The following is a 108,240-nucleotide window of genomic DNA, read 5'->3' as shown; positions in this document are numbered from 1 at the left end:
GCATTTGTTAACTCGGGCCTGGAGCACAGTAGACAAGTCCACAAGGATCTCTTTGAGAGGTTGTTTGCATTCCTCATGCAGTGTGAGGAAGCCTGGCCAATCTCTGTCTCTTTTTTCCAAGTCGAGGCATCTTCACTAGGAAAAACAAAGTACACTTTTCTGGGAAGAATTCAAGCGTGAGAAAGAGATAAGAAGTGGCATAATCAAGAAATTTCTTAGTTCGTTGTAGGTGTACCAGACAAGTCTTCCCTTCCCCTGGGCTGGATATCTACAGCACACACCCTGCAGCCTGCCAGTGCCTGAAGGAGCACAGGAGTAACAGGAGACTCTGGGCTACAGAACTTGAAGATTTTGAGTTTTCAGTGAGCAAAATGAAGCAGAAGTTACCAGGTTGCATGTGGGAATTGAAAGGTAAGGCTGAGAAATACAGAATCAGACTGGATAGTCTCCTTCTGCATTCAAAACTTCTATGAACACTGTCCTGAGTGTGAGCATCTTGCATGACTGAAAATAGCTCTGCAAGGTGCTGGGTGACAGTGAAAAGCCAGCCCCTGGCACTGTGCATCTCCCAGCATGGCCTTACTATCCCTCCAGGAGCTTCATTGTACAAAGAAAGTGCAACTAGAGTCTGCTGCTTGGTCCATGATACAAGCAGGTAAATTAAAGGTTACAGAGACTGTGATTTGCTTCAGGACACGAAGAGTATTGAGGCAGGAGTGAGCCCCATAAGCCCTTGCTGATAGTCTCTTGCTCTGACTTCAGCATGATGCGGGATTTGTTTCCTTCGTTAAAAATAACCTTGTTTATAACCTCTGTTTCATGATTCAGCTTTTCTGCAGTAAACAACTGATCGCCATCAAAGCAGGGCAGCATCGGATTTCAGGAGGGGGATGCACTAAGCCGTTGCAGCTCAGGGATGCTCCTTGCAGGGAGCAGTTGAGTCAGGGAAGCAAGGGGTGTCTCCTCAAAGGGCTACTCTTTTAGGAGAGGAGCTGTCTGAGATCACTCTGCCTGGAGCTTCTGTTGTGCAAATCCCCTCCCATGGCTTCTGCCCTGCTAGAAACACCGGTGCCTCATTACCATGAATGTGCAGGCCCAAAGGTACAGACGAACGTGGTTTTCCTGGTTCCTCTCCTCCTTCTTGCCCGTAGGTAAAGCATCAGACATGCCTTCCTTTACATACAGCGACCTGAAGCCTGACCAGTGGCACAGCTACCGGTTTTACATCTAAAACAAGATTCATTGCCAAGAAAAAAACTCCTAGAAAGTCCCACGCCTGCTTTTATTCCTCACACCGTGATGTGATGCAAGTGTCTCGCAAGCTGCACGGCTCTCCTGGCTCTTAAAGACCATGTTGCCAAGGTCTGCTTGCTGCTGTGCTATCTTGCCTGTGAAAATCAGGCTCTGCAGTGTGCACTCCTCATCGCATTTAGCAGCTGGGGAAACAAAATGACCAGGACCAGCATTTTCCAAAAGAATCACCTGATTTTTGGTTAGCTCTGGGTTAACTTGCCACTTTCAGGTGGGTCAACCCTCCAAGGGCTCCAGCAGCTGCTGGCTTCAGACGTGTGCCCATGGCCACACAGATAATTTGTAGCAGAGAGCTAAACAAAAGCCAGACCCTGAGACAGTCCTCTGATGCAAATTTGAGCTCATCCTTCATTTTTTAGGGGCTGTTCCTTTGTCCTTGCATCAAGAGGAATTTTCCACACATATGATTTTATTTTTTTTTCCCACATCGTTGTGTGTTTAATGTTTAACAGTGGGATCATTATGGTTTTATTAGCAGTATGTAACGCTTTTTCATCTTCAACCGACTATGCAAACATTAACTAATTGATCTCAACTATGAATCAGTGGCAGTAACTAGGAAGAGAGTCACTGAGAAAGTGGTCATCAGATCAGGGTGCAGAAATCAGGGCTCCTGCTTTGTGTCTAAGAGCACAAACACTGGCAGTTTTATTACAGTCATTTCCATTAGTGCTGCTGTCAGGGAGGGCCACTTTGCAGTAAACAACCCTCGGCTGCTTCTTTCTGCTTCTGGTTGAGCTGGTGCTTGACAAAATGTAGCAAATGTCGCTGGACTCCATAAAAAGCTGTTTTTTAAAAATAAATTTGTGATTGACTTTGTTTTCCTCAGCGACGCAGTAGTCGTTGGTTGTTTTCAGCTCACCCGAACAAAATACATAATTAAAGTATCCGTATTTGCGGGAATTAGATGCTAAAATAAGAGTGGGGTTGCTCACAGCCAAATGCTGTGAGGTTTTCAAGGTTCACACTGGCGAAGGCTGACTTGAAGCATCCTGAAGACGGCTGCCAGGAAATTAGTTCCTCATTTGCAGTATGCAGAACATGTACGGCAGCTTTGTGATTTACTCTCATCCGCTCCACGCTGCACCTTTTTTTTTTTTTTTTTTTCTTTCCCTTGCGACTGTCCCAGCGTACACAATTTTCTGTTGCAAACCAGGAGTGAAAATGAGCACTGCAGCGTGGAAGAGCTGTGCCACTACACAGGTAAGGATGGCCAAGGCTGGCAGGGACACAACCCCTGTGTGTGTGGGTGTGTGTGACAATAGCTTTGGGGACAGAGAGGACCCAGCGGGAGGGGGGATGTGATGGTGGCTTTGAAGACAGATGAGTATGCACTTGGGAGATGATGGTTGCTTGGGGGACAGAGGGGACAGAACACCTCAGAGAGGAGATGCAGTGAGGACTTTGGAGACAAAGGTGGAAACAGTGGGGGGGATGTGATACTGGCTTTGGCGACAGTGGGGACAACGTGGGGAAGTGTGATGCTGCCTTTGGGGACAGGGTGGACCAGTTGGGGGATGTGATGCTGGCTTTGCGTACAAGGGGGACAGAGCAGAAAAGTGCGACGGTGGCTTCGGAGACAGAGGGGACGCATCGGGGACGTGCGATGCTGATCGTGGAGACCGTAGGGATGCAGCCGGTCAGCAGGTGGCTGTGATGGTGGCTTTGGGGACAGAGCGGGCTCAGTGGGAGGGTGCGGCGGTGGTTTATGCCCCGCGGTCGGGAACAGTCGCGAGTACTGGGCCGGGCTCCCCCTCCGGTGCGTCGGCCGGTGCCCGTGCCACGCCGGTGCCGGCGGCGAGCGGCAACTCAGCAGCTGCGGGACAATTTCTCCGGGAGCCCGGCGGGACACCACCGACCCGGAGATCCCTCCAGCGGGAGAGCAGCGGTCGGCAGCCGCTCTCCCGGCGCCGGCGGAGGGTGCGCGGGGTCCGGTGGGGCGACTGGGCTCCGGGTCGGGCCGGGCCTGCCTTGCGCGGCCGGCCGGCCGGTTGCCATGGCAGCAGCCGGGCGGCGCGGCGGCGCGCGCGGCCGGCGGGGCGCGGCGCGGCGCGGCCCCGGAGCGTACCATGTGCGCCCGGCGGCGGGAGGCGGCGGAGGGGCCACGACAGCGGCGGCTGCTGCTGCCCTGCTAGCTCCGCCACGGCGGGCCCGGTGACCAGGAGCCTCTGCGTCAATGTAACGGCGATGGAGGGGAGGGGGGGGAGAAGGGAGGGTGGGCGCCGCTGGGCGGCATTTCCACGCCGCGCGTGGCCGCCCGCCGCGGAGGAAGGGGGGGGGGAGTATGGGGGGGGGGGCCAGAGGGCGGGCGGGAGGCGTTAAAATGGCGGCGCGCAGCCGGCCCCCGCGCTAAACCGGCCCCCGTGGCTCGCCCCGTGCCGCCGTGCGTGGCACGGTGCGGCCGCCCGCTGCCTGCCAGCGCCGCCGCCGTGAGGTAAGGGCAGGCCCGGCCGCGGGGTGCCGGCTGCTCCCGCCGAGGCGCGGGGCGCCCGGGGACGAGGCGGGAGAGCTCCGGGGCGGGGGGCAAGGGAGGGGTCTGGTTCTGCGGCCGGGATTCGGCGGCCGCTGGTGGTTGTCCCGGGAGCGACCGGGGGTGCCGGCCCATCGCTCTTTTGTCTGCCAGCGGCGAGCGGGCTGGCCGGCCCCGGCCCAGCTCAGCGGCGGCGGGAGCGGCTGTGGAGGGTGGCTGGCGCGGTGCGTTGCTAGGGGTGTCGTTTCGTCCTATTAAAAAAAAGCCAAAAATCCTATAAAGAAAAACAAACAAACAAAAAAAAAACCCCGAAAACAAACTGAAAAAACCGGCATGTAAACTAATTTTTGCAGCTGAAAATGTTCCAGGCGCTGTCTTGCCCAGAACGCCTCGTAGCGAAATGCCTGCTCAGAGCAGAGTGGAAGTGGTCTTCTACTTCTAAAAAAGCAGTACAAACTATGTGGCAGACTCCCCTGCCGCTACAGCGATGAGAAAAGGGTCCGAGGGGAGGGGTGTTTTTTTTTCTCTTTTTTTAATTTTTTTTATTTTTTGTGGTGGGGGGGAGTGTGGGGGAGACACACGACTCTTATGAAGACATGCGCATTTGTTCATTCTTGCCACCGCGCTGGAGTCTGCCTAGAAACAAAGGACACAGCCTGGCGAAGTTGATGCTGGCTCTGAAAGTGCTTGGCTTTTTTTGTTTGCCTCAGTTATGCCTTAGTTAAAGGCATAACTCACTTGAATAATTTCGGGATACTCACTTCAACAATCTCCATGTGCCTGCTGATGGACACCCCCCACCACCTCGCCACCCAACCCCACCTTTTGCACCCCTCGACCCTACCAGGCCAGGTCTACGCATTTCGGAAAGTGCAGCCATGATAGAGCAACTTCTCCCATTTTCCCCGAGCCCCGTGGTGTGACAGCTCGCAGTAGGTGTGCCTTCCGACGGGGAGCCACCCCCTTGCTGAATCATCATGGAGCGATGGCCGGACGGCTCGTCCGCTCGGGAACAAAATATTCCCCTGTAGAGCATGAGGCTGTGGCCAGGCGAGTGGCAAGTAAGGGACCTGTTAGCATTCGGGTCAGGCGCGGGCGGACGGTCGCAGGGAGGAAACCTTTCGCTTTCGTGGCAGCGGGAGCTGCGGATGCGGTTTTGAGCTTAAAAGCAGGATGTGCGCGGCTGTAAGGAAGGTCTCCTGCTTTTGAGGTAGTGAACTCTGAGGGGCCTGATCCTGCACCTTTGGCTTCTCGGAAAAGTCGTTTCTTGCAGAGATGGGCTCTGTGCAGGATCAGCACCTGGCCTGGGGAGCGATGTGTGGGTTTGTGGTGTCGGGCATTGGTGGCTATTAGCAGTAATTCTGTAACGTGTTTGTGCAGACAAGCACCTGAACAAAAGTGTTGTGTCCCTGCTCTTTGCCTAAAACTAGTTTGCTCTGCAGTGGTGGAAGTCATTGCTTTCATTGCCACAAGGATTTAATGTCTTTACCTTTGGGGGGCTTGGGGTGCGTGTGTGCGTGACAATGAAATGTTGTTATGTATCCCTGCTTTTATTCAAAGGATGCCAAAATGTATGGGAGAGGTGGGATGAGCAATTTGGAGCTGGGGTGTATCAGGCAAGACTAAATTGCAGCGGTTGTTGGACATGTAACGTCATCCTGTAATTAGAGCGAGGTAGTAGCCTGTACCATGTTGAAACTATCGAGTGTCTCAGTTGGAGCAGTCTGAATTAAGCTCGTTCTTCTGGGATTATGCAGAAGCAGAAGTACTGCAGTTAAAGTTTCTATACAGCTTCCTTGGGGTTGCAGAGATGTTCTTCCCCCCATGGGTCCTCCTTGCAGGTATTTTGTGTACGTGAGGGCTGCAATGGTGCTGCTCTCCAGGTTGGAAAAATGCCATAGTGGCACAGTCCTGCTCCTTCCAGCTTTATATACAAATGAATGTGCAAATCATGCATCTCAGCCCCTGAGGGGTGGAGGTAGGGGCAAACTCCTGAAGGTTCAGCTTTATGCAGAACTGAAGGGTTCAAAGGACTCTGTAATTTGGTCTTAAAACTTCCCTGCCCCCACTGCTCTCTGTACCCCAAAAAAAGATGTGTGCTTGCAAGTGTTCTGGTGGTGAGCCTGCAGGCTGTGGTCTTTCCAGCATTCCTGCCAGCAGGGCTCCGAAGTGGCTCTGTAAGGGTTGTACTGGTGAGGAGCTGTGGTGGTACAGTCGTGCACAGGCAGACCTGGGAGACTGTGCAGAATTAGGGTGTGTGGGCAGCAGCCCTTCTCACGGCCGCTCATTTCTGTTGGTGTGTGCGTGTATAGATAGACATGATACATATTTTAATGAAGTAATTTAAAAGCGGTAATGGCCCAGAAAAGTTTGAGAGCTATTTCAGCATTTGAGTGTTTCACTTTGAAAGACAATGGACTGTGCAGAAGCTTCTTGGTATTATGGGATGTGCTTTTACAGCAGGAGGAGATGCAGTGTGCTCTTGGGCACAGTCAGCCTTCCCAGAAGCAGCAGTTTTACATATGCACCTGGTTCAGCCTGTGTACAGTTTCATGTGTGTAGCGGACCTGGTGCTATATTCCAGATGGTTTGGGATGTGCCAGCAGGGGTTCAAAGTAGACCTGATGTTCAGCAAGGAAATTAGCCCCTTGGTGCTGTAACCTTTGTTTCTCAGCCTCCTGCAGCAACTGGCCAGGTCAGGAGAAGGCAGGATACCACATGCTTTCCATCTCTGTGGATAAGTGAGGGAACCCCACAGAATGAGGGAGTGGATCTGGGCTCCCATTCCTTCTTCCTGATGCTGTCCCACATGCTGCAGGAAGTTACTGATGAGTAGGGATGCTTCTCAGACTTATTTCCATGCCCAATTCCAGTACATGAGCAGTGGAGGCTTCTTCTGCATCCTTCTTCTCTGTTCTGGAAAGGCTGACATTAGGCTTAAATGATATTCTTAGATTTCTATAGGCCTAGAAGTTGTCTCCTGGGCTTGTCCCATCGTAGCAAAATGAATGTGTGGACCTTAGAGTTTTGCACTTGTGCTGCCACCAGAAATGAGGTTGTGAGTGGCTGTTCCGTGCATTTAATGGAATCTCAAAGTGGGGCTTTAAAACTTATGACTACCAAGGTGGGATGTTAGTTTTCTTACCTTTTGCAGTACAGTTTGCAAATCAGTTTTGAAGCTCGTGGTCTCGTGGAAAAAGTGGTTCTGCTTCTAGCACTTTGCTCCAGTCTCTTCACCACCCTTATGGATTAAGAATAACCTTGCAGAATAACAAGGAAGAAAGCAATGCTCGTTTTAGCCATCACTGCTTCCTTGGTTTGCTTCGGCATGTGGCCACAGAAAGAGTTGTATTGGCATAAGGACCTGGGTGTGCAGACAAGACAAGGTGAGGCTGGACTGCTGCTTTTATTGTCAGCACTGGTCTGTGCTGAGAGCAAACCCGCATTGCTGGTGTCTTGCAAATTGATCTTTCTTCATGCACGATTCAAACCATGGCTTTCCTAGTCACTGGTGCCTGCATTTAGTCCAGGAGCATGAAAGCCAAGGAAGATTTTCTTTGTGGCTAATGTAGGCACAAGTGATGATGATGATGAATCTGCGGTCAGAATTGGGTGAGTGATGCCTGCAGCAGGATACCCCTGCCATGCCAGTGGGGAGACCTTGGCTTTGGCAGTGTAGCAAACCACTGTGAGTCAGACACATTGGGAAAGAATATGTAGCCATCACAGGAGCAGGCCTTTCTGACCATGAACATACTAGAAGTCGTGTGTGGAAACTCAAATGAATACTAGAAACACAAGGCTGCTCATTGAGTGGGAGGCTGTGCACTGAAAAGCAGAGTTGCCTTAGATCTCAGTTTCCAAAGGTAGTTATAGGAGCTGTGGCTGTTGCTGCACTCTGGAAAGGGGAGAGAACAGGCAAGCAAAGAGCTGCCCCTGTAGGCAGACAGGGCACTGCACATTTGGGTTACCCAGATCCAGCCTCTGAGCACCCAAAAATAATGCGAGACAAATCTTTTGAAACAGGATAGAAACACCTAGTTGGGGAGTGATTGCAGCCTGTAAGAGAAGGAGAGCATGTCTTTATTGAGCAGTGTGTGTTTGCTCTTAAAATCCCTCAAAAGCTCTGAAGCTCAAGCTTGCTTGATTTGCTATTTTTGCCATATGTACTATTTCAGTGGGAAGCTTCAATTCAGTGTTTATGAATTGGTGCAGGAGTGGTTCCCTTTTAGGTGATAGGGAACCAGTTACTGCACTGCTTTTCTTGTTACACTGTTTTGTGAGTTTCTTTTTTAGTCAGTGTGGGCAGTGTATGAATTGTTCTCTAGGGCAATGCTGAGGTCCTAATTTGTCGTGTAATTTAAGCACAGGCTTGTCTCCCGTGCTGAAATGCAGTCTTTTGGCTGGAGCATTTCTAATAGCAGAACATTTGTAATTCTCTGCTCACCTTTAGTGCAGCACCAAAAGTTCTCCAGACTTTGGATGGATGTCTTCTGCAATGTGGTTCCTCATCGTGCTCCCTTAGTAACAGTATAAATTGATCCTTTTAGGTTTTTTACTTTCAAGTTCCCATGTGTGTGCAAGTTGTTGCTCTTGTGTAGATGATTTGTCTGAATTTGTGCTTGCGGTGCTTTTGCAGTTGAGCACCTCTTGAATGCTGAACTGTGGCAATGGTTGGTGTTCTTTTAAAAGGTGTGTATCCTCCCCTTTTTCCATGCCATCTTCCAGGAAGGATTGCCTACCCACAGTGATGTTATCTTCCCTCATTTTAAAGAGTGTCAGCAGATATTTATTTTTCCCCTTCTCTTGTCCAGATGCTAAGTACCCACCATGGGAGTGAGTCGTCTCCTATTACTCACATGGAGCAAATCTGTGGTTTGGCCTCCAAATTACACAGCCCTGCTCAGCAAGGGTGAGGTCCTCTGGAGCCAGGGTGCCAGGATTTCTTTGCCTCCTTTTTAAAATGTATTTACTTATTTATTTCACCCCCCTCCCTTGGACACATCGGCTGATAGCAAGCTGAAAAACCGGTGGCCTTCAGAGCTGGGTATTTTATGTCTGAGGGCTTCTGAATGCATAAAATCAGAGAGAATGTGTCTGTGTAATCCGATCTGCTCTTGAAAGCCTTGCGGAGGGCTGCATGCTGCAGACATAAGCTGTGTCAATAAGAACTCTATTCACCCTCGGAAAACAGCCTCGTGATCGGGTTTGACTGGCAGGCTTCCTAAGGGAGGGCTTTTTTTTTTGAGGAAGAGCTCATTTTGGCGGCACTTCTGACTGCCTTTTCGCTTTGCCACTTACTGTTCTTTCCTCGGCGTGATAAACTTGGATTTTTAATAATTTTTTAAAAATTATTTTAATTTTATTTTTACTGGGGCAGAGAGAGGATTTCACGCAGGACGATAATGGGAGCAGGGGGAGTTTCCTTCCCTGCAGCGAGAAGGATTTAAAAGAATATGAGGGAGGACCTGGAGGTCACTGTGAGTAGGAGCTACTCATGGACTACTTTCTTGCAAAACAGTGGCACAAAATACCCATCCTTCTCTTCTAAGAGTCTTGGACGGTAATGCACAAAGTGTGTGGTTGTGCATGTTTAATTGCTTTTCCCCCCCTCTGTTCTGCTGATGTCTGTATTACCCAGAAGTGTTGTTGGGTGAAATTCTGCTTTTGGTAATGCTGGCATAGATCTGCTGTTAAGGCAGTGTTATATTAGTGGCTGCAATTCACTGGGTGCTGTTATTTTTCTAAAACAAAAATTAACACAAGTAAAAAAATCTTACTCTGATTTACAAAGTATTCTACACCTGATGTGATATTTTAAAACCTTGTAGGAAAAATCTTCTTGAGCTAGTAAAAATTATGCTTATAAGATTTTCTGAAACCAGAGTTTTAATCAAATTACCAGTGTCTGAGCTGCAGCTTTAGTGCTGGTGTAAATGGCATTTTCTGTTGCATTACATCTGTGATATTGCTCTGCTAAGGTCTTAAAGCCATCCCCTTTGGCATTGAGATACCATTTTTAACAAAAGAGATGCTTAGATGGTAATTTTTTCAGGTTTCTTTTTTCTTGTAAGCCCCATGGTCTACCTGTCAGTTTTTTTAATAGCTCCAGCACCTTAATCAAGTGCAGATATGAAAATTAGCTCATCTCTGTCTTTCTGGATTGTTACTATATGTACAAATGAAAGCTTGAAAATATAACTAGGATGTAATATGCACAAGATCAAAAAAATAAAAATACAAAACCCCCCCCAAAAATACAGAGCTGTTACTTAGGTTAGATGCAATTAAGTTTTGAATCAGTTGGGGCTTGACTTAATTTTGCAGGGTTTGCTGGTGATGATGGAATAAAACCAAAATTAACTCTTGAAATATGCTTGTCCTGAGTCAGAAATTTGGATGGTGAAAATTAGGAATGCCACAGAAAGAAGGGGAATCCCCTCACAGGGGAGCCTGGCCCTGTGCAGTTTGCAAATGGGTACAGTATTTTTGGGAGATTCTTGCAGCCCTCATTCTTTCACTGGCTCTCCCCATCTGTTTCCTCAGAGATAATGGCCTGATCTTGTCTGTGGGAGCTTAAATAACAATATCTGGCTGGTTTAGGTGGGATTGCCCCCTGCACAAACCATGTGCAGACCTGGGTGAGTGTGGGCAGGAAATGCAGGTTTCTCTGTTCTTGCTCATAGTGGGGGAGGCCACAGCTGCCTAATTTGTTTTTACTTCCTGTTCTCAATCTGTTTAGGTCAAAAGTAGTGGTGTTTTTCCATATTAAGATGTTTGGCTTCATTCTGCAAGGCAGCAGTAAGTTTCAGAGATTTCAGAATATTTCAGAGACTCTTTATTTCTGCCCTTGACTTTTTAATTTGGATGATGAAAGCTGTAGTAGACCTTTTTATTGCATAGAGGATGGCAGCATTTTTTCCTATGTGCTTTGGAAAAACCTTTGAAATATCTTGTAGCTGTGTGAATGAGCAGAGAGAGGGAGTGGCAGGTCGGGCTGCCCATGGATGGCTCCTTGACAGGCTCACTGGAAGACAAGGACTCCTCAGCCTGCTTCTGCTCTCCTTGGTCATAAGGGGGTAATGCTCCTGGAGTTAATTGGGATGCTGGGACTTAATAAATGTTTGTGAAACATCTGGAGATCTTCTGGTGGAAGGTCCTGGGGCTGTGGGTGAAGTGGTGGTGGTTGTGCTGTAATATTGGGAGGGACATATGTGGGTAGATGGACTGCTTGGTAAAGCTGTCCTGAAGGCTGGAATGGTGAACTGCCAAATATCCCTGCTTGCTGTTGGGGAAACCTTCCCCTTAAAGGAAAACCAGCTCCTGCAAAAGAGCATCCCCTGCTCTGAGCCATGGCTGGCTGCTCCCGGGAGTTGTCCTCCAGAGCACTGGGTTAGTACACAGCATGCAAAGTGTTGCTGCAGGCTATTAAGATACAAAACTGATGGAGAAGAGAGGTCTTTGGGTTTGTCTCCCCTAAATCTGGTCAAAGCTCTTCATCAGTGCTGTTCATTCTTCTTAAGCCTCTCAACTGTAGGATGTCTTTACAGCCAGCAAGTGACAATGGGTAAATCTTTCAACCATAGGAGGTATCAGTTGAGTCCTTTTAAATAGTGTGAATTTTTTAATGAAAATGGTAATGAGCAGTGCTGGACCAGAGGTCTTGTGTTTTCAGAGACATTCCAGTAAAATCATTTTTGAGGCACAAAAAAGAAACAGTAGCATGAAGCCATCCATAGGGTTGCAGGTGGTCTCTCCATGTTTCTGAAGCCTCCAAATACTGGGCTTTATCTGCCTAAGGAAGCCAGAGCACAGAGGGTTGTTGTGAAACACCTCTGTGCCCTCAGGATTTTGGATTTTGGTAGTGGCATCCACATTCTTGAATCTGCTTGCAGTCAGATGAGTAGTTGTGATCCACATTTCTTCTGAGACTGAGGAGATGAGTAGGGCACGTGGTGTGGGTTCTGCATGAGGTTTTATCAGCCTTGCTAATGAGAGAGACCTGCTGGCCTGGGGACTGTCCAGCTCTAGGAACTGTGTCACAATATGATGCATTCAGTAGCTGATGCTCAGATACCAAGGTTGGAATAAGGATGCTGCTGCTGCAAGCCAGATTAATTTTGTGTCCTATATTAGGTGCAAGGTTACACATTTGACAAGACCCTGAGATCCATTCTTAAGGTACAGGGAATTTTCTGGCTCATCTAACAACAGATCTGATTATTTTCTGTACAGTGCCACCATTTTGTTCCAGGGATACCAGGATCTCTTAAGTTCAGCCCAGCTGTAAAGTGTGTCCCAGATGTCCTTAGTTGGGTCATTGCACCATTTTGCACATCAGCTTATGTGAGAAATAGTTTCTCCCCCAGAGCTTGGAACACCTCCACCTGCTCAAGCCAACCTAGGGAATTTAGTGCCTGATGACTTCTGGATGGGAAGTGTTGGGTTGCACAGTGGTGCAGGATTCATCCCTGTCTGCACCCTGTTCTTGCCATGTGTATGAGACTTTCAGTGCATACAAAGAGAGAAGCAAACTTGTGGAGAGAATGTGGGGGTTTTTTTGGAAATTATGGAAGCCTCTTGAGAGAGGGTCATTGCCAAGGCAGAGCCATTGGCTGCTGAAGCTTCCAGGCTGTGCCAAATGCCCTTGGCCTCCATGGGCACCACAAGGAGCTGAGCCTGCCATCTCGATCATTTCATGGATTTTGGCACTGAAAGGTGCACTCTCTCCTTCTTGCTGCTGTCCTCATTCCTCTGCCTTGAATGCTTGTCCTGGCTGAGGGACAGGGCAGGAACAAGACCCCACGGGAGGGCAGAACTGCTCTGGCCAGTGCAGCCTGTACTTGGATGAGTGAAAATGGTGGGGAGCATCTGCATGGGTAGGGCTGAGTGGTCACTGATGATCTTTGGGCTGCTGGGTTTATTGGGTTTTTTTGTTTGTTTGGTAACGGGTTGTTGTGGGTTTGGTTATTTTTTTATTTCAGTAGAACACTATTAATGTGCCAATTGATCAGAGTAATGCTTAACAGAGCCATTGCATAAGGCTGTGAGCTAAGGCAGATGTGTTTTTCCAACCATAACCTTCTTACTGAAGCAAAAGTGAGACACTAGAACTGATACTGTACAAAGGAATTAACTACAGACTAAAAACTACATTTCAGATAAGTGCCTAATGATTCCTACTCTGTAGACTTGGGGATGAGTTGACTTGTCTTGATGATGTGCAGGCCAGAGAAGCAAAGGGGAGGACTGGGTAGCAATTGCTCCAGATTTGGGGCTGACAGGCAGGAGTTCTGGGTTTGTTTCAGTAAAGTGTAGATGCAAATGTGTGAGAAGCTCTGATCAGAAACATTGATGATGTTCAGCAGCAAACACGTGGCTGGTGATCTGTTTGACTGCTGACTTCCTTTAAAGCATTCTCTGGATACCTTTTGGTGATTGGGGTATTTGGAGGGAGAGAGACTACAGCTACACTTTAAAGTTTCAAAAGGAGTTTTTTGGCATGAGAATAAGTCTTTGGCTGTCTTTGCTCCTGTTACTGTGTGCTCCACCTTCAAGTTTGCTGGTGCTGGCTTTATAAAATTCCTAGAGGGGTAGTGCACAGCACTGTTTTCAGCTCTAGTATGAAGGTTCACAAGGAGCAACCAAATCGAAAATCAGATGTTGGTCACCACTGGCAGACACCTTTTGCTGGTCCCTTTTGACATTCTCTGATGCTGTGGCATGGCCAGGCTGGAGAGCACCTTCAGCTCTCCCTGGCAGAGCCCTTGGGGCTCAGCAGCACCCACTCCTTCTACAGGTGTAACCCTGCTGCTGTGCTGGGGAGACTTTATCCTTGCCTGTCGATTGGCAAAAAAAGCTACTAGGACTGCAGAATTTCTTCACAGAGTTACACAGCAATTATTTTAAAAAATAAATTAATAGAAGGAAGATAGGCTTGTTAGGTTAGCACCACAAATGCCTTTTTTTTAAGATGTGTAGTACAAGAAAACTGCTGAGGGGGTGTAGTCCATTATGGTGATTATTGCCCAAATGTGGCATCTTTGTGTTAGGTAGAAAGTGAAGCCGACTACAAATGGGAATGATACTGGAAGGAATGTAAAAAACCTAATATTCTGAATAGAAAGAATTTAAATTCATTTAATGCTAGTAATCTTTGTATTAATAGCCATAATCTGCTTCTGAGAAGCATACAGGCTTGACTTTCTTTTTTTTTTTTCCTTCTCTCAATATAACTGCATTAGCAAGAACAGAATGTGTCTCCTGACCTCTGTATCTAGACTGTGAACTCCCAAGAGCACAGATTTTTCTTCTGTGCTTTTGGACAGCATCTGCAGGTAGTGAAAGCTGCCAGTAATCAGGTAGCGGTGCTGGAAGCAGATCCCTTAGCAAGGGTTTAATCCTGCATGATGCTTATAGGAGGATGGAACTAGGGCTGCAGTCTGATACTGGCTGTGTGGGATGTTTTTAGGATGGTCTTAAGCCTGTATGTTGTCAGTGGTTCTTAGCAGGGTGATCTAGGGAGGAAGCCTTGTAACTGGGAGAGTGAGAGGAGATTCAGGCTGCTGTATTTTTCACTGTACAGCTTCTGGGGGTGTACCAGAGGGAAGTCACAAATGCAACAATATTGATGTACTTGATGCAGTAATATTAGCAAAACTGTGGAGACTGAGGAGGTAACAGTGGCCTTAGGATTGCTGTTTGAGCCATTAATGTGGGGAGAGAGCAGCAAGGTACAGCAGCAGCATCAAACACCTTTAAGTGGGTTTATTGCATCTCCCTGTTCTGAGGGAGAGAGCTGATGCACGTGGGTTTGCTTAGGTTTCTGCAAGAATGTGGTGGTGTTCACCCTGGAGATTCAAGCAACAAAAATGAGAAGGAGAAAGAGAGTTAAAGCATGAGATCTGCTTGCTCATGACCTGAATCCCCTAATCACAGCCTCATGTAAGTGAAGGTCTTAGGCTGGGTTGAATAGAGGGCATCTCCACACAAGATAGATACATCTGCCCCCAGCCTTCCAGAACTGGATCTTAATCATGAAGAAATGTAGTTTTAAGTGCCTTAAGCTTTGCCTGAAACCAGATGTGCTATATGTGACATTGCTTCCCCTGTGGCAGGCATGTACTAGGCACCTTGGTAAAGGTAGACATGTGCTACCTGAGTGCCCCTTCCTCAGGAGACCTCCTCTAAGTGCCAGAAGCACATCCTTAGTGCGTCCATACCTTCTGGAACTGGCCCTTAATTTGGCAGGCTTGGATTAGAATTTTAGTTGTATTTAACCTTTGTGCTGCTATTTTCTATTCTTTAAGTAACGTTGAGGTACTTAATGCAACAGTGTGTGGCTACTTTCACTGGCCCTGAAATTTCCTTTTGACCATGGATGTTTTTTGGTAGGGTGCCCCACCAACACCAAGACCATCCACATTGTGATACCTTGCTTTCATCTTCATCTGGGGTCAGTTCCAGGTTGTAAAACTGCAGCCAGCAATGTAAGGCTAGCTGTTATTTCTAGTAGATGGCTAAACTGAAAAAATCAATTAAAAAAAAAAGGAATTCCAGTTTGGTTGGTTTCAGGAAAAAAAAACCAACAAGCAAACAAACAAAACCTGAAAAAATTGTCAGGACATTTTTAGCATGGATATGAAGGGGGAAAATTTTTTTTCATTGAAAGATTCATAATTTGTTTATTTACTATATGAGAGGAAGAGGTGGGGCAAGACAGGACAAGCTGTTGTCCATCCATCTCTAGCCTGTGACTCCTGCATGTTGGCCACAGGAGGTAGGGACAACAGGGAATGGGCCAGGTGTGCCATGTGGAAGAGCCATAAGCATGCTCTCAGTTTGCAGTGTTGCAGCAAGTTGTTGTGCTGTGTCCAGTAAGGTGCTGTGGGAGGGTGACATGGTAGCTGGTTGAAGTCCTTTGTATTCAGTGTCTTGTATCAATATCTTGTGTTTCTGCTGAAGGATGAGCTGGTGTTCAAGGCCAGGTTAGGTGGGACTTTGAACATCCTGATCTAGGGGAAGGTATCCTTGCCTGTGGCAGTGCTATTGGTCTGGATGATTTTTAAGGTCCCGTCCAACACAAACTATTCTCTTCAGTTTCAACCTTTAAATAAAGCTGGATGCATCAACGTGGCTATGGTTTCAATGCAAAGCCAGGGCTGCATCTGAGGAAGCACTGGGGACTGTTAATTGGAGGTTTGTGACCTGTTAGGTGAGCTCTAGGGTAGGGGTATACCTTGCAGAACGTAAAATGTGTGTTTTATATTTGCTTTTTAGCTCTTGAAGTATGTGTAATTTTGAAGAATGTGCAGTTCTGGGGGAGCCTGCCATCAATAATTGTTACTCTTTGTGCAGCATGATCAAAAGAGGTTTTTTTCTGGCTCTGAAGGCTGAAGGAGAGACTGAGTGTAGCCAGACCCACGTTGGAGTCCCTGTATGTTCACTGTGCCCTTAGGTAAAGGATTAAGCTTGCAGAAGGGGAAGGAGGTCAGGTCTAGACCAAGAAGTAGACTCTGGAATCCAGCCAAGAGAGTGTGTGTTTTCCTGTAGCAGCATCCTAGATGTGGCAGTTGCGTTGATTTAGCCGAAATGAGGCTGACATCTGTAGGTCAGGCCTGATTAAAAGGGAAGGAGGGTGGAGAATAGCTTTGTGGAGTAAAGAGGATTTAAAGATAATGGTGGGGGGGAGACTTGTGGCCCTTACTTGCAGAATTTGGTTTGGCCTTGGGAATCTCACTCTGCCTGGGAGCAGGGAGAACCTGTTCCTCTGGTTCTTCATCAGCCCTCTGGGCATGAAGCTGCTGCTCCTTTCTTACCCAGTTCATGGATGTCTTCTGACCAGTCCCTTGCCCCTCCTCCCCCTGTTTTGGGTAGAAATCCAATTTATGCTTTCCTCTTCTACTCTTCAAGGGAAGCCTTCCACACAGCTTTTGGCTTGCTGTAAAACCCTGTCATGCAGGCAACACCCACCCTGTGTATTGCTGTGTTACAAATCTGAGTGTCTGGGTCTCTTGTTTGGTGCAGATGAAAGCTGCTGTATTGCACATGTATTGCTATATATGCAACCCATGGTGTGTTGTTGAATGTTTATGTACCAGAGACTGCTTCAGAAAACCTTTCTGTGCTCCTTTGGATGTCTTCTGTCTCCTGCCCATGGTCAGTTGAGCAGACAGACAAGGATGCAGAAGACACTCTTTTTGCTGAGAGGAGGAGGAGCGTGGCACCTCAGAAGCAATACCCTCTGTGCTTTAGTAGAGCATCATATTGTGTCCAGAACTGTGGTTCACAATCACTAGCTTGCTGCTTACCCTACACATTGAGCATATTGCTCTCAAAAGTGTTTTGACACCAATGATCCCCATGATACCTGTCACCCATCATGGGTGACCTGAGGGACAGAGGGGTGAGATGAGACTGCAAACAGTGGTATGAATGAACATCCTGCCACCAGAGTCATGAATACAGTTTATTGGTACTTCTTGCTTGGAGACCTTCAGGGGCTGTTCTGCTCTTCTGGTTTTTCCACAATGATTCCTTTCAGTGGAAAAATGTCTTATTTGGTCAGATGAAGACTTATGTGGTAAAAATCTGAAAGGAAAAGGGTGTTTGGCTTCTCCCTGAAGGAGGAGTTTTCATTTCATATGAAAAACTTTCTTAGCAAGATAAAAATAGAGAATTACTTTATGGGGAAAGTACTCACTTCCCTGCTGGCTCTACTGGGCAGCCTTGAGCCATGAGGAAGTGGGGAAATTACCCTCAGCTCTCTTGGACCACGACCAGCCCAGTGAAGTAACTATCAAGTTACACCAGGGCTGCATTATGCTCCTCTAAATTTAAGGGATATATGGATCTGTATGAAAATTTAAATTTAAATGTTGCCAGGCACATCTTCCCTCCCTACAGGACATGCAATCTGCATGGCACTGCCTCATGAAGCACACCATGTTCCATGATGTGCTGCTTCATTTGGGCGCTCAGCAGCAGTGACAGCTGTGATGAATGCTCACGTTGATCCATTAATAACTTCTATATGCAGGAAAATAACAGCATAAGCACTAGTGTCCCTGCATAGAGTTCTGGGCCTCTCTGTCGGGAGACTGGCAATTATTTGATGATTTTGTGGAGAATAAATGGTCTCGGCACTCATTGTAGTCCCTAAATTCATTTTCAGCTGTGACAAGAGCCAAGATTTAAGCCTGGGTCCCCAAAAGTAAAATGCAGTTAATTAGCCCACTCCATCATGCAGCCATTCTCAGTTAACAAAGGCAGTATGTTCAGCCAGACAGTTCTTGCTCACAAGTGATGCTAACCTTTTGAGCTGCATGTATGGCAGAGTGTGCTTGCTCAGAGCCTCAAGTCCTTGTTTGTATCCCTTTTCAGCAGTGCTTCTTAACCCCTCTGTGCAGCCCCATTGTACTGCTGCCGGGCTCAAGTTGAGAGGCTTCTGGCACCAGGATGTGTTTTAAGCATGAATGATGGTTTTTATTTACAGCAGTAGCTGTGGGGGTCCAACCAAGGTCGGAGTCTGATACAGAATAAAACTGTGGGGGGTTTCTACCCTTAGGAGCTTGTAGCCCTCAGGATGAATTCTCAGGGGGATGTGACATTAGTGTTACGGACTGTACCTCATGAACAAGGTTGAAGCAGAGGGGCAGAGTTGGACAGCTGAAACAGCTTGGTTTCTGGGCTAGTCAGAGGGATGTGTGAGCCCTTGTCTGGAGTTACAGCTTGCTGTTCCCACCAGACCAGATCTCCTCGCTGGCTTGAAGCTTGCTTGCTTGCATCAGACACTGATAAGCAAGAGCTCATCACCAAATGTTGCTGTGGTAGATATGGTGTGGTGAGGTGTAGCTCGAAATAAACCAGCAAGAAAGAACTGATCACTGGCAGACTCCACTGTTTCTCTCAGGGCAGGGAGGTGTTGGACATGTTTGTTTGCCATCTATCCATTGATTTGGGATTTTGAGGCTGGGGCAGGGCACCATGCTTCTTGAGCAGGGCAGGCTGTTGGGAAGTTTTTCTACCAGACCACTTGACCTCAGGCAGGGCACTTGAACCCTGTTCTTCTGCAAAGGTAGTGGTAGGGTTAAACTTTCTTGGCATTTGAACCCTTTGCAGTATCATGATGCTGTACAGTTTCAAAACACTGGTTTTCTTCCCTATGCAAATAATCTAAATTTGACTGTTGCCCCTGCAGTGCTACAGGATTTAATAAACTGAGGAAAGAGAGTCCTTAGTCTAGGTAAAACTATTGACTGTAGTGTGTAAGACTATGGATGCAGCCTAAGACGCATAGGGCCTTAATTTCAGATTCTGGCATCAATTTATTTCCAGGCTTTTCAGTACTTGGCTGCTTCCTTAAGTCTGCACTCACTGGTATTGTAATCTGGAGCTTGTGTGGGCAGGCAGTACCATTTGGTTGAATTTAGACATTTGCTGTCCTTGCACAAGAAATCATCTGTATGTAGATGCTAGAATGTTAACAGTGATGGTCGTGTGAGTGGATAGTGGGTCAAGACCCCCTGAAACCAGAAACATATTGATGTTGTTAGCAAAAGCTGTGGAGCATGTTTTCCATGAAAATTGTTATTCAGTATTGTCCTTGGAATCTTCTGAATTAAACATACTGTAAGAATCAGTTTACTGGATTTTTGACTGTCTTGAGTATTGAATATTGGGTAGTAATTATCAACAGGCAGAGAAGGTAGCATGACCTACTGAACAGACAATAAGATGCATAGGCATTAGCAGCAGGTAAATTTTAAGTCAAGAGAACACATAGGGAAAAAAATATGTACAAGGTAAAACTTGAGCAGCCAGCTTTCTGCAGCAAATAAAGCAAGGTCTGACTGACCTTGGCAGCTGTACAGGGCAGCCTTTGCGTAAGAATGACATGTGCTTAATATCCTAGAGGAATTATTCAGGGACAAATATTCCTGTTTTCTGGGGGGCTAGGGATGCTTTTCTTCTGTCTCCCATTGCAATGCAGAAACAGCCCTCCTGAAGAAACTGGACCTTTCCAGTGCCTTAGAGCTGGTATCTTTGAGAGCTGGATGTAAAGTCAGCATGATGGGTATCTTCCTTAATGAGTCTGTGCAGTTTGTCTGCTAACAAGAGCTCTGCTCCACTTGGGGACTGGAGGAGCCCTGCAAGAAGTGCTTTGCTCTCTGTGGTGACACAGGCAGAGGGATCTGGACCTTTGGGCTGGCAGGAGCACGGTGTGTGTTAAATACTGGGAGATCCTGAGCCAGTAAAGCTTTGCTGTCCCTGATGAGATGTCCGCATTTCCCATGCCCCAGTTCTTGTGCCCAGCTCCCTGGCTGCTCAGCGTGGGCAGGAGTGAGGATGGAGGCTGCACACAAGTGTCACCCCGTGGTCCCCCTCCAGCCAAGACGGGGGTGGGACAGATGGAGGTTGAGCTGCTGGAGTTTCCATTCCCCACGTCCTGGGGACAGGCCAGTCCCCATGCCACTGCCAGGGCCAGGTCTGCACCTGTGTGTCTCTGCTGGTGGTGTTGGTTACTAAACTGTGCTGCTTACTAAACCTTGCTGCTTACTAAACCTTGCTCCTTCCTTAGTACTGCTGTGTTTCATGGGTGTTTCTTTCTCATCTCTCCCACTGGCAGGATCAGCCCTGTAAATGCTGAGCAAAACTATCTTGAGAGTTTTGGAAGAGAAAGGTCTCCAAGGTCTCCCTATCAAAAGAGGGCCAGAAATGGTGTTTGTTGATATTGATCGTGGGAAATGTAATTAATGCGGGTCTAAAGTGTTAAATGTTAAATTAAAATGGGAGATTTAAAAGCAGTCGATAGATCAATTCTGAGGCTGGGGTGCAATGCTCAGACTTTCAAACAATAATCAGATTTCCAATAAAACTCTACTGTGTGCAATTAGAGGGGTTGAAATATTAAATCAGGTGTTATGGGAGTGATAGTTAGATGATGTTGAAAGAACAAAGATCCAGAGAAAAAGAGCTCTTCTGTCTCTAGGCAGAGCCCCTGGCTGGGCAGAAATGGCATGAATTGTGGGGAATGCATTTAACTAGTGACTGAAACCACAGAAAGATGGGAATTATGGGGGAAACTGCAAAAATCCATGCTGCAGTTCTGAACATCTGCCTGGATGGAGATGAGACCATTCTCTCCTGGTAGGTCTCTTGTAGTCTCAGCACTTCTGAGCCCTTGGTCCATCACGGGTACATATATCTACACCCAAAGTCCACTTTTTGGTGATTCAGCCTCCCAGAGGAGTGAGGACAGCATGTTAAAACCCAACCCAGCAGGAAGTACTGCCATACAAAGGACTTACCAAGAGTTGGTAATTACCAACTGACATCACGTTTCAGTGATATCCCAGCTAATCAGTAAGTGCAAAAGTATGAAACTGACATTTTCTTAAGAGGCAGTAGAGCAGTTAAAGAGAGGGGTAAAATTGGACACAGCACTAGGGCCAGTGGCATATATGGGGCATCCTAGGGCATGTGGCATTTTCAGGTTCATGGTTTTTTCCTTGCCCTGTGATCTATAGAGAAATAAGCAGAATAGCAGCTCCCTAGTTCAGCTGGTCCATGAGTAATGATCCCAAACAAATTCTGCTTTGGGGGCAGTATTGGGTTTAACTCTTCCACTCAGCTTAATCTTCTGATGCTGTGAACTGTGCATGACGTTGTAGGAAGCACTCATTCTCCAAATATGTGTTTTTGCTCTCATACCTAAAGGGATAATTCAGAATATGGGATGGACCTGGTATTAACTGCAGGCACTGCACCAGTCAAGGTAACATTACCATGGGATGGAGGGGAAAATCCACTTCTCTACTAAATAATATGAATAAACAGGCTCATTAGCTCTGGGCACTTATTTGCTAATCTTGTACTGTACCTGTGATGTGATTATCTGTGAAGACATGGCTGCAAGGCTCTCCGGAGCCTTGAGAGATGCATGTTTTAAGAGCATATTCTCATTTTGTTTTATAATCCCAGTGGCAGCTTCTGCTATGTATTCTTGATGTTTAAATGCTGATTAGGTTAATGGATTGTAATGTAACCCCACCCAGTTGGTCATTCAGTCCCTTGAAAATGGCTTGTGATTGCAATCATTATTGCTTAATTACAAGCCCTACCTTACCATGGACTGAAGCAGCTCACCCTGCTTCTAGCAGAGTGGAGGATGAGGAGTGGGCAGGGAGGTGTCTGCAGATGAGCACTGTTTTGAAGCTTTTATAAAATTTCCACCCTGGCATAGCTGGGCAGAGGTAACTTGATCTTGGGAAAAGTGCCTTTGTGCTGTAGCCTGCAGAAGAGCTTCTTTATTAGCAAAGCCTGAATGTGGGTTAGTTAACTTGTACCTTTGTATTCAAGGTCATTGTTAATTTTTTTTAATTGCAAACTTGCTCCCAAGTCTGGGGTTGCAAATGAGACTGGCTGTATCGAGATTCCAGAAAAGGCATTTCATCCCACAATTACTCTTGTCACCCTGACCTTCCCCTTTATCTGAGAGGAAAGTAAGCTTTGTAACTGCTGTACATAGATAATAGAAGCCCCTAAAAGGTTGTGTCTTTGGGAAGAGACTTATTTTTCAGTCTGCAGCATATCATGAAACCAACTGAGGCAAAGCAGGGAGATAAAGGAGTGATTGTGGCCGAGGATTCCATAGATCTTCCTTTCTTTCATGCGAGGCATGGTGGGGCTGTGGAAGTCCTTGCCAAAAGGGTATTGAGAGCATGCGAAGGTTGCACAAGTGCTGAGGAGACTGTGCAAGTACTAAGTGTAAAGCTGTTTGGGGAGTGGTGAGCAGGTTTAGAAAGTCCTTAGAGTTAGAAATAGTGGAACACTGGAGAGCATCAGGGTTGGGACATCAGGCATGTCTGCATTACTCTTGGCCATCTCTGAGTGCTGCTGGCTCTCTGTTTCCAGCTTGGATTCAGGTGGAAGGAGGTTAGTTCCTTCATTCTCCTGCTGCTGAGGGAATTTGCTCTCTGCCAGCACCTGTCTGTGGATGGGAGCAGAGGAAGGACTCAAAAGCCATGTACCGCTCTGAATCATTGGTGTTTGAGGACATGCATGCTGAAGGGCAAGTCCAGCTTCCCATGACTGTCTGTCAAAGAGCATTTTCTTAACCTCTCTTAACCATTCCTGGGGTTCTGGTTCCAGTCTGCTGGATTGGTTCCACCTACATCTTCAGCTCAACTAGGAGACCTGCAGCTCTGGGCAGCAAAGGGGGGATAAAAGGGTGCTTTGCACCTTATCCCAAAGACTTTCCCCATACTTAGCCTTCCCTTACTTTTTTCCTAAAGAGAGTATCAAGAAGCAGAGCAGAGATGCTAGCCTCTGGTCTTGCTGGATGCTTTGATGGTCCCCAAACTGTATCTCCACCAATTATTCCCCTGGGTTCACTCTGTCCTTGCAGATATTAAGGTGAGGCTCCTTGCAGTCTCATTCCCAGTGGGCAGGATTGGCTGCTCCTCTGCTTGAGCTCTGGTGATCCTGGCAGAGCAATGTGTTATGTGGGCACAGTCCTGTTTTTTCTGACCTGAATGCATGGAACATCTTGTTCTCTGCTGTCTGTTAACCCTTACAAAGCCACTTGATCTTGTTCTTTATTTTGTGTTTGGTGTGCTCGGCAGTGTCAGCTCCACACTTCGGATTTAAGGGCAGAGGCTTTGAGAGGGTTAATTGCTGAGTGATGATAGCTGTCCCCAGCTGAAGATCTACTCCCATGAGCTATTTAAGCCTCTGTTTCTTGTATGTTTGTGCCAATCAGATTAGCTAATGCCAGGAAGCAGACCACAGCCTGCTTGCTCTTGAATGCACCCATTTTCCTCCCTACCTGTGTAACCCAGTCAAGCCACTTCCTGCTCCGCCTCAGTTCTTTTACTGAGATTTGTTCCTTTTCATTTTCACAGCCTTACTCTGGTCCATCTCTTTAATCCTGAGGCTGTCTTGCTGTTTTTTGACCTCCAGATGAACAGCAGAGCAAGTCCTGTTCCCTGCTGGTTGCTCCCTTTGCGGTGCTGTGTGCCCCCCTGCACGGCTCTGTTGGGCTTTTCTGGCTCTTGGTTCCCTCCATAATGCTCACACTGGTGTAGCTTGGATTCCCTTGAATGTGGAGAAGTAGAGAGATCTTTTTTTCAGCAGAGAAGCTGAAAAAGTACTCATCTTCCCAGCCAAGGATAGGGGAAACAGGTTGAAGAGAGAAATGTGGCTAAGCTGCAGTTGGTCTCCAGGGATGCTGCTGCCCCAGCTGCTTCTGTGCCCCCCAGCCCTCTCTTCTCCCAGCTGGACCCTTCCATTCTCTTGTTGCTGATTGCTCCAAGGGGTTTGCTGTTACAAAACTAAGCTCAAAACCCCCTCAAGCTCATAGGACCAAGCATTCCAGCCTGGCCATATGTGCCAAAACAGGCCCATCCCCTGCCTCTTGCAAGGCCCCACCTTTATCCTTCTAAAAATAAAATGCAAGGACATTCCTTCCTAGTTACTCTGTTCTGTTATTCTGACCTCATTAGACTTTCCCAATAGAAAATTTCATTGAACTCCTCCACTTGCGAGGAAAACAAACAAGACCATTGGACTTCCTCTGGAAAAAATGCATCTATAGCACAGGGAGTTGCATGGAGCCAAATTTCCACTGTTGAGTTTTTGCTGTAAGTGTATGTTCCCTTGTATGCATCTAGTACACAAAGTTGGCCTCACACATAGAATTTGAAATTATTCATCCTTTCTATGTGAACTGATTTCCCTCCCCTGTTTGAAATACATTGCTTCAGTAATGTTAGAAGGAGCAAAGTGCTTTTAGCTAGGGTTGCAAGAAGGGCTAGGGGTAAAATCCTGGACTAGTAAGCAGTGAACATCTTAACACATTTTTGAGATGTTAAATCTGTACAAACAGTTTTGTACATGACTTCTGAAGTAAAAGAATGGGTCAAATATGAGATTTTTTTTATATATATAGTAAAACACTTGGAATACATGGGATTCTCTGAAGTGAGTAACTTGTCATAGTTTTCTGGTTTTAAAGTCAAAGATACCTATTTTAAATGTGCTAGTATAAGTTGAAGACAGATGTCAGTGGAGCAAAATATACAGAAAACAACCATAAAAACTTGAGGCACACAAACTGCATCTGTTTTGAGAATAGGATTAAACTGTGTAAACAAAGGCAAAAGTAAGCAGTGCATTTGTACTAAGAACACCAGCCACTTTTTTCCAGACCCCCCAAGCTAGGTATAATTTGAAGCTTATGTAGGTGTTATGTAGGAATGCGAGCCAGGTGATGGATTGCTAAACTGCATCATAAATCCCGTTTGTCAGACACCTTTGATTACCTCCTCTGCACTCTGCCAGTAATCATTCTCCTTCAAACATCCTTCTAATGTTCTTACCAGCAGCCAATTAAAACAAAGACTCCACTTGCCATCTATCTCTTCCCTCTTTCATCACCCAAACTCTTTCCTTTGGGTAGGGGGAAAATTAATGCATTAATGGATGGTGGTTCAGAGTGTGTGCTCAGGCTTTGAGGGAATATGGCCCTATTTGGGTTTTTGGTCTGCTGCTTTGAAAGTCAGCTTGGACAGACACCAGACCAGGCAGGTGCAGGTGCTTGTGTGTTTTTGTGTTGCTGGCCATGGGTGGCTGTAGAGTGGTGGCAGGAAGGACAAGGCATGTGGAAGACACTGCCCATCTGTACAGCTGCCCTGGCCAGCAGAGCCCACTTTGTCAGGCTTCTGGTTTTGATTTAATAGTTTCTTGCAGAGCCAGATGCTTTCTAGAAGAAAAGTGTGCCACGAGCCTGATGTGAGCAATTGGAAGCAATTCAGGTCACTAAGACTTCCACAGGGGAGAGAAGTTGAAGGCTGTTGTGTTAAAGAGGCAGGAGGGTAAGGAGAGAATTGAAGATCTGAGGACTGCAGTGATGTCCATGACTCAGCTGTCTCAGGGACAACAGAGGATGTGCAGTCCCTGAAAAGTTGATTCATCCACCTGGTAGTGAGATGAAGAGCAATGAATAACAGATTTTGGGATGTGTGTAAGACAGGAGAGCCCAACACACTAACTCTGACCTGCTGGGGAAGAACCTTGAGAGCAGCTTTGATTTTCCTATGCCTTTTTCTTAGGGGTTATCTGTGTTGGCTCCTCTCCACGTGCATCCCCAGCCCCTCTCAGGCACACAGGACCACCAGTCAGACAGCCCCTGGCCACTAGCTGAGTAACTGGCACTTGGTGCCAATGACAGAACTGGCCCTTGCACCTTCCAGGTGCCTTTTGGCTCACCTCTTCCCCCACAGCTACAAGAGTACTCTGTGTCTTTCATGCACTGAGGGTGTTTATGGCTGCACAAGCAAGACTGGAGTTGTTGGACATGCCTTGCATCCTGTTGCAGCCTGCTGTACTAATGGGGCTGATACATATGTTCATGTGCATGCTTTCTGCCCCCCTTCTTGTGTCCTGGTTCATAATATAATGGCTGGGGTCTGAGACAGATTCATCTAGTGCTTTTACAGCCTTTCATGTAGTAGTTTCTTATGCCTGATTGCTGTTCCTGGGTTTTACCTGCCAAACATCACTGAGAGACAGGGATACAGCAGCCCCTGTTTGCAGTGATTGTCACTTGAGGCACCCGTGGCTGCAGGAGGGTTTCAGGCCTTGTTTCCAAGAATCCAGTCTGGCACTTTCAAACAAGAGCATCTTCTCTGTCTTAAATAATGACCTGCAGTGACTACCTGCATGACAATAGGGGCTTTTGGACTAAGCTATTCTGGATTTTTGCTGGCATATGGAAGTGGAAAATACGCTCTCAATTGTTGCTGTGTTTGCTTTTCCTTATTTCCTGCATGTTCTAACTTCTTTCTTTTAATCCTGAAATAAATTATCCTAAATACATTGCATGCTTTTTTTTCCAGTCTTTTAGTCTCCTTCTGTCATCATGTATTTGATTTGCAACCTGAGGATGCTGTTAGAGGTCTGAGTTGAGGAGTAAGTCAAGGCTTCCCTTTTCCTGAGTCCTGAATCATGTATCTTGAGTACCTTTTTGTGTGATATGCCCTTCTGTATAGCCCATAAATAATAGGTGTTTTTGTTACTGTGTGTGAGTCCTCATTTCTAACACATTGTGTAATTCTGATGGACTTGAATGTAGTAGCATAAAGACTTTGGAGGCCTGCCCTGTACGAAGGGGAAAATTACTGTCTGGCCCAGAGTGGTGGCTTTGTGATGACTGCATTGTGTTCTGGTGCTCTGTGTTTGTACCAAACTGGTTTGCTGCCAAGTTACTTATGGCTTATCCAAGAGCTCAGTACAAAGAATGTTAAAAGAAAAACTATTTTTGTTTTCTGTGAATTCTTCCAGCTGAGAAAATTCAAACCACTGTCCAAATGCTGTCTCCTCTTTCTGCAGGCCTGTGGTCACCAGGTAGGACAGCTAGCACTGTGTGTGTAGGAGCACATATGTGCTTTGAGGAGATGAAGAGTGGGACCTGGTTGGTAAATGCCTTTCTATTGGGGAAAATCTGTCTCCTTGCACAGCAGGAGACAGTCTGGAATGGAAATTTTCCAGGTAGTAGGATGTGCTCACAGGTAGAAGCACCTATGGAGCACCAGACCTGGGCAGGTCTCCTACTTTATCTCCTCAGCAAGTCTGATACCTCCCAAAAGCCCCAGACCTCCTGTTCAGCATGGTGGGTGGCTGAGCTGGGCTCCTATTTCAGTACTTCTTATGCATAAGAAGTGTATTGCCTGGCTCAAGGGCCACGGCCCTGCTTGGAGCTCAGGGGAGACCCATGCCAGCAGAATCCCATGAAGGGCAGTGTTGGGTAAAGGCATTCCTGCCTCTCAGCTGTCCCCATCAGCCTGCCCAAACACACACAGACACTTATCTGATTGGCAAGGACCTTGGGGGTTTCTTGAACACTGAGTAGGATAATCAGAGAGATTGTGGGATACATCTGTTTGATCCTATTTCTTGTGATTATGTGATGGGGAACAAGCCTTAATGAGCCTTGGCCTTTCCTGTCTCCTCTGTAAATTTGTTTGACTCAATTGAGCTCTCTTTGTGTGAGACAGCTCTCTTTATGCTTGGAGATGGAAGCATCCACCTCTGAAGCTGGCAGTGCTTTGAGACAGGGTTTGGATTAGCTGACCTCAAGAGATCCCTGCCAGCTTTTTTTTTTTCTTCTTCTGTGTTTGCAGCTGGTGTAATTGTGGTCCTAAATAACCCCTCCCAAGTGGTACTGGCAGTGGGGAGGGGATTTTAGCTCTGCTTCACAGCAGTGTAGTAGATGCTTCTCTACCACAGAGGAAATGATTCTTTCGGGTTACCCACCTTGGCACCGGAAAGCTGCCTCCCATGGAAGGCTTGAAAGGATTTGCCAGGCCAGATCCCAATAGAAGGAAGCATCTTTCTTGTGACTGTGGAGCAGTGAGCACTGTGCTATAGCCTGGCTCAGGCAAAACTCCTGCTTGGTTTGCTTGATCAGTAGAACATCCTGCAGCAATGTCTTTATCCCACAGGTTTGGGATCACAGGTGGGTCCACCATCAATGCAATCAGAGAGTTGGAGTAGGAAAGGAGTCTTGTTCCCTCTCTGGTCCCAAATAAGCTGATGTCAGGAAATAATCAAGGGCCCAAAAGAACAAAAATGTGCATGTGTGGTTATTCTAACAACAAATCTACTCAGTGAAATGTGGAAGCACCATACCACATTCTGCCCTGGAACACCCTATGGAAAGGTATTTGTTCTGCTGAGGCACGTGTGTGAATCCAGCACAGCAGCTTCTGTGACTTTGTTCAAAGACAAATAAACAAAAAAGCTTCTTAAATTGCAAAATTTTTGTAATGTATTTTGGCTAGAAGCAACTAGAAGCAAATAGCTCCCAACCCTTAGCCTGCTGAAGTGTTTTGGAGAAGAGCTAATCCCACAGGAGAGAAAGGGAGAGGAGTTCTTTGAACTTTAGAGGACGAGATGTGGTGGAGGTTGTTGAAGTAGGAAAACAAACTGTGAAGATTTTGGGTGGCTGAGGGAATAGGAGCACTGTAGTGCACAGTGAAGAATGGTAGCTTTTAGAAACAAAGGTATTATTTTTTCAAATATTTCCTTAAACTTGGCATTTATTTTTCCTGTGATTGTTTGCTGCAGGCTGTAAATGTGGAGAATGGCGTGTATGCAAGGGAGGATAAAGTTCTCCAAGTTTATTTGTACAACTTTTTTTTCTCTGCAGTTAAGGGCTTCCTTCCCTCACAGTTTTTTTGGTTTTTTTTTCCCCTTTGTTCCTCAGCTGCCACCTCAAGGTAAGGTAGACACCTGGGTTATGCCAGGGAAACTAAGAGCAGTGGGGATTGTCCAGAGATGAGTGATGCTCGGTACAATTTTCCCAAGGACAGCAGCACTGTCCCCACAGAGCACCACAGCTTTGTTCTGGGGTCCATAAATCCAGGAGCATCATAGCAAGGCTGGCAAGCTTCCTAGGAGGTAGGATGGAGTATGTGCAACTTCATAGTTCCCAAGGAGGAGTGGGAGAATTTTACTTGTACTGTTTTCTGTAGAGGTCACAACCAGTAGCCCATACTTTGCAAGGTTGCTTCAGGCCAGTGACATGAGCAAGTGTGAGGTAAGGACAAGCATTAATAGCTCCTTCAGCACAGAGATGTGTTAATTGCTTACCTAAACATCCACTGTGTGCACGAAGCCTCTTCTGCAGTGGGTTTGTGTCGTGTCAGCGAGTCTTCTCCATTGCAGCAGCATGAGAGGGTTGTTTTATTTGCATCTGTGGCTTCAGGTTCTGCCTCCTCTTCTGGATAGACAGCACTAGGGGCTGAGTTGACTCTTTGGCATGTGGTGTGATCCCTGGTTATTAACAGCACCCAACATCTGCAGTTAGACCTTGAACAGAAAACTCTCATGCGTGGCCATAGTAGAGGAAGCCTGCTTCTTTTCTGAGTAGCTGGTAGAAGAACAAAAGAGGTTTGTTTTCTTCTAGCTGCAAAGGTCTACCTTAAATAAAGTAAACTGTTCCCCGAGGGAGAAAATGTCCAGGTACAGAATGTTCACAAAGGAAATATTCAAAGTGTCTACCACGTCCCTAAAGTGTTTGCTTTAAAGTATGAGGGCCAGAGTGGAAACATAAAAGAGTATTATTTTCTAACACAAAAGCACCTCTTGGAGGTGGCAGAAAATAAATTGACCTTCTTTGAGCTTCGTGCTGCAGCCCATTAAGTGTGTAGGCGATGGGAAGCTATGGGATGCTGAGGTTTGCAGAGATGGCACTTGTCCCAAGTGCACAGCCCGTGTCAGCGTGGGAGGTGGGATCCAGCCCACATTGGAGGCAGCCCCGTGGTGTGCAAACTGTCTGTGTTGCAGTGGCAGAGGAATTGGAGTCTGTAGGAATTTGAGCACTGCTGCATTTTATCTGATGCAAGGGAAGAGCCCCTTGCTAATTAGGACTGCAGTAGTGGAGGATTCACGTCTTGACTCATGGGTGTTATTTTTGTCATTTCTTTCTTGCTTGTTCCACTTTTAAATGAATCTGAAGCGAAGCAGAGCTGCCTTGTGATCTGATAACGGCAGCATCTCACTGGCCATGGACTTCTTTGAGGCCCAAAATGAGCTCTCTGATGTCAGCCAGCTGAACTAATGTCAGGTTCCTGGCTCGGTGGGTCCTGGATGACTTCTTTTCCCTCCTCACTGACTGAAAGGTTCCCACAAATACAGGCTGTCTTTTCCCATGCATCACTGCTCATAAGTGTACTGGTCTAACACTCCCTGGTAAATTCTTGCTCTTGACTGTGCCTTTTTGGTTCCTTGTGCTGCTACATGAGGTAGTCTTTATTACTGCTGTGAAAGTGGAGGAAATAGAAAGGACTGGAGAAGATTCTTGGACTGTTTTCTGTGGGAATGTGAAAATGCTGTTGGATGGGTACTGGTATTCTGAGGACTTGTTTCTCTTTCAGAACAGAAGTGTTCCATGTTCTGTTTTCATTGTTTCCATTTCTCTTTGCTATGCAGTGTTTCCAGGAACACAGCATTTAATTGGAAGGGGGTTTTTTTTGATAGTGGAAACATCTCACTGGTGTTTGAATGAGGAGTTCCCCCGTTCTGGCTGCTTGAGGAGGGGGTGGTGGGTGCACTAAGGTCTTCTGTACCCATTAAGGTGCAATGAAAAGCCAGGGTCACAGAATTGCCTCAAAGGTGCGAGGACTGATAAGTGAGTGTTATTTTTGCTGCCAGCTTTAAGGAAAAAAAACAAAACAAAACAACAACCCAGACATTCTTTTTTGGCTCTGCCAATATCTAGACACTTGGAGAACATTAGTAGTTCAGGGGTGGGACATAAGTTATAGTGAAATTGATTGAAGATTTGAGGTCTGAATTTTACAGTGTTAAGAGCACAGTTTCTCTGTTGCTGTGCCTCCAGGGTGTCCATCCCTCCAGGATGTCTGGGTCTGTGCTTTCACTGACTGTAACTGAGAACTGTAAAGCATGCTGTAGCCTGGCAGCACAGGGCTGGGCTCAGACTCAGGAGAGCGAGTCCTTGGTTTCTCTGTCATATGCTAGTGGCTTGTATTGAAGAGAGGAGTACAGACAGCATCACATGTGCTAAAGAAAAGGCACAGCTGGAACTTGGCTTTGGAAAAGCTCCAGTGTCCCCTCACTGTTCTCACTGTCCCTGTTCCACTTGAGGCAAAGGGGAATAGCTGCTGCTCTCTCTCACCAGGACTGCCAGTTAGGACAACAGCACTTCTGCTTCTCATCTGAGCAGTTGTGGCCCAGAAATCCTTGCAGAACAAAAAATATGGAATCCACCTTGCTGAAAAAGTAATTTTTTTCTTCTCAACCCCCCCCCCAAAACCATCCAAACAAAAAAACACCAAACAAATCAAATACCTCCCCCCCCCCCAAAGGCCACAGCCAAAAAAAAAAAAAAACCAACCAACAAAACCCCAACCAAAAAAACCCAACAGAAAACCCCAAACAAAACCCAAAAAACCCAACCCCTTTAAATAGAATCATTTACACTTGGGAGCTGCCTGAGTCTACCCTGTCACATAAATTACCATCTCTGAACTCAGCTGTCAGGAAGTGTCCTCACAAGTTGACATCCATGGGGGGTGTCAGTGGAAGGGGATCGGTTTCATGCAAAGCAGGAAGAATTCAAGCATCAAGTGAATATACTTGTCCTCACATTACCTCAAGCAGCGAGGACATCTCAGTCATGCCAGAGATGAGCCCTGGTGTGACCTTTGCTCCTCAGACTGCCCTTGTGCCCCTTCATTTCAGTAGCTGCAAGGTTGGGTCTGACATCTGGAGCAAGCTTCTGTATCCCGGGCAATTAGTCTGGCTCAGGAAGTGGCCCTGAAGCAGGGGCTTTGAGGGTATTATATTTTCTTTACAGGGATAAAGGCTGTAGCTTTTCACTCTGCTTCACTGCTTTCTCCAGCTTTGATGCTACTGCCTTTGGAGTGAGATTGGCCCATCTGGTAGCAGAGGAGATGAGCTCTGCCAAATGGATCTGGCTTGCTGAGAAGGGTTCAAAAGGCAACATCTACCCTTTGTTGTATTTCCTGCATGCTAACGAAGCCTGTGTTTTCTGGAGCTTCTTTTTATCCTTGTTTTATGTTAGTTTTAGCATGGATGCTCCTCCCAGTTGAAGTGGGAGAACAAAGTGAATAAAATGCCAATTACCACTCCCCCTCCCCCCCAAAAATGGCTAATACAAGGAAATTACAAGGATGCATTGTGGTGAGAATAGTTACTGTTGTTTGTTGCCAGGAGTTGAAACATGGAGAACTGCAGCTATACAGTGCAAGTGGCAGGTTCCTGTCTGATGCGTGTTATCCTTTGGCAGTGTGTGTGGGAGCCTGGCTGCAGCAGTGTACAGCACTGGGGGTGATGTCAGACCTGCCTGGCCACATGGAGAGGGAATTTGCAGCAATCCAAACACTGACAGAACTCTATTTGTTGACTTGCAGAAAAGCCTAACTCGTGCTCCTGTGGGCTGCAGTCACGTAAGCCAAAATGTGATGACTGCAGCCTGTGTTTGCTGGCCTCCCAGCCCTGATAAACCTGTGAAGCAGATTGATTTATTTAGGCCCTGATTCAGCAAAGCACTTAAGTATATGCTTCAGGTTTTCTTCTTTCCAGTAAGATTGTTGGTACGCCCAAAGTTAAGCATGTGCTTAAGTGCTTTGCTGAATGCACAGCAAACAAGTGATGAGAGAGCAGCGTCTGCTGCCGTGTTTCTCTGCCACTCGACATGCAGGCTGCAGAACTGAGGCCCCTGGCATTAAAAATTTATTAATTTATTTCCCCCAGTACAGGAGCCCTAGTCCCAGGGTCTCAAATGATAGTCTGTCCTTCTGCAGGAAGGTAGGTTGTTACTGTAGCACAGAATATTCCTTTTGTCTCTTGCTCATTGAACAGACGTGTGCCCGTCTGCAAAGTGGGGCAGATCTCAGTTTCCATCAGCAGGACATTGGCAAGGATTTCTTCAGTTACCTGTCTGGATTTTTTTTCCCTCCTAAGAGTTTTCAAATGAAAAGATCATCGATGTAACATGTATCTGAAAGACTTGATGTTTGCAGTTTAATGTATTTGTAGGACTCATTTGATTTCCATTGGTATGATTCCTATCATCTTGAGGACTGAGCAATTTAGTGCAGGCATATTCCTGTGTGTCTGTGCGTACTTCTGAGATACATGGGTGAGAGCAAGATGAATGTTTGGTTTGTTACATTCTTTGGGATTTCTCAAGGTGGAAGGGCTGGGAAGTGGCAGATGTTTCTATGGTGTTTGTACATTTTGGTTTAACTGTGTCAAGTTGAGGCCCATGATACTCAAGCCCGGCATTAACAGACCCTTGCTTCCCTGGGAGTATGAAGCTGGGGAATAGGCACTTAATCCACAAGATGGTTGTATTTCAGTCTGCTAGGAGCAGCTTCTGAGAGACAGCATTCTTTCTAATCCCCACCCATAAATGACCTGTTCTAGCTCGTTTTTAAGAGCTGCGCCCAGGCAGCCCCTACCTCCCTGCAAAAGGTTTCCACGCATCTTTTCCTGCTTTGCTGAGCTCATTTGGATGGGGCATTCACACATCAGTGAATGGGATTCCTGTATAAATGTGCCCTGTTTGCAAAATTGGCATTTAGAGCATCTCTGTTCCTTATGAAACCCAGAATACCTGAGCATGGCTAAATGTGCTTTTTAAAAAGATTTTCCTTTGAAATTTAAAACACACTCAGCAAATCTGATGTTTGCAGTCTCTGTTCCCCACCTGATGTGCAAAAATGCAAAGGTCCTTCCAGAAACAGGGGTCAGACTAACCTTTGTGTTGATGCTACAAGCTGGACTGCAAGAATCTGGCCAGTTTTTATTATGAACTTGACTCTAATTAGCCTAGAAAATACTTGCAATGTAGGTTTAATGAATGTTTTTCTAATGTGGAATAATTTGATCTGTTAATCAAACAGCCTCTGTGCCCCACCTCCTGCTGCTGATGACAATCTCTTCCCACACTTATTCCTTGGTAGCATTGTTTGACTGTTCCAGCTCCAGTAGGTTTGTTACTGATCAGTGTAATTGCAGTAACACACCAATAATAATAGAAGAATTTAAGCTTCCTTTTCTTGTAGTCGAAGGCTCTTTTGCGCAAGCTTGAAGTCTTAATAGCAGTCACACGTGCAGCATCCTGTTCCTGTCAAGTGTTTGCAAAACTGGGCAGCCATACTTTACTAAAGGGATGGATTTTGGGAACTTGGAAACAGCCCAATCCTATCCGGTGGCATTGGGACAACTAATATTAGAATGGGAAGCTCTCGGGACAGCTTAACCTTTTAGTGTATGCCGAGGACGTATTGAATAGGAATGCACTGAAAGTTGCTTGTTTTAAAGAGTTGCTGGAGTTGTAATTCGAGGCTTGAGTGGGGTAGAAAACTACAGCTATGACAATGAGTTAATGTTTTCCTCTGTGGTGTGTGCGTGGCTTAGACTTTTCTGTCGGGTTTGCTATTAGTTTTGTAGGCTCTGAATCCTTAGAGGAGCAAGTGTTTGTCCTCATCTGCCATCCCAGGCTCCTGCTGGAACAGCTCTGCAGCTAGTTATGGGTTAAATACAGCCCCTTAAAAATTCCAGGTGATGGGGCTGAGCTATAGCAGGTCTTTCTGCTTTTTATGCAATAAAGCGATAGCTGCTCGCTGTCTGAACGTTCGTACAGAAAGGGGGGGGGGGGGGGGGGGAAGGGGGATTTTAAAAAGGACTAAAGAGCACAAAATACTCATTTCGTAGCCTGGGAGGGCTGCTTGGTGACACAGCCCATCCCGCACCGCAAGCCCAGCGGGACGCCTTGCCAGGGGCTCTGCGCCGAGGCTGGGTTGGGCCGAGCCCCCCCGGGCGCTGCGCGGGGCATTGGGCTGGGGGCCGCCCCGCAAGGCAGGGCCGCGGGTCTGGGGCTCTTTCTTCGGGTGGCGGGCACGAAACCCCTCGCCTGCCAGCCTGGGCCGCTATGGAACGGTGTCTGCCATGGGTTGGCTGCCCGGGTCTGCTCCTGCAAGGCCGAACGCCATTGGTGGTTTCCTCCTCCCATGCGCAGCTCGGTGCGGGAAGTGCCCCCGGTGCCCACAATGGCTGCCGGGGCCGCGCCGCGCCGCTGGGGACCGGGCAGCTCCGCGCCCGCCTGAGCGGGGGCAGCCTCAGCTCTTGGCTGATTCTATTTCTCTTTTTCCTGCAGGTTGCTGAAAAGTGCCTTTCCTGAAGCCACCGCTGCTTGGATTTCTGTCTAGGGCTGCCTCTCTCTGCCCCTCGCCCCCCTTTCTTTTTAATTCGGCGTTGCTTGCGGTTCGTGCCCTGACGGCAACTCCTCCAGCCTTGCCCCCTTCCCCCCCCTTTTTTTTTCTTTTCTTTTTTTTTTTTTTTTCCTCCCCGTTTATACGCAATTTGTTCAGCCATTTTTTCCTTCCCCGAGTATGTAGCAAATATTTAAAAGAAAGGAAAGAGGAAAAAAAAAATATTCAGACGTCCTTTTGCTCGTTTTGATGCTTGCGAACCGTAATTTTTAGAAGCAAGAAATAGAAGGAAAAATAAAAAGCAAACCCGAAGTTTTCTCCCCAAGGACTGAGACCATTCCACAAACTGAAGTGCTGCCAGCAGCATATGCTTTTTGCAAGAATAATTGAAACCATTAACTGGAGAGCACAGAATTCTTTTGAAAGTCTGCCAGTTATTTGCAAGTAACTGCGGCAGTGGCACAAAATATAACACTTATATTTTAACTTCTACAATTGCACTTTTAGGAGCTGGCCTCTAATTTGATTTTCAGTTGTTCTGATAAGATTTCTATTTTATGATTGGCTTTATGTTTAATTCTTGTTTAAACAAACACGATTTGACTTAAATGAAAACCTAAGTGCTGATGAATAGGAGTTCTACCAAAGCAACAAGTTAGTTATTTCTTCACATTTAACTTGAATTCACTTTTTTACCCTTTTTTTTAAAAAAAGAAAAAAAAAAAAAAAGAAGAAGAAGAAAAAAAAAATTATCAGCAGTAAATATTTCCCCGAAGAAGGGTGTGATTGCTTGCATTTTCATTTTTGTTTTTTTTTTAATATGGCTGTAAACGTTTCCCTGGTTCGTGATACAAAATGGCTGACATTAGAAGTATGTCGAGAGTTTCAGAGAGGTACTTGTTCTCGGTCTGATGCAGAGTGCAAGTTCGCCCATCCGTCACGGAGTTGCCATGTGGAAAATGGTCGAGTTATTGCCTGCTTTGACTCCCTAAAGGTGAGGACTGTCTGACACGTGCATTACCTAAGCTCACTTGCTTTTCCTTCTCTACCGAACGGCTCGGTGTGCGAGGGTGTGGGATTTGCAGAACGATTGCTCACTGCTCCCTGTTCCTGCAGGGAGGATGCTGCTGGTGCAGGGTGTAGCTCCTGACATCTAGGCTGGGTCTGGCATCACAGAGCGGGAGGATTTTATCCAGATCATTTTCCAGTGATAGCTCAGGTCTGATAGAGCCGTCCTTGAAATGAAGAATGCACATTATGGGCTGCAAATGAAACTTAAAACGAGAAAAGTAGAGAACCAAACCCCAGTGTTTTAATCTGTGTCCAGAGCATACTGGCTGCACATTTGGCACAAGGATCTGAAATGGGCTTTTCGTGAGCAGAATAAAACCCAGTACTTTAAAATTATGAATCAACTTTATATGTATTTTCTGGAGACAGATTTGCAGATGCCCTCCAATGCCATCCTGTAGATAAGGAACATCAAGAATATTTGGGAGTGCACTGCTCCCATAAAAAATGGGCTTTGGGAAAATACTTTTTGCAAGGGACGTGGAAGCACAGAGGCTCTACTGGGCCTGTTTGATTTACAGCTGAGACTTTTTGCTAGTGCTTGTCTTTGCAGAACCAATTTTGCATGGCTCTTGGTTGCTTGACACTGTTGGAGCTGCAGGGGTGACTTTCAAAATTTACCAAATCCACAGGGGCTGAGTTGGGGTGGGGGGATGGTGGCCTTGCAGAAGAGGAGATGGGCATTTGTGTTCAGAGTTGCTTCACCACAGTTTGCAGGAAGGGAGCAACCAATTTATTTTTCTTTTTTTTTTTCCCCAAAGGTATGGCTTCTCAAAGGTTGTTTTAAATAGGGTGATAAAACCCCTGAGACAATATGGATAACTGATTGCTTTTGAGAACTCTTGACATTGTGTTTAATGTTTTAATTAACCTGTTTGAGTTTCTAGAAGGAATGTGGTAAATTTTACAAGCTTGAAAGTTTTCCCTGGAACTTCAATTATTGCTTGAAAAGATTTGGGTTTATTTTTATGAACATAATGAGTAACAGTACTGGTGGAATTATTTATGCACAGGTTCAGACTGGGGCTGGATCCAGTCTAGCATGAGTTTACCCATTTTACTACTGTTTGTGGCTTCTTCATATTTTCACTTCTGTTTCCATTTGCCAAGAAGTTCAAGTTTCCTATTTGCATTTGCTTTTACTCTTTTTAATCTGATTATATGCAATGACTCTTAGCTACACAGTGACTTTCAAATGTTCATTTACACTGATTGTTTGCTGACAGTGAGAGACAAAATATTTTTATCAGAGGGGGGAAAAAAGTCATGTTCTTTATGTCCTTGAAACTTTTGACTTGTAGCCAGTGGTGGTGCTGATATTTTGAATGAAGAGAGCATCATGTTTATATTTTATAGCATTTATTTGTGAACTGAAAGGAGCACTGTCATGCCATGTAGGATAGTACCATGACCCCTGCAGAACTTGCCTGATGTTTGCAGTGTCCTGGGGAAGAGCCCCCTGTGCCTCCATCCCTCTTGGCTTGGCTCTGAGCTGCTCTGTAGTCCGGTGTCATCAGGTGGAGGTGCAGTGTTTGCAGTATGCCTGGATTCTCTGTGCCTTCTGTGCACATCTGGGGCTGTGAGATGTGCAAGACCAAATGTATGGGCAGCTGGGGTTCAAATCCCATGCACTTGTCGCACTTCAGTGGTTTGGAATGGGGTGGAAAACATGTTGAGAAAGAAAAAGCACCAGGGGAGTAGAGTATGGTCTTCTACAGCTCAGCATGTTTCCTGTGTAACTGCCAGTGAACTCATGTTCTTTGTGCATTCTCCTCCTGATACAGTAGCAGATGCCCATTACATGCTAGTTAAGTGGCCTGAATTTTTCAGACAAAAGATTTTCCAGGCTTAGGAAAGGCTTGCAGAGAGCTGACAGCTCTGCCTTTGGAAAGCACTCTAGGAGGAGAGGTCACACTAGCCAGAGCACGTAGCCAAGGGATGCTGGTGGGGCTGTTTCTGCACCCCAGTTCTCAAACTAGAAGTGAGTCTTGAAGTCCTTCCTTCCTCCAGTGCCCCCAGTGCCATGGCTCCAGTTGCTCTTGCTTGGCAAAGCCCTGTTCTGTGCCATGGAGAGATCCAGTCCTCAAGTGTCTGTGTGTGTGAGGATGTGTTGCTTTTTGCAGTGGATTTAACCACCCTGGTGACTAAACTCTTCAACTGGGGTCTTCCTGCTTGTGGGCTGAAGCTGGGCTTGCAGAGCCCAGTGGCCTCCCTTGCTGGTGACTTAGAGAGATGCTACATGCTTAGACCTTTGAAGAAGAGGCTTTTCTTGCCTGTCCTGTGGACATCTTTGTGCACTCAGCTGCTGTTTCCTTTGGACAGCTGTTGAACACTGACCCTCTCTGCTCTGGAGAGCTCAATAGCTGCTCTAGTGCTCTTTTCATCTTTTCACACCCTGCATTAACAGAACATCTGGGTTGCTTTATTTGAGACAGGATATAGGATGCTTGCAGCTAATAAGTTTTCCTGTGATCTCGCAGTTGCCCAGGGCTTTGTTCAGAGGTTGCTTATCTGCATCCATTGTGTAGTGCTGTTCCTTGTTTTTTTTTCTCACAGACCTCTTAAGCCTGAACAATGCCTTCATACAGGAACTTCTGATAACCCAGCATACAATGGTTTCACCTCACTGGTCAGGTCATGCACAGCATCTATATGCTTACTGCATCTCATTTTTTTTTATTTTTTTTTTTCCCTTCAATCTCATGTGGGAATTCTGCCTCTTGCAGTGGTAAGAGCAGTAATGCTCCCAGAAGCAGTCAGTCTGCCTCAGGGTTGTTTCATAGGGGAAAATGTGTGCTACCTCTAAGCACCCAGCACTCCTGAAGGTGGTGGGGGCTTCACTGATGCTCGGGTGGGGTTCATAAGGACATGCTATGCAGGGGTGTTGTGTGGTTGGGAAATGCTTTTTGGTGATGAAATACTGACTCTTGTTTAGGTTGCAAGTGCAGGGCTGGATCTTGCTGTCCTGAGCTGTGGCTCTTCAAAGGGGGAGTTTTGCACATTGGTAGGCAGCAGAAGGAAGCTTTCTCAAGCAGACTGATATAAAACTTAAAAATAGCTTCTTGTGAGAAGCTGTTCACAGATTTGAATTGGATGCCAAGAGAACTGTCACTCTCTACTAACGCTTCCCCCTTCGTTGTTCTGGAAGAACAGTGATGTCTGAATTAATTTGTGTGAATGGAAGGGCAAGCTCCACTGCTTGGGGGAGGGCAGTCCAGAGGCATGAGGCACAGCCACTGCTGGGCCACCCCTTCCAGAAATGACCATGAGAGCTGCTGGGCAGCAGTTGATGCACTGTCGTACCTCCTAGGCAGGTCCCATGGCACCTCTTGAGATGTTTTGAGCAAAGGACAGGAGTGTCCTGTCATTGCTCTAAACCCAGGTGGCCTTTGGGTTCATCGTGGGTTTAGTGTGCACCTGCTAGTGCCTAGCTGATGCTTTTTGCAAGGGTCAGGACACAGTTTGCTGGCTTGTGGCAGTTCTTGTGGGTTGCCTGCTAGTGCTCAAGTCATGAACCTTGCTATTCAGGCTGGATCAGGTGGACACGGTGTGAGCCTGTCTGATGCTTAATTCCCTAGCCAGAAATCCTTAGTTGTGTTCTTCTGTTTCTAAAGATGTCAGGAAGGAAAAAAAAGCACCTTCTTTGGTCACTAGAAACACTAATTGAGAAGGAAGCTGAGAGATGAGTACCAGGAGATAGTGACATATTATAGAAAAATATGTAGGCAATGCAGACCAGCTGTTTACAGAGGCTTTTATTTATCCTGCTGATAGTTTGGGTATCCTCACTGTGTGCTTACAGTTTTGGGAAAAAAATGACAAGCCTGGCTTTTGGGGATGTGTTTGTTTTGGTTGTGTTTTGTTTTAAAATTTTTGTATTTACTTTATGAATGTAGATGTTTCCATATTCAAATCAAACTTTTGAAGAGCATTTTGAAAGAAAATAGTGTGGAGAAAATTTCAGGGGTTTAATGAATTTTGACTTTGAAAGGACTAATTTAAAAAACATGGTTAAGCCATTGCGTGTTTCAAAGCTTTTCTTTTTTAGACATAAAGAAAAAAGTTGTCTGTGAACAGGCATAAAATCAGGAGTTAAAAGTGTAGTTTTGTCTAAATTGTCTGTTTTCTAAAAGAGGTGTTATTATCTGGTAATAGTATTCAAAGTCCCCTGGCAGTCTAAAAAGTTCACTGTGCTTGTGCAGTGAATGCACTGTATGATCTTGAAACTGGTGTACCTGAGGCTGTTCCTTATAGTTTTCATGCTAATTTGTACCTGGTTTATGCTGACTTCACCAGAATTATTTCTGTTACTGGTTTGCAATCAAATCTTTTTTTTTATATTTAAATGAGCTCCAAACTAGGAAACAACTGAAAACACCCACTAAACTTAGCATATGGCTATGGTTTTAAAGAGGAAGAAGAAAGCAAACAAAGCCATAGAGATATTTTTGGAGACACTCTGTCGGGCTTTCTCAGCTCAGTGTAATGGAGATGCAAATAAACCAGATGAACAGTGTTGAGCCAAGTCACCTTTGTGAGAAACTTCTCCTTTCCATTGGTCATTAAGGTACTTACCTGTGTAAAAACAGCATTTGGTGATGAGAAGTGGATTTGCAGCAGCTTTCTGTCTTGTCTACATGCTCATGTGTCTTACAGCACATCATGAGTACTTTTTATAACCATTGAATCAAAAAACTAAAAGCAGGGGAGAAAGTATTTAAGCTTATTTATAAGAGCTTTTAGTATTGTATTTCTCTTAAAGTGGTACTTAAAGGAGAATGAGGGCTTAAATGAAAAAACATTATTTAGGTCTGATCCCTTCTTTTGTATGGGTTACAACATGCTCCTTGTTTTTGCAGCATAATTAATTGGCACACATGCTGGGTATACTCTCTTCCATGTCTCCTGAAGGTTTTTGGCAAAGCTTTGTGATGGAGACTACTGATGGAGAAGCTCACCTGGTGGTGCCTGTGGCTCAGTATCTTTAAAACTTGCCCCAGTGTCTGGACTGCAGATGCTTCCTCTTGGGGTCAAGCTGATTACTTGGATGGTCTGTGTCTTCCCTAGGCACCTTCAGCTCTCCAGGGAAAGATAAAACTTGTTGCTTTAATCTGCCTAATTGATCTTTCTGTAGGACAGAGGTCTGTGCAGAGCGTGTTTGATTTATTTACCATTATCCATAGGTTTCTCTGATGTCCCAACAGTCTCACTTATTTATCTGTGACTTTCTGACAGCTGAACCATGACAGATGAGCACTGGTGAATCTTTATAGTGAGGTTTAAAAGGTTGCTGCCCTGAGCTGTCTCTTTGTTTTTCCATTGCAGGTCACTGCCTCTACAACAGCATTAGTAGGAGGACAGAGTACCTTAGATGCTGAACATGAAGTCCAGCATCTGAGCTAAAATCCCCTTGGTCCTTGGCTCTGTGCAGAGGTGCTGGATGATGTGTGCATGTAACTGGAAAAAAGCTGGTGGTGTCTGCTAACTCTGCAGGGACAGCAATAGTCAGCCAGAGGTGGGAAGGTCTTACTTATTGCAGCGATTTGCGAAGATGCAAGGCAGAGTCTTTGGCAGAAACTCTTGACTATGCTTTAATGCAAGCAGGTGATTTTTGAGGCATGCTGTGGAGGAAGAAGGCATTGACCCTGTTCGTTTCTCCATTAGGTCTTTCTGGTGTTGTGCAGGGGTAACAAGGCAAGAAAGGCAGGATATCCATAGCTTTTGTGATCCATAGTCTGGTTTTTGTGCCACCCTGTAGGGGTGCTCCCTTACTAACTCATTGCTGTAAGAGTGAGGGAAGTCCTGGGAGTGCTGTGTAGCAGTGATGGGAACTGTGAGAAGTGAGACTGATCTTAATATAGAGGGCTTCTTGGGGATTTATGGAGATAGGAGCTGGGGGGGCTGTACTTTGAACTGCCACTCAGTCAGTACAGAGATTGCTGCCATCAGTACAGAGGTGGATGTTAAGAGCCTGTGATAAAGCTTGCAGGAGTTGTCTGAAAAGGAAATGCACTCCAAAGCTATCAGTGTGACACTTGTAGTAGTAGTAGCAGTAGTTAAGTACTTAAGTTCATATTTTTGTAATTGGTTAGGCTTGGGCACTTCTTCCTGAAAGTGTTGGTCCCTCAAATGCCACGTTGGCCTATGCAGCAGACCTCAGACTCCTCTTCAGGTGGAGGGTACATACTGGGTGAATTTGGACATTTGCTTTGCAAAGCCTTTTTTGGGTGCTTGGCAAATCTGTGTTGCTTTCCCCATGTAAAGCTCTTGTACAGGCTTGGTCAATGTGAAGACATTAATGAATGAGTGCCAGTAACAGCTAAGTTTTGCACAGCCACAGGATGACACCAGGTATGGCCTTATGTCTTCTGTTTCTGAACACGAAGAGCAGTGACTGTCTCCCAGACCTCCTGACCCCCATATATCTCTTGAAGGGCTTTCCCATGAAGGGGCAGATAAGTTTGCTGTTACCTGGTGTTTGGAGGTGCCAGTCTCATGCATGGTGTCACTAGGTCAGGTTCAAGAGGCAGAGGTGTGAGTGCAGGCTGACACATTGGGAAGTGCTTCTGGTACAAAGGGCAGGCACAGGACCTCTCCCATTTCTTCCGTCAAATAATTTATTTATTACAGCTTTTCCTTGGGCTGCAGGCTTGTGTTCATTTTCCCTTGAATGTGTTGGAAAGCAGAGCAGTAGCTATCCTGGGACTGCACTTTGGAGGGCAGCCCTGGCAGTGCAGGGCTTCCTCTCCCCGGTCGTCTTCCATGTGGCACACACAAACCACCATCCCCAAAGGATAAAGCCAGCAGCATTTACATTATTAATATCAGCCAAGAGAAACCTTGGTTTCGGTTGGGAAGATGATGGTAAAGTGCTGACTGCTGCTCACACTTGCCTAAAAAAGCAGGGGAGACATTCTTTAGGGATGTGACTCTTCTGAACCACTGTGTGTGCTTAGGCAGATACATTTGGAAACCTTTTATGGGCATATTGCAGTGTTGCACCCGCCAGGGCATGCCACCTCCTGCTCCTGAGGCTCACTTTCCTTTTTTAAGGAAAAAAAAAAACCAACTCCTGATTGAGGTTCCATTTTTGCAAAATGCTTAAGCCTGATTTTAAGCACTGTAGCATTCCTGTGGGCAGCAAAGAGCTCCTTGTGCTGAAGTGAGCTGTTGCATCGAGTTTTGAGGGAGGGAAATGATCCTCAGCTGTTCTCTGAAGGGGTAGAACTCACTTTGGTTGTCTCCTCTGACACCTTTGGCTTTCCATTTTGGGAGAGTTTCTTTGCACATTCTCAGCACATGCACCCTGGAGCTTGCAGTCCTGCCAACTCTTCTTGGATCTGCAAGCACAAGCTCTGCTCCCGTGACCCAGCACATAGGTGGTGTGGTGCTCTGCAAGCCCCAGGGGATTCCTCTGCCCTGGGAGGAGGGAGATGGGGTGCTGAAGCCCAGCTAGCAAGCTGTGGCAGCTCTTGGATGGCTGTTAGTCACAAGTTGGCCCAGGGAGCACAGAGGGTTGTGTGTTTATGCAATCAGCCCTGGCACCTCAACAGGTGCCGTGGTGCAAGCTGTAGTGATGCCAGATCCACGTGGGGAAGGAAGCTAAAGCTTTACATCTTCTAGCTCTGATTTATAGCAGTAACCAACACTGGGATTCAAATCAGTGCCCCAAACCTGCAAGTTTCACTCCTTGGAGAGAGCTTGAGGAAAAGAGGATCTTTTAAACATGGAGCCACACTCGGCCATGATGTGGCTGCTGCTGTCTCAGTGAAGCTAATTCTCTTGCTCATCCATGACAGCATTAGCCCAGCAAAGCCAGCTGAGGGAAGGTGCTGGAAGATGCCTTTGAGGAGGAGAGTGACTTTGAATGAGCATGTGGAGTTGGTAAATTTCTTCAGCATCATAGCATCTGTTTGATGTAATCCCTGTGCTGACAATAGCTTTCTGACACTTGGTTCACCCATCGAAGGAGGGTGCAGTAACACGCATCTACGTAACTGAGTTATCTGGAAACTTTAAAACAAAATAAGTGCCAGGCCCATCATCTAACATTTCCCACATTTAAGTAAGTGGTTAAATTTTCAAATGAGGAGCTGAGCTCCTTGAAAATCTGCCCCTATAAATATTGTTATGCTGGTGTTAAAACAAATGCTTTGAGGCACTTTGAATGCAGCGCCATACAGGCACAGGTTTACTTATGGCTTATTTATGTTGTTTTACTGCTGTTCATAAAACTGCAGAGAAGCAGGCACTGACCCTCCTCCTCATGTGCTCTCTAATGCCATGTCTGATGATGGCCTTTTGATTAGTTGAAAGGCCAAGATTTGGAAAGTCATCTTTCAAAGCATTGTGATGATGTGGGCTGCTTTAAAGTGTTGTACTGTCAGTCTCTGTGCCTAATTGCTCTTTCTGACCTCAGAGGAGCAGTACAAACAAAATTCCTTTGAAGACTGAGTGGAGCTGAGCTACTGTAGTAACAAGACTCTGGGTGTTTTAGACAGATGTCCTAACTAAGTAAGCATTTCAAACCCTGGGTCCTTTTGATTAAAGAGCTATCAAACACAGTTAGTTCTTCTGCAAGTTTACCTGTCTGTTACAAAAGCCTCCTCTCCTGTAATGGCAGTGAAAATATTCAGCACAACCATAGTTTATGTGCTTAGATAATATCTTTTTGCTGTCCGTGCAGTAAAAACTACATACTTACAAAAGTAACACTGATGTCTGCTCTTGGCAGCCCTGGCACTTACTCTCTGAACAAGTGGTTAGTGTTTGGCCTTGGGTTTCAGTGGCATGGTTACTTGGTGTCCCCACTGTCAGAAAAGTCCAAGGCTGTGGATGCTTGGGGTGATGGATTTGTAGTCTCTGACTCTGCTTTTTTACCTCTGTCTGAAGTCAGCACCCGAGCATAGTTCTGTGCTGTTACCTGCATGCTTGAGCTCCAAGCTGGAAAGCTGGGAGGTGGAGGTGCCTTTCTTGCAACATGGTGAAGATGTGATCCTGAGGGGCTTGCTGGGACTTCAGGGTACTCAAACTAAGCAATTCCCCAAGTTTGTAATGAAGTGTTAGAGCAGATGGCCCGCTTAGATTGCAGGATATTATTAGAACCATGATCAGTGCTAATAAGGTCATTGGCAGTGGGGGAGGAGGTCGGCATCTGACCTTGTTTGAAAGGTGGCAGCCTGTGCTCTGGGGGAGTTTTTCAGCAGTGGAATGCGAATTAAAAAAAAAAGAAAGACATAGTATGTATTAAAAGGACCCACTGCCCAGCCCAGTGTGTCCATTTAGAGGGTGCTGGGGAAGCAGTAACTCACTGAGTTAGGTGCACAGAGCACCATGAGAAATTAGAGGCAAATTCTGCTTTAATTAACAGTCTTGAGAATGGCAACCTAGTAGCTAGTGCTGCAGAACAGGTATAGTATCACAGGGCATTGCCCTGTCAGATGAATGGTTGGTGCCTGTCTCCTTAGGAGTCAATCTCTGTCTCCTTCTTTCAGTGAGCAGTTCTGGAGTGCTGTGATTAGTTCTGGGTGCTTATTGAGAGAAAACAGCTCTCAGGGGCGTTTGGGAAAGCTCGGAGTATCTAACTGAGATGGAAGAGATGGCCAGGGGCAGCACTGACACAGCTCAGCTTCAGGTGGCCTGCCTGAGAGCCAATGAAGCAGTCATTAGAAGGTGCTTCCCTAAATCTTTAATTACCACAGGGGCATGGCTGGTGCTGGGAACAGTCACACGGAGATTAGGTCCTTAAAGAGCCCACACACAACTGAGCAAAGTTTGAAAACAAAACCTCTGTGTATAATCCCAGCAGTGCTGGCTGATCCCACTGATGGGCGTTTCTTCCTCTGTCAGCTCCTGCAGGATCAGAGGGTGAGAGAAGTTTGCATTCTTGCCATTAAGTGTGGGTTGATCCCATATGGTCAGTTCATGTAGTGTTGTGCTGTGTGCAGTGCTTGGGCTCTGCTCCTGGGGTCTCTTCCACGTGGTTCTGGAGATACCAAGCACAGGATGAGTTGGGCATGAGAGCCTCAGCCCATGCAGTAGTGCTTGAGTAGCCAGGACAGCAGAGATCTGAAAGCCAAACATGCAGATGAGCCTTCAAGGAGGGTTTGGAAGGTCATTGAGATATGGCAGAGACAAGTGTTTGAGGCCAGCTCTAGGATGGAAAGTGCTTTCCTGCCCTTGGGGGAATCTTGTTTCATAAACCAACCAAGTTTCAAGATGGTTGTCTTTGGAGGGAATGTTGCCTCTTCCCAGATGCTATAAGGGAAGGCATTAAAGATATACCCTGGTGATCTCCGCAGAAGCCCTCATAAAGGTTGCTCTCATGGCACAAGACTTGAAGCCTTATGCCCTGTTTCTCCTTTCTGCTCTGTTTCCTTCTCCCATCCCCAGCCCCCTGTCCCTGTTAGGTGTGGTTTCTGCAGAGACTGAGCAAGGCAAGTCTCTGGCCTTCCATTTCTCCTGTTGATTCAGCAGTCATTTTTATTTCTCAGTGCATCTGATGCACTTGCAGATGAAGAGGTAATCATCACGGTTACCTCCCCAGGGACTTTGCCTCCCTGCTGTGTCACTCTGTAAAGCCTCTGGCATGCTGCAGGGTGGGAGCTGGGGCAGGGCAGGCGGCTTGAGTGACTCAGGTGCTCAGGAGCAGGAGACCCATCAGGATTGTTAAAAGCAGAGCAGGGATGTCTGAGAACTCCACCAAGCTGTGAGAAGACAGAAAGCAGGGGTGACTCCAGAGCAGATCCCCAGGGCACTCTCCCTCAGGGCAAGGGAGGCTGGGGATGAGGTGAGGACCTCTCACCATCAGCATCAGCGGGGTGTGCAGCACCCAAGGCACCAGCACAGCCTTCCTGCCACCTCCCCTGGCCAGGTGGCCAAGAAGGCCAATTCCATCCTGGCCTGTATCAGAAACTGTGTGTCCAGCAGGACCAGGGAGGTGATCCTGCCCCTATATTCTGCCTTAGTGAGATCACTACTTGAGTACTGTGTGCAGTTTCAGGCACTGCAGTATGACAAGGACATCGAAGTGGTGGAGAGGGTGCAGAGAAGGGGACCCAAGCTGATTAGGTGTGTGTCTGGAGAACAATCCTTATGAGGAGAGGCTGTGAGGAAATTGGGGCTGTTCAGCTCAGAGAAGAGAAGGCTGAGGGGAGACCTCTGCTCACTACAACTACCTTGAAGGAGATGGTAGTGAGACAGACACTGCCTCTTCTCTCTGGTGACCAGTGATACGACAAGAGGAAATGGGTTAAAGCTCCACCAGGGGAGGTTCAGGTTAGATATTAGGAAAAGCTTCTTCACAGAAAGAGTGGTGAAGCATTGGAACAGGCTGTCTAGGGAGGTGGTGGGGGCACCGTCCCTGGAGGTGTTCCAGAGATGAAGAGCTACAGCAGATGGTTTGGTGGTTAGGAGTTGTTGGGTGAATGGTTGGACTTGATGATCTTAGAGGTCTTTTCTGACCTTGATGCCTCACATTTGTCACCCAAGCCCACTCAGAATGCTCCTGCACCAGAGCTGGGGGAGTTGATGGGGTGGGGGGAACCCCTGGGTGCTGAGAGGCAAAGGACAGGAGTACTTCCAGCTTCCAATGCAGAGATGGGAAGCACAGGCTGGAGTTCAGGAAGCACTAAGGGCATCCCAGCCCCAGCCCAGCAGCTGCAGTGACCATGCATGGAGTGGCTGGCATGGAGTCTCAATGTTGCTGAGTCCCCAAGCCACCTGGGGATCTCCCACCAGGCCTGGTTTACTGGTATTGAAAACTTTTCAGGCTGCAATTGTCTCTTTTTGGGTAGTAATTGAAGCAGGACCCTGAGCTGGAGCGTTGATGAGTATTTGTGTTCCCACAGCCAAAAACTCCCTGCTGTGGTCTTGTGCAGTAAAGCACAGATTGAATTAAGAGGATTTTCAGTGTTGTTGGTTTGTGTTTCTCTGCATGGGTTTTTTGAAGACTCCATGGTAATGTAATATCTTTAGAAGTCTTTACTCAGAATAGAGCTCACATTATCTGGGACAGAAACACAACTGAAATTTTTTGTTGTTATTTTAATTGTGCTAATTCTCAGATAACTATTTTAAGTTTCCAGAGCTTAGCCCAGACAGAGGAAAAGCGTTAGTACTTTCCTTAATATTCCTTTTTACTTTTCCATCAGAGGTACTTGCACGTAAGTTTGGGCAAGGATTTCTGCCAGGGCCCTGACACCAGCCCATCTATCTGGGTTTAGGCGAGGGAGAGAACATTTTTTTTTTCCAGCCGGGTGTTCACTGACGTCGGCACCGGTCCTGCTGCATTCCAGGCTCGGTAATGACACGGGAGCTTCTTTGCAGCTGCTCCTCTCTCACGTGGTGGAGAGGCTGCAGATGTCCTCGGGAAAGGTCACTCCTTCCTTGCAGAAAAAAATCTCTGCTGGCCTGATCCAGGAGGCCTGTCTCACCTATAAGAAAAAGAATATTTGCACTGCACCACTCATCCTGGCTGGACTCGATCAGGGCACTGGAAGGTCCTTTTCTTCTTGCCCTTTTGGGAAGGAATTGTGCTGTCTGAAGGTATCTCTTGTCTGTGGCAGAAGTAGAATACATGTCAGGTGTCTGCCTGCCTAAGGAATTAATGTTGTTGAGATTGCTTTCTAATAGAAAACAGCCTTTAAAAGCTAATCCATGCATTCCTCCTTGTCTACAAAAGGCTGAGCATCAGGCAGTCTGTACTGCACTGGTGACCAGGACAAGGATAAGCAGCTCAGAGTACAAGTTGAGGGCAGGAGTTTGGAAAGCACGGGGAACACAGAAAACCCCACAGTAACTTGATCAGTTTGCTCTTTGTGACTGAAGCCCTGATAAGCAAGTGTGTCCACATGGCTATGCTTTAGTTGCTTCTATGCTCTGCCAGTTTTTCTGTTCTACTGGCAAACCTAAAAAAGTAAATCTGGCAGTTATTTAAAAAACAAACTCCAAAAACCCAAACAAATTAAATGAAACCCCTGATCAGTTCCATTCTTGTTGGTCTGCTGGTATACACCTACAAACAGACACAAATGCAACACACACACAACACATTCCTTTCTTAGCTGTTCTGGCACTTACACCAGTGCCACTCAGAAGAATTTAGGTCAAGATTTCTAGCAAAGCAAAGTTGCATCCTGCAGGAGAAAGTGGATACAACCCTGCAGTGAGGCTGTACAATCTTTTCAGTGTCCTGTCCTACAGCTCTTGTTACAGGAGAGGGAACAGATCTAATCAGTGGCTACATGGAATTAACCTTTCAGCATCTGAAGTCTTGTTTTCTATAAAAATCATCCTGATAATCCGCATTCCTAACATTGCATGGAGAAAACAGAGCTCTGTTTCTGGATTTTGGAGTCATTGAGCCCTGCATCATGTTGTGACTCAGAATTCTGGGTCTGTAAGTCAGCGTGGAATATGGAGTAGGTAAAAAGCCTCCTTGCAGCCTCCATGCTGATTTATATCCTAGGAATGGTTTATTGCTTGACTCTTTGGAGTCAGGAACAAGAGCATGCTTTGGCTGGGTGAGGTAGGGAGTGTGAACCTGCACAGCCCATTGCACAGAGGGGGAAGAGGGGAACAGGAACGCAAAGGCCACAATCTTGGTCTTTGGTGGACTTAACTATCCAGAGAGGCGCTGCTGTGGGAGAAAGTGGCTGGAGAGGTGGACTTCAGTGTGCAACAGAGAAGAGACAAATGGGGAGTAGTGAATTGAGACAGGCATCAGTACAGAGAGGAGCAAGGGTAGTAGAGGAGCTGGGGACAACAGTGTGCAGCCATCAGGGTGAGGGACAGGGAAGCTGGCTTTGCTCTCTGATGTTCTTTCTGTGATCTGCAGATCTCAGCCAAGAGCAGGAAGGTGTCATCTGCCTTGGAGCATCAGCCTCCTGGGCTCAGACAGACACTTGGGAGTCAATTTTGGCTTTCAGGGGCAACTGAGGGCTTCACCCCCTTCTGTATCTACTTGTTCCACTGCAGCCACCTCCTTAGTGGCTAAAGCTATTGCACAGAGGGACTAAAGTGTCCACTTCTGCCATCTCTTAGTGTTTCCAGATGAAGGGTGGAAAGCCAGGGTAGCAGTGACATGGTGTTTCCCAGCAGGAGTCAATCAGCATGCTCAGCAGAGCCCAGCCAGCATTCTTCTCTGCTCAGGGTGCTGCTGTGTTACCCCCTGGCAGCTCATCAGTAGCTGAGGCTGAAGCACATCCTGAAGAGTTACATTTTCCAGGCTGAAGATTCTCCCTGGGAATTGTCAGCCCAGATGGAATTAATGGGCTTTTTTTTTTTTGAAAGTTTTTTTCATTATTTTTTGAAAACCAGGAATCTGTTTGTGCACATGAAGCTGTTGCATTCGGAGCAAAGCAACAGCTCAAAAATTGGGCTAATCATCAATTGGCAAATAGTTACATTCTTCCAAGTTCTTAAAAAAAGAGAAAGCCAACCAAACAAAAAACCAAACTAAAACCAACAACAAAACAGCCAAAAAAGCAACCACCCACAAATCTCCTTTTTTTTTTTTTTTTTTTTTCGGTTTCATTTTGCTCTCCAGAATGGTTTGAGAATGATGTTTTCTGAGCATGGCTTTGACCTCCATAGGACAGGAGGGAGGGTTTTGGTCAGACACTTGGTTATCAATCTCTGTGCTTCCCTGTTTGCCTTCTACCTTGTGTAAACTCGTGGAGCAAGGCTGATGGAGGTGGTCACAAGTCCAATATTTGTATTCATGAAAACAGTGCTTTAACATTTATTCTCCTGGGCTTTAATGTACTTTACTTGATTCTGTCTACGTGTGGTTTTCCTGCTGCAGTTGTAATATTCAACAACTGCAGGTAGAAGAAGGTCAGAAGCATCAGCTTTCCATATGACCTTGACAGATTCAATCAGCCAGTGAAAGTTGTAGAATTGGATTATGGGATTTGCAATGAAAAAGTGGTTTAAGGGACAAGAGAAACTGCATGTGGTATTTTAAAATGCTGGCAATCAAGAGGGACAGTACTGAGGGGAACAAAAGGTGTAAGACAGCAGTTTTATTTTGTTTGCTTTTCTTTTGTGTTAAGTTTGTTTTGTTTTGTTTTTAATATAGTAGTGGTGCCCTATTGTTCCAGAGACTGGCATGTTTTTTTCTTATTTATTACAGAAGGAAAATCAATGACATGCCAGTGTTTCTATCTTTCAGGTAGAATTGATTTCTTTACTTACAAATAGTCCCACGCTGAAACAGTCACCCTCAGGAATATTAATGATTCAGGATATCACCTGATTCACCTCCTGCTCTAAATACATGCAGTGATCCCAGGGCTAAACATGCTTCTAGAGGTGCTCTCTTTACTGGGCACTAAATGCATTCTTCATAATTGTTATCGATCAGTTGTTGGAACAGGACTGTGGCCAGGGATGTCTCTAAAAGCTTATTTCACTTGGAGAGAGCCTGTATTTGATACTGTATTAAAGCACATTTTATTGTGCTTTTAACATTCCTGAACCTTGGAGACTCATGGAATAATACCCGAAAGACATTAAAAATTATCAGTTCTGAACTCCAAATTGTTGATACTTCTATTTTAACTTTATTTCAGATATGTGGTGATAACAGACTAATACAGTTCACAAAATGTAGCCTAATGAAAATGTGTTGGCAGGTATAAAAAAAGAGCTTGATGAAGTCTTTGTGCCTCTTTTGTGGAATAAAATTTGCTGGTAGCAATCTCTCAGATAAACATGTTTTTCTGCTCTGTGGCTCATAAAAAAATACACTGGGGCAATGCCATACTTTTTAAATATATGTTTCTTAGACTTGGTAAACATTGTCCATTGCTTGGAGCAAGCAAAAATGTTCCAGAAACCAAAAATGTTAAAATCAATACACGTTTTTCATTGAGCATAACAGAGCATACCATTGGCCTGAATGAAGAGAACTTGGCAGGGAGAACAGAGCTGGAAAGAGTTGTCAAGATGTAAAAATCTAATGAAGGAGCTACAGGGCTTTTCCCCAACAAAGTAACTGCTCTGAGTTTGTAAGAACCTTCAAGTGTAACAAACAGCTTGGAATTGAAATCCTGCTTGAAAGCAGGAGGACAGCCACGGCCTCTTTGTGCTGTCCTGGGGAAAATCAGCAGAACATTGCTGTATTCAGCACTGTGCAAAAGTAAAACTTCACTCACAGCAGCTCTCTGCTTCCCTAATTGCCAGGTGAATGGGGGATTTGGGTGTTCAGGCTGGTGCCTGTGGCTGCTTAGAGTCTGCTGGAATACTGTAGTTCCATGTCTCCCCCCCTGTTTCTAATTAAAATTTTAAAAAAATGGTGGGGTGATGGAGCTTGTTTAAATACTCAAGCTCCATGCCAATGTCCCATCCTTTCTGTACAGGGCTAGATTTGCCTGCTGAGTTCAGTGGCTTGAAGTTTTTGGCAGTAGCTCTGAGTAACTGTCAGTGGTTAAGGTGATAGCAAAAAGGGAGTCAAGGATGTAGAAATGCTGCTGTCTCTGCTTTGTTTTTCTCTCCTGCTCTGGTTTGAGATGTATAACAAAAACAAGCTTGACAAACATTTTGAGGATGCAGACTTCGTAAGCAAGTCCTAGATAAGCATGTTTGAATCCTAGCAGAGTGCATCTGATCTTGAGAACCCCCAGTCCAAGTGCTTTTATACACACTCTTAAAGCACCAGCATCTCCAGCAGGATTTGTCCATGCTGTGCATCTGTTTTTTTTTGCATCTGGAGACTCTCTGAAATTGTTCAGCTGCTAAATTGTTTCTGCCATGTGATGGAAAGCTTGTCCCCTGCTTGTGTAAAGTGCTGCTGTTCCTCATGTAATCACCCAAGCCCTGGCATGTTGTACATTGGCCACGGTGAGCATGTGTCTGGTGGCAAGGGGCAGCTTGCTTTCCAGTCCAGTGATGGAAGAAAGGGCTTCAGCACACCATGTTCCCCTAGCCAGAGGCATGCAGGAGCACAGGCTCTTGGGAACTGGTTTGCGTCTGTGATAGAGGTTGGATTTCCTAGAGAAAGGCCAGAATGACAAAGAGATGAAGGTGTTACAGGTCTCTAGCAGTGGGTTTTCAGCAGTCCCCTCAGCTTACTGTTGGCAGCTTTTTTCTGGACTCATATATTGGCAGAAATTATGATGTCATTTTTCTTCCTCGTGTTATTCCTTCCATCTCCCTGCAAATCAAAAATATTCCAGCAGAGCAGTCACACGGGTGAGATGGGAGGCTGAAGAGCAGCACCCATGTCTTAGACCCAGGGATTTTTGTCTCTGCTTCCTCTTCCTTCTGCATTTTTTTAACTGGACATTTAGTGAGTTAGGCCCTACCTGGACTGATGTGGCTGTGCTTGACAGAGGAATTGAACTTTTTTTTCTTTTAAGCCCAAGCACTCAACACAGGTACTTGTTTATCTGCTGGTCGGCCTCCCAGGGCTCTACCCCACAGCTGCAGGGAGAGAACTGGGCAGACTTTGAAGAATACATCAGCAGAGCAAACACAGCATGGCTGCTTGGTTTGCTCTGAGGGTTTTTGAGCTGCCTTCCACTTGCACATACTGCTGAGCTTTGCTCTGAGCTTGTGGTTTAAAAGTAGCCAAAACTCTTGTCATAGCTGCTGAATGTCACCAGCTTTCATTTGAAATCAGGCAAAGCATCAGAGTTCAGTCATTTCAGTCAAAACCAAATCTAGACTTTCTCAGAAAGGGCTTGACCCTACATTTGTTGAAGCCATGGAAGTTCAGTTGTTTTTTCAGCAATGAGCTGGGGCTGCCTTGAGAGTGCTGGGAGCATTGGTAGCCCTGAAAGCTTGTGACAGGTACTAAGGCTTTTGCACTGAAGCTGTGTGGAAAGGCAGGTCTGGCTCTTGTCTTCTGTACCCTGACAAAAGACATGTCCCTGTTTGTCTCAGTAGCCCCAAGCTGGAGCTGACATGCTGCAGCTGCAGACATTGTTCAGAACAGCGTAAAATCTGAAGAGTTTTCTCTAGTGACTGCAGAGGAGCTGAACTGGGCTAAAATAACACATGGTTTTAGCATTTTTTCTTCTCCATCTGGACAGGTTCAGGGAGGTGGCTCTTTAGACCCAGAGGTGTGAAGTTCAAAGAAGTTAGGCAAGGCTCATCTTAGAGACATTGGAAAACTATGGTTTATGCTTTTTATGGGCTGTTTAAATCCCCTTTCCAGCAAATGATGTCTTCATGAACTGTACTCATTGCTAGCTAGAACATCAATTTCATAAGGTCTAAATCATCCATACCTGGAAGCTATCAGATTAACCTTAACCCTAATATTTTTACCCACATACATGGAAACTGAAAATTCTGGGTGATAGGAAGTCTGAATTGCTTCCCTCCCCTTCAAGGCTGATTGCCATTTAGCAGTTCTGCTTTTTCTTTTCAGCTATGATCTCTTCACAGCAGGATCCACACCATAACAGCAGTCTTTGAGCCCTCTCTAAATGGGTGTTACACCTCCATTTGAAAAATGTCAGCATCTGGCTGTGCTGTATTACTTTTATTGCTTTTGCAAGTAACTTCAGGCAGCAGCTTCTTTGTGCCCTAGGTTGTGTACAAGTGCATGCCTGATGGCAGGTGAGGTGCTGGCACAGGAGGGGTGCAGAGCACTAACTCAATAGTATCTCTACAGGTGTCCAGAGAGGAGGAGGAAAAGCAGTAGAACTTGAAAGCCTTTGAGATAAGTTATCTCAGAGGGAGAGAGGGAGGATGGAGTTCAAGCATTAGATTTGGGAGTCTTGGAGCAGCACAAATCAGTTTCCAAACAAGACAGGGAATTAAGCATTGGAGAAACTTGATGTGACAACTCACAACTGGTTGAAAAATGAGTTCAGTGGCAGTCTGTAAGGATTTACTTGTCAAGACTATTCATTTTTGGTTTATGACTTCAATGATAGAATAGAGTATGCTTGTTAAATTGGTAGAGTGCTCTGGGCTAAGAGGAATTGCAGGCATTTTAGGGAACCAGATGTGGAGTTGCAGGTAATCTTGACAGGTTGGAAATACAGTCCATTAAAAAGGAGTATGAATTCAATAAAATCAGGACAAAATATTGTATTGAAGCAAATCAGCTGCATGATACAGGATGCAGCATAGCGGGGTAGGTAGTAGTTCTGGAAAAGGCATGTTGAGAGTCAATTAAAAGTGTTACACTGTTAGAAGGGAAGAAAATGTCACTCAGGGAAGTATCAGCAGCAGTGTCATCTACAGGATGTGTTAAAAAAATCTTTGCGTCTGCACAGCACTAGTAAGGGGTTAGCAGGAGCACATGCCCTGTACATGTCCCCCACCCAGTAGAGGTGCAGGCTGACTGGGGGAGCAGCCTAATGAAATCTTGGAGACTGCACTGACAACATTAAAAAGGCATGGTTTGTATAGTATAGAACAGAGGGGTTTGAGGAAGCGGGGTGGATGTGGCTACAGCCTTTAAGTGTAGACCATTCTTCAGAAAGGAAGGGAATAACTCCAGTTCTGGCCCTGTGGGGTAAGAGAAGCTTTAGGCTTTGCAGGAGGAGCAAAACTGCAGCTGAGAATCAGGAAGAGCTTTACAGATGCAGGGAGTGATGGAGTTCCTTGTCTGGGAAATACACAAGTATTAGTTACAAAGAAAACAGGGGAAGTTGATCTGTCTAGGCCCAGGGGTGATGTGTCATTTCTCTACATCCTTCTAGACCTTTTTAGTATCCTGGTAGGTGGGCTAGTCACCTTCCATGAGAACACATTTGAGGAGTGCTTTGTACATAATTACATGTTAAAACCTCTGTAGAAGTGAGCTGCTCCAGTACTGTGAGGAGAAAAGCATTGCTATTAAGCAGAAATTATCTGAGGTGCTGTGGCAGGGTCAATGTTCTTGGGAGGTTGTAAGGTTGTACTGCTCACTGACTCAGTTGGCAGCATAACTTTTAACATTTCATTAGCCTGGTGAAGGGAATGGCAGATAAGGTATGCACCAGAGCAGAGATTTGAACTGCAGCAAATGACAGCTTGGCTGCATGGACACCTATCTGTGAGACTGAACACTTACTAATGATCAGGCTAATTTGCTGGCTCCAGCCTCCTGTTTTCCAGCTGAAAACATGCTATTTCCATGCTATTTTATGTTGTATGCTGAGTGGCAGGATGAGCCACACAGTGCAGACAGTGTGCCTGTTGCTCAGCTTTGGAGCAGACTGCTTAATGACAAACTGCTGTAGGGAGCAGTGAGTTGGAGTGGTGGATGCACAGTTCTGAACATCCTTGTAGTTTGCTTTCTTGGAAGGGTAACTTCGAAGCTGCAGAGCCCTATAAGGTGAAGGACTTGGAGCTTTACCAACCAAGTCTGCTTCCTGTTACCTCTCTCTCCTTAGGGAGCAGAGGGCAGTAGGGGTAGTTTGCTCAGTACATGTTATCTGTGCTGCATAGAGACAGGGATGAAGCTCAGAGTTCCCCCCTTTCTGCTTCCCAGAGGGAACAGACACCATGGTGGTTAAGGTTGTATTGCATATGTGGAAGCCATGCTCTGGCAGGAGTGAGGATCATTGGGCCAGGAGGCATCCTCTGTGCATGTGCAGAGGAATGGAAAGCAGATAGCATTTTGTGCCTCAGTGCTAGACTGACAGGCACTGAGTAAGCAGGGCCAGCACATCTCTGAATGTGCCTCCCCACTGGGTTCCTCTAGGAGGGGTGGAAATCTGCTGCTTCATGCAGGGAAAAGTTATGTAGACAAGCTGTGTTTTGGTGCCTGGCTTTGTGTGAAACATGGAAATTCTTTCATGCCTGGTCTCTTTTCATTTTTTTTGCTGTCAGTCATTGCACATCATCGGTGTCTGTGGAAAAGACAGCACAGTCAGGGCACAAGTCTGCTACAGCTTCCAGTGTGTGAAAAGCAACATTTAAGCTTAAAGACTTGTACTTGAACTGAGGTGATTGATGGAACATACAGTGCAGTCATTAAAATCAGAAACGTGTCTGCTCTGGAACCCCTCACTGGCATCTAGGATTAAAAAGACCTGTGTTGCTGGTGCAAACATGAAGTGTTTGTGCTGAAAGCCTGGTTTCTGCAGCACAGTTCAGCTTGCTGTAGCAGCCAGCAAGAAGGGAATTTGTGCAGGATGCTTAGGATAGTTTCCTCCAGCCTGGTGCATTACCCAGCATGCTCGTATTTGCATCCCTCCAAACTAGGATGCAGATAACAAGATGCAGGCCAGCAGGCTCCAGTCAGGTGTAACTGCAGGATTTTCTGCTGGATTTAAGTGTGCTGCCATCAGTGCTGCACTCAGAACAGCTGGCTTTGTGGCACTGCAAGCTGCTGTCATATTAGCTGGTGTCTGATGCCAGCCATTTACAGTATGCACCATCACAGCATGACTTAAGTTGGCAACACAGAGTCAATCACATGCCAGCAGCCTACTGTAAGGGTGGGGGAGTGTGTGGGAAGGGGAGAAGATGTTCTGAAATCCTTTTAATGATTTATTTTTAATATCCATTTTTCAAGCCTGGGGAAGTGCAATCCTTATGCTTTACCCTCCTGGCTGTAGTTGGCAAAGAAGCAGACAAATATGGTCCTTCAGAATACTTCCATTTTGCAAAGAGCCAGAGAATACAGCTATAGCACATCACCAAGGCCAGCAGCAGAGCCTGTTGTGGGGTGGTGATTCTCTGGCTGCAGGCTCTTGTGTCACCTGGGACAGGGTCAGAATGTGCCTTGCCTGGTGTCAATATTCGTACTAAATTAACAGCAACAAACATCCTCCAATACAGCAGGATGGCTGCACTGGTCCCAGCAGGCTCACTTACTGACACAGGTCAGGCTCTGGGCTGGTACCATGTCCCTTCTGAAAAACACAATAACCCACTCCAGATGCTAAGATGCTGCTATTTGGTGCAAAGCCCAGCTTGGAGAGTGTCTCAGCAAATCTCTGCATGGGATATTGGGACTGTCCTATAGCAACATGTGCTGAACATTCAGTGTGCTGGAGCCCCAGCTGGTCACTGCAGCAAAACTTCACCTTTTAGTGTTAAGATGCTGATCTGAAACTTAGGGGCCTGACTCCCTTTCTGTTTTCTCAGATTGTATTCCTAGGCCACACAGCTATAAAATGGAGCTGTCCTTATTTATCCTCAGCCCAGTATACACACTGCAGATTTGCTACCAGTTCCCTGTTGTTTACCCTGCTGTGTTACAGCTGGTACTGAGAAGTGACAAATGGCAGTTCCTTTGTCCTTCTGGCAGCTTTTGTAGAGCTGAAATCAGTCTTGTAGAGTGTATGTATTGCTGAGAAGCACTGGGAACTGTGGGTGTTGTAATGGAAGTGTAAAAGAAAGGGTCACCCCCACCAGTGGTGGAGTTCAGGGGATGCTAAAGGTTCCCATTGCTTTAGAGCAAGATACCTTGAAAGTTGTTTCCTAGCTGGACATCTGAACTGGGAACATTCTGTGTCACAGTCAGATTAACAATTCCTAAATTTCATTGTCTGAGAGATAGAGAACCTACTGTGGTGTTTGGAGAGGGCAGCTTGATTCAGCTGTGGCTTCTAACCTGTCCTGGTGAAAAATGGTTCATAAAACTCAGGATCAAAATGATGGTGAGGAGGAGCTAGACTGAAGCTGTGGTTCTGAATCCATGTGTAGCCATGATCCATTTGGACCTGGGGAGGCCTCTAAGGGCTTACTGACAGCCATGCTGCACTTCACAGCCATTGCTCTGCAGCAGCAGCTGCACAGATCTCAGTTCTTTGCAACTAGAAATCCTCACTGACACCAGTAGCACTGTAAGTGGGTACTGGTTTCTGCTCTCAGCTCTGTCTGCAGACTAAAGGCCTTATTTTTTTGGTAATAAAAATGTTCTGTTTGTTGAACCCCCTGTTGAAACGAAACAAACTGTTTTAAGAAAAAAGTAGAGCAAAGCTTCACACTAAGCTGAGGTGACTGGTGTCAATGACATGAAACATTTCAGTTGGAATAATCACAGAATCATAGAATTGGCTGGGTTGGAAGGGACCTCTGAGATCAAGTCCAACCCTTGCTCCACTGCTGCCATGGTTACCAGACCATGGCACTGAGTGCCACATCCAGTCTCTTTTTAAATATCTCCAGGGATGGAGAATCCACTACTTCCCTGGGCAGCCCATTCCAATATCTGATCACCCTCTCCGTAAAGAAATTCTTTCTAATCTCCAACCTAAACCTTCCCTGGTACAACTTGAGACTGTGCCCTCTGAGGCACTGTCTTGCTGAGAGTTCCCTGGGAAAAGAGCCCAACCCCCCCCCGGCTCCAACCTCCTTTCAGGGAGTTGTAGAGAGTGATGAGGTCTCCCCTGAGCCTCCTCCCTCTTATTTTCAAGAATTATTTTATCTTAATGACAACATTTGGTACTAGTTTTCTGTGTTCAATAAACTTCTGGTATTTATTTGCAAACACTACTAAATCAAGGCACAGTTTGTGGACTGTTTGAAGTAAAGTTATGATCTCTGTTGAATTGAGGTGATCTGTAGCACTGGTGAACCTTGGCTTTTTAGGAGCCACTGGCTTCCCTGGGGCTTTTATTTGGGAGGGGGGGAGTAGTCAGCAATGCAACATGCTGTGGCTTTTGCAAATGAAAGCAGGAAGGAGAAATTGTTTCAGTTGTTCCTTGTGTGACTACCAGTTCTGAGCATCTCAATACATGCATCTTGAAGATCAGAGTTGCTGCTGTATAGAGCTGTGGTCTTAATATTTTACCCAGCACAGCTGGGGAAGTGGTGGAGACAGTTTTGTTTCTCACTGTCTGGTTGTCAGGGTAAATTCAGCGGTCTGGTGTTGGGACTGAGGGGAAAAACAACCCACACAAGAAAATTGGGAATTTTTGTTATTGTTCCTGGAGACACTGCCACTAGTTTCTGGAAATACTGGTTATGTGTTTGATTTTTTTTCTCTTTTTTTGCAATGATTATTTTAACACCAGGAAGCCTAACTTTGGGGTTTAGATTGATAGTCTTTGGTTAATGTTACTGCAGGAGAAATCATGTTGCTCTTAAGTATTGCACTGCTATAGAAAAATAACAAAAAGAGGCACAGTAGCTACCAAACTGCTTCCACCTAGATGATTGTTACAGTAACCCAAACAATCCTTAATTAAAGCTCTCTGGCTGCCTTGCCTGCCACATTCACTGAAATGCTGTTCCATTATGTTTTTTAGGGCCGGTGTACCCGAGAGAACTGTAAATATCTCCACCCTCCCCCACACTTAAAAACACAACTTGAAATAAATGGACGCAACAACCTGATCCAGCAGAAGACAGCCGCAGCCATGTTTGCTCAGCAGATGCAGTTCATGCTACCGGGCACGCAGCTACAGCCGATTGTAAGTTACAGCAATCAGTGGGGCTCACACTGCTCCTCATTTATTTCCTTTTTCCTCACAGAGGCCTCAGTTCTGTTCTTTTCCTCCAGTGGTGTTTTCCAGACGCTTTTACTGGGCAGTGTTTTCCAGAGGGGTGTCTGTGCCTTCTTGCGAGCTGTGATTCGCTTCCATTGATAATGAAGGAGGGCATTGAGTGGAGGGAGGTGTACCATGAAGTGAATATTTGACTTAATTCCTGTACATCCCAGAAGTTCTGAGTGGCTGAATGGATTCTGTTTTGGATAGTTGTTTACGCTGGGTGAGGATGCTGGAGTTTTTCCACACTGTGTCAAGAGGCCAGTTGACTTCCTTGGACTATATGCATGGTACTGATGGGCTGAAATTGTGGAAGAATAGCCCTACCCAGACATTAATATATTTTTATGTCTGGCAGTGAGACCCATTTAATTTGCAATTGTCCCAGCAGAGAGTTGTGCTAATGTCACAGACCTACCACACATTATTCATGGTAATGCTCTTCAATACTAAGAGCAGGGAAGATTTGCTTCTCTTCAGAGAGACAGGGAAGCCTGTGGAAGATGGGTATTTGTAGAGCAGGTAGTTCAGAGAAGCCTTCCCTGCCTAGTCCTTCTCTAGCCTATCAGTTAAAACAGGTTTTCAGGCTGGAGAATCCTGTTATGCCAGGGAGAGGATGTCTTGTGTCTGCTGGCTGATTTATCTAGGATGGGGTGAAATTTATCAGCCAGGCTTGAGTCTGTCACTGTGTATATTTTAAGAAATGTCAGAGGTCTTTAAGCAGCTCTCAGCAGTGACATAAATACACTGCACGTTTTTAACCAAGAGCCTAATTAGGAGCCCTCCATTTGAAGTAGGGGCTGAATGTCTTTACTGCAGCAACATGCAGTTGTTGGGTAAGGTTTCCTGTGCTGTGCCACACAGGAGGTCTGGCTGATTCCATAGGGCAGACTCTTCTAGCCTGAAGATGTGTGAGTCTGTGAATCCAACCTTCACTTGGTTTCTTGGTGTGCTACCTACAGTTCCTTGTTTCTCTGCCCAGATGTTTCAGACTCAGCAGCTGTAACCCTGGCTTTGACAAGCTGGAGTGTTACTGGTTTATCCTCTTAAGAGTCCAGTGAAAGGTTCTGCCTTGCTGGATACTGTGGTGCTGTTTGGTGTAAGAGCTTGCAATGTCTGTTTCAGGAGGTAAGGCTGTCCAGTATCACTCCATGATGGTTCTCTGCCACCATAGTAGGGCATTTCCCCAGTCTGATGTGTCCTCCTGTCTTGTGTAGGCTCTTCCATGTTCACCCTCATTCTGGTCATCCTGTGTGTGTGTTAGTTTTATATTTCACCCTCCTGTGTGAGCTAGGGAAATGCTATTTATTCTCTCTGTTTTCAAGATGGATAAGTGAGGTAGGAGAGTAGATGGGACACGAAAAGTCTCTAGTTGCTCTGCACCTTAAGTTCTAGTCTGCTATAATCTTTGCACCTCCTTTTGTGGATTGCACTTTTCATGCATGAGAAAGAAATCCTGATTCCCACAAAATGGTAGCACTTGTTTCCTAGCCCTGTACTAAAAGCAAACCAGTCCTGTTTGGGGTTTTCCTCTGTAGGGAATTCATAGTGGATGCTCTTTGGCTGGCTAGTCAAAACATCTTAGGGATTTCCTCTTTGGGAAGTTCCCATCTTTCCATTCTGCAATCTTGCAGGACCAGTTTGTTCCTCCTGCATTTTTACTCTTAAATTGCCTCTGCGACTGAATCTGTCGGTTGTCTGGTTAGTGCTGTCATTTCAGAGGTAACCTTACCTAATGAGAAAGGTCCCTAATTTCTAAATTGTCATGAGAGAGACAAAGAAAAGTAAAAATTCCTTCTTCAAGGTCTGATCTCTTCCTGCTTTCCCACACTGCTCAGAGTCAACAAGCTCTTGGTCTAATTTCTGCTGCCTGACTTGCTCCACACCAATTTCAGGACAAACAAGAGATTGCTCTTTCACCTGCCTTTGATTTCCTGAAGATGCTGCCAGTGGAGGCAGGCTTTGAGAATTTTTTTTCTCTCTAAATGAGAAGGGTGGGTCCTCCTTCTGGCTACACATGAAATTCTTCAAAGCAGAAAGCATTATATCAAATGCAGCAGCAGAACAAATCCCATGTGATCAGAAAGCTGATCAACAGGATGCCTGCTTAATTGGGATGCTTTCCAGAGAAGAGATTTGGATGTGCTTAATAGCTCCAAACAATAGCTGAATGCATAGACATTTTGAAGTGCATTTTCATCAGAAAAGCTACTGTGTAAAAATAAAAAATAACCCACACAGCATTTGGCACAGCAGTTTTTCCCCAAAGTGGCATTTCCTGAAGTGGCATTGAATGTATCTATGAGCTTGCACTACAATATTCATCAACAGATCTTCTTGCACCACTGCTGATACCCAACAAGAGCTAATCTTCCTGTTGAGCCAGGAGCCAGGACCCTGATAATAGCTGTTTAATGAAGGTGTTGCTTGGAGAAGAACCATGGTCCCAGGTGGGCTGCCTGCTGCACACTGCTCACAGAAGCCTGCTAGGTGTGAATTAATGGTTACTAGTGTGAGCTTATGTCTCTGAAGCCTCTGGTTGCTCTCTGATGTTGCTGTTAACCATTCATTCAAAGATCAGAAGCACACTGATGTTTGGTGCCCATGATGCAATTTTAAGCAGACTGCTTTGTACAGCACTTAAAAACAAGTCAGGCAGGGACATGGAGCAGAGAGGATTTGCTCAGTGTGGTGTATTTGTCTGGGATAGACTTTGGACAGACTGTGTAGGTGCCAAGTAGGGAGGCTCTAGTAAAGTTCTGAAAGTCCAGGTTCACCTTTACTGCTGGCTTTGGCTGAGCTGTGCTGGAAGCTCTTGGTGCTGGTTTTGCACTCAGAGACCCTTGTCTCTGAGTAAAAGTCAGGTTGAAGGAGGATAGTGCTGGACTGGGGCATAAATATGGAGAGCCATTTTGGTCAATGCTGTGTCTGGTTTCTAAGAATCAGGTAATTTTGACCTGTGTGTGCCAAAGTAAGATCACCTGAAAAGTGTTGAGCCCTGGCCCTGATCCCTACCTTTTCCATTCTGATTTATTGCTTTGCAGCAGTGTGAGACAGACTTCTGGAGCTGGCCATGCAGGTGCTTCAGCACTGGCTCCTAATTCACGTGGTGTAACAGGGCAGTGGCTTGCTTGCTGCTGCCTTCTCAGCTGTGCCTGAACAGGAATGGGATAGAGCAGGGCAGAGCTGACACACCTGCCTCCTCCCCTTCTGCCCTGCAGCTGCCTCTGCTGCTGCCCTGGCAAGTTGTTTTCCCTCTTTGAGCTCTTTGTTTTCAAGCTTTTAATCTTTTCTTCCTGTCAAGGTCTTTGTAGCCAGGATTGCCTTGACAAAGCTATGCCTTAAAAGCTGAGTCACTTATGTCCCTGGGGGACAGCCTAGGTTTTAGGGCAGCCCTGTGTCCCCTTCTGGGGCAGCAGGACCCTGGTGCTGCCTATGGGTGCTGAGGGAGGGGTTAAAGCACAGAGTGAACAACTCATGTGACCAGTGATGCTCCAAACAAGTGTGGGAGCAGATTTCAACAGGTCTTTTGGGCATGCATTTGTTCCATGCAGCAAAAACCTGATCTGTGTTTCAGCCTCTAGTCAAAGACAGATTAGGAATGACCAAACACATCCACCCTGGCCCATCTGGGAAATGGTATCTGACAAGATACAGTGCTGTGAGGTGCTAACACCTGACTTCTGAAGTACAGCAGCCCCTAAATGGGGTATTATTTGAGCTAGGAGCTTGTCTTTGCTGTCTGACTGGGAAAATGAACATCTGTGCTGGAAGGTCACTGGATGCTTTGGGCTGTTGGATTCACTCCAGCATGCTCAGCCTTCACATTAGAGGGGTGCTTTTACAGCCAGACCCATGCAATTGGAGGGGAATACAGGTTTTTGCTTTTCTGAACAACATCAGTTATGTTTTCAGTATCAGGGTCTTCCACCTTGTCAGTGCAAGATCTTTATCTTCTATGTTTCTATCACCAGACTGTAATAAAAGCTGCTGCTGTTTTTTGTTTGCTTTCCATGTGCTTAGCAATGACCTGTATCCTCTCCTTCAGGCCATCAACACCTCGGTATTTATACTGGGTCTCTCATTTTCAGGCTTTCCTTTTTTAGGGTTTGAGGTAACTCAAGAGTCAACACTTCCTAGCTGAGACAGTGCTTGTGTTCAAGAAAACACCAGCCATTCCACTCCCTTCCTCTTCACACCCACTCTGTTTTTTCTCTTTAACACAATTTCTCCTAGGCAAATTGAATGCAACTTCTAGTTTGTTAACAAAATCAGCTGCTCCAGGTTCTGTCATCATCACTGGTGACAAATGCCCCACCCTGGGATGGTCTCTTCTTTCTGCTCAAGCCTTCAACTCAATGGCTTCTGTGCTCAGGGTTTATGAGAAGCTCAGAGCTGTCAGAGTTTGTTATTCAGAGCTGTTACCAATCTGATGCCCTCTGCACTGTAACCTGTTTTCCTTTGCTCAGGAGTTATAGTTAGTACCTGCATGTGCTATGGTTAATAAAAGGTATTTTGCAAGGAAACCTGTCCCTGTATTTCCTGACTTTGCAAGAGCTTTAAGGGGGGCAGCATGGGCAATTTTTGATACTGTCAATCTGGCTGTTTTGCCCTAGAGCGCACCAACAGCTACGTCGAGACTTTTTTTTTGTGTACAGTCATAATATTGATCTGCCAGATCTCTTGGCTGTGTATGATCACAAGAGGTGGATGGGAGGTATGTTGGGGAGAGCAGTGCTGTTGGGAGTGAAAATTACAGTTGGGTTCTGGCTGTAAGGAAGAAACTTGCTCAAATTCCCTCAGGACAGGCCTGGCACAGGGACCTGCACAGACGTGAAGGGAGGAGAGATTTGGCTGGCAGCATCTTTATTACTGGTACTGATGCATGAGCCAGACTGGATTTCCCAATCCAAAACAGGCAGGCAGGGCTGGCAAGGAGCACAGACCATCTTTTCCTCCCATCAGCCACAATAAATACAGAGCTCCCTGATGCCAGCTTACAAAGGAGCAGTTTTCAGTGCGCTTAGCACATTTCAGACTTAAAAGCTCCACTGCTTCTGGGTTTAATGTGTTGAGTGAGGTCTGCTCATTCTCTGGCTGTGCATCGCCTTAAACCACTGCCTGTCAGTTGGGTGGGGAGTAGAGCAGAGCTGTCAAGTTTTGGTCAGCAGCATCAGGCACATGCTTCAGGCAGTCAGAAGGAGCTACTGTGAAACCTTGGGAACGTGGCAGCAAAAGCCAGGGTATGGGAACAGGTGAACAACCAGCAACAGTGATAAAAATCCATGCTGCTCCTTCATTCACCCCTCTGCAGGTCCCCAGGATCACAGTTAGATCCTCAGTTGCTCTTCATAGACATCCTCCCTCTGCTCTCTTCAGCTTGGGTTCAGATCCCTTAGCCCATGCCAGCCATTCCCAGTGAGGAGAGGGGCTGCTCTCCAGGACACAGTCATGGGAACTGTTTTAGGGACCTGTCCTCCAGTTTGTGGTGGCTTTGGTGAAAGAGGTGGTATCTCATCTCTTTGCAAATATTTTGCCCTCATTCCCATCAGTATCTGGTGAATTATACTCAGCCTTCCTCCCTGGCTGCACAAATGCCCTGGCATCCTGTGCTTGGGCAGTGGGAGGAACATCTTTCCTCTGTGCCCTGCTAGGTGCTTGTACTAGTTCCTGGTTGTGTTTGAGCCCAGGCAGAGGAAGCTTGCCTTAAAGCATCTCTTGAAATTTTGGAGCAATGTTTGTGCCACACTTGCTCTGTCAGGATACCCAGGACTCCTTCCGTGTTGGGTTCTGGAAATACATAGGGTAGATTTACCCACACATTTGTGCAAACAACATGTGCTGCAAGGTTTGGGATACTGTGGGTACACAAAACATGTGCAAGTCCCCAACATAACCCTGTGCAGACTGGCCAGGCTGAGAAACTCCTCAGAATACTTTTTATTGTGCAAATGGTGGCAGAAGTTCAGCAGATGCCACTTTAACTATTGGCACTTGCACAAAAGAAAACAGTCTTAATGGGGATGCTGCCTTCTCACTGAAGTGTTCAGGGAGTCACAGTGTTTGGATAGAGCCTTAAAGAGCTTTTTCTAGCAGCAAAAGGTCTAAAATGTCTGAAAGCCTCAGAGAACTGAAAGAGAGTAGAAAACTATTTGATAAGGGGCTCTGGACTGGAGGATCTCTGGGTTTAATGGTTCAAGTCTCCCATCAGCTGAAGTGGGGCATGACTTAGACTCCAGTAAAACTGGAACTCCCTCCCAGAGAGGATTATTTGGTTCTGCTACATTTAATGCACCCAGCACTGCTGATTCTGGAGGCCAGGTCTCCTTGTTGTGGAGGAGAAAGTGGGATGTATGCTGGCAGTGACCTGTCAGCAGCTGCTTGCTGTCACTCTGACCTTAGGAAGGTCATCATTAAGCTAAATGTGGGTTAGTACAGCTTGGCTGGTGTTACTGGGGGCTACCTGCTCTCTGATCACAGCAAACTGTTTCCTAGTGTGTGAAAATACTGGGATGAAGGTGCTGTCAATAAACACATTTTCCATGTGTGATTTCTTACAGAAACCCACAGGACTAGAGATACAAATTGTGGGGATGATGTGTGTGGCCAAAAAATGCCCTGGGACGTTTTTAAGCTCACTTGCAGGTGTTGTTGAGTTGGGGGTCTCACTACTGAGTGTGTGGCATCACATACACCTGCAAATGGGAAAAGCTTTAGCTGCAACCCAGAATTCACTGTGGAGCTAGTGGCAGAGGGAAAATAAAAATCATTTGCAAGTCACAGGCTCCTTTCCCTGGGGGCTGCTGGAGCTCCTGCTTCAGAAGTGAGATTTCTGGCTTGCAAGCTGTGGTCTTTGGGGTGGGTAGTGGAATTTTTAATTATCTGGAACTGGTTTCATTCCCAAATGTTCCCTCAGATCTGGTGCTTTAAAGTCTTGCAAACTCTCTGGCTATAGGGGCTATTCACAAGCTTTAAACTGAGCACCTGCTTAGGAATTTGGTGTCATCTCCCCTGCCTGGCACAAGAGCAGTTCCTCTCCCAGACCAGACTGCTGGAGACCTGCCTGGCCACTGGTGCTGGAGCTCTGCCATGCTACAGGGGCTGTCAAACACCATGTAGGGATCAAAAGCAGCCGTGATTTTCGTGGCTTCTTATTTCTGTCTCCTCATGGAGACTCCTCACAGCACAGGACTTTGTGCTGGCCCACCTCCTCTGGTATGCTCTGTCCATGGCTCTCCCAAGCCCACGACCCACTTGTACTTGGCAGAGCCATGAGGTCAGGCATATTGTTGCACTAGTGAGTTTGTGTCTCTCTTGCTGCCATGCAGGTGCAGCATAGGTTCAGGATGCTCCTGTAAAATTGCTTTTGCCTGGAGGCTGCTGACAGTCTGAAACAAACCCCAGATGTGCAGAATGCTAAGTTTGCAAGTATACTGTAGCAGAGATGCCTTGCTGGAGTCTAAATGATCCCATTTATCTACTTGAGTCTCACTGGCTGTGGAGGTAAGGCAGGCTGATAGTGAATTGAACCACACTGATGGAGATACATGATTCCAGGTCCTGGAGCTGCAGCTAATCCTGAGGTCTCTATCCAGCACTACAGCAGCTGAAATGTTTATTATGTTTATTTGGGAATGAGAAGTCTCTTTAATTTGGACCAGCTCTAATTGCTGGCATGAAATCCTTAATTGTGTCATTAAACTATGAAGATCATCAATATGCTTTGATCTGGCAAATAAAGATGCCTTGTGTTCAGGGTGAGTCACAAATCTGTGAGTCAGGAGAAACAAATGGATTGCAGGAAAATGGCGATAAATAAATAGATTGGAGAGCACAGCATTTTGATGTTGCTAATCATATTGTCTAAAAGGATTGAAGGTGCTGAAATGCTTTGATGGGTAATCCAAGACAGAGTCTTATAACTAATATGTTGGTTTTCCTCTTTCTATATGCAGACAACGTTTCCTGTGACTCCATCGCTTGCAACAAGCCCCACGATGGCTTTTAGTCCCTACCTGAGTCACGTTTCTCCTGGGATGGGCTTGGTTCCTGCAGAGCTTTTACCAAATACTCCTGTCCTGGTTTCTGGTAATCCTGCTGTTACAGTACCAGGAGGCTCTGCTGGGCAGAAACTGATGCGTACGGATAAACTGGAGGTATTTAGACATCTGATATGATACTGCTGACAGGAATGAACAGGGCATGTGGGCCCAGCTGTTGAACTCTGCTATGATGCCCTGATGCAGCACTGCACAGAGTTGAACTCAAAGCTTTTCTGACACAGGGCTGTTTCTCTCTGCTTGAGCAGACATTCATGCAGGGCCTAATCTCAAATCCTTGCAAGGCCCTGGAAATTTGGGAACACTTTGTCTGGGATTTGGGATTGTTATTTTCTGTGTGCGATCTGCCATACTGGAAAAATGCATGTGGATGGTTAGTTGACTCACTGAGTTCAGTGGGAGATGTTTTTGAAGTAACAGACACTTCCCTTGTCTTGAGATGGCCTTATTGAGCTTTTACAGAAAACTTTAAGCATTAAACTGTTGGGAATGCTTGCTACAGGCCACTGGAAAGGTGTTTTCTCACTTCTTCCCTTTGCAGTTGGCTGGGCACAGTGGGTCTTGGTGTTAGAGGAGTTGTAAATGTCTTTCAAACCCTAAGCAGAGGCTCTGCAGGATATAAGGGTTGAGGAACTAAATTGAGAGGCCCCTGCAGGTATAAATTATAAGACAGGGAGGTAGTGGAGAAAGATATAATTTCAAAATGCATTGTTTTATCTTATGCACTTTTTATTGCCTTGCTGATCGTTTCTGTTCTGACGTAACATCTCACTTTGCCCCACACTTAGTCTGATAGTGCACTGGGATGTGATCAGCACCACCAGCTGTAGTCATTAGGAATTTCTTAGTTCTTCAGAAAGCTCTTAAGAAAGTTCTTCAGAAGCCTTGCCAGATCCATTTTATGAAAGATGGTTCTCTGTCTTTGGTACTTCAGTGCTCATAGCTTAGGAGAATCTGCATGATCTTTGTAAAGCTAGAAATTTTGTTAACACCTTAAAACCAAATTGTATTGTAATCAAAAGCACTGTTGTGTAACCCCAGAGTCAGAATTTTATTGTGGAAGGCAATGAGATTATTTCTGTGGAAGAGGCTTCTCATATTTAAGGAAAGGTACATGTTGCAAAAAACAACAGCATGCAACATTTTAGAGTTAAATGTCCTGCCCATGAGCACACTCCATAACAAATACATAATCCACCTGAGACACAAATATCAGAGTTAGTAACATACAAGTTTTAGAGGTAGGGAGGAGTCCTGAACTCCAGAAGTTCTGACAAAACAGTATCATTTTCTGGGGTCATTTTCCATGCTGCACAAATTCTGAACTTCACTTGCATTTGGTGATTGCCCTTGGTAGTGTCAGGTATGTTGGGTTTTTTTATGTGCTGCCTAGAATGGGCATGAATTTAGGATGTGTATATAGTTTAATGTGGGCAGCTGAACTGATGGCATTCTATGTTGAAAATACTGAATGAAGAGTTCCTTGGTGTTCTGCTCAACACTGTGACTTTCTTTCAAGGTTTGTCGAGAGTTTCAGCGTGGAAATTGCACACGTGGTGAAAATGATTGTCGCTATGCTCACCCTATAGATATTGCAATGATAGACACAAATGAAAACACTGTTACAGTTTGCATGGATTACATCAAAGGTCGATGCTCTAGGGAGAAATGCAAGTACTTTCATCCTCCTGCACACCTGCAAGCCAAAATCAAGGCAGCTCAACACCAGGTGAACCAGACAGCTGCAGCTGCAATGGTAAGTAGAGCTCTCACCAAGCTGTATTTCTATTGCTAAGAGATTTCCTTTGTGTCATTTGTGGAAAAGCAGAGTGCATTGATAATGGCTGAGTAGAGAGCTGAGAGAATGTGAAATATGAATCCCACCTCTCCATCCTTTCTGTCTGCCCACCATAGCATGAAGCTCTGAGTGGAGCAGGGCATCTCACTACATCAAGTCATGGGGTTTGCTGTCATGAATCATGAGGTATCATCATACTAGTAGAGTAGCACCTGGAACCAGCACCTTCTCTGGCTAAGTTGTAGGTGTTAGTTTAGCTTCTTGAGTACACAACAAAAGCGAAGACTGTGCCTCCCATTTATATATCCTTTGCAGGGAGATCCTGGGGTCAGTAGCAAGATTTCCACTGACTTAAAAGCAGACCAGGTATCAGTTGTTCAAGCCCAGCTCACTTGTGCCTGGTACCTTTGTCAAGGCTTTTGAAAGGACAAGACTCCAAAAATGACTTTCAGACTTGTTTGATACCATGGACACAGTAGAGGTGGTCCTACCTGCATTTTAATTTGATTTGTGATTTCTGATAGCTACAATTCTAAAAAGAATTGTAGAAAAAAAATCCTTCTTCAAGGAGGACTTACCAGATCATAATTCCAGCTGGAGTAAATGTTTGTCATCCTGTTGAATGTGGTTTAATGGCACCAGTTTATTCCAGAAATGAGAGAACTTGGATGCTCTGGCTGTGGAGGGAGAAAGCAGCTCAGGGGGATCCTACCCATGTGTATAAATTCCTGATGGGAGAAGTAAAGAGAGAGGCAGACTCTTTGCTGTGGTGCCTAGTAAAAGAACAAGAGGCAGTGGGTGCAGAATGAAATAAAATTCCATTTAAACTTATGAAAAAACTTTCTTAGCCTAAGGGTGATCAAACACTGCAACAAGTTGCATCCTCCATGGAGATGCTCAGAACCTTCCTGGACAGTCCTGAGCAAGCTTCTTCAGTGACCCTGCTTTGAGCAGGATGTTGATCTAAGATAATCTTCAGAGGTCCCTTCCAACATCATCGATTCTATGATTTTATTTTTATATAACAAATAATTTAAAAATTTGTGCTTTTTGATCTGGTAAAGTAAGTATATTAAGGCTATTAAAGTTTTTCTAAATAGCTTTCTTTAAAGACAGTAAAAGAGGTTGCCTTTTGGTCATGGTGAAATGTAATGCAAAACAGGGAAGATTCTAGAAACTGAACAACCGCCTTCTGTGTAGCATCTGTATTACCTGGAATGTAATTTGGAGAACTAATTTATGCTGTCATGCAGAGTTTATTCATTAGATTTCATACTATTTTTGTCACTGCTGAAATAACAACCCAGGTCTGTTGAAAAAGAACCTTCTGAAACAAAACTCTTATTTTTTAGAATTGAATCTTTACATTTTCACTAATTATCTAGGACACTGCTCCTTAACCAGAGCCAGTGTATGTTTTATTCATGCTGCTGGCTTCTCTTAAAAATGTAATTAACCTTATTTGTATGCCATTAAGTAGAATCTTTAAAATATTTATTGATGGCTTGTTGTATCACCCCTGCTACCAAAACAACTTACATTATTAATTGAATTTTCAAGGTTTGATGCGTTTACTGTACTTGTTGAGTAGTAAGACTTCAATAAAGGGAAGAATGGTGCCCAGTTTTCTTGCATCAGAAAACATATGCCAGACAAATGGGTGTACCTTCTAGAACAGATTTGAAATTACTTCATATCTAAACTCAGAAGATATTTCTGAGGGCTTTATTCCTGGTGTTACTTGACATGCAAAAGTAGTAGCTTTACTGACTCCTTGGCTGCAGGCAGTGCAGCACAGGGAGATGAACTGGGTCAGGCTTGGTCCCCAGTTCAGGACAGCACCCATCAGCATATGCTTGAACCTCCTTTCTGTACCAGTGGTCCTTCCCTTGCCACAAATGCTCCTCTTGACCTCTGCATGGCATGTAGCTGCAGAATTAGAGCTGAAGGCCAGTACAAGTCTACCTGCAGGTGTTAGTTACTGAGAGCTTCTGACCCACTCTGCCAGCTGTGTGAAGGTGCTCCAAAGCATGTCTTGTGATGACATCAAGTGTGAAGCTTACTGAGGCAAAAAGCTGACTAGCCACTAAGCCAAGAAGTTACTCAGCCACCCCTTGTTGTGCATGCCTCTTCTTTTTAATATACTGTATAATGCATTCGGTTTTAATTTCTTTTTCTCTTCACCTCCCCAAAATGTTGCTCTTTCTTGACACACCTCTGCTTGCTGTTTTTGTCACTGTGCCTGACCCCCCCTCCCTTGGCCCATTGCCATCATGTGCTCGCTGCCTGCTAATTAAGACTCAGCCAGCTGTCAGATCACTGAAGCGACCGCTGGAGGCAACCTTTGACCTGGTACTTGGACCTTTCACCTTCTGGCTTTGCACGTAACCATCTTAGTCTGCATGAGAGCCTTCCACCCCTGCTCTGTTGTGTTAGCACCTGGGGAGACTGCCCATTCCAGCCAGAAATGTTGCAGTGTGCGTTCAGACATGCCACATGCCATCCATCCGTGGTCTCAGCTTTGCCTTCTGGAAGCCTGGATGTGTTTTGGAGGCAGTGAATAATCCATGGGGGGGAGACAGCTGTGGGTTTTAAAAAGTGTTTTTCCAAACAGTGGCAGCTTAGGAGTTGGGAGATGCAATATTTTGGTGAGAGTTTAAATTGTTAGGTCTGTTGTGTGCTGGATATGTGCACCAGAGGACTGGGTGCTGCAGGACAGAGCCAGCAGCTTTCCATGGTATGCCCAGCAGCGCTGGCATGTCATGCTGGTATAGCCTGGCAGGAGGGTGTTCTGTGCATCAGGCACAGCTCAAATTTAGGAGAGAGAGAGAGCTAAGCAGCACCCTCAGAGATCTGTGCTGGGAACTGAATCAAGTGCAGCGCAGGACTTTGGTTTTGTGTTTCGTAAGCTGGGGAGGTGGCTGCTGCTGCACTGGCTCTGTCTCAGGTTCCTCCCCCGTAACCCTGTGTGACAGAGGCCTTCAGTCTCAGACACAAGCTGTCTGCAAGCTGTCTTACTATAAGCTACCTTTGATTATTTTCTGAGTTTCAGACATGTTTCACCTGTTTTCATGACACTCTCAGTGAGACAAAAGCCGTCTTCCCAGTCTGCTGTTAGTCCTGGCTCTGTAGAAGAAAATTCCTTCCTGTTCAGCCCAAATAATGAGGGATCAAATACATCCTGAAAAAAATTGTGGCCCAGCTGTAGGGGTTGGAAAGGGAAGAGTGGAGACAGAGCCCTGAAACTGTAAAGCTGGTGTTGCTTCTCATTCCCAGAGCTAAGAAAACAAGGATGATGCATTCCCCTTCCCCTCTGACGATTTCTTTTTGCTTATGTTTTTTTTAAGTAGTGATGAGGCTTCCTTATCAAGGGTTTTAGACATCAGCAGTAGGAAACCTTGGTGGGGACCAGCTTCCACCAGCAGTTACAGAATTATGCTGTAAAATGATTTAACAGCTTCTTGCTGCCCACTGCTCGTGAAGAAGCTTTGGGAAGGATGCTCCAGAGAAGGATCCACATCAGTGATAAGAGCAAGTGTAATTTTCAGAGGAAACTTCTCAGATTGCTTCTGCTGTATTCCAGGGAATGGGTGCTACGTCTGCCCTCTCTCACACATCATTTTTTATGTATTGTGTCTTGGACTGAAGCAACAAAACAGATGCAGACCCAGCCTGTCTTTGCTAGGTGCGAAGGGATGGAAGTGTGATTTGTGCTCAGAAAATAGTGATCTGAGGGGAATTCTGAGGTGCAATTAAACTGTTTGTTGCAAAGATTTAATTCACTTCTCCTCTCGAAAAAAATAACAAGAGGGTTGTTAACCAGCACGTGGGAAATTTTAACTTTGGCATACAGTGCTTTTTTATCTGTCAGTCATGCTGAAAGATTGCTTTCCATGCCATGCAGGTAAGTGGCACAAACCTCTCTGTTCAGATGCTTGTGTTCCAACTGGGATGTGGCTTTTTCAGCCCAAAAAGAAGAGGCATTTTTGTAGTGGGAATTGTTTGTTGGGGTCAGTGTGGGCTGTCACATGGATACTGAATTGAATTAACCCTTTCACCAGTGCAGATGGTCTGATAGTGTTTCATAGGTTACGTAGCTCTGTGTGCACACAAACACAGGCAAAAAAGGAAGTTGGAAATAGTGCCAGAGGCTACTGATGGTCAGAGATTGTCCAAAGGGAAATCACAAGCAGCAGGATGAGGTAAAGTCACCAAGTAATTTCTATAACTACAAAGATTTAGTCTAGCTTCTGTTCTGCAGCAGGGAGGCACTTGCTACATTATTTGGTAAAGTCAGAATGTAGTGAGGAGCCTCCCATTGCCTTTTGTAGGTGCTTCAGGACATACTTGGGGGATTCCTTCAAAACGAGGACATAGTGCAGTGTCCCTCCATGGGCTGTTAAAATTCCTGCAGGTCCTGAGACTATTACAGAAATGCTGACAAATAAGACACACTTGTTTGCTCCAGTGTCCCTGCCAGTTTCCTGTGTGAGAGCTGTATTGGCCCAACTACATCATGTGCAATTTAAGACACCTCTCCCAGGCATATGCAGATAAACCTTTCAGTGAGCAATGCTCCTGACCTGGGGCTCTTACCTCAACACAAGGGCTGGAGAAGTGGTGGAGCCAAATCCTTTTGACCCTCTGGGCCCTCCTGCACTTTCATATCAAAAATAAGATAGGCTGGAGACAGAAGGAGCCACATCCTCAGGGTGTGCTCATGTAAGTGTGCTTCCCCAGCTTCCAGGGTAGGAGAGGTGACCCAGAAGGCTGTGTCAAACCCTCTGCAGACTGAGACAGGCTCCTGGCTCCTGTCCCTGCTGATGCCATGTGTCAGAGCTGATCTTCAGCTCAGAATCTGGGCTTCTCCACCTAGCTGCTCTTTAGGCATTTACTAAGGGTGTGCAGTTCAGGGAGCAGCAGTGGAACTGTCAACAGCTCCTTTCTCTCCGTTGCTTCCAAGGGGCTGTAGCAGGGTAATAAGATGGATAGTGAGAAGATGGGGTAGTATATTGTGCCTTGAAATCCCTGTGGCCTGTTGGTGTTTGTATTCTCACTCTGACTGCAGTGCTGGGCTCAGGAATTGTCCTACGTGTAAAGAGCCAGGACATCACAGCAAGGTCTCAAAGCATTCAGCTGTTCTGCTTTTGGCACTGCCTTTATGGGATAATGGGCATTTTAGGGTGGTGACAGCCTTTGGCCAAGAAGCAAGGAGTCAAAAGTCCATTATGTGCCTGGCACAGTTGCTTTGCTATAATTAGTATTTTTTTTTTTCTGAGACAGATTTTGGAAGCATCTGAAAAAGAATGTTTTGCAGTCAGGCACAGTAAGAGGAATGAATTTAAGCTGCAGGTTCTTCAGTCTAAGTCTGTAAAACACTTCTGATGTAAGTGGAGCTACTCCAGACTCAACAAACTGCAGATCTGTCCCATACCTAGAGGAACATTGATGTGGTTGTCATTAAATAGACGAGATGTAGATACTATCAGATTTAACATAGATATTGATAAGGGCTCCTATAGAAATGGAAACTCTTAGATCTTTACCTAAGATTAAGTCATAATGCTGGCACTGAATGCCTCCTAGGATTAGCAAAGGATGTGTGCATGTCTGAGGGCAGTTTTGCAAATGCAATTTCTTCTAATTTTCTGTTTTTATTTATTTTATTTTAATATTGAAACCACCATGTGAATAGAGACAGAATGGAGTAATTTTTTGCCTGGAAGTATCTTGCTTAACATTTCTCAGATGAGCAGTCTCCTAAAGCAAATTAAAATGAAACCTGTTTCTAGATGGTAAACTGTTGCAAGCTTTCACTTAGATTCTCTTGTGTGTTGCTCTTCATAACGCTTTAAAATCTCTCCTGGGTCCTGTTTTTGTAACCTCAACCTTTCATTTGCTAAGCCTCCTCCATTCCCTACCCTTCACTGTCACCCACTAAAAACCAACAGGACTGATAACCTTATTTTTCAGCCATTGCTTCTCTGCATGATCCAGACTAACAGCTAGGCAGAAATGACCCGATTCCGCATGACTTCCACGTGCGTAAATCTCATTGACGTCAATGGGAGCATTACGTGCAAAAGGACTGCAGGGCATAATTAAAAAGGACCCTTTTCTATCACAATGTGGAGAGAAAAAAAAAATGTGTTTCTACTTGGGTACAATGTAAAGCTGTAAATCATTAGAAACATTCCTGTCTCCTAAGAACCTGACATACTACTTTGCTGTTGAGACATGCTTCGATGAATGATGAGTAACTCACTGAGAAAAGTTCCCGAGTTGGGTTAATGCCTTTTACCAAGTCTGATCATGAAACAGGTTTGACAGGCTGGAAGAAGCCTGGTGCTGTGATAGAACAAAAAGAGAGGATTTGCTTGATGGCAAGGCCCACCCTGATCTTGTTGGAACACCAGATTTGTCAATGGCTTTTTTCACTGTTAATAACGAGCGAGCAGTGTTCAGCTGCTGGAGGACACCTGGAAACTGGGAGTAAGCCCAAATCTGTTGGTGCTGTTCTGTACCATAGCTGCAAATGATGAAGAACCAGGCCTGTTCTTGGCTGTGTTGCTCATCCTCTCTACTAAAAAGTGGAAATGCATTTTACTATGAGTATAACATTATGGATGTAATTAGCAACAGCTCCTGCTTTACCACCTGGACACACGGGTCAGCTGCATGTACGCTTCCACTTATGCACACATACGTGTAGGTGGGTGTTGAAACAGGCAGAGGCAAGCATCCCTTTTTCCCATGGCATTTGTTGCTTATGCTAGTCCTGGTTTTAGTCATGTAGTCTATTTCTTACCTGTTTGTTGTTGGGTTTTGTTGTTGTTTTGGTTTGGTTTTTTTAAATGCTTGATGCCTGCAACTGCTCTTTGTAGTATCCTGTCCAGGTGATCACTTCTCCCTTTTCCTCATGCTTTTTAATCCTGTGTGCCCAAGTCAGTTTTGCTGAAAAGCTGCCTTAGAATCCCTCCTCCTTCTGGACTCTGCTCCTTCTGCTCTTGCATTTACTAACTGCTTACCTCGTGAAGTTGTGGTTTCACCTACTTCTTCTACTGTGATTTAGCTGCTCTTTCCTGTCTTGCTAAGTTGATAAAATTGCAGGTGATTTGCAGCCAAGAGCCCCTATTATTTATTGCATGCTTGGTCTACCTTTGGGCCATTTTTTTTACTCCCACTTGTCTTTAATGACTCCCTTATCCACAGGCCCTGCCGCCTGGTGCACTTCAACCTTTACCAAAGAGGCCAGCACTTGAAAAAAACAATGGTGCCACCACAGTCTTTAACCCAAGCGTTTTCCACTACCAACAGGCTCTAGCCAACATGCAGTTGCAACAGCCTGCATTCATTCCTACAGGTAAGTGTCTCCTTGCTTTCCCGAGCATCATATTTGTCTTTTTTATTACCTAAGTGTTGAGCTATGAACAGATTTATAAGGGTCCCTAGCAAAAAAAAAAAAAAATAGTATTATTGTGTAGTTTCGTATTAAAAATGGATGAAAAGGTTTTTCTTTGATTTTTTTTTTTTTTTATTTTTCATTCACCTACTACAATTCAGAGCTTTTTACATGTAAAGAATACCTTCTTTGCCTTTTTTGTTTGGTTTGGGGTTTTTTTGAGTGGTGAAACTAAGACAAATGTCTGCATGATTCTTGAATTCATACTTTCTGTTTCTCCTCCTTATGGTTCAACTAGTTAATCCCAAATTAATTCTTTGACTCTTGTGTAGCACTCTTATGGACTCATGTTAAAATGTCTTGTGGACCTCTCTGCCTGCTCACTTGAAGCAGCAGGTACTTTTCTGAGCTTCTATCTCAGTGACCTACATATTCCAGCAGCCCTGATGTTTATTGAGGGAACAGTTCATCTTTAGTAAATACGAATTACATAATCCTCTTTAAAGGCATGTATTTCCCTCTTGCTTGTCTTTTGCCCAGTATGATAGCCTAGGCTTTTTAAAAGCAATTTAACTCCCAGCTTTTATTGCACCTGTAAGGTCTCAAAGTAAAATTGAAAGATGCAGTTCAGGAATATATACAGGACTCAAAATATTGACATTGCAGATGTGACTGCTGACTAGCCAATTAACCTCTATTCCCTGCAGCCAAATGAAAAACAAAACCTACTTAGAGTAGTATTATAAGTGGCTGAATTAGGAATATTCCAGCGTTGATCTCTCCATTTTCAGTATCATTATTATCATTGCAGAGCATCGTAAAAAAACTGAATGGGCAGAGTTTTTAATGGTTAAGGTTTATTCACTTGCTAGATAGTATTTAGAAAAATATTTTAAGTGTTTTCCCTGGGCTGGCCTCTTCTGATCAACATTCAGTGGACCTGTACCTTGGCCTTACTATTCCTTATTGTAGAAGGTAAAAACTTTAGAAATAGTGCTATACAGAGACCAAAATGTCTCAGGTTTGAGTGTGGTTTCCAATAGGTGAGACCTAAACCCTGTGCTCATGTGGCTTTCCCATTCTGGAGGCACTGAGAACCCAGCAGCTCTGAAAATGTCCTTCCAGGGAAGTGGGATTTTGTCTCAGGAGACAGGGGGAGGAACTCTGATGGGAGCCACCCCCTTCATGTGCTCTGCAAATTGTTCTTGGAGGGGCTGGGGCTGAGCTGACTGAACTGCACTGTGTTAGGTGCCAAGCAAAATACTTCTTCAGAAGACACTGACACCTCTGAGAATGCCAAGTCCCTGAGCTGGCTACACACTCCTCTTCCTCGAGGCTGCAGTTGTAAAAGTTGATGTAAGGACTCTGGTTTCTGATGCGAGCACTGTAAATGACTTTTTCCCAGCTCTCACACTGTGCTGTTGTGCCTCATTTTGTGGCAGTGGAATTATGCACAGAGCTGGTGCATAACAGGGTCTGTTTGCTGGCAGCTGTCCTCATCTGAGGACATGAATGCTGGGCAGAGCAGCAGATTTCCAGTCAGAGGACAGGTCTTTGAGATTACACATCCCCGTTTTCCCTTAGGCATCAGACTACAGATCTGGTCTCAGCCTTTGCAGTGCTTTGGAAGGCAAAGCAGAGAAGTGGCACATAGCAGCTCACACCATGGGGAACAGCAGCAAGTTGTTGCTTTTCTTAGTCCCTCCCATTCAGTTATTGAGAGATCAGTATCATGGATTGTGGTGGAGGAGAAAGTCAGGGTGTCTGTGGAAAATGGCATCATCACTACAATTGTTTCAAGCCCAGAAAAAAGCCCAAACCTGCCTCTTTCAGCTTAAACTAGAGACTGAATCCTGGTCCCTGCTTGCAGGGGTAAATTGCTTTTGTAAAGTTGGTTTTAACATGAGTGTCACATTCCTTAAGGAGCAATTTGCTTCCTGCTGGCATGATCAAAAGAAATAACATACCTGATACCAAAAAGAAATTAAACCCCAATAGCCCTGATTTCTAGGATAGCTCATATAATTTAATACCAGGGTGGGAGAAGAATTACGTTCTCTACTACCCAAGAATTCAAGAATTAATTTGGTTTGCTATGATCTCTTAAAACTGATTTTAAACTATGTAGAAATATGCAGAATCTGTTTGCATGTGCTTAAATACTGAATGCTGCAAAGAGAATACCTGCTTTTTAGTTAAAGTGATTTCTAACACTGAAGCTTCACTAATGAAATATCCCTTTTGTTCATCTTTCCACGCTTCAATGCATGGTGTGCAGGGTCAGTTCTGTGCATGACACCTACTGCAAGCGTTGGTAGGTTTTTTCTACACAAACTTCTCAACTTTTTCCTAATCTGAAAGAGACAGCAAGTTAGTGTGCATCAGTGAGAACCTGGGTGGCTGAGTGGTGTGACTGTCTATCTGCTGTCTTCTTTGAGGCTTAAATGGTTGTATCCCTTTTAATTTCTGTGCAGTGCAGTGTTTTGTGTGACTAATAAGAGAATGTAAGGTGATGTGTTCTCACCCCTATTTATTTCTGCTACAGAGACAAAAATTTATCACTTGAATGTCTTTACAACCCATTTAAGTCATCCAACTAAAAGAAATTGTGATGGGAGGATCTTGTTGCTTTATTTTTTTTGTATCAGGCATCAGGTGGATTAGAGTTTGCATTTTCAGTTGTCCTGAGGATGTTTTAGGAGACTGGTTAAATAAAGGTACTAAGGAAGAGCACTTCTGGGGTCAGCCCTTCTGCCAGAGCAGGGCACTGCTTGTGCAGTGAGAGAAGCAGGGCTTAAACTATGAACTGGCTGAAGATTCATCTCTTTAGTGAAGTGTCAGCTGTAGAGGTACAAGGGACCATAGGGAGGTAACGCTGCTGGTGCATGTGGGATGCAGTGAGACAGCAGGGCTGAGTACGTGCTTGTTGATGCTGCAGGGGTCCAGTATGTTCAGGCTCAGCATCTGGGTCTTACTGGGAACCTGTGCAGGTCTTTGAGGGACCTTCCCCTCTGTCTACAGCTGCTGAGCACAGCAGGGTGGGTGAAAGGTGAGCGTTCGTTCTCCAACCAAGGTCATACAAGACTTCCAGCATCCAGGAGTGTGTGTGCTTCAGCCAGAGGGAGAGAGGTGGGAGCAGGAGCCCCAAGCCCCAGGAAGGGTGCAAGACTTTCAGGGAGCAGGTCAGAAAGCTTTGGCAGGAATAGCTAAGCACTCTGCTTTCAAACATCCCCATTCCTATAGTACAGAGAGGATACACTGTCTGCCTAATGGTGAGCTGAGCCCTTCAAACACACTTCCCTGTAGGAAACCTCAACCCACCTGCTGAAGTGTGCCCAGCCCACAGGCACACCTGCTCCCTGCTGGGGCTGGCCATGTCTGCTGGGATGGAGGGGAAGGCAAGTAAGGCTTCCCTGCCACGTGTTTGCAGGAACAGCCAGGCCTTCCTGCAGGCTCCCCTGCCCTAAAAACCTAGCGTGGGTTTGGGAGATGCCTGTGTGTGCCTTGGAGCATCCCCTGCAGTGCTGTGAGCTGTGGGATGTACAGCTTCAGGAGGCTGCCAGGCTCCCTGCTGCTGTGATGTCCTTTCAGGGATGCTCTTTCTGCAAACTGTAGCTGCTCAGATGCATTTGTGTGTATTTCCCTCTTGGGAAAATTTCCCTCTTCTCCCCTCTTCATCCCCCCCCAGCCCTGCAAGAGAGGAGTTTTGTCTATTACTCTAGAATTAGGGTGGAAAGGAGCATGCTGAATTTGTCCAGAGAGAGCTCGGGCTGCCAACCGCTCATTTGCCATGCCACCAGCTCTGTCCTGTGCTAGAGAGAGAGGCAAGAAAATCTGGTGAAAGGGCTGCAGCAGCCACTGCAAAGTGCATCATGTACCTCTGGTTGCTGGCGGGGTGGGGAGGGAAGGGGATGAGCTTTCCCAGGTGGGCGGGAGGGTGCGCTTGCCAAAATGTCCCCACCCAAAGCAACGTGCACTGGCTGTGTCTAACTCCCCACGGGTGTGAGCTGACGTGGGCTTTTGCTAGCACACCCACCCTCTCCCCCCTTTGGAAATTCGGCCCTAAGAGTCTAATACATCATTGTTCTGCTTATAAATGTACTAAGTGTTGAGAATGTTTTGGTTTTTTCCTTAATTATAATTGTAATTGGCTTTTCCCCTTCTCTCTTGTTTATTTTTTTCCCAACGCTGTCTTGCTTTGCACTGTGATTGCATGCTGCGCCCCGATGTGTCCTTCATGACGATGTCACATGGCTTGTTGCTGTGATTCCTGCCACGCCCCCAAATCCACCACATGTTGCCATGGTTACATTAAAAAAAATTAAAAAAAAAATATTAAAAAAAAAAATATATATATATATGCGCTCCACCCTCCCGTATGTCGCTTCCATGGTTCCCTTCTGAAAGTGCCCATGATGCACGGTGCTACGCCCACCACTGTGTCTGCAGCAACAACTCCTGCCACCAGCGTCCCCTTCGCTGCAACAGCTACCGCCAATCAGGTTTGGCCCTTTCAATGGCTTTCTTTCACGTGTTCAGATCTCGAGGACCGGGCAAGGGCCAGATCCTGCGCTGGGCCGAGCACCTTTCCGACCAGCTCGGCTCGGCACAGGCTCAGGCACACAGAGGCAGCGTGTGATGTGTGTGTGTGTGTGTGTGTGTGTGCTGCGTGTGTGTGTGCTGCGTGTGTGTGTGCTGCGTTGTGTGTGTGTGTGTCTGGAGATCAGCACAGGGACACCAGCCCGTCCTGCCACATGCCAGATGGGAGGTGAGCCCGGCTGGTATGTAGGGATGGGCGACTGGCAGAGGTGCAGGTGCTTCTCCAAATCCCAGAAAAAAAAAACCAAAACAGGCTGTACAATTCCTGGCTGTACTGTCACAGAAGACCTGCAGCGCTTCTGCTTTCAGTCCCAAGCAGAAATACCACCTTGAGCATCCTTCCCTGTGGTATTTTGGCATGTCCTCTCCTGGCTGGAAAGTGGAAGTGACAGCGCAAAGCAGCCTTTCTCCTCTGCAAGGTGGCACTAAAAAAAAAAAATTAAAAAAAACACAACCAAAACCCCAAAAATTGGGGAGGGGGGGGAGGCTATGAAATCTGAAACTTGTTTGTACCAGTAATGTCACCCATCCCTACAGAAATACTCTAGATGTTTAGTACATGCCGTTGTAGCACTGCCATAAGTGTACAGGAGTTCATGCATGTCTGCCGAGCCATAATTCTCTCCAAAACTTTCCTCTGAAGATACTGAATTGTGATGGCTGCTTCCACACCAGTCTTGAACTGTATACACACAACCTGTCCTAGTTATACTTCCTGACAAGTTTGGTGTGCCACAACTTTTCCCAGTTAGAGCAGAGGCATTTCAAACACTTTTTTTTGTTTGTTTTTCACCCAATACTAATCTTAGCATTTTTACTCATCATGCTCTCAGGTTTAGAGCTGTTGTAGAGAAAACAGGGTGTCACTGAGTTCTGCAGGAGGCTGTTAGGCATGCCAAATGTCAGTAATATCTCAGGGGGCATCCTCTAGTCTTCTACTAGTGTGAGATCATGAGGCTTTCAGGAGAAGTTATGCCTGCAAAAGTCCTAGGCAGTGTTTTACTGCTCGCAGTAGGGGTTGCCAGTCTTTTTCTGTGCTTTGGTGTTATTTTCAGGTAGTGCAGGTCTTACTCATATTCACATTGGTCAGGAGAAGAAAGCAGAAATTCCTGTGCAGCATTGCTCTACGAGTCCTGTTTCAGCCAGACAGTTTGAGAGCATTTCTGTCTTATTTGTAGTCTATGGAGTTAAAATCCCAGTACAATCACCATATATTCTGCAGGCATTCTTAGGGATGCGGCTGTGTTGTACTTAATGTGTGGTGAAGTAAAGACATCTTGGGAATGGATCCTGTTTTATAAGACACAGTTGTACATACTAATTTAATACTGAAGACAGAATGATCAGCCTGATCTCAAAACAATATTTTAATGTGTTTTGTTCTGTTTTGTTTTGTTTTTGCTGTAGATATCCCAGTTATCAGTAGATGAACTGAGTAGCAGCATGTTTGTTTCACAGATGTAGAAGTTCCCGATAGAACAGTAAGTTCCTTTTTGGTATTTCTCTTTACTTGGGGATTACTTTGTACAAGGGCACTGCATCTCCCAAAGCAGGGGCTGTCTTGGGCACAGGGACCAAGCCTGAAGGACCCCAGTGGCTTCATGTCCTGTCAACAAAAATTCAGTAGATGCAGCACAGATACGGATCAGCCCAGTGGTTTATAACAAGCAATGTTTCCTTGTGTCTAAAATACGTGTTTTATGGTGTTCACAGCCTCCCTTCTTGGCATCCCCCTGAGTGACAGCTGTGTTTACAGGTTGCTCTTGTTCTGCAATACTCCCAGCTGCCTGCAGATGCCTCAAGGGTTTGTGCTCTTGTTGCAAAGACTGCTCTGGTAATGAGTCAGCTGAAAAGATGCAACTTCTCCTGTGCTGTTAGCAGCATCCTGCCCTTCCTGGGGTAAGCAGGATTGGGTCATCATCTGCTGCTCTGCATCTGCAAGGCTGGCTTGGTCTGAGTAGACATCTGCTGTTCAGCTGCAGAGGGAGCCTGGTTCATGGTGGGTTTCTTCAGAGGTCTTTGTATGTGTTTAAGATCAGGATGAAAGCAGCATTTCCTTCACCTTGCCTGCAGATCCTGTGCTTTCCTGGGCTGGTGGCTTTCTCTGAGTGAGAATGATGGAGTTTGTCCTTTCTTTGACTTACAGAGTATTATTTCACAGTAGTAGCAGCAGTGTAATTTTCCTGTTCCTTTTCTTTGTGTTAGCTGATGTTCATGAGAGAAAACCCCTTGAGGGTTTCAGTTCATCACTGTGGGGTTTTTTTATCCCAAGAGACTAAAGAGCAGCTCAGCCAATTGAACAAAAGCTCACCAGGTTGTCCCAGTACAGTCCATCTAGTATACACAGATATGCAAACCATTTCTTCCTTAGGTCACATATTTCAGGCACGTACTTCAATGCTGAAAATTAATTTGACAAGCAGTTCTCTAATGTTATCTTTAGCAGTCAGACAAAATTACTCATATTGGTGGCAGTCTTTATCTCTGTTGACCTAAATAAACTTATTATGGCTCATATGTATACATATGTATGTATAAATGGCTCTCTGACTGTCTCCATGGACCCCTATTAGTCTAGGGGTGAATGCTGAGCTACCCTCATTAGTGAAAATGTTCTGCATTACACAGTGCACAGTTCTGTCATAGCACCTGACACATCAACCTCTTCCCATAACTCATGCAAGACAGTCTGTTCCACCTGATAAGGAGATCATTTGCATTGAAAGAGCTTCGTTCTTCAACTCTTTAAGACTGTTTTCAGCATTCAGGAAGCTTGTTTTCTTCTGAAATCTCCTCACTTTTAAGTGTATGTATGTGTGTGCTTAAACCCACACTGTCAGTGATTTCAGACTAGGCAAGGAACTTCCATGGGATGTATTTCTTTAACAAGTAAGGAGCATGGCACAGTCTGTGCAAGAACAGTGTGAGATGTGCTGTTAAGGACCATGAAAAAGCTGTGCTTGAAACCCATTGAATCTCATGGCATTTCTTAGGGATCAAGTGACATGGAAAGGGTCTGGGACAGAGAAGGAGCACATTTTCATGAGAGCTGTGTGAGCACATGTGTGAGCCACTGCTCTGCCAGAAGCAGGTGCTCTTACCACCTAGCACCTGAGGGACAGAAACCACCTTAGAGGCTGGCAGAAAAGCACTGTGTCACCCAGCATCCCTAGTGCTCACAGCCCCTTAAAGACCATTTTAATTCTGCAGCATGCATGTGTTAAAGTGAAAAAACTGTCTCATGCTGCCACCCAAGCGTATGAAACTGTGTGTGCTCAAGTGTTTTGCCAGACAAGGACCTTGACTGGTGCTGTGCAGTGTTGAGGTACAGTTCCCAAGGCTGCTCTGAGTGGAAACACTGCTCTGGCAGATGTTTTTTGTTTTCCTCCATGGTTGACCAAGTCTTGGTAGCCAGGCTGGCTATCCTGGCTCTGCAGGAGACAAGTGTTGGGTTCTGTAAGGAGGTTTTCCATGTCTATGTCCCAGTAGAGATGATTTGCTGCCAGAAGTCCAGAGCACAGGGTTTCTGTGTCTGTGTTTTGTTTTTGACCCCAGTTTGCCTTTGGCTCATGGCTTTTTAGGATCAGATTTTAATGTAACTTTTCTGTGTCTCTCTCCAAAGGAAGCAGGAGCCAGCAGGGGCTGGAGATTCCTGTGGCCCCCTCACTCTCTGCCTGCCATCCTGTCAAAAAATAAGACCTATTTACACACCTCTCTCTTTCACTAATTGTCTTGTCAGTGTGCATGAAGTACACTCAAAATGGGAAGCCCTAAGTGCAGGTTAAAGAGGATGCCAAGTGTGCTATTAGCAATTTCATCCTACGTCAGAAAAATGGAGTAAAATGTTTTCACTCTAAAGCAAACTAATGGCAACCTCCTGGGCAATGGGGTGGGGATGTAAACATCTCTTATTGGTATGACTTTTATTAAAACATATATTTATCTCTCTCTTAACTTTTCTCTCTTTCTTTTTTTTTTTATCTTCTCTGCAGCAGACCATGTTGAAATTCTGAACAGTAAAATTATGGAGCACGAAGACTTCTTGGTGGGAAGCTGCGCATGGCCTTTCTGTATATATCCCCTCTTCCCTCTATCATTCTCTACCACCTCTACAGTAAGCCTGTTGCAGCCTACATGTTAACCAAAAACTGATCAATGGGAATGTCAAAAGAAAAAAAAAAAAAGAAAAAGAAAAAAAAAAGAAAAGCACTATAGAAACAATTAACAAACAACGCTCTGTTATATGAGATATACAAGTAGAAAATTATAATAGACTTTTATAACACATTACTTTAACACACTTAATCATTTTATGACTACCATCCTGATAAGTGCATCTGCACAGCGGACTGTTGGTTTACTGTATACTATCGATGGATAAATGTTTGTCTTGTTTTTAAAGTGTTATCTTACTGTTTTGTTTACATCATAGTCTATTGATTTGTTTTAAAGTGTACATCATTATCAAGTATATTCAATACCATTTTGTCATTATTGTCATGTCTTAAGTTTTCATATACTGTAGGTTTTATGGGGTTTTGTTTGTTTTTTACTAAGAATGTTGTTGTGGGAAACAGGAATTATGTGCTTGAAAAATTCGACACAGGAATGTTCTGCCCTTTGCTGGATTTTGCTGTTAATGTCAGCTAAAGTTGCTTGTGTTGAATGCTCCTTTTATCATTTAAAATTTGCCTTTGGATAGAGCCTCCAAATTTTTAGTAGAAGTAATTTGAAAGGACAGCTGTCTCTTGTCCAGTTCAGGGTATTTCTTTCAATACAATGAGCTGATTCTGGAAACTTTTGGAAAAAAAGAAAAAAACCAAAACCACAAAAGCCCAGGCTCAGTTAGGGGACAGGAATTTATTTGCTCAGACAGTGGTACACATCAAGGGATTTCTGCAGTTCTGTTGTCCATTGAAGTGCATTCTCAGCTGCAAACGGCGCACAATCTCTCTTGCTGTTTTCATGGTGCAGTCAAAACAAACAAAAAGAGGTGGTGAAATGAGGCAGCTTCAGCTGGGCAAAGACTCATTGGGTTGGAGAGGAGCAAATGCCGGCCTTGAGCTGGAGTGGGCCCACAGCCATGCCTGAGCCCAAGCAGCCCAGGGGCTTGTCTCCACCAAGCATGATGAAACATTTCAGCCTGAAATTTTATGTGGCTCTTCCTGAAATTTTCTGAGCATGCATCAATTATTTAATCACCATTTTCCATAAATGGGTGGTTATTTTTTTTCCCCCCCGTGATCTCTGGCTCTTTAGAGCAAACGCAGCAGTAACAAAGCAAGGAAAGCTCAGCATAAGCTTTCTACTGGAGATAAACATCCATCTTCATGGAGCTCCTGTAGGTCAGTGGATTTATTTTGGCACCTTCTACTTGATCTAGAGCAATGTTTGCTGCACAACAAGGGCTAGTTCTCAATACCTCCTTTTCATACACGTGAATAGAAGAATTCCCAGCCCGTGCACCCTGGACAGCCCAGCCTGTCGCTATGCTGCGTTGCTGAACAATCTGGCTGCAGAATGCATTTTAGTTGAGGATACAGGCAAAGTTAACCCTGTCATAGCTTTACAGCATCATTTGCATTCTGAAAGAGATGGATTTGCTGCTGTAAATCCACAAATTGCATACAAGGAGAAAAAGAATCATTACTGAAACCAAGAAGTGTCCAGTGTCCAGAGATCCAGCAACCCCAAGCTCACAGTGGTCCTGTAGGGTGCCAAAATCCAACAGCCAGGCTTCTTTTTTACTTTTCCAAGTTCCTCAGCCTTGGGTAGAGACTTTCCTTGCCCCCTCTCCTGCATTGTGAGTGCAGATAGTTCACTAGATGTGTATCTCCACAACCCACAAGTGGTGGAGAGGCATCTAGAGCCACTGTGTCCCAGGGCAGACTCTGAGCATCTGCCTCTGGAAATCACTGAAAAGAACCTTTGAAGAGCCCAGCTCAAAAAGGCCTTGATCCAGAAGGAATCTCTCCCTTCATTTCAGCAAATCCTGAAAGAGGAGGGGAAAAAAACATCCCCACCCTTTCCCCCAGACCCTCCTTTATGAACCCTGTCTTTTGACAGCCTCTTGTGTCCGTGGATGTTCCCCAGCCATCAGCATTCACAAGCAGCAGTTGCCTGAAATCAGTGACTCATTATATTGGTGACCACATACCTGTTCTTTTCACCACTGAGTTTCTGTTTCCCAAAACTGTAACATTATTAGTGGAAAAAGTGGATTTGAGTACTTCCTGTTTGAAATTATTTGTGTATCAAAATGGGTTTTGCACAACCTGTGCCAGTGCCTCAACAAAGAACAGAACTGATCTTCTTAAGCCAGAAAGGATGCATTCAAGCTTGTATGGCTTTATGAGTTCAAGGAGGTTGGAATTTTTTCAGTGCTAAATGGATTTTTGTATATCTTGACACTTTGATGTAACCTCCTATTTTATTTATCAACTTAAACATCTGGCATAGATGTGCATAGAATGTAAACCTAGAATACAGCTGTTTTCATGTCACATTTAAAGCACTGAAAAAAAAAAACATTTAAGGATTATTTTTTATTAAAAGAGGTCCAATGAGGGATGTTCAGGGTAGTTATATTAGGTGCCACAACAGTTTTTATATTGCTGGCAAATTTAGAGTTAATTTGTAAATGAGTTTAAGGAAAGAAAAGCTTGAAGCACTAAACTTCACCAAATTCAAAACAATCTCGGCAAAAATGCCATTTTGAGGTAGCACTATTTAAACTAGTTGTGCAATGACTTGCTCTAATTTTCTTTGTTCAAGAAAGAAAAGAAAAAAAAAAGTCGCCAGACTATAAATTTCCTAAATAGACTATTACAAAGTCACCAAGCTAGTTAGTGACTCTAAACAAATGTCATAAAAGCGTGAATATCATCCTTTATTTGACAAGAGATGTATGTAAGTTTGTTTAAATCAATATAATTTTAGTGACATTTTTATAAGCTTCCCACTTTCCATGAACCTATATTTTTTATTTATCCAAAGTTATTTCTCTTTGTCCATTTCTCTCAGCCTTATGCAAACAATATGCAAGAAATGCTGAAACTTGGATAAAACGGGTCATGCAGAGGGAAAATGAAAGCTGAGATTGATCATTTTCACAAAAAAAGGTTGTTAGTAGTTTCAATAAAAAGTACTACTACTAAACTGTAACATAAGCAGACAATAAAAGAGGGATTTAAAATAAAATGGATTCATAAAACTATTAAGATTATTTTTGTTAAATACAGTGTTTTTAGTAATTTGGAACATGATTTCACAATCAGCCGTGTTTTTTTAGTTGGAAATTTCTAGCTGATTATTTTTGACTCTGTATTTTTGCATCGTGATGTTCTAGAAACTGTTACCTCCCTGGCCAGCCCGCGCCGGCCCCTTCCCCACCACTCTGAGGAGCTTTTCCTCTCTGCCAGCCAGCCAGCTAGCCACCCAGCTAGCCACCCAGCCATCTATCCATCCATCAATCCATCCATCCATCCATCCATCTGTTCTTGCTGTCTCTCACCGTGCTCGGCGTGTTCCCCACTGGTGGCACAGCCGGGCTGCCAGCCGCACCGGTACCGGTTCTGCAGCAGGGTCTGGGCTGGACCCCACTGTTGAGGCAGCGATGGAGATGGGGATGTGGCTGGTGGGTGGAACTGGCCAGAGGAGGAGGTGGATGTGCCAGGTGAGATGTCTTCTTCTCCTCCAGCTCGTGGGCTGCTGGCTGACGTGGTAGAGTAGCTCTAGGACACGCGGGCGCGCGGTGATTGAGAAACTGGAGTCCTGGTTTTGTTTCTCCCTTGTACATTTCACAGACATGAGAATTGAAAGAGGTGAAATTTATGAGGAAAATCGAATTTCCCATTCCTGTTGAATGGATTTAGTTTGATATTGACCTGATTTTACCATGTGCCTGTTGAAGGCCTTAGAGTATATACTGTATGTTAAAGACTGTAATAACTTTTAAAAAAACTGTTGATAGCCTAATCCAAATGTAAATATAGCTACAACACATTGTTACTAGGCTACAACACATTAATTCATGTCATATATTTTTAATTTCTCTACCATTAGTTTTTAAGGTTTTCATTATTGCTTTTTTGATATCTTTAGTAACTAATGAATTTAATTTTGAAGGAGAGTTAGAGAAAGTTTAAGATTTTTAATACATGTATTCAGCCCATTTAGTTATATTTTAAACCAACACTGAAGCATGATAAGGTATAGAATACAGTCCATAACTAGTTTGTATAGTTTACAGTTTAAGAACAAAATTAACTTTGTATGTAACTCCTACAATGATAGATTCATTGTTAACTAATTATATTAAGTTGTTGTTGCTATGGCAACAAAACTACAACATGGCTACCTTTGTATACATTATTTGTGAAATTTTCACATGTAAATTAAAAGTGATGTGTAACAGTATGAGCTTGTTAAAGGTACAGTTCGATACTGTCAGATAAAGATATGATTGAATATTTTTAAAATCCCAAAGTCCCATGTGAACGCTGAATTTGTGTCTTTAATGTCACTTTTTCAGTCAAGAAGTTTACAACACATGGATTTAGAGTCAGGTTTTATAGCTTGTAGAAATTGTTGTGTGGCAAGGGTTATTCCACAGTATTTTCACTTCAAAAACATGACAGCTGTATTTGCAACGTAGTGACCGGTCTTGCTTTCATTTCACATCCATTCACGTGGTGGGGATTCAGAATTAAATCAGTTTCAGTACTGTAGCTCTGCCTGCTATTTTCTTTTCTCCAGAAATTGAACACTCACGCAATTACATTATGATCAGGGCTAAATAATTCAGCATATAACTATTTTAATACTAATTTATATTAGCAAGAACTGTACATAAAAAAAAAAAAAAAAACAAAAATATTGTGGAATGACCCCGTAACAGTGTTGAAGATACAAATATGCTGCAGTTAAACTGATTCAGTTAGTGTACGAATGTGTGAGACACACCTTTTTTGCACTTATGTACATAGTCCACGAAAGAAATCCTTGGAACTTATTTTGAATATAAAAAGTCTGTAATAATACAGGAAAAGTTTGTAAAAGAGATAGGTATTACTAAGGCTTTGAAAAGGAGGAGTTTTTTGCTATAAAACTTATCTGAAAGCATGATGTTGCTTTGCTGTTGTAAAAGCTTTGTAGTTTGCTATAGCTTATTATACAGCAGACTGATAACAGGTCAGCTCCAACCTGCAGCACAGAGAAATGGGAACAGTGCTTAATTAATTCGTAAGGTCACTAGCAAAGATTTGAATTGCTTTTTTTTTTCTTTTTCAATCAGCCCATGTTTTCAGCCACACCCTGTGTCCTGTTCTTGGTTGTGTTCTCAGTGAATCTTCTTAGGGCTGGTAGGTCCGTGGCAGTATGCACACATTTTTCCTAGTACTTAATCCTGTTTTCTAGCTATGTTTGTCTGCTAAAGGTGACTGTCACTGCAGTGAGTGTTTTAAATCTCAGAGGGATTTTGAAATGCCATAACTTGCTAATTATTTTTTTTCACCCTTTTGGGGCAAGATGACAAAATGGAGAGGACAAGCAGTGGAAGGAAGGGGGTGATTTGAGTTTTCTTGGGCAGGTTTCTCTGCTGTATGGTGTTCTTTTGAGCTGATGCTGCCTGCTGGGCTGGCACTGCCGGATGGATGTTGGGATGAGGAGATGGAGTCTGATCATGGCCATCTTGGTGCTTCTGTCTGGGGTTAACAGGCCCCTTGGAGTTGCCATCACAGGAGAGCACAACTGTGTTCCCCCAGCCTGCTGAACAGCCTCTTGGTTCCCTTTCTGCCATGGTGGTGGAGCCACCAGGGCTCTGCAGTACCAGGCTGGGGTCTGAAGAAGCTGAAATGCCTATGTTGACCCATTTATTGTTGATTGGAACAAGGATTTGGTTTGGATTGTTTGGGTTTGGTATTTTTTTTGCAAAACCCCAGGCCCAGATTTGCTTCAGAAAGGTTTACTGGTTTTGCCACAAGGCTGATGCCCACTTCAGAACAAGTTGAGCAGCCCAGTGCTCAACTGGGGTTGAGGTTCCAGAGCAGAACCAGTGTGTGGTGGCACCTGATGTCACCATCTCCCTTTCCTGCCCACTCCAGGGTTGGGGGGCTGAGGTGTCACTGCCAGGTCTGAGACTTTCAGCCACTGCTGCTGGCATCTTAGAGGTTTCCAACTGATGATGGAAACCAGATGATCCTTAAGGTCCCTTCCAAGCTGACATTCTGTGATTCTGTGACTCCTTGCAGTGGCAGTGAGTACCCAGCCAGCCTGCACTGCCCCATGGGGTGTTGGTACAGAGGTGGTTTGCTGAATCAAAGCATCATGCAGTCACCCGTGTCTTTAAAAGAGGGGGGGAATCAGATGTTGCCTTTTTTTCGAGAGTGTTACAATCACCTAGGTTTTAATACAAAATAATCAACTAATTCCAGCTGATTCTAATTAAGGTTTCCCTTTGCCATGATCGATTTTCGTAATTGAGTTGTTTTTCATTTATAGAATCATGGGAGAAAAATACTTTGCACTATTGTGAGATGAATTGTAGCTGGTCAAACTTCTTTTCATTGGGGTATGAGCATGATCATAACACTGCTAAAATCTTTGCTAGTGATCTTTACTGACATCCTTAATCATCAAAAATAACTCCATATGCCTCTCAAATGAGATATTTAAGCATGCAAAAATAACACAACTATTAAATAAAATGAAGTTATTTTTCCAAACACACAACAGAGAGAATTACCTGACACCGAATTACAAGGTTCCAGTTCTTTATTACTGTACACAGATGCTATTTGATAGTGGTGGAAGCCAAATGATTTTGTTGCCATGGCTTTTGTATCCTAGCAGATGAGGGGATGATAAGACCATTCTTAGACTGGATTATGGGATTTTTTTTTCTTTCTAATTAGCTTTGGTTTAATTATATTTTTTTATTTTAAATCATGAAAACAAACCAAGACTCCCTACACTATTATACCACCTGACAACAGATCACTATTTTTTTTTAAATAGAGAATTGTATTTTAGGCAATCACTAAAATCAAAGAGTGTTCTCCTAAATTGTAAATTTTTAATTTAAATATATAAAAACATTTATACTGTACTGTGTAAAGTAGATCTTTGAAGCACATTCTTCTTTTCATAGGCATTTCTGGTAAAACAAAGTAAGGGAAATACTAGGTATCAATTTAATGGTGTAGTTTAGACAATATATGCAAATGATTACAGTTAGCCCTGTGGAATTGTAAGAAATTAAAATATCATTGGATCCAGACAGGCGTAGGTTACTGCAATTTATCAGTTCCATAACAGGATAGTTCATTCCCTCAACTGCTACCAACAGGGCGTACGCTTTGAATTTATTTTTCTTTTTGCCATGTTATATTGCTGTAGTGCTTGTATGTGCTTTAGAATAATGTGCATAATGCTACTCATTTTAGTATGTTACTTCTATATTGTTATTGTTTATTTTTTGATCTTTTAATAAAGTGTATAAAATTCTTGGTTATGTTTTTTATGGATCCATATCTACACATTAATAGGAGTTTACTTTAAAAACTTTTCAAGTTTATTAGTCCCAAACTTTAAAGGTTCTGATGTAAAAATAATAACTAATGAATTTGATTCAATGTTATATCTAAAGTGTAGAACAATAGAATAAATTTCTTTCCATAAAATACCTTCAGTATTTTGAATTCTGTAGCCAGTGCCTCCTTTTTATTGGATGCATTCGGCCTATCACATTAAAGTTACTAACACAAGAAAGACATTTGTATTTTAGAAAAATAAAAAGTAAAACTTCCCAGATGCTGCCTTTTTGTTTCGCTTGTGCCTTAGCCCCTCTGGTGTGGTGTGCTTAGTTTGTGGGTTTTTTCATGCTTCCTTTCTGACCCTAGCTGTGATGTGATTAGAGAGGAGATCAGAGCTGTGCATTTGAAGATAACCATGGAGAATAAATTGACCATTATTCAAAGGCCTCCAGCTTTTGTAGCACAGTGATGTGTGTATTAATTTTTCTCTTTCAGCATTTGTGTCAGAAATGGTTCTGAACGTCCCACTGCAGCCACACAACAGGAAGCTCCCTTTGGAGCAGCCTGGATTCCCCAACTCCTCCAAGTGCCCAGCTCAGCCCCAGGCTGCACAGCCCAGGGATGCCTCACCATGGCCCAGAGCAGCTGCTGCTGAGCTTTGTCTAGACTTCTGCAAGAGAAAAAATTGCTTCTTGATGAATTTGTTTGTTCCTTTTGCAATGCTGCGTAGGTTTGGAGGTAAGAAAGTGGCTTAGTGGCCACACCTTGGTCACCACCTATATGGCTTTTACCCTGAAACTGGCTCCAGGTTGTCGTTTGTCCCCTCAGAGCTTTGTCTTTTATCAGCCAGGCTTGGCACACACTGGGTCCAGCTGGAGGCACCAGGCTGGGGATGTGCCTGGCTGCAGCATCGCCCGTCTCAGGGGCAGCAGAAGATGTCATTGCAGATCCCCTGAAGATGGAACCTCACCAACATCTGAGTGATGGTCTGGCCTCAGCATCCAGGCTGCTGTGACACAGGACACCAAGGTGATGGGAGAGCCAGGCCACGCAACAAGAGAGGTTTGATGCCAACATGAGGGTGAGAAGTCAGCACTGGAGGGATCTTTGGCCCTTTTGCCAGAAGTAATTTTTTTACTGAAGGAGTTAAAAAATCTGGTTCTGGGGGAAGCCAGGAGTTTGAAAAGAAGTGTTTTCATGGGATGTGGGTCTGCTAGAGCTGCTGGAGTGGTGGGGTGAGAGGCACATCAGGAGAGGAGGCTGTGCAGGCACCACTCCACCTTTAATAGGACAAACCCTTGACTTTGAGAAAAGGGAGAGACAGACTTGAGCCCATTACCAATTATGTAACCATTACTGTTTCATCATCCTGTTTCCCTGACTTCTGCTTGCAGGTTAATTGACTGCCTTTTTGTGTCAAGGCCACTTTCAGACTTTTTCTGTAAATGGCTCCTGCCTTGTCTGATGGCACCATTAACTGTCTGAAATGTTTCTAAACCCAGAACTTTCCTAAGCAGTGGAGGTGGTGCTGCTCCAGGCATGGTGTGGGATCTCTGCTGAGCAGTTAAGTTTTTATTACCAGCTTTCCCCTGATTTGGCTTTCTCCACAGAGGGGATGGGGACTCAAAGGGGATTCTGAGAGCCTTCAGCAGGGCTGAGCTTTGGCTTTTTGGAGGCAGCAGCTGTGCTGAGCAGGAGTATCCCCCATGGAGAGGGTTGGGGATATGAGTCCCATGCAAGCACTGAAATTCAAGGGTGGCTTTTAACAAAGACACTTGAAATCCTGTTTCAAGGTTGAACTGCATCCCTGGGCCAGGGATGTGGGTTTTCACCTGGGGCCCATTTGCAGAAGTCACAGGAAAACCTGCTGCAAACCACTTTATAGATAAAGTTGGATTAAAGGATCTGAGCAAACGCTACATCATACTGTATTTACAGCATGTGTCATTTGAAAATACTGCAGCACCTGGCCCATCTATCTTCCTCTCCACTGGGGCACATTTTTGCAGGAAAGCCAAGTCACAAAAAAAAAAAAAAAAAAAATTTAATTTAGTGCTTTGGCTCTTGAAACATCAGTAGAAAACGTGAGGGAGAAACATTTGGTTATTAAGACTTGCTTAATATTCAGATGGGCCTCTGTGGTCCAAAACCAGTGGTCATTCTGATCATTTTGATCTGTTTATCCTGAGAAAAAGGTGGCTGAAGAAAGAAATTTTTGGCTAATCCCTGATGAAACATGGATCTAAAATACCCTCTTCAGTGCAGTCAGGCAGTTAACCCTTCCCAGGAGCTGCCCTGTCAGAGCATTTGCAGCAGGAGGAGCATCTCAGCCCCTCTTCAGCTCTGAGCTGTTGATGCAGACCATGGACCAATGTGCCTTTTCCAGCAAATGTGGGGCCTTGCCTTGAGTACAGCCCTTAAACAGCAGCATATCCCAAAATGTGATCCCTGTGAAGGGTCTGGAAGTCCTCTGGGGGTCTGCAGGTGGCAGGACCTGCAGGGATGGGAAGCAGCACAGCCTGAAGGCTATGAGGACGGGCTTTGAGAAGCAGGCTGACTGATAGGGTCCCAGCCAGGCTTAGCTCAGCTGGGGGACACTCTTTGCAAATGCTTTTGCTTTTTCCTCCCCATTTTGCCTTTTTCAGGGTGGATCTGCCCGTTTGTTCAGCACCCCTGTGCTCTGTCCTCTCCCCACTGCCCTTGCCCTGGACCAGAAGGTGTAAATCCAGCCCCGAGGTGACAGCACTGTGACACCGTGCTGGGTGCTGCAGTCCAGGCAGGAGGCCGGGGTAATGATGCTGCACCATTTATCTGTGCAGCTGCAGCTGCCTTCTGCAGAGGTATTTCTGTTTTGCTCCACTGTGCATGTAAATTATTTGCTGGTGAATGTTATCTGCACCTTCCCAAGGGAACTGCTGCCTTCCTCCTCCCCTCTGCAACCATCGTGTGCCTGAAGCCTGTGTTTATAATCAATACAGCTTCTGCTTTAATGCTTTATACTGCTGCAATTCAGCTGATCCCTGCAGCATCCTCTCTGCTGCAGCTATTGGGAGTCCTGCCTGTGCTATGGCAGCCATAGGAGGGCTTTGCAGCCATGTCCCCACTGGTGTCCTCAGTGTCCCTGCAGCCCTGCCAGCCCTGTGCTTTGCTCCCAGACAGCAGCACCTGGGTGCCTGCAGGGGTTTCTGGTGGCCATCAGCTCCTGGTGATCACTGATGTCAGTTATTACGGGAAATAAGTAAAATTTTAGGAAAAAAAAACACATTTGGGGAAAAGAAAACAAGAGACACACAGATTAAAAATAGGGCTTGCATAACAGTGAAACAGTAAAACTTAGACAAAACTAGATTCCAGTTAGAGAAAAACACATCCCAAGTAGTCAACAGCCTGGCCTTGAGACAGGCCTGCAAAACACCTGCAAGCCAGATGAAAGGGATGGGAAGGAGCACTCCCCACAGCTCCCCACCACTTATCTTGGTTACAGCCTTGAGCACTGGCTAGAAAAACATTGAGTAATTGGATTCACTCTATTAACTTGGCATTAATAAATTAATGAGCTATTAACATACTAAAATACCCACCCATAGGGCAGAGGGACCCCTACTAATCCTTGAGCATGTGTGGGGAAATTTTTGAGCATTGTCCCTTGAAATGGAAGTGAGGAATTACTAACCTGTCATTGGGTGCAAATGATAGGAGAAGTTAGAGATAACGTTTTTTTCTCACAATTTTTGAGTATAAAAGTAGCAATTGTGATTTGGAAAATTGAGCTTGCTCTGTAGAACACCACCCCGCTCCCTTTTCTGCTCAGAAATGGATATTAAAGCAAATATCTCAACTCTTTGTATGGATTGGCACACCAGGCAATGGGGAGGAGGTGGGCTGCAGATCGTCCCCCCCCACCAGACTCTCACCCCTCTGCCAGCTTTGCTCAATTATGGGAAATCCTTTAAGCTTTTGCATTAGTGCTGTATTTAGGTCTGCACTGTATTAGGGCTTGGCATGGGGAGTGGAGTCAGATTTCTCACTTAATATAGTGCTATAAAAGCATTTGTCATCATGGGCCGGTGCCAGGAGCCAGGGCACTGGGGTGAGCAGGGTGGGTGCTGTGGGAGGTGAGGGTGCTGTGCTGGCTCCCCAGTTTGCCACACTTGGCTTTGCCCATCTGTACCCTGCAGCTCCCATGCCTTCAGCCAGCCCTCTGCTCACCTCAAGTATTGGGGCATCTGCTGCCAGGACAGGGGCACCCAGTCACCCCCTGGGGTTGGTTGGGGTTGTGCATCCCAAAGCTGCAGACAGTGACTTCCCAGCATCAGCCAAGCTGCTGGCAGAGCCCCTGCAAGACTCCGGGGCTGCCGTGCTGGCGGGAAGCCTGTCCTGCTGGCAGCAAATGTGTCATCGGATGGCCATCAGGGATCCCTGTGCCATCAGGGATAATGAGTCACTAACACCCACCCCCAGCCAGCCCTCCCGGCTGCTCCTGGCACAGGGCTGCAGCACACAGGAGCACACACAGCTCCAGCTCAAGCTGCCTCTCTCCTCCCCTGCCTCTCCCCACCTCCTCATCGACTTGTATCCCCCACCAGACACCAGATGATGAAGCATCCCTTGCCCGGGGCTGGGGTGACAGCTCTGCTCCCCTGGTCCAGCCTGAGGATGTGGTGGTGCCCCCATATCCCTGCTTGCAGGTGCCTGGCACTACTACAGCTCTGCCCGTTGCTGGTGGATAGCTTGCCAAGGAGAGGGCAGGGGGCTGCCTGCCAAAATGTGCATCCCCCAGACTGCAAGGAGCTGAAGCTGGGGCTGTGTCAGCTCAGAGGGTGATGCTGGGAGGAGAAGGAGCCTCCAGACTCCCCTTTTTAGAGTGGGTTTTTCTTTTAACCTGGTAATCATTGAGGCAGCAGGGTATTAGATCTAGATCTTGGGTCACTGGTGGTGATGTCTGTGGCAAATGTCCCACGCTCCTGTGAAGGACAAATCTCAATCCTTGTGTTAGCAGGTGGGTGAGGAGTCCCTTGAGCACCTTCTCTCCCCATCCCACCCCATCAGGGGCATTTCAGCACCTTGCTCCTCATCTCCTGACTCTGACACCTGCAGCTGCAGCAGAGCCCTGGCCCAGGGAAAGCTTTTGCACCAGATGGGGCTGTTGCAAGAAGGACAGGAGAAAGTTGTGGGTTTGGTTGTAGCAATGTCCTCTGGTCATGGTTGGTGCAGAGTGCCCATGGAGAGCCCATGGAGCCCCAGCTGCCACCCTCCCCCTTCCCCTTCCCTCTAGATCTGCCAGAATGGAACAGAAAAGAAAAAATATGTGGGATCCAAAAGTGGCCCCAGCACATCCTCTCTGAAAACCATTCCTGGGGTCCCCAAGGAGGACCCCAACTCTAGGCAGAAATAAGTCTGATGCAGAAAGCTTTTATTTTCTTGCTCTGTCTTCTCCAGGTATGTGCTTGATGGTTTATCTCAGCAGCATGAAGTGCTAGGGAGGCCCAGCAGCCAGAGATCAATTTTCTTTGCTGTTGGCACAGTGTCTCTGTGTACAGAGAAGTGGAATTTTTGTCCCCTCTCCCATTGTGCTGAGCCTTGGCAGGAGACACCAGGGATGGTGGCAGCCACCTTGCCAGCAGGAGGGCATTGGGGACCCTCAGAGCCACACAGCCTGGCCACACACTTGCCCTTGCCTGGGGCAGTGCTGATGGAGGATGTCAAAACCTTTCACTTGAAGCCATTGAAGAGCACCTAGATATTGCCAGGAAACAAACCCCAACCCTACTCAGACATCAGCTTCACTTCGAGGTGTAGCACAGGGTGGGGACCCCTCAAGCTGCTGTCTCTGCTCCTGCTGTGCCACCTTTCTCATTCACTGCAAAGCACTGGCTAAGGGAGGGTGATTTTCTTTCTAGGGAACATGGAAAAAATTGCATCAAGCAGGTGTAAGACCCCGTGTTAAGTGATCAAAACATAGTGGTGGCACACGGTATGAAGACTAAGCAGAGGGATTTGAGAGACTTCACAATTATGCAGCTTAAAAAAAAAAAAAAGAGAGAGAGAGAGAGAGAGACTTGCAGAATTTTAAGAGGGTAGGGAAGAATTTGTAATTTGGTGTGGGATTAAGTATTGTGGAAATGATTAGAAAAGTGAAAAGCAGGAGATGAGAAAAGCCTGAGTGATGAGGCAGATGGACCAGCTCCAAGAGATCTGCCATCCCCGTGGATAAGGACTCGCCCAGGGATGGATGAGCTTTAGCACTCTTCCCCCAGCATCCTGAGTCCAACTCCCAGCAGTGGCCCAACCTCAGTGTCTGCCATGCCCCAAGGCAGAGGTGAGAGCATCCTCAGAGCATGGCTGGGCTCACCTAGGAGCTGCTGATGCTGAGATGCCCTTGGCTGTGGATGAAGGAGGCCGTGGACCCTTGGCATGGGCAGTGGCTGCATCTGTGCAGGGCTCAGGGCTCCCATTCATCCCTCCATGCAGGGACAGAAAATGCTGCTGTCTGCCTCAAGAGCCAGGGGGAATGCTGGCCCATCAGAGACACATTTGTTTTCATCAGCCACCAGTTTCATCCTGTCATGATGGTGTAAATTAGGGAATCCTTTAGGAAATGCCCAAATGCCACTCTGCAAAAACAAACCAGCCAGCAGCCCCTTGCTGCTGAAGGCAGAGATACAGAGCTGGGGTTTGGATCACTGGCTTCTATCCACAAAATGAATTCAAGCAACTTCTTAAACTGCAGTACAAAATACTAAAGACCAGGAGCAATTACAGCAGAGACCTCTGGAGTGTTCCCCAGCATGGGGAGCACCAGTGAGGCTGTTGACAGACCCTGCTGCTTCTGATCGTGGTTGGCAAATATTCTGGGTTTTTTCAAGTTGAGAAATCAACTGCTTTGCAACCCCATCTAATTTGAATACTCTAATTAAGCAGTTTCAATGCTTTTCTCCTCCAAGGAACTTCCCCTGCCAAGCACTTTAACCCCTTGGCTGCCACAGTTGGCTTCTGGAACTGCCAACCTCTGAGGTTTGCTGGGTTGGCATCCTTGGATGACGATGTCAGATGCTGCACGTTATCCAGGCTGCAGCTTTCCAGGGTGTTGCAAAGATCCTCGGTGGTGCCTGGGTTGCCTCCAAATGGCCAGGTGTCATTTCCAGGCTCTGGCATAGAGGACCTGCAGCTTTGCACTGTTGGCCTCCCTTGCCAGGAAGACTCAGAATGTGTCTCATAATAAGCTCTCTGCATTCTCACTTCGCCGACAGCTTTGTCAGCTTTTTGCAAATGCAGTCTGGGGACAAGCTCTGCTTGGCCATTCCTCACAGTTCTGCTGCTGCACTCGTCTGGAAAGCCTTTTCCTCCATCCTCAGGTTGATCTACTTCAGAAGCATCTCAGCCCACGACCTGACTTGAGCCACACGTAGCGTGGCTGCCTGGGGACACGTTCCTGATAAACAGACCCTCTGGTGACTCTGCCATGAACGTGTGTCCTCAGCTGGGGAAAAGCAATGGTTGAGAAAGTGGGTGCTGTCAGTGGGTGAGCAAGGCCATGGGTGCTGGTGGCATTGCCCACCTGGGAAACGTGGCTCCCACGTGTCGCGGGAGCTGCCAGGACTCAGCTCTTGTGTCTGTGCATCCCAGCCCAGCCAGAAGGGATGCTCCAGGTTGCCCCGAGGAATAGGCACCAATTTCACTGGAGTCTGCATAGAGGAATTAATGATTTGAAGTAATACTTGTCACTTTGCTATGAGGAAATTTCAAGTGAAGAGTAATTTACTAAAAAGAAGAAATGTTTTTGCTTATTAACATCATATTGAAGTATTTTCTCAATACTCCATTTGAGTTGAATTTTGCATTTTCTCTCTCTTTCTCAGCAGGAATAAAGCAGAGGGTTTCACTATAATTAACTGTTGGCTGCTTCATTTTTGCTAATGCATTTCATGTCCAAGTTAGCACATCACTGTAGCATTTGATTTGCAGTTGCTGCAGGAACACAATATAAAAAGGAAACGCATGGAAGTTTAAGGCAAATGGGAACTGCTGTTAAGACATCAGTTTCAAATGGCTTTATTCTCACAAATCTTAAAAACATGTCTTGACATTATATAAATATATAATTTCCTTTTTTTTTTTTTCATTTGGGTTTTAAAGTAACAGGCTTGGGTTTATGATGTTCAATGTTGCCTTCTGGCTTTTGAGCCTTAAGGAGCAGTTTTACCCTACCACTGTGTTGGATAGAAACTTTAAAATATGTATGTATGTATATATGGATGTATGTATTCTAGGGAGATGCTGTCACATGTGCTGGAAAGGTCAAGTCTGAGGGCAGCCCTGTCCCCTCAGCTTCACAGAGATTTATGGCAGACCCAAGGAGAGCATCCTGTGCTGGCACCATACCACCTGTATGGAGCACAGGCCACTTTTTGGGAGCCACAGAGCTGCAACTTGGCAAGGGACCAATATGGATCTGGTGAGTGATAGAGCTGGAGGTGCTGCCCACCCATAAGAGCACAGATTGTATTAGCTTGGACCACGAAGGTCAAGGAGGTGACTGCTCCATGTCTGCAGAAAACAGGGAGTGACCTGTGGAACCAGTTCGTTTGCTGTAGCACCAGTGTCCTTACATGGAGCAGTGATTTGTTGCTGCCCAGAGACCTGCAGTGTGGGATGTGGCCCTTGCATGCAGGGGACACAGCATCAGAGGGGGTGACCAAAGGACAGGGAAGGTGTGGAGGTGAGACCTGTGAGCACGGCAGGGGTTGGGGGGCAACAGCACCTTCCCCTGCATTGCTGCTCATGAGTAACAACCAGGTCCTGGCCCAAAGTTTTCTAAGTGGCTGGTGATCTGGTACCATACATAGGGACCAAAGAGAGATCCTTCTCTTCCCCAAAATCCCAGTCATTTCCTTGTATCAATTATAATTCAGTGCAGCCCCATTTCTGCCCTGGTATCAGTAATTGCTTTGAAAAATGTCTTTTACCTTTTTTTTTTTTAAAGTGCCAGCATGCCTTTTGTTGCTAAAAGCTGAGGGATGACAGAAAAGAAGAAAACTCTGATAAAGGTCCCCAGAATGTGCCTCATAGAGTCATCTCTATTTTGACAGGAAAAACTGGTGAAGCAGAAAAGTATCTCTGCAGGTTGCACTGCCTGAAACAGCCCCAGAATTAGGAGTCTGGGACTGATGAACACATCCAACCCCTAAAATGTATTTGTAATCTGTAATTTGTAATCTGTAATCTGACAGATCTGAAATCAGAAGTTGTCATTATGGTTACACAACTGGCACGACAGGACTTCCTTGAAAGAGCCACAGTGCTCCTGCAGCTGTGTGAGCCCTGAGGAGCCAGTCCCTACCCTGCAGCTTACATGCTGAACACCACAAGGCACAGTAAGTGGATTAGCAAAACCACTGGAAGAGGCGGAGAAGAAATTACACGAGGTTTTAAGATGGTTTTGCATCTATTTATGCAAATGATGTGCCCAGCTAGACAGTAACTTAGGTGAAATCCAGGCAATCCCTGCCACATGTCAACCCAGATGCCTGAACTTGGCAGTCTGCTGCAGGTTGCCTGGCAAAGAAGAGCCTGGTTTATAGCTTGGGCAGACACAGGGAGTCACAGCAGCAAGATGGTCAATAATTACAGCATGGACAGTGTGCAACAGGCAGCAGAAGCAGCAGCAGCAACACCAGGAGCAGCAGTAGTAGCAGCAGCAGCACCAGGAGCAGCAGCAGCAGCAGCAGCCAGGCAGCATCCACCTTGTGGCTGGGGTGGGGAGGTGGTGCAACCCCACACTGGCATCCCTAGGAGATATTCCAGACTCCTCAGTCCCTCCATGTTCCTCTGCCCCCTTTCAGGGATGGCTCTGCAGCACAAGGCACTGCCTGCCCTCCTCCTTGCCTCCCTGCAGGACACAGCACCAGGCAGGATCTGTCTCATGCTGGTGAGATAGAAATTGCAATTATTCCTGGCCCTGCTTGTGCCATCTGGCCATTCCCTGAACGTCCCTGCAGGATCTGTGTCTTAGCAGGTTAATTTAATCAGAGGCTGCTGTATTGTTGCTGTCTGCGGGCACGGCAGAGAGCAGCTGAGTCCATCAACTGCAGCAATCAAATCCTGCCCAGATGCTCATTTGGGAGGCTCGTTTTGTGGGGAGTGGGCAAGGCCTCTTAGGGGAGTGGTGAAGGCAGAGTCCTGTGCTTTTGTCCTTGGAAAGAGCTGGAGAAAAAGTGGCAGCAGAGACTAAATCAGGCCTTTGACCTGTGTTATGCCACACCTCCACCGAGACAGAGGTGGTGACAGAGAGGGAGTGGCAGTATTGCAGGGGTGCCCTGAGCTTGGCCATTTATGGCAAAAGCAGCAATTCCCATCCTGAGTTTTGAAACCTTTCACATCCCCACCTGTGATTCCTGTGGTTCCAGGTATGTGGTGGCATCCCAGGCAGTGAAATAGCTGAGCAAACTGTTTAATGAAGGGAACAACTCATCCCAAGGATACTGAACAGTCAGTCGGGTGCACTCTGACACCAGCCTTCCACTTTTTTTTCAGCTGTAGATATGTAAGGCCAGATATAAAGTTCTGTAAATTGGGAAGTAAATTTCTGGGAATCCAAACAGATACTGATTATACACTGAAGACCTGGAGGAAGAAAATGATCCAGGTTTCCAATCTTGCACCCACCCAAAGGGAATGTCCACCCAGGCCAGGAATGAGGCATCAAACAAAAGTGCACCAAAACATATTTGTGGTTTTTTTCCTACTTACCACAGAATCACAGAATGTCAGGGGTTGGAAGGGACCTCTCATTGAGTCCAACCCCTCTGCCAGAGCAGGACTATTTGCCCTATAGCTTGTGCTCTTTCTCCCAGTTCCTCTCCCTTAGTCATTCCTCCAAACATCACAAACATAATGGGCCAGCAGTGCCAGAAAGACATCCACATAATGAACCTAAGTGACCGTGTAATCTTATTATTGCCACCCTCATCCCCCTTTGCCCCTTTTCTCCCTCCCCCCATTTGTCACTGTCACTGGTTGTGTCATGGCTAAAATTAGATGGGAAGCTCCTCTGCAAGCAACTGCATCTTTCCTTTATCCTGAGCTCCTTGAGTGCATTAGGTGCTTCCCAACTACTCATGATTTACAATAGGGTTGAAGTAGGAGGCAGCCTGGGTTAATGTCACCTCTGTACCTTCTGGAGCTCATGCAGTGGCCACAGGAATATCTTCCATCCAGGCACATCTACCTCATGCCACCAATTCATTTGACAAAGCAATTCCAGAGGCAGTGGCAAAGGCTGTTATTACTTACCTGAAATAAAGAAAAGCGACTCAAATTTTATGTTAACTTAAGTAAGACTTGTTCTGAGGGGCAGAAGTCCTCACTGAGCTTTCCCTGTGATGGACACGTCCTACGTATGGAAATAAAGTGAATAAAATCCTGCTGTTTGCAGAACCAACCACAAGCAGAGCCACCTCACAGACCTTTACCTGCATCATGGGATGACACTTCACCTGAACCCAGCACCTCTGGGGCCTGCTGGGAACAGGGGATGGACACAACAGGGACAGAGGGCAGTGTCTGCCTCACACCTGGAGTCAGACAGGTGATGCACAGGAGAAAGGGACAACCCCAGGTCCTTCACGTGTCTGATGAAATCCTGCAGACAGTGAGAAGCTGCAGTCTGGTGCCCAGAAACAAATTTGTTTCTTTTGGATGGCAGCTTCCCTACAGGTGGGAATGCCTTTTGCAAACAATCAAGTCACCTTTGAAGTGACAGAGGGGAATTTGGGGCAAGAAAGCACCTGTTTATGTTTTTTAGTTACTTAATCTTAACAACGGGAGGAAATAACTGATGGGGGAAACGCCGGGGTCAATTACAAAAGTACCCGGGGATACTCTGGGTGGGCTGGGAGCCTGAGAAGGCGGCTGCCACCCCATCGGATTCATTCCCGTGCTCGGTCCCTTGGTGACCCCTGCTGTCCGTGAGCCGCGAAGCGTTTGGGAGTTAACTGCTGGTTCTGCAAAGTTTTTGATGGAAAAGGCTTCGAGGGAAAGAAAACAGGAGGAAATATCCAGTCCTCTGCCAAGTACATGACAGGCAAGCCGTGAAAGCTGATGGCGTTTGCTGAGAAGGTAAAAGGATACGGGACAAAGCTTCTAAATAGATGACAGAATCATAGCATGGGTTGGGTTGGGAAAGACCCTAAAAACCACCCGGTTCCAACCCCCGTGGACAGGGACACTTCCCATCAGATCAGGTTGCTCCAAGCCCCGTCCAACCCGACCTTGAACACTTCCAGGGATGGGGCATCCACAGCTTCCCGGGGCAGCCTGTGCCTGTGTCACCACCCTCTCAGTAAAGAATTTCTTCCTAATACCAAACCTAAATCCTAACCCATTTCTCATCTTAAAACCATTATCCTTTCTACAGTCACTACATGGCTTTATAAAAAGCTCCCCCTTCTAAAAAGTTCTTCTAGGCCCCCTCAAAGTACTGGAAGGCTGCATTAGGGTATCTCCCATCTTCTCCAGGCTGAACAAAGCAAACCCTCTCAGCCCATCCTCTCAGCAGAGGTGCTCCAGCCCCCCAGTCATTTCTGGGGGCTTCACCTGGACCCAACACTCTCTGTCTTTCCTGTGATAAGGATTCTACAAATAGATACTCAGGTGGGACCTCACTAGAGCAGAGGGAAAGCATCACCTCAATCTATGGCCACTTTTCTTTGGACGCAGCCCAGGATACAGGCGACTTTCTGGGCTGCAAGGACACAGCTGAGAAGCTGAAACACCCCCAATCCTCCTCAGGACTGCTCCCAAACCCTCCCCTTACCCACCCTGCACTTCTGCTTTGTCCCAGCCCAAGTGCAGGACCTTGCATGTGGCCTGGTTAGAATCCAGCAGCTCTTATGATCCCGCTTTATCCCTGACACACTTTTCAGGGATGTACACCCAGGGCAGTGCCCTCTCCACACCCTGGCAGTGCCTCTGCCCGTCCCCCGGCACTGTGCCCTTCCCCACAGCAGCCGAACCACAGAATCACAGAACTGGCTGGGTTGGAAGGAACCTCAGAGATCATCAAGTCCAACCCTGGCTCCACGACCACTGTGGTTCCCAGCCCATGGCACTGAGTGCCACATCCAGACGAGGAAGCCTCTCCCGGGAAGGGAGCTCCGAGGAGCCCGGCAGGAGGTGGACAATGAGCTCCTCAAGCAAACCGGCTCCATAACGTGGCTTTTGCACCGATTTTGAGTTTATTTATATGCAGGAAGGCGGCAAGAAGGCTCCGGTGCGGCCAGCGGCGGCTTGGCCTCACAGCAGGCGGCTATTCCGGGCTGGGATGGGCCGGGACGGGCTGGGCTGAACCGGGCTGGGCTGGACTGGGCTGGACTGAACCGGGCTGAACTGGGCTGAACCAGGCTGAACTGGGCTGGGCTGGACCAGACTGGACTGAACCAGGCTGAACTGGGCTGGGCCGGGCTGGGCTGAGCTGGGCTGGGCTGGGCTGGGCTGGACTGGACTGGGCTGGGCTGGACTGAACTGAACCGGGCTGAACCAGGCTGAACCGGGCTGGGCTGGGCTGGACTGGACTGGACTGAACCGGGCTGGACCAGGCTGGGCTGGGGTGAACTGGGCTGGGCTGGGCCGGGCTGAACCGGGCTGAACTGGGCTGGGCTGGGCTGGACTGAACTGGGCTGGGCCGGGCTGAACCGGGCTGAACTGGGCTGGGCTGGGCTGGACTGAACCGGGCTGAACCGGGCTGAACCGAGCCGGGCTAGGCTGGGCTGGGCTGGGCTGGCTGAACCGGGCTGAACCAGGCTGAACTGGGCTGGGCTGGGCTGGACCAGACTGGACTGAA

General features: G+C 45.8%; 1 protein-coding gene across 9 annotated transcripts; it reads left to right on the top strand.

The window, feature by feature from the left end:
- The first annotated feature begins 3,380 nt into the window (after window positions 1-3,380).
- Window positions 3,381-94,673, top strand: MBNL3 (muscleblind like splicing regulator 3). Of its 9 annotated transcripts, none has more exons than XM_030449377.1 (9): window positions 3,413-3,489; window positions 35,493-36,541; window positions 60,768-60,932; window positions 68,963-69,163; window positions 70,587-70,823; window positions 78,078-78,228; window positions 82,675-82,769; window positions 84,274-84,347; window positions 86,859-94,378. In XM_030449377.1, the coding sequence occupies exons 2-8, from the start codon at window positions 36,368-36,370 to the stop codon at window positions 84,328-84,330; spliced, it is 1,080 nt and encodes a 359-aa protein (XP_030305237.1). In that variant the 5' UTR covers window positions 3,413-3,489; window positions 35,493-36,367; the 3' UTR covers window positions 84,331-84,347; window positions 86,859-94,378. The 9 variants fall into 9 exon arrangements, 7 of the variants coding, with proteins under 7 accessions (XP_030305242.1, XP_030305237.1, XP_030305240.1 ...); XM_030449380.1 differs by lacking the exon at window positions 3,413-3,489 and adding an exon at window positions 3,656-3,745 and having other exon boundaries at window positions 86,862-94,673; XM_030449376.1 differs by lacking the exon at window positions 3,413-3,489 and adding an exon at window positions 3,656-3,745.
- Window positions 94,674-108,240: the final 13,567 nt, after the last annotated feature.

This window comes from Calypte anna, chromosome 4, assembly GCF_003957555.1.
Source record: "Calypte anna isolate BGI_N300 chromosome 4, bCalAnn1_v1.p, whole genome shotgun sequence".
NCBI lineage: Eukaryota > Metazoa > Chordata > Aves > Apodiformes > Trochilidae > Calypte > Calypte anna.
The sequence above is the reverse complement of the archived record's forward strand: the minus strand, read 5'-3'. Positions and strand labels throughout refer to the sequence as shown.

Bases quoted from the DNA above. Each gene is read 5' to 3' on its own strand.
- MBNL3 (XM_030449380.1), top strand. From the start codon at position 36,368: ATGGCTGTAAACGTTTCCCTGGTTCGTGATACAAAATGGCTGACATTA. The intron at 70,824-78,077 runs GTAAGTAGAGCT...CCTTATCCACAG, and splicing joins AGACAGCTGCAGCTGCAATG to GCCCTGCCGCCTGGTGCACT. The intron at 82,770-84,273 runs GTTTGGCCCTTT...TTTTTGCTGTAG, and splicing joins CAACAGCTACCGCCAATCAG to ATATCCCAGTTATCAGTAGA.